Source organism: Schistocerca serialis, chromosome 5 (assembly GCF_023864345.2).
Source record: "Schistocerca serialis cubense isolate TAMUIC-IGC-003099 chromosome 5, iqSchSeri2.2, whole genome shotgun sequence".
Lineage (NCBI taxonomy): Eukaryota > Metazoa > Arthropoda > Insecta > Orthoptera > Acrididae > Schistocerca > Schistocerca serialis.
In genome coordinates, this window is record NC_064642.1 from 364165902 (window position 1) to 364308458 (window position 142557).

The following is a 142557-nucleotide window of genomic DNA, read 5'->3' on the forward strand; positions in this document are numbered from 1 at the left end:
AAATTAATTAAATCGATATTCTTCACATGTATGGGGTAGCTTTTTTTAAATTCATGGCATTCTATTGATCGGTGAAATCGATGGAATAACGTTTAAATTAAAGGTAATTAATAAAAAAACACATCCCGCCACCCAACACCCAACACAGATGCTGGAATCGGGGTGCATCGGCTGTCCCTGCAAAGTGACAATGTGGCCGTCAGCTGCTAAACAATGCACATGTGTCCATTCAGATCACATAAGCATGAGGCAGCAGCATTCCTTTTAAACTTGACTCCTGAGAAATTCCTGTCGAAATACATGTTTACCAAGGCACCTTTGCTGACACGATGACGCATAGCTGTGGTGTGGGTCCAGTGCTGAGAGAGATTTTCGCATAGCAGCTAAATAGTTTGCAATGTTATACTGGCGTCACATGTCTATCTAAATAAGCACTAACTCACCATCTGGGCTGCTGGTGTGAAACCTCTCTACCTATGGATACTGACGTCACAGGTCACACTATAGAAATCTGTTCCAATGGTTCCCAGGAGAACATCGAATGCTTTCTCCTTAGCGATCCTAACTGGGCATATGAGCTGCGTCTAGCCATTCACGCATGCCCAGTGTGGCTGACGCATCACCGCAAAATGTTCGTCCTGCTTTCAACATAATTCTCAGAAACATTAAACGTTCTCACCACTCTAAGCCTTCATCATGTCTGTGCATACTCACGAAAACGCCGTTAATCTTTAAAGGATTCTTGTTGTTTGGAAAGAGAGAACTGTCTAAGCACAGATGAGGGGAAATCAGAACAATCACATAAATAGAATTTGAACCACTGTCCTACAGAAGAGAAAATGGCGGGAATTTTCGGTATCCTACAGCGAGTGTTCTGGAGGTGTCCTTATGCCACAATGGTGGATGAGTGATGGCATCCCCGCGAGAGATGGATGGTCTGCTTCAAATTCGTCTTTGAACACTTGCTTTCTCAGAACTTCCCATAGATAACTAACCTTCATATTGTTCAAATCAGTTTGTAGACGCCCCTATGCCCCTGCACAAAGGATGTCTTATGATTGAATGGATTATTCCCTATTGGCCCTTACTGAATTTACCCATCAAACTGCTGCTGGTGTAGGAGCGTCGTCCGCTATTGCTTTCTGTGGATGAGACTTTCAGTGGAAAAAGTATTTTCTACAGTTCGCCATATTGCACTGACAGCTAAACCCTGTAGAAGTGTCATACAGATCGTCCATACAGAGAGACTCTTACTCAATTATACTGCTCTGCCACTGTGGACGGAAGCCTGAATGCTAGAGCATGAAACAGATCTCCAACCTGGCAATATATTGCCGCATACCATGTCGATGTAGTAAACACACACAGTAAGTATCTGGCACAATATAAAATCACCCCTTTTCCATTATTCGTATAGCTATCGACTGCCAGACACTCACACAAATACTGCGAAGACAGACAGCACCATATAAAAACCTCACTGCACTGAATATTTCCCACTAGGTCGGGTGGTTATGCACTCCAGACCTATGACCAGAGCGCCCTTAGTGGACTGAAGTCACTCTCAGAGCTGTTGTACAAAGGCTGGGTCACTTCCTCTCGACACAAAGATGTTACTGTTTCTGGTCCCGACCTGCTTGCTTGCTTGCTGTTCTACACCCATCTCCAGACTCTGGGGATTACAAGAACACATGTATTTTCACATGGTTTGCCATAATATTATACCATTTACGCGATACATCTCGATATCAGGCACATAGCAGTATCCTAACCGATCGCTCGCACAACATAATTGGGGTTTGATAGCTACGATGCCACAACGTAGGTCCATTCTGCTAGGTTGGCACCACGAGAGACACTGACGACAGTGCCCTCTAGCCGGTGCTGTTGAGGTCTATGAGCTCCGCGACTGCTTCAACCCATTTCATCAGGTGCAGGGAGCCAGGACACTTCTCTTCAGCATCGCACCTATGTACAAAGTTATGTAATCGTTTATCACCTTGTTTTTGCACCAGTACACCATATTCTTGCAGTACCGACTTGTATTACCTTTTCCCATTACTACCCACGTGGCGCCACCCAGGTGGAATACAAAAATAATTCCAAAGACATAGAGTGGGAATTATTTCTCTATAAACCCGAATCTTTAGTGAGGTAGAGTGCACTGTAAACCACTGAGTAACTAGTAACTTATCTCGTCTGCGAAGACTTTTATGTGAGAACTCGACAAAAAAATAGAGGAAACTGATATTTCCACCTGCAAATACTGATGTCGGTGGTACAACAGATTCCAAATGATCCAGTTTTGTGCACTTGGATGTGCGAGGACATGGCAAGCTCCATTCATTCACAAGGAATGTAGCAGTCTACTTCTGGTCATCTGCAGATTAAATCAGTAACGGTGCTGCAGAGCAGGTTGGTCAAACAAAGACATTGCGAGGGGTCTTTCAGTCTCTAATTTTACCCTAAGACTACGAGAATGCTCTGTGACTCCCATTTGCATAGAGATAGATCGTAAATTAAGCACTATGTTTGAGGTGGTAGAAATATGTACAGCACTGTCTGGTATACTTTGATGATGTATGTGTTGAGAATTAACAGTGAATCGACATACTGCACAGTCTTCTATCTACATTCGCAATGATACTCCCAAAGTAGAGAAGGGGCGGTTTATCTATGATACCGAAATTGGGAAATATGCTGTCTCATCATTGGGCAGTGTTGAAATTACTTTAAAATAGCTAAATTTGTTCGCACTATCAACTGTGATGTGTGTTATTACAGTACATTGACGGTGCCTTTTCCATCCCATCCATCCACTGGTGTGCTGTTGGTTACCACATAATGATAGACTGACATTGCTTGTTTGAGTTGGAGAAAGAGTTTCGGTGGGGGGGCAACACCTGGGGATAGCTAGCACGAAAATAGTGATCGCGTACATGACTGTGATATGAGAGTAGTGCGACAACCTATGCATCAAGACAGGCTACATTGTTGCCAAATTTATTCGAGATGGCGGCGATGACATAATACAAGATGGTGCCATGTAGACTTTGCAACATCGCATGACGTCATCCAAGATGGCGGCTTTTGGCGGAAAAATAGGCCAATTGTGCTATGTCCACTAACCTAAGCCTCCAGAAGAAAAAATGGCGGGAAGTTTGAATTCCAACAGGATAATGCATGCAAAAACCGTACTTATCTTTATTATTATTATTGATTATCGTTTATTAACATTTATTATCATTTATTATTATTTATTATCATTTATTATTATTTATTATTATTGACCTGCCTCCACTAGAAAATTCCCTCCAAATTCAAATTCCAACATGATAATGGCTGCAAAACCTTACTTTTGTTTATTATTATTCATTATCACTCATTATCATTTATTAACATTCATTGTCACTTATTATCATTCATTATCATTTATTATAATTCATTATTATTATTATTATTATTATTATTATTATTTATTATAGGCCTACCTCAGCTAGAAAATTGCGCCAAATTCAAATTCCAACACGATAATGTCTCGAAAACTGTACTTCTATTTATTATTATCATTTATTATTTATTCAAGATGTCCGATTTTCTCGGTGAGGAAGCAATTTTCCTTACATCCATAACAAAAGTCTATCACAAGTTCAAATCCCAACGCCATAATTGATCACACGTACGAACTTTCTCCGTCACTTATCTTTTTTCACTGGTAGCCTATCATAATCGCGTCAAATAATAAACTGCACTTATAGTAACGTAAGTCACGTCCTTTGATTTTGCAGGGGGGAAGGGACTGAAGACTTTATTTCAAGCAGTACGGTCATCACTTGTTCTCCAACACAGTCTGCACACACATCTTTGATATCACAATGCAGTCACCACAACGTCCGCGCTCCAACTGAATTAGTTCAAATCCTCACCACCCCCTGGCCAGCGCGCGGCGACACAGCCGACGCCTGTCACGTGAGGCGGCCGGCCACTCGCGCTTGGACTGGCGGTACGCTGGGGGCGAGCCCAGCGATCGCTCCCACGTTGTAAACATGTTTTCGCTGGACACGCTGGAACTTGTCGAGCTTGACGTCACAGCGGTCCCTTGTCCGCTCACCATGTGTATTCGTCGCCTACACACGTTCCCCGCCAAAATTGTTTGCCTCGGAGTGGAATCACACAACGGTCGGCTGTTCACTGCCACACTTCTGGCGCCAAAGTTGTTTTCCTGGGCACGTTCAAACCTGTCGATGCCGACCGCTCACCGTCCACCACGTGTCCCTGTGCAATCGAGAACGCAGTGCTACACCTTTGGAGGCAAAGTTTGCTCGACAGTGGAATCCGCCATGACTATATAACAGCACGTTTCGTCTGCACTAGAACGCTCGCTAATTGACTCTCTCTCGAGCGCGCGTGATAACTGTACAATCGCTGCGCCGTCGCCCCACTTGCGTCACCCACCCTCCATACACACGACGGACCTAATCTTCTGTAAATATCTAAGTACTTAATTCCATTTCGATTTTAATCATATTAAATAATTCAATTTACAATTTCATATACGTATGCAAAGGTGTTCCACTACGTAATTTCAACTACTTATCGAGGACCAGACAGCCACCTCTTCCTAGGAACCAGCGCCGAGTTTGAATTCTGGCAGTAAAGAAAGGGCACTTGTACCAACCTCCTAGGAACCAGCGCCAAGTTTGAAATCTGCCAGTATACAAAGCTCACTTGCGCTGCCGCCACCAACAGAAGAAAATTGTTGCAAACCAAGCTCATCATCACTAAACTAAGCCACCAGCATTCAACCTCTTGCTACACGTTTCGGCTGAAAGGACTCACTCAGCACTAGGCCCATTGATTTAGGAACCAATTTACTTTATTTAGAAATGGAGTGTATGCATCACACCAACATGTTCCACACCATACAGACCTGCAAAGCACTCCTACATAATTCATTTATAATGCTCCAGACACACCCTTGCTAATTGTAAACAGTTAAAAATAACTCATAGCACAGCCTACAGACAGGCGACCCGCTCGTAAATAATGCAAAACATTTACGTCCAAATAGCCAGACAACCGCTAATTTTCCGCAATAATTTCAGTGCATAGGCTGATGGAAGGAGGAACGAGTGTACTTTATTTATTTGCGACATATCTTTTTGAAACTTTTGCTTCTCATAGGTTTCAATATGTAAGGCTGACATAAGGCAGTTTCTGAATTCCAGTAGTGCACTACACGTGGCAACACAACCACACCCACCAAGATATTCATTCCAATCCAGACCTCTAACTCCTCTACAGATAAATTTGTCCAGTTATTTGTTGACTCACTCACAGTCTGACCAGATTGCAGTTTTTGCGCAAAAACCACTCAGACTGCGCTGTGCTGCTCGGGGAAGTAAGGACGAGCTGCACTCTATTTATTTGGAGCCCTTTTATTTAGTCGTGGAGTATATTTGTCACAAAACACTCACACTGATCCGACTGTCGTCATCTGACACAGGCCACAAACACGTAAACAACTCCTAATTTCACCACACAATAGCAAACAGCTCTTAAATAATGCAGTACACAATATCAGCAGACGAGCTCTGTACTCTTTAACTCTCCAAATAAAGCACCGCACAGTGCACAGACATGCTCGCAAAATAGTGCAACAGATGCAACCAAACACCCTCAGGTGCCAAACCGACCTAAAGTCTATGCTCGGCCTCCCCCAAACATGACCTCAACACAGTCGCATTCACACCTAACACCGGAGAAATTGATATCGCCTATGCGCCTTAGATTACGCTCCAAGGCAGGTCGTGCGCGCGTGCGGTCGGCCGTGAAGCGGGTTCCAGAGTCTCCAGCCAAGTTTAGCTTCCGAGCGCTCGTGACAGCCGACACATGTGAAAGCTGCATTGTGCTTCTCATGTATACCGCCGGCGTCTCAGGTCTGGACCTGCCTTCACGTCTATTGTCAGAATAGCTCATAGCTCGTTGACACACACGATTAACGCGGCCGGGGAAACATTTACTACTCGCATGCAACCGAGATGGTGACGGAAAACCAATCACTCTGATCTGCGCTGCAGGCGCGTGTCATCATTGAGAACACTCTATTTATTTTTTCGAACAACTTATTTAACCATACAGTGTATCTGTCACCCTATCACAAAACACCAATCCCAGATGTGCCTGGGCCATGTTGCACAGCCCACAGACACGCACCCAATCATAATTTCAGTACACACTACAGCAAACTGCTAGTAAATAATTCCTCACACAGATGTGTAGATACGCTCAGTACTCGTAAACTATCCTAATAACGCATAGCAGAGCCTGCAGATCCGCTCGCAAAATAACTCAGCAGATGTGGGCAGGTACCCCCCACTCCGCACCCTGCCCACAGGATCGTAAGTCACCCATACGTCTGATTTCAGACCTCACACATCCCCTGCTCGGCTTCCGCAAGCGTGAGTTGGCGCGGTCAACGCGCTCGTCAGCGGTCAAAGCACACACCACACGTCCGTCCAGGACCGCAATCCATCACAACCCCGAGCCGCTACCACCGTACGCGGGTGAAAGTCAACTTTATATCAACGTAGCATAATTATCAAAGCGCAGCCTCCATACGCTAGACACATCATGGCAGCATATGTCTTTACCTCCTATGACACTGTAGCACACTGCGCATTGCTCCTCACACCACATTACACAGCCCTTTAACTAAACATAACTACACATCCCTGCTCTCGCCTCGTCGCGTGACCAGCCATCTAAAACCTTCTCAAAATTATTCTTACTCTACAACATTAAAAAAAAAAAGATTTAATTTACACCTCCCACCGCACCTAACCTCACACCCGTCCCAAATCAACATACGCAAACGTCCTCAATGCTATCTTGACACTCATATATCACCCCACAAACCATGCCCATCAATCAATTTACCATTCTCATCCCCTCTTTTCGAATTACAAACGTAGCCTCTATCTAAACACCATCAACTCATCTTTCTCACACTTTCAACAGTAAAATTAATTTTACACACACCCAGAAATACCAAACGCAATTAAAGAGTCAAACTTTTATACAGAGCATCAAGCACATACGACAATATTAAAAGCCTGGTCCATATTTACCACCTCCACCTTGAAATAAATAGTATTACCATTGCCGCAACGTTCTGCCAGCGCTCGATTTGTACCTATTTTTCCGCTCTTAACTGTTGTCACTAGCGGTCCAATATCGCTATCTATAGATTGCATAAATTTCCACATAAAAAAATCTTGGCCTGCCGTTTACAGACTCCTATATCCGAACACATAGCATCATTCAACTATCACTTGCTCTTATCTAATAACTCAAGGTCTGGGGGCAAGGTCACCCCTTTCTTTCTTTCTTTCAGCAGCACACAGCTATATTTTTACAGTGGTGGCTTAATTGCACCATCAACTTAACATCACCATTCGCCAAACATATCTTCAAATACGTAAACACACTTACTCAATTACATAGCGGCCCCACTGAGGACATGACCTTCAATATTACAGTTCTTTATCCAATAACCACGGAAACAAGTACTAAATGCTCAAACTAATCCCATAGCGCCTTACAAGGCGAGTGTCCGACCGCCGCCGGGTGCATGTCAAAGCCACATAGCTGTCCATCTAAACAGCCATCCACTCAGCCCCAGGACCAGAATGCTGGAGTGGGCTCTCACTATACCTGTTCTCCAGCTATTCTCTAACGACATACAGTGCACAAATGATCTCCTGAATAGCGCAGATCTCTATCTCCCCCTTGCATCTCCAACAGGACATGTAAACAGTGTCTCCCCCAGCCAGCGAACGTGATGTCATTCACCCTTCGCTGAAACACTCGCATATATAAAATCATATTCACTCCTGTCAAAACTCACTTAATAATAAAAAAGCATTCTCCCTTTCTAAGCATAGATGAATATGCATTTATCTTCACCCATCTGATCTCTGCAATTTAAGTCAAAGAAAGACATATCTATTACCTTCTACAACCTGTCTATAAACAGAACGATCTCAGTTACTACAAGAGGACCTTGTTTTGACCATTCGCCAGAAATGCGCGCAATGTTGTACCCCTCAAACTAGGTACAAGTACAACAGATCCTCAACACCCTATCATCTTTATCCTCTACCATCAAACAGTGAAAAAGTCACGAAGGCACCAATGTGATCCATCTCCAGCGCGGACAAACGGAATTCGCAATTCCCCCCCCCCCCCTCCCTACCCTCGAATAACTCAGAGTGCGACCATCCAAGAATTCCTAACAGCTCGCCAAGTCCGACACCTCAAACTACAGTTGCCTATATGAACAAGATAAAATTAAATATACACACGCTGCAGACACCCCTTTAAAGTTTGATCACCCATACTGTAAGCGAATGAGAAGCTGCCTCTGGCCCTTGTTCAAACAGTGTTTTCCAACATGCTTTTGCACACTGCCGTGCATTTCGTCTTTCTGCCACGACTTTGAAGTCAGTGTCTGATTCTAAACAGACATTAATGCGGACTGATGCACGGCCTCTCACAGTAAACTATACCTTGCTCCTTGTAAATCATAGTCTTACAGTCGATACCATAACATTGAATGATTTTAAATAAAGGACAGCCACAACACAAGGAAACTAGAAGAGCCTGCTGACATTGTAGCAACTTCCCTCGAAAGTGATTGACCACCTCTGCATTTAAACTCATATGTCGCAGTGACTGAATAGTTTATAACTCCATTTCTAGTAATTGGTCATTTTTACACACAAGTACGGGATCACCGTTTTTAGTGCTAGCAACCCCGGAAGTTGCGGTCCATCAACCAAAATTTGGCTCCCAACTCAAGCAAGCATTGTTGTCAATCATTATGTCGTGCCCGATGCACAGACACGATGGATAAGACACCATCAATCTACTGTCATATTATCCATCACAGCTGATATCATAGCTAAACCATACATCCTCTGCTTTGCAAGTATCATTGTGAACATTCATAGATGACCTCTCAGCACGTCCATTCACACCTAATTCTCGAACACATAAAGACGATCAAATTATACCAGACAACGCTATACATATTTCTAAGACCTCTCCCATAGTACTCCATCAATCTCTATGTGTATGGCGGTCACAGAGCTATCTAGTCCTCTTACGTTGAAAGATCATCCTCACCTCGGCATTGACCAACCGACACTGCTACATCGCTACCCAATTATTCCTCAACCGAGCAGACGAATAGAGCTACACTCCACCTCTCTTGACTGAATAGAGCTTTCCTAGTCCTGACCCCTCCAAGTGCACCACAATTCTCGAAATGTAACCAAGTCTTGGAGCTTAGCACACCATATAGATCTATAGTAACAGATCTCAAAGTGCCTTAATTTAATAGCATACAGTTAAGAAGAACAAGAACGGAGTGATATTTATATACAACGTAGTTCGATAGATTTTTAACTAAATCACCCAATCTATCATGTGTAAAGTATTGTTCTAGAGTCCATGATCAGTGCAGCGAATGTTCCGGTAGGGGAGAGAGAGAGAGGGACAGAGAGAGAGAGAGAACATAAACACACACACACTCCTAAGACTAGAATGTTCAGCACTTAAAAACGGGCAATAATCTTAGATCGCTTACTTTTCCGCCTGTCAGACATACATCCTTCTCCCCGGTCACCATACGCTGAGCTATCTCTACCCCAATCGTAAAACTTTTCATTTCTATGATACGAGCCCAATATAGCCCTGCGTACACATCTAGTGCCCAATGATCACACCAGATCACGAGTCAGAAATAATACTATTACACCATCAGACCTACATAAAAATGATACTGAAATTAAGTTTGAGATCTGCCTGTATACAAAGCACACTTGCGCTCCCGCCACCAACCTAAGAAAATTGTTGCAAACGTGTGTAGGCCTCGAATACACATGGTGAGCGGACAAGGGACCGCTGTGACGTCAAGCTCGGCAAGTTCCAGCGTGTCCAGCGAAAACATGTTTACGACGTGGGAGCGATCGCTGGGCTCGCCCCCAGCGTACCGCCAGTCCAAGCGCGAGTGGCCGGCCGCCACGTGACAGGCGTCGGCTGTGTCTCCGCGCGCTGGCCAGGGGGTGGTGAGGATTTGAACTAATTCAGTTGGAGCGCGGACGTCGTGGTGACTGCACTGTGATATCAAAGATGTGTGTGCTGACTGTGTTGGAGAACAAGTGATGACCGTACTGCTTGAAATAAAGTCTTCAGTCCCTTCCCCCCTGCAAAATCAAAGGACGTGACTTACATTACTGTAAGTGCAGTTTATTATTTGACGCGATTATGATAGGCTACCAGTGAAAAAAGATAAGTGACGGAGAAAGTTCGTACGTGTGATCAATTATGGTGTTGGGATTTAAACTTGTGATAGATTTTTGTTATGGATGTAAGGAAAATGGCTTTCTCACCGAGAAAATCGGACATCTTGAATAAATAATAAATGATAATAATAAACAGAAGTACAGTTTTCGAGACATTATCGTGTTGGAATTTGAATTTTGCGCAATTTTCTAGTGGAGGTAGGCCTATAATAATAATAAATAATAATAATAATAATAATAATAATAATGAATGATAATAAATGATAATGAATGATAATAAATGATAATGAGTGTTAATAAATGATAATCAATAATAATAATAATAGAGATAAGTATGGATTTTGCATGCATTATCCTGTTGGAATTCAAACTACTTGCAATTTTTTCTTCTGGAGGCTTAGGTTAGTGGACATAGGACAATTGGGCTATTTTCCCGCCAAAATTCAAAATTCCCGCCATTTTTTCTGGAGGTTAGGTTAGTGGACATAGCACAATTGGCCTATTTTCCCGCCAAAAGCCGCCATCTTGGATGACGTCATGTGATGTTGCCAAGTCTACATGCCGCCATATTGGATTACGTCATCGCCACCATCTTGAATAAATTTGGCAACAATGCAGCGTGTCTTGACGCATAGGTTGTCCCACTCCTTATGAGGAATCAGTCAGACAGGATGCAGGGTCATCAGCTATTTCGTCACTGTGACAGACGAGTTTAAATGTAGAGGTCGTCAGTCACGTTCAGACTGCAGTTTGAAAACTCTCCACAACGCCACCAAACTCTTCTAGTTTCCTTACATTGTTACTGTCTTTTATTTAAAATCATCCAGTGTGTGTGGTGTGTTATGGTAGCAGCAGTACAACGTGATTTACGCCTTGTGACGTCTAGTTTTCTGTGAGAGGCAATAGATCAGAACTTGTTAATGTCAGTTTAGAAAGACACAGACCTTGAAGTCGTGGCAGAATAGCAAAATGTACGGCAGTGTACAAAGTGTGTTACAGCAGAACAGAAACAATGTTTCAAACAATGACACAGGGTGACAGGGTGCGTCTCTTGCGATTTACAGTATAGTCTGTGGGATACGGTGATCCTCCTACAGTACAGGTGAAGAAACTTTAAACTGGTCTGTGCAGTTGATCAATACCTGTATATTTAATAGGATATATGGGAGGAGAGAAATGCAGTAAAAATCTTATCGAGTTCTCTATTGGATGAAGTTAGTGGAACTTTTATAGCTCGTAATTTATCTCTGTTGAATGGTACAGAATAACGAAGATAGCATGTTGAGGTGATAGACGTGAATGGGCTCTGAGGGACGCAAATCAGTAGTTCTTGTATGCAGTTTGGGGACACACCACAGTGCAGTAGCAAAATCCTCGACCTTCTCCCAGTTCCTGTTTCCATCGAATGGTCAAAACACGGTCCTGTAGCTGTAATTCAGCATAGCCTGTTTCTACATGGATTGCAGAAGGTGGTAGATATAGCTTTCTGCAACTTCTACTCAGTTCCGACTTACATTGATATGATCACAAGCACAAAGTTTCAGGGATGGTAGAGTAGAGTCGAGGTGCAGTTGCAAGATGCTTAGAAACTACCTAAAACAACATTGGAATTTTACGGTAGCAGATATGTTTGAGAGAGGTGACTCGTTTCGAGATATGAGAGTGCCAGAAATATGATTCACTAGTGGCTGTAATAATGAAAGGACATCTCCATAGGATCCAACGCAGGTATGTGGCTGAATGGAAAGACTTGATTACAAATCCGAGACAGCATTTCTACCGAAAGTGTACCACTAGAGATCTGAAAATCTAGTGTACATTTCTTACGATCTCAATCAGCACACCACCTACTACTGTTTATGATCCTTCCCAATCAACCATCACCTATAACCCAGTCGATATATCACTGAACATCTGTCATAGCATCGAGACAGAATGTGTTATAAATACTGGAGAAATATCTAATGGCGGCGGTGTGAGGGAATTGCAAATGTCAGTTTTATACTATGCTCCTTAGCCAAATCACTTTCAAAATTCAGTAATTTTATTATGAGAGTTTACCCACCCTGCTGGTCTGATAATATACACTCCAGCGATCACTGTCTATATTCAGTGTCACGGTATTTGTCTGGAAAAACCACGTCATTCGTAGTTAATGCCATATGTGGATTTATAAAGCTGGTACAGCTTTTAACATGGATACTTGTGTGCACCTGTAGAACCAAGACCGCTTGTGATGGTAATATGGTTGTATTTTTTTAACATATAGCAGCTTGTAAGACAATTACGCCTTCCTTTCTAAGACATGGTGGTAGCACCCACAAGAAAAACTTATGAGACATGTCTCTGGCAATCAGTTATTGACGAAGTATTATACTTAGTAGTAGGGGGAGCGTGATAAGTTCGCCTTGAGTGTCAGGGTTATAAAGTATAAGTGTGTGTTTCGACATGTGCAAAGAAAATGACTATGTCCAGTCATAAGCAAGGTACGGATTTGACATGGAATACTGTGATAGCAAAGAGAAGAGTATGTCAAGACATAAGAATGGCATGGCACAGATGTTTCTATTTCCAAAGCCACAGCCGTCAGCAGGGTGTATTTCCAATACTTTGCTCATTGTCGAATGTCGTTCAATTAAGTCTGCAATTGTAATATTTAACTGTAAGTACAGGGATAAAATATATGCGAGGCTGTTTTTTTTTCCTAGGACGATTCTGTCTATGCATGCCTGACATGCAGCGCCGGTGACTTGTGGCAGGAATGATTCACGTTTCCAGCTAATGGTGGGAGATGTCCGAATGGATAGACCTGTTGGGGTGTAAGAATGTAGCTGACTTAACCATATCGTCCTCTAGACGGCCGAATAGCGAACTAATACTTAGTAGTGATGAAGAGATTTTGTGATCACGTGGAAATTTGAGAAGATTCAATATGGACATGTGATTGTGCTGGACCGTTATTTCCTCCCATGTAAATTGTTCAGTTGACTGCTTCTGCACATTTAGTGCCTTTATTTAGTTGAGGGAACATTGATTTCGGAGTGTGCATCTAGCAGGTGAAAGACAAGTGGAAGACACCTTTGCTGGTTCCCTAGACATGAGAAACACCTTAGTTGACTTTCTAAATTATAGGGATGATTTGGAATCTGTTATATCACCGACATTGGTATTCATGAGTGAAAGTATCACTTTCCTTTATTTTTTTGTCGAGTTCTCACGTAAAAGTCTTTGCAGACAGGATAAGTTTCTAGTTACTCAGTGGTTTACAGCGCACTCCACCTCTCTAAAGTTTCAGATTTATAGAAAAATAATACCCAACTTATATCTTCAGAATTATGTTGCGTGAGCGATCAGTTAGGATGCTGCTATGTGCCTGATATCGAGATGTATCGCGTACATGGTATAATATTATGGCAAACCATGTGAAAATACATGTGTTCTTGTAATCCCAGAGACTGGAGATGGGTGTAAAAAAGTAAGCAAGCAAGCAGGTCGGGGCCAGAAACAGTAACGTCTTTGTGTCAGGAGGAAGCGAACGGCCTTTGTACAACAGTTCTGCGAGTGACTTTGGTCCACAGAGGGCACGCTGATCATGCGTCTGGAGTGGATAACCACCCAACCTAAAAGGAAATATCCAGTGCAGTGAGGATTTTAAATGGTGCTGTCTGTCTTCGCGGTATATATGAGAGTGTCTGGCAGTCGATAGCTATACGAATGATGTAAAAGGGGCGATTTTATATGGTGCCGGATACTTATTGTTTGTCTACTGCATTGACACAGTATGCGGAGATATATTGCCAGGTTGGAGATCTGTTTCACGCTCTAATATTCAGGCTTCCGTCCTCAGTGGCAGAGCAGTATAATTGAGTAAGAGTCTTTCCGTATTGACGATCTGTATGACACTTCTGCAGGGTTTAGCTGTCAGTGCAATATGGCGACCTGTACAAAATACTTTTTCCACTGAAAGTCTCATCTGCAGAAAACAGTGGCGGACGGTGCTCCCACACCAGCAGCAGCAGTAGTTTGATGGGTAAATTCAGTAAGGGTAAATCATAAAATGTAGCATAAGGTACTCTAAAAACCTAAAGTACTTAAAAGTGGAAATATGTTCTGTACACCACATTCGCAAACCACTTCATATTAACAGTATTTCCACCGTACTGGCATAAAACGCCATTAAGCAGTAATTTGTAAACAACTTACCACAAAAAAGATTCACTGCAGTAGCTATAAGCATATAAGATACACCACTCTCTTCACTTGAACAAATTACTTTTTGAGGTTCTAGGGATGTAGATTTGGAGAAAAGAGAACCACTTGTATGAATATCAAGAGCTCAGATGGAAACCCAGTTCTAAGCAAAGAAGGGAAAGCAGAAAGGTGGAAGGAGTATATAGAGGGTCTATACAGGGGCAATGCTGTTGAGGACAATATTATAGAAATGAAAGAGGATGTAGATGAAGATGAAATGGGAGATATGATACTGCGTGAAGAGTTTGACAGAGCACTGAAAGACCTAAGTCGAAACAAGGCCCCAGGAGTAGACAACATTCCATTAGAACTACTGACAGCCTTGGGCGAGCCAGTCATGACAAATCTCTACCATCTGGTGAGCAAAATGCATGAGACAGGCGAAATACCCTCAGACTTCAAGAAGAATATAATAATTCCAATCCCAAAGAAAGCAGGTGTTGACACATGTGAAAATTACCGAACTATCAGTTTAATAAGTCACAGCTGCAAAATACTAACACGAATTCTTTACAGACGAATGGAAAAACTGGCAGAAGCCGACCTCGGGAAGATCAGATTGGATTCTGTAGAAATGTTGGAATACGTGAGGGAATACTGACCCTACGACTTATCTTAGAAGAAAGATTAAGGAAAGGCAAACCCATGTTTCTAGCATTTGTAGACATAGAGAAAGCTTTTGACAACGTTGACTGGAATACTGTCTTTCAAATTCTGAAGGTGGCAGGGGTAAAATACAGGGAGCGAAAGGCTATTTACAATTTGTTCAGAAACCAGATGGCAGTTATAAGAGTCGAGGGACATGAAAGGGAAGCAGTGGATGGGGAGGGAGTGAGACAGGGTTGTAGCCTCTCCCCGATGCTATTTAATCTGTATATTGAGCAAGCAGTAAAGGAAACAAAAGAAAAGTTTGGAGTAGGTATTAAAATCCATGGAGAAGAAATAAAAACTTTGAGGTTCACCGATGACATTGTGTTTCTGTCAGAGACAGCAAAGGACTTGTAAGATCAGTTGAATGGAATGGACAGTGCCTTCAAAAGAATATAAGATGAACATCAACAAAAACAAAACGAGGATAATGGAATGTAGTCGAATTAAGTCGGGTGATGCTGAGGGAATTAGATTAGGAAATGAGGCACTTAAAGTAGTAAAGGGGTTCTGCTATTTGGGGAGCAAAATATCTGATGATGGTCGAAGTAGAGAGGATATCAAATGTAGACTGGCAATGGCAAGGAAAGCGTTTCTGAAGAAGAGAAATTTGTTAATGTCGAGTATTGATTTAAGTGTCAGGAAGTCGTTTCTGAAAGTATTTGTATGGAGTGTAGCCATGTATGGAAGTGAAACGTGGACGATAAATAGTTTAGACAAGAAGAGAATGAAGCTTTCGAAATGTGGTGCTACAGAAGAATGCTGAAGATTAGATGGGTAGATCACATAACTAATGAGGAGGTATTGAATAGAATTGGGGAGAAGAGGAGTTTGTGGCACAACTTGACAAGAAGAAGGGACTGGTAGGTAGGCCATGTTATGAGGCATCAAGGGATCACAAATTTAGCATTGGAGGGCAGTGTGGAGGGTAAAAATCGTAGAGGGATACCAAGAGATGAGTACACTAAGCAGATTCAGAAGGTTGTAGGCTGCAGTAGGTACTGGGAGATGAAGAAGCTTACATAGGATTGAGGAGCATGAAGAGCTGCATCAAATCAGTCTCAGGACTGAAGACCACAACAACAATCTGTGTATAAATCTTCAATAAAGATTTTACCTATTTGAGGTTTCGAATAAACCTGCGATTCCATTCCATATATTTCGAACTATATTCCTGTTACAATGTTTTCATCCTTAGAATGCCACAAATTCACTCTTTTGTAGACTTATCAGTTTCTTTTGTGTTTGAGAACGTCGGTCGATTTGACCAAAGAAAATGTATTGATTTTTTCTTCACCGATTCTCGTCTGAAGTACATTCAGAAGATATGATCTTCTTTAGTGTGACCACGCACGTAGTGGTGTACTTAACTAAAAGGATCGGCCGGCTCGGGCCACTGTCAGTCGTCAGCACCAATATTGGTGGATTCCTCTGACGACCGATATCGGCCGAAGACGGCTGATCGTTTCAAATCAGTACACTGCTATGCGTGGTGACAATGGAGCCGACCTCATGGTCCGAACATACATATTTCACACTGCAACTGGTAAAATTCAAATCAGTTTCTTTTTTCAGTCATAATGGCTGACACTACACAAAACATTACTATGAGCGACTTGTATGTTTAGCCAAAGGCGGAGTTTGTGGCATCCTGAGCATAAAAATATTATAACTGGGATACAGTTTGGAATCTACGGACTGAAACTGCAGGTTTATTGGAAACCACAAGTGGGCAAAATCTTTACCAAAAATTTTAGGTTGGTTTATAATATGGAAAAATAATTTGTTCGAGTGGCAAGAATGGCTTGTCTTTTGCTTAAAGTTACTGTCTACTAATTATTATTACTGCTAACTGAAATTTTTATGGCATTAGGGTGGCGATTAAGGTATATGAAGTGGTCTGCAAACGTAGTGTACATACGTTTTTCCAGTTTTCAGTGCTTTAGGTGTTCAGAGTTTCAGAGTCTTTTACACTTATACTGAATTATAGTCATTAAAGATTAACTGACACATGTCTGCACATTGTTAAATTAATTCATCAAAACAGATTTCGAGCAGGCCTCTATTTGCAAAGGTGTATTTTGAGGTCTATTAAAAAGTCCAATTCTCATATTAAATATGCAGTTCTGGTTCAAGTAAAATTAGAAGCGACAATTTGATATTTGACTTTAACAGTTAGGCCTATACCTCGTTCTGAAAAGTACAGTTTCAAAGTTTCTGTATGATACCTTGAATGTTATTCATGATCATCTAAATACCAATTTAAAATCTAATACTTTCACTCTTGGATCTCAAATACCTGTATTACGAAATTTTTACTTTATTCTATGCCAAATTCTGGAGCAGTGCAAGTTCACTAAAAGACACTGTAATATGGTAGATTTTCTTTACTTAAAGCAACATTCAGTCTGAAATAATACTGTTACTTCCTTTCTCAAATCCACTGGGTAAATGTTTAGAGAGCAGTAAAGCACAGTAGAATCTGATTATCTGAATAGCCTGTTAGTTCTGCATTAGTTTTCACCACTTATAGAGTAAACTGAGCTGCTGTGAAACCACAAATCTACCTTTAATTTATGAGATAGTATTTGCTTACTTACGCACATATTTTATCCAAGCATTATGTAATAGAAACAGGTACTCTCACCACGTAGATTAACCATTATGTGTTCATAACCCTATTGGCAAAAACTTTGAACAACCAAGTAGCACATTCCTCCCATGTAGCGTAATAAACCACATTCCGAACAACGTGTTTTGGACAGATCATTAGTGCATATTTTCGTATTACACACATATAAATATGAAAAATATCAATTATGGCCTGTTAGTTTCTGACACTAATCACTGTTGAGAGAAGGAAATTGGCATCACAAAGTTCGAGCGTTTTTAACTTTTGTGGCATGTTGTGTTTCCCTTCATCTTGTTATTCGTAAAACTTATCTTGTAATTCCAGTAACTGAGGACAGAGTGTACAGTACTCACCATGTTCTTTTCAAGACAAATTAGCTCATTTACATGCATGTTAGTAGCAAAAGCGGCACTGCAGCACTCGTCTCCAAGCATAGAGACATCATGGTGTCCATCCTATCCTTGGAGGCTAAAATATAACATACTTCATACAGAAAATAGATCTAACCTAACCTAATCTCCTCAATCCCGCCAAAGACTGAGGACTGAGATTGGATGCTCTGTGACAAAGCCATCAGCCAATGTTATCAGGCAACCTTTGGCAACGGTGTCTGACATCTGTTGTCAGTGCCACTCTGAATGCAGTCTTAGACACGAGTCATTGTCCTGTATTACTGTATTGCTCGTGGATTTGGTGTACTGACTTCAGTTATTTCTATCTGTTTTGCTGGGCTTACCATTCCAGAATTTTGCCACTGCGAATTATGATGTTGATTACCGTGATTGTGTTGGTTTTGCTTGTGTTGGTTGCTATTTGCACACTGTTGCTTTGTTGTGTATTCTGCGAATTTTATCTACCTGAATTGTGCCATGAGAATTTGCATGACTACCATCTAAGTTTGTGTACTGTATGTATTATTTTGATTGTTATGATAATTATGATTATGCCTATTCTCATTACCATAATTCCTGTGATGTCTGTTTTTATGTTGATAACCAGAGCTCCAGAAATTACTTCTATCACACTATCATTAGTCATCTGTGAGAATTATACTTAATCCAGTCATTGTTGGTTATTTCACCTATAATTGTTTCTGTGGTTGTATTTGTTATGTGAGTTACCACAGATTTTGTTTTCATGTGGCGAAAGGCATCTTGCATTTCATAGTTGCTGATATTGTTACTGTGTTTTGTCGCTAAGCTGCTGTCACTATCCAATTCCAGTTCATGAAGTAATGTTTGAAATGATTTTAAATCATCTTTACATCTAAAAGTTGAAATTATGTGTCTCAAATGTGTAGGTAACATTGTTAAGCAAATGCGAATTAGCTCTGATGGACTGTATGGGTTTGATAAGTAATGATTTATGCACCGCATCATATCTGGTTGTCTGGTATTATTGTTGTTGAAAATCACCTAAATGTCATAAATTTACATGGTAACTAAAGTGTTTTTAATATGAATGTAAATAGTTAAATTCGTCCTTTTTTGTCTTGGTCATGAAGCTTTCTTTCAATACATTCGACTTTTTCATTCATAATGTTCCTATAATGCTTATTTCCCAATTAATTTTCTCCTGGTTGTCTTCAAATTTGTTAATGACTGATATTCTGCTGTGTCTGAAAATTGTACTGGCATTGTATCATTTGAATCTCTGTCTGCACTGGTTGATGAATTTGCGAGTTTAGTGGTCAAGTCATCCATCCTTTCTTTGGCCATACTTAACCATTCCTTTTGTTCTCCACAATTAATTGTTAAGGTTGTCATACATTCGCTATTTTAATTAAATCTTGTGTCAAGCTGTTTGCATTGTTCGCTCATCTCTGTCACTATCGCACTTCGAACTACAGTGTTAATTTTAGCCAACAATTCGGCCTTGTCATATTGCTGATTTCTTTTCAAGTTTCCAGGTTACATAATCTGTCATCAAAACTGCTAAGAATTGGTTGGAGCACTGTTTTGTTCTCTTCCTGAAATTTCTTATTTTGAGTCTGTGATTTATTTACTTCTTCCCTTAGTGATTTACAATTTTCTTCCTGCAATTTTTCGAATATTTTACCCATTTCTTTCTGTGAGTTTTCAAACATCCCACAAATTGATTCTAACAAATGTACCAGAATGGCGTCGTTTGACACCATATTATTACTCACTGAAGGTGCTGTGCATTCTGGCTGTTCAAAAGAAATTGATGCAAAACCAGATTCTGACATATCTTCTACTGGTTGTTGTAAAATTTTGCATGACTGTGGCGACTTTTGTGAGCTTTCACTAGACTGTTGCGACTTATCATCGACAGACTCAACTTCAACTTTGCGTTTTCATTACCCATCATTTGTTCTGTTTCTTTATTGGTTAATTATTTTGGATCCGTGCAGTTACCTGAAGTCTCATGTAAACCATTGGTTTTTGCTAATTGCTCAAAGTGGTTTATCTCATCCTGTACCCACTCATTATTTTGTAACACTTTCTGTAGTCTTTTGCTACACTGTTGTGTCAAACATGATTAAATACTATTTCTTTGAAAAACGAAATTGCTGCAATAACCAAACAGAAAAACTGTACTATTGTGCTTGCAAATACTCATCAATTAATGAAATCCACACAGAACCTCTACTATTATGCCAACTATTAACATAATAAAGTAATCGATAATCGTCACAAGAGCAAAATTCTATAAACTAAACATAAAATTTTAGATCAATTGCCTGAAAAAGAAGTAAAACATTAGTAAAATTAGTGCAACAGAATTTTTTGCTTTCGAGAAATCCATTACTATCTGACTACAAATTACCAAAAGGACCAATGAACTATGGTGGCATAAAACGTTGAGATACAGAAGTTCCCCATTATGTGTTTCTGTATGAAATTTAGCCCAAATTTTCCTCCCACTCCATAAAATGTCTATGTATTACAAAAACTATATACCCACAAACTGGTATCCAGATTAAACTCGTATGCTAACCTTTGACTAAACAGAACATAATTTTAACTGAACTGCAACTGGTCTGAATACAACTTGTGTTTACATTAAATGTGCAACTGAAGTAAAACAGTTATCTGTTCATAACAAAAATTTCTACTTACCTTGCATCTTGACAATGCTGTTACAAATTTATCGAAAACAAGCAGGCAGCGGCTAAGGTAGATTTCCATATTTAAATAAAATTTCTAAACAATATTCAGACTGTTGCACACAACATGGTGCAATGTGGTAATGCGTAACGATACAGCTTCTTTAAACAGTGGGATGGGGAGAGTAATTACTTGTATGAAATGATATTCCCAGACAACGATTTTAGAATGAAGCATGTATTCCAAAACACAGAGTAAAACTTTGTGTGATCTTCCCACATAATGTTGGTCTGAACAGTACTATGCTTAATAAAGTGACAATGATTTAAAAAGGGTTCAGCGTTACCAGAGAATTTCTATAAAAACGAAACAGCTTAATCAGTTGATATGATAATGCATGACTCAGGGAAGTGGAGTGGTCTTTCTCTCAGTTCTGAGTAAGTGAACAAAGTTAACTAGCTGACAATAGTCATTCCAACAAATAGCCGTGCAGTGCTGCAATCTTACGTCAAACTTGTTCTCTTGAGAAAAAAAATTATTCGAAACTGATATTCTTTTCGCCCTTTAATACATGCATTGGATTCATCCTAGCTGTCCTTTACAAGCTGGTCAGAGTGGCCGAGCGGTTCTAGGCGCTACAGCCTGGTACCGCGCGACCGCTACGGTCGAATCCTCCCTCGGGCATGGATGTTTGTGATGTCCTTAGGTTAGTTAGGTTTAAGTAGTTCTAAGTTCTAGGGGACTGATGACCACAGAAGTTGAGTCCAATAGTGCTCAGAGCCATTGGTCCTTTACAATAAAGTTTTCTTTGTCCAAAAGATACAATCACAGGTCAACATAACACTGCTGAATACGTTCATCATCTATCAGACTTGAACTAAGAATGTATCAGACTGCACAGAGGCAAAGAAAGTTTCACAATGAGTACTAAGATTGTTCAACAGTAACATAACTTGCTCTCTCTTTCTCTCTGATGTGCACATCAATAACATACACAAATCAAAATGAAACGCCCATCTTACACTTTATGTCAATTCAAATTTCATCCTAAAATGGTATTCATAACAAGGCTGCATCAGTCATAATAAATATAGTGTTTTGCACTTACCTGCCCCATGTTCTTTGTTTCGTCAAAATATTGAAAGATGTTTAAGTTTAATTTTACTATCATTTGTAATAAGTGCAACCATCTAACAAAATAAATTTGCCATGAAGCACAGTAATGAGCCCCTGTGAAATGATGCGAAACATCTCTGTAGAATATATGAAGAAATTAGACCCATTGTGATGCTATCTTGTTCTGATTTCTGATGCCACTCCCTTTCTCCCACTTCACTTTACCAACCAGCACATGAGCAACAAACAGCAGCAATCTGTCGCTTGCAGTACCACTGTGAACGTGTGTGGGGCTACAAAGCAGTGGTGAACCATTCGATTGCTCACATGTGTGGAAAAGAGCCAGCTCTTACGAGCAGATCAGTGAACAGGCCTGGTCTATAACCATTTGGACAATATACAGAAACAAAACGCTTTAAAGATCTGCTGTCAGTCTTCCTTGACATTCAAGTTGCCATTGATTGTTTTGGAGTGTGCAAGTATGCAATGCTTCAAATGCTTGTAGTTCACTCAAATTTGGGTTCCTTCCATATTGTACCATTGGTGAAATTTCTCCATCTACAACTAATGGAACAGTAAAATAAATGATAAGAACAGGCATCATTACCGCATTTGATCAAAACTGCTTCCCAAGTTTGCATGTGATAATTATACAATGAGCCTTTTCAACGACAGTGTGATTTAGTCACTCCGCCACTCAGGTTTGCTCTGACGCATGTACCTTACGGTAAACTCGAACTGCAGGCTCTTTTCATTGAAGAACCTCATAATTTAATTTGAAATATATTCACGACTATTGTCACATCTGATGATTTTCCTGCGAAATCAAGCAGTAGCTATTTGTACTTTAAATTACTGACTGTAATTGGAGAGTATAAGGTGCTATAAAGTGCGTATAATCGCCTGTGGAAGTTACTATGGTGTATTTCTTTCTACCAAAAGAGACTGGTGTTATAGGGCCAAGCACATCTGGTCATTTGCCTCAAATGCGAGATTGAATATGTGTTACCTGTGTTTGTTTACCTTCTATGCAGCACAAATAATTATTTACAGGTTCAGAAATCGTGTATTTGTCCAGTCCCGCTGCTAAATGACCAAGTTCCTACAAATCTGCAAAGTTCAGATGTCTGAAGCATTTATGTCACAAGTTTATATCCCTGTCTGACACACAAACACTTGTAGTAAGTCTGAACAAAAGGGCTAACAAACGTGAATCTTTTCTTTGATCAACTGCTATAACTATCATCTTTTTAAATTGAACCCACTAAACTTTCAAAACCAATGCAATGCTCAGCCATTTCTAATTTAGATGCTGACAATAGATTATTTACTGAATATGGCACTGCATTTCCTTTGAAATTTTTCTACAGACAGTATTTTCATCAGAAACTATACCAGTCTCTATGGAAAATTATACTGTATCTGTCTTCGCATCATTAATTCCCACATTCTCATCAAAGGAACATTAACTAAATGTTCTGTTGTCTCTGAGTCTAGAAACCACTCTGGTTTGTCATCAGAAAAAGTTGCAGCAACAGCTGAGAAAAAAAATCTTCACTTCCATTTGTTTCTTGCAAATTAGTCGCTATGTTTTCGTGATAATTTCGCTCTTTAGTGTTCCCTAATATGACTTGCATTCCTACGGCTGAAACGAACACATTTAAGCTTGCAAGATAAATGCTGTAGACGATGGCAGTTTGCTTAATTAGCATTAAAATTACGTTTTGCTTCTTCATATAGTAGGCTACGTTTTACAAAGCTCAACATTAATTCCTCACTTAACGAGGTTTTCAGAGGAGCAAGAACTTTGTTTTCTGTAGACATTGTTGGTAACAAACTGCACACGGTATGTTTCTTCAATATTAGCTCCAGATCCTTTCACATTACATTTATCGAACTCCAGAAAATGATTTTTAAGTGTGTGGCTATCGTCATTTACATTAAACTTCATTTTCAACGAAATTTTTCGTACCGGTAATAAAAATTCATTGGGCTTACCTTTCCATCAAAAGCTTGTATTAATGAATTCCACAAGTCATTGGCAATTTTCTTGTCTTGGCATACTCCAAGTAACTGTGTGAAATTTATTAGCTTATTTGCGACTTACACTTCCTGTCGTTTATGCTATGTAATCCCAGAAGAGTTTTCTTCTGTGCAAGTTGTTCGGCTGTGTCACCTTGAGTAGACGGGGGTTTCCACAAGACTCAATGATTCCAGCTTATTTAAAGAGTATCAGTCCTAAATTCCCAATAGCTTTAGTTGGCGTAATAAAGCAACGGTACCCTGTACTTGTTTCCTGCGCTATTATGGTAGATTGTGTATTGAATTATGAATTCGTTTTTCCACCGTAATTATTGTCACTCTGTAAAACCTGGCTCTACGATCATAACCTCTTGTTATAGCTAGAAACTTCTGTGAATATTTTCTAGCTTTAAAACTGGGAAGCTTCACTTAGACAAGTAATAATAATTAATTAGGTATTGCAATTACGCCTCAACCAACGCCCAAGTAAGACATTGCACAACGATTCCGCACAGAGAGAAACGCATAGGCCTGCTGTGTAACGTAGCAACGAGAAAATATCAAAGAATAACTGTGAAATTGTTCATACTTCAACAAATATGCTCCTAAAAAATATACTAAATTACATAAAACCATGAGCCATCTGGAATTACATTATTAGTCAGCAAAGAAAAAGATTCGGTTACCAGGAAAATCAAGACTCGATTAACTTGATTATTTAGACTGAAAAGTTACTACTATTTGGCAACCCAGCATCTCAAAATGTATAATTCTCTCGGCCACCACCATATTTCGTGGGAGCATGCCAGCACATACGATTATGAATCATACTTCGAAGCAGGCGAACTTACAACCACATCCTGTGTCAATGTCACGTGCGTCATTATTCAGTGCATTACCCGCGGAAGATATTAATACTTTCACCAACGATGTTACATGAGCATTTTCTACCGCCAGGTATTGCACTTGCAGTGAGCAGAGTTGAAATCCAAGCCACATTGTGTCAACCGGTTGAATTTCATCAATACCATTATTAGTGACTTACACATAATATTTTGAACATATTTTGGATGTTACTGTGCGTCGGTATCCTCGTTGTTGCTCAGATGAACTGCGCCTTAACGCTATGCATCTTCTCACACGTAAATGCAATGGGGGGAAGTACGAATTTACGCCTGAAACATTTGTACGGAAACTGGGGGGGAGAACCTGGTTAGCAGTGTGTTGTATATAAAGACGGGCATAATTCGCAATAATGTTGGGTGGCTGGCCACGGTCACCAGATATATTTGGCGGAAGCAGCCTCGCGGAAAGTGGTGAGTACTTTTGTACCATTTTGATGTAGCCAGTTCAAGCTACTTTGCTGTAGAAATAGTTAATAATACACGATAGAAATGATTTTACTGTAAGTGGGTAGTGGAGATGTTTTTGTGTGTACAATCAGTTGAACATTCATCATTCAGATTCGTTCATGACTGACTACACAGTGGTACGCAGTACATTTGGCCTAGAAATATTTGAACATCTCTCGCAGCAGAAGTTATTAAGTTGATATCGGAGACTCAGCAGTTAGTTTACATGAAATCTGTACAAACATTCGGGTAGTTGTTAAAATGATAGTAAATCACGCACCTATGGTAGCTGAGACGTAATGAGCCGAGTTACTTTTTCCGAAGGAAATGTAATGAATTTGTGCATTGTCACATGGTAATTGTTGTATTTACTTAGGTTTTTATGTAACATCATCTTCGTCTTTCTTTTCCTTCAATCGTGTTAAACTAAAATGTGTTCCTGCTCATTACAGTGTATTTTTGTAGAGTAGTTTTTCTTGATTTGACACTTCCCTTTGCGTAATTGGTGCATATAATTTTCAGAAACATGTCATAACTTGTGACAGTTATTGCAGTGATCACGTTTCAGATGTAAATGTCACAGTTTTACAAAAGTTACTCTCATTCAGACGAAATTTACTTATCTTCACATGCTAGCCAGTTAGAGGCATGCAGACGTAATAGGCTGCAAGTTTCAATCCAAGCTCTTGGATATACAATAGGAAATAATTTCCGTGGACAGATGCGTTTGTTGTGGCATTTAACATTGACTGATGCATCATTGCGTTTTTCATGTAAAAGTATCTCTTAAATTGCTATTGAAACTTCAGAATAAGAAACTGATGCTGCCTAGTTGAATTGCCCGTACTTTTCTGTTACATCTTTGGTAGCATACATTTGCATTTACTCCAGTATTGTCAATATGCGAATCCGGAAGAGTTCCATCTACTACTTGCCCAAAAAATCTTTGTAAGTGACTGGTGTGTGAAAAGCAACTGCCTCTGTTCTATTTATTATCCGCAACAGGTTGATTCTAGGTAATATATAAGACTGGGAAGAGGTAGTTTTACTAAACTATAAAGCCAACAGAATTCTTTGGTGGAAGCCCAAATTGTACGACTTTCTAGACACATATACTAAGATATTATTTATATCAGTGAACCACATCCACCGCATACTGATCAATTCAAAGTGCACGGTTACTCTGCTAGTTAAAAATATTGACTGCCCCAGCTGCCCATTCATGCTTGGTGGGAAATGTGCAATCCAATGGAATAATATAGTAATTTCAGCCAGGACTTAAAAGATAAAGACAAAAGAAGAGAATATTATTTAGGCTAATTAGTTTCTGCATACTGTGTATCAAATACTGAGTCAGATGTGCAGGCCTTCAGATGTGACACTGGATTTAGTAGACTAATGGTAGCAACAACACTAATACTCTGTTTCTAATAACTTTTTATGTGCCTATATGGGACATTTAAGGCAAGGCCAGATCCTTGGATTGTGGCAAGCTTTGCGTCCCACTATTAATCCACCTAATCTATCCTGTGTGTGCACATTTTGGTAGTGGGTACCTCACACAGCCAGTGTTTGTCAATAACTCCCTCCCTGACACCTCTGAAAACTTCTTATTTAGTAGTTCTACCAAATTCTGTGATGAATCTCACTGTGAACTTACTGAGAAAAGCATGGGGCTGTCATAATCTACAAGATTCGATCTCATTATGCAAAAAAGAAATAAACACCGTTGGATACTTCATGCAATCCCATGTACTCATTGTTATTATTATTATTATTACTACTACTACTACTACTACTACTATTACTAGTATTACTATTACTTTCACACACCGCTGCTGATCTATCTTTGCTCTCATAAAACACATATATTGGTTGAGGTACGGTAAATGTAGCACTAGGGCACTTTTCTGAGAAAGCTATTGACAAGCTCTGGAATGATTTTTTCTATCCCAATGGCTGGAATTATGTACAATTATGATTAAATATTTCAGAACACATGATCGGCATGATTGACTCGTCCTTGCTGTGGAAACAGTTCTTGATATGGTGTGACAGCATGATTGACACTGTTAGGCTTGATGCAAGATTCCATGTTGTATGTACTCAACATTAATGAAGTGCTTAAATTGGACCTTTGGTAGATAGCACTGTATGGCAATGGCAGTTGAATTTCCAACCTAATGGTCAAGACTAGGAAAGTCTAGAAACAGCAATATATTCTACATGTACACCATACTCTGCAAGCATTTGGTATCCTGTGTTTGAGCTAAAGGGTACTTAATGGTGCCGGCAGCTCTTGCATTGTGTGCTGAAATTGGCAATTCGTTGTAACTAATCAGATGATAATACACGAGAGCAATCAAGAATTGCTGAAACTAATGGTTTCCTTTGGCAGAAGATTTTCAGTATGGAGAGTGCCAGATTAACTTTTGGTGATTTGCTCATTATGAATTTTAATAGAAAAAACTAGATGTACAGACAGACTGACCTGTAGTGCAACTCAAGGCCTAGGTTAGGCTGGAATGTGGGAATTTGCTTGTGAGCTGGTGAAGCCAAAACATGAAAATGTGATATTTGTCATTGTGATCACCTACTTGTATGTCTTGTTTCCAGTTTTGCCAAAAAAATGTGGTGATGGGATTAAATTCTAAGCAAGTAGAATAAAACATCAGGTAACTTTATTTATGAACCATAGAAAATTTTGAACCAGCACCCTGATTCAATACCAACAACTGACTTGTGTGATACTTCATGTTCTATCCCATTGTTCATCACGCAAGTTATTACCAACATCAATGTGCAATGCAACAGACCCTAACACCATAAGAGCACATTTACAACTGTTAATATGGATCTCACACACTAATTGCATTTTCCCTGATGTTCTACCAACAAACGAAAGACTGCCTCCAGCTTTGCCTACATTTTAGCCTATATGATCATTCCATTTCATATCACTACAATGATTTACATCCAGGTATTTCTATGAGGTGACCAGTTTCAACTGTGACTCATTGATACTGTAATTGTAGAATACTAAGTATTTTTTTCATTTTTCGAAGTGCACTGTTTTACATCTCTGAACATTTAAAGCAAGTTGCCAAGTTTTACACCACTTTGAAATACTATTGAGATCTGACTGAATGTTTGTGCAGCTTTTTCTTACGGTACTTCAGTAAATCTGTGAAAAGTCTGTAATTACTATTACTATTGTCTGTAAGGTCACCAGTCTAAAACATGAACAGCAGAGGTCCCAGCACACTTCCCTGGGGCACACCTAATGTTATTCCAACATCTGTCAACGAATCTCCATCCAAAAAAGATGATGCATCCTCACTATCAATAAATCCTCAACTCTGTGACATATTTCGCTTTATAGCTCTTTCAATTGCAATTTTGATGGTAAGCGTAGGTATAGTACTGAGTCAAACGCTTTTCTAAAATCGAGGTTTATTGCATCTATCTGACATCTCAATCGGTGGTTTTCAACATGTCATGAGAAAAGTGCAAGTTGGGTTTGAAATGACTGTTGTTTTTGGAATCTGTTAGTTGCCATGGAGGAGGATATCGTGCTTGAGATATCTATTTATGTTTTAGCTCAGAATATGTTCTAAGATTCTCCAACAAATGTACATCAAGGATATCAGATGGTAGTTTTAGTGGTTTGCTTCTGTTAACCTTGTTGTCGTCGTGTGTGATCTGTGCTTTCTTCTAACTATTGGGCACGGATTTTTGTTCTAGGGATCTACGGTAGATTACAGTTGAAAGAGGGGCCAAAATAAAAGTCGACCATAATAAGTGTTGCTGTTTTCTTCACTTCAAAAATAAAAACTTCTGTCTAATCTCTTCTGGTGGTTGTAAGGTCAAGTAGTGATACTATGACTTTATGGTTACCAGTCGTAGTCAGTGGAGTAGGATACAATCTTCTATGTTTGAGAGACTAGTATCCTTTTAGAACACCTTATTGCCTGGCTCACACATTTTGTTACGTAGATAACCAGTTTTAGCCACTTTCTAACGTTCTGACAACTTAAAGTCCAAGTGTGGATGTGGGTTATGTCGGCTTATTCCCCCAGTCCACCTTTCACTTCTTTACGAGATGACTTACTTGGAATTTGCAGCCACTATTCTTTACTGAATAGCTGGCTGCTGGAAACCCTCTTGACTTCTTCTCTGTCGAATAATGCTAGGTACAGGAATTTTTAGACTCCTTGTACTTATGAAATAAGTAGACATACAAACTTTACATTACGCCAACTAATGATGTATTTGACCTCCATACACAATAAAAATCTAACTTTCCGCATGAGTATGCAACTTCCTGCAAGTCTTTCATACAATCAGACGTTAGAAACAAATTGAGTTACAGTTAAAAGAAAGTTGGCGTGGATACCATGACCTCTCGTAACATGAACCATAAAATGAGTCTTGCCTCTTAACAGGGTTGCGTTAAGAGTCTACAAGAGTATTTTTTCAACTGTTTTTGTTTTAGTAACAGTAGTCAATGACACAACAAGCACAGAGCTGCATGTAAACTCCATGGTTCTTCCTTACACTCTCACTAAAACATCTATGGATTGCCTGACAGGTACTTGTCGGTCTCGTCCGACCGCCGCGTCTACTTTCTTCCCGCGACTGATTTTAAACCTGCACATACAAACATGTGACGTGCAGTAGGTAGGATTTACCATCCCAGACTCATATCCAGAGTATTTTGTGTTCGAGATGGTAGAGGCTGAGTGGTTCTAGAATTTACACAGAAATTCTCGAATCAGTACATATCCCCCCCCACCCCCCCCCCCCCCCCCCCGATCCAACACGGGATAATTTATACATAATAATTATGCAAATAATATCACTCGTAATAATATTTCATATCTTAATAGTATATATTTCTTACATATGTTTATATACATATCTTCCTTTCCGTAACAATTCTCTGTCCTCTTTTGAACAATTTTTCGCTTACTGTTTCTCTACTCTTTTCTTATTTTACTTTGTTATTAAGACACGAGCATTTACTCGTTTTAGTTAGCTTTACTGATATTCAGGAATTGTGAGGACATTTTTTCAATCGTAAACTTCAAATTTTTATGACATATGAGTAATCTATTTTCTATTCTTATCTTCTGTACTACCTTTTTCCTGCTGTGTAATATTTTCATCATTTGTAGCTTGGAGGAACTCTGGACGAAATGAAAGTGTTCTTTTGACTCTCATTTAGTTCTACAAAACATAATAATGCTAGTCGTTCATAGAATTCATGCTCCGCAGAATAATCCCTATAAAATTTGTGACTTTTGTCACAATACTGTTTCCTTCTCCTAGGATCAGCACCTATTCCTTGCTTGTGGGTTGACCTTATTTCCTCTTTCCATTCTGGTAGGTACGCCCTTACAAAACATCCCTATTTTTTAGGCCACAGATCGTCCTATCTCCCCGTAGGTACGCCTGCCCTTTATACTTAGTGATTGCCAGGTTCGCCCCCCTTATTCTTACTGAGTAGGCCTCATGGTTCATTACCATGGTCTACATTTCTGTGTATCTTCTGGTAAAGATATAAATCTATTTTAAACTTCGCATTCATTCTTTAATTCATAATTTACTCCCTAGAGTCCTCCTCTACTTATCAACTTCTATGTTTTCAATAGATACTGTGTCTGCATATATTATTTATGTCCCACTTCCTTCTATTCATCAGAGCACTTATTACACTAACATCTCTTAATGATTAACATGACAAATTCTACCCCTACTTTCGTTTTCTTTCTTTGCTCACACCTCTCTCTTATTTATACATTACTCATTACTACTTTATAGTTGTTTGTTATGTATGTGCACCTCTCCTTATGTGTATTTGATGTAGAACCGTCATAGCTTCCTAGATATGTGCGCACATTTCCATATGTACACTTATTTTCCCTAAAACACCTGGCAGTTCTCACATCATGACAGGCTTCCTCTTATGTGATTCAGTGTTTGTGTAGAAGTGTATATTTGTGTATATGTGGATGCATGTTCTTGTAGTCTGATTCTTGAGCCTCCTTATCTAAAGATAAGGAAGGACGTCAGCAATAGAAGTTTGTGAATATGGAAAGAGGGAAAAAATAGACAGGTGCTCAAGTGAGAAGTAAGAAAGGAAAAAATAGATATGGATACTAGGATCGAAGAAGAGAAAGAAGATAGCCATAAAGACAGGAAACTCTTCCCACCCCACTTCCCTAGGATCCCAACCCCGTAGGTACTTGAGTGAGACGCCGGAGGAGGTTTGGTGTTAAATCATCTCTTACAGAATGGACTTGTCCCATGTTCACCCTTTGTGGTCCCCGAACGAAATCCTAGTAACCCTATGGAAACCCCTTTCAAAATTTATACAAACCCTTCCATATATATCACATCTCATAAAAGGTTTAAAATACTCTATACAGAATAGAAAATCTATACACCATGGTATAACAGTTGTTTATCTAGTGACACCTTATTATATTTTCCACAAATATAATACTCTGTTTAGTTTATTTCATTTAGATGTCACTTTTTTTCCTGTGATTGTCTTAAGTTGTTCTCTATGTCACAGTCTCATATGGTTTTCTAAGCAATAAGATCACAGAATAGTTCTAGATTTTAAAGGAATTCGGTGCAGGAAACTACTTGGAAGAAACACCGAAAACAACTCGGGATCCGACGGTCATTACTGCGTCTGTTAATTCAGAATGTTAATGTCCCTGGGGGATTCTGTGTTTTATGGTTACTCGGTAAATATTTTTGACCGACTACTGGATCTAAATTTGAAGGTGAATGCTTCTTTTGATAATTGTCATTACAACCTTTCTTATTGTACTGGTGTACTTTTGCTAAGTTTGCCTCATGCTTTTTTAAAATTATTTCCACTATTTCTTTTATAGTTTGAACTTTCACCTTGGTGTAAAGTTTCATTGCGGTCCTTATTTATTGCATCAAGTGTGTCAACAAAAGACAACAACTCTTCTATCGTTTTCGAACCACTACGTAAGATGTATTTTCTTGCATAGATTGGCAGTCATCTAGTTAAAATACATACTTATCCTTCTCCTCCTCCTCCTCCTCCTCCTCCTCCTCCTCCTTCTTCTTCTTCTTCTTCTTCTTCTTCCATTGGTTTGTCTGAACATTTTGCTCGTGTTAAATGCCGATCGAAATATTTCCTCATAATACTCCAAGTATTATTATAATATTTTGGGTCCCACAGATCTGATATTAACTTTTCTTGAACACTGGCTGGTCAGTACGTCTCTTTAAATTTATTTTGAGTCTTCTCAAGAGGAAAGATTCTCAATATTTACTGTTCCCCATTATGAGGCTTCCCCTAGAATGCACCTCACAGCAAATTCGATCTTCTTGGAATCTTTCCAATTTTCTGGCAAAGCTAGGTTAAATCTTTTCAACAAATGGGTTGCATGCACATCTCCGTCCGGCTTAAATTTTGGGAATTGTCTAGAAAAACCTGAATTAGCCCCCCGTTGCAAATCAGTCACTGCTTCACTGGTTAACACAACATTAGGTGAAGTTACCCTTTTTTCTACTTTGTCTTGGATAAGTTCAATTTCTCTCCACAGGTCCTCCATATCCTTCTTGGTATAATTAAGTTCGGAAGAAGGAATAGGTGATACGTTCCTGGACGTTATTCTCTCTGGAACCTTTCATTCTATGATTTCCTCAAATTGTTCCTCCAAACTATTTACATTTATAATATCAGAGTTAGCTATTTTCTCTTTGAAATTCCTTTCTACATTCCCTGCCCGGGTATTGACACCTGTAATTTGCGATTGAATGATTATACTTACCTACACTCTCTTTCAAAGTATTCATTCCGTGTCTTACACCATTGTATTTAATATTGTACACATTTTCAAAAGATCCTAACTTTTTTATGAGTTCTGATTCTACGTTATTGCATTTGTTTTCAATGTCAAGTTCTAACATTTTCGATAAATCTTGAAAGGTGTCATTCTGTTTCTGACTAAGGTCAGTAAACATATGATTTATATGAGAGGTCAAAGAATTTGTCAGCTCGCTCTTTAACTCTCCTTTTAAATTCTCTACTTTATTATTATTTATAGTGTCAAACTCAGTCTTCAAAGCACCCATGCCTTTGCATAGATTACTAAATTCTTTGCTTTGATAGTCTACTTTGGCATTTAACAAACCAAAATTTGTCATTTGAATATTTACAGTTGCACTCTGAGTATTTAATTGAGAACTTAATGAATTTAACTTAAGACTTTGATCTTTAATTTTATCAACTCAGCCCAGTCAGGCACTTCTTTGCTAATTTTAATGGCCATAGCTGGGTCTAGGGTTTCCCCAACCTGTTGTATATTTTCCATACTTTTCTATGCCTTAGCTCTTGTAAGCATTTAAAACTAACTTTAAATAACTTTAAAACTAACTTTAAATATGATAGTTACACAGTAACAGTTCACTCAACATTATCTTGTACCACTCTGTACTAAAGCAATCAAGTGTTGTTTCACACTCACCCGGCGTAGAATTCTCGTTGCGTAGGTGAGCAGATGTGGAGACAGGTCAGCACCGGTGAACAGCAACTGGTGTCTGCAGCGTCAGGTGTATGTTGGTTTCTGCATCTGTGTCCCAGCGATGTGTGTGAGAATTGTATACTCCCCGCACTGGATATTCTTAGCTGAAGTGTTCTCTGCGTACTTCTTCTTCGACAAATACATCAAAATCTTCTTTACTATTTTAATCATTGTGAATTTTTCATTTCTTCAACGTTTTTTCATTTAAGTTTCACTCCATTCCCCACATGGGAATTGGATTCAGTTTTGTCCGCTACCAGAGACACTGAACCAGTACCTGATCAGATTCATTATGACATGTTCCATCGTCTGTGCCTTGATCCTGAAGGCAAGCTCTTGTCTTTTTTCAATCAGATGTGGTTTGATGGAGGAAGGAGGCAATATTAATTCCATTATGGAAACCAGGCAAGAATTATACTGACCATAGGAGTTATCAGTGTAGCCCTTACAAATTGAATGTGTAAGGCTCTCAAATGCATGGTCAACCATTGCCTTATCTGGTTAGTCGAATCCCGATGTCACATGTGCTGCTCGAGTGTGGTTTCAGGCACTGCTATTCTGCCCTTCATAACTTAATTCTACTGGAGATGGCAATACATGGTTCCTTCTTATGCTGAAACCATTTGGTTGGTGTGTTTTTTGACCTCAAAAAAGCATACACCACCACTTAGAGGTTCAGCATACTTCACCAACTTCATGAACAGGGACAGTGCTTTCGATATAACATTGGTGATGCCTTGTCAGATTGCTGCGTCAGGATAATGGGGTCCCAAGCTGTGTACTCATTGTCACACGGTTTGCAGTTGCTATTATTGGCATTGTCTCCACAGTCTTTTGTTTGTGGATGACTTCGCAATCTTGTACACTTCCTCTGGTCGTATGACAATAAAGCAAACACAGCTGACCATCAGGAGGCTGATCTTCATCCGCCACACACCGTCCGGTGGCTTGCAGAGTATGGATGTAGATGTAGTTTGGGTCGACAAAGGGGTTTTAGGTTTTCACCATAGAAGGCTGTGCTTCAATATTAACCATGCTTGTAAAAATTTTAACTAACCAGATTTCACAGTGGGGACAATATTTTACTTTTTAATGGCACTGTTCGATTTTTGGGCCTACTATTTGACTTGAAATTAACCTGGCACATGCACCTGAAAGACCTTCATACCATTGAACAGTGTGAAATACTTCAGTGGAAAGGTGTGGGAGCTGACAGGTTCCACTTCTTGCAGTTTTGTAGAGGATTTGTCATCACGGTTAGAGTGTGGTTTATGGATCAGCCTGTATTCCTTGTCTCAAGATGTAAGATACTGTCCTCTATGTGGCCATTTCGGTATCAATTGGAGCCTATTGGACCAGTCCAGTTCAGAGTCTTATGTGCAGAGGTTGGTGAACCACTACTCTGGATTCATTGGTGCCTACTTCTGGCTTGAGAGGCCTGAAAATCTCAGCATTGTCCTGGTCATTGGCATTTAGTGTGGTAGTTCATGCTAACTTTGACGCCTGTTCAGGAATCTGTCCCATGCGACCAAGCCATTCGGGATATATGCTACTTACTGTCTCAAGGATCTGAATGTATCAGACCTCTGAGTACACAACCAGGGAAGAAAAAAATTGCTACCTTGGCATCTGTAGAAACCCAGAGCGATTTTAAGCTTGACACTGTACAAGAAAACTTGTCCTTCAGATTATGTTTTTACAATCCTATTTTTGTCACTTTTAAGTACTGTATGTACCACAGTTTTATCATTTTTTGTATGGATGGAACCCAAAAAGAATATACCACCAATTGTTCACCTGTTTTCCGTGACAGGGTTTTCGAAGTGCGCCTTCTGGAACATGCCTGGACACATTGGGATACAGGGAAATTACGTAGCCGACAAAGCAGCCAAAGAAGCGTATGTCGACGTGCCATCCCGTAGCATGCTGCCATCTCATTATCTGACAGTCATACCATCCATCATTGTGAAACAGAATGTGTGAAGGTGGCAGAAAACAAACTGTGGTCACTCAGATCAACTGCACAGGCACAGTGAACTTCATGCCAGCCTCACCGATGGAAGAAAGTGCTGCTCACCAAAATGCGCAGAGGACATGCCTTGTAACGCACAGTTCCCTCCATTGGCAGGAGAATCCACTACGTATGAAATTTGTGGTGTACCACTTTCAGATTGGCATCTTTGGGCTACATGTGTCTTATATACTGACACCAGGGCAGCTCTTGGTTTGTCTGGAGACATGCCCACCGTCCTTGCAGGTACTGACACCACTGTTACATGGGTTCTGAAGTTTTGTGAACTGTTGGGGCTCATCCCTAAAGTCTTTGGGAGGGGAAGTGGACTTCAATGCATTACAGACTACTCTGAATGCGCAGACAACCTTCGTCTCCTCCCCCCCCCCCCCCTCCCTGCACACCCCCACCTCCCTACCCATTCTGTGAGAATTTGTCATCAGGGGACCCACATCCAAAATCATCGTCTTTTTTTTTTTTTTTTCAGGAAGATTTAATAGGAGATATAGTAGATTCAAAAAAAGTAGCATGTTTCATCATGGGTTTGTTTAGTAAGGGTAAGAACATCGCTGAGGTGCTGATAAAATCCCAGTGGCAAAAAAAAAATCGTAGAACTATGGAGCTGTACCAATCTATATTTTTCCCATGTTCCATTTGCAAATGGGACAGGGTAGAAGGGAAATGGTTCTGGTACATGAAGTACACCCTGCTACAAATTATAAGAAGTTGTGTATTATTTACATGGATATACAGCATGGTCCACTGATAGTGACCGGGCCAAATATCTCACGAAATAAGCATCAAACGAAAAAACTACAAAGAACAACACTCGTCTAACTTGAAGGGGGAAACCAGATGGCGCTATGGTTGACCCACTAGATGGCGCTGCCATAGGTCAAACGGATATAAACTGCGGTTTTTTAAATAGGAACGCCCATTTTTTATTACATATTCGTGTAGTAGTAAAGAAATATGAATGTTTTAGTTGGACCACTTTTTTCGCTTTTTGATAGATGGTGCTGTAATAGTCACAAACATGTAAGTACGTGGTATCATGTAACTTTCGGCCAGTGCGGACGGTATTTGCTTAGTGATACATTACTGTTTGACCTATGGCAGCGCCATCTTGCGGCCAACCATAGCGCCATCTAGTTTCCCCCTTCAAGCTAGACAAGTTTTGTTCTTTGTAGTTTTTTCGTAATTAAAAAAAAAAAGTCTTAAAGAAGAGAAGTTCTAAGAGTAGCAAATTTGTGAAGTTCCCTATAAATTGGCAACTGAGGTAAGGGATCCTCATTACCAACAAACGGATCATTACCAACAAACACTGTCTGCCTGTGTCCGTTCATGCGAATGGACAGTTTGTTGCTGGTCATTCCCTCATTGAAAGCTTCACAATGTAGGCAGGTCAGTTGGTAAGTCCCATGCACCCTCCCACCACCACCTACTCCAGTCCTGTAACCCAGAAGGTGTACACGATCAAAGGCAGAGCCCCGTGTGAAAGCACCCACGTGATTTACCAACTGACGTGCCTACACTGTGAAGCCTTCTATGCGGGAATGACCAACAACAAACTGTCCATTCGCATGAACGGACACAGGCAGACAGTGTTTGTTGGTAATGAGGATCACCCTGTGGCTAAACATGCCTTGGTGCACGGCCAGTACATCTTGGCACAGTGTTACACCGTCCGGGTTATCTGGATACTTCCCACTAACACCAACCTATCAGAACTCCGGAGATGGGAACTTGCCCTTCAATATATCCTCTCTTCCCGTTACCCACTAGGCCTCAACCTTCGCTAATTTCAAGTTGCCGCCGCTCATACCTCACTTTTTATTCAACACCATCTTTGCCTCTGTACTTCCACCTCGATTGACATCTCTGCCCAAATTCTTTGCCTGAGCATTGTGTGCCAAATCTGCAGTTTTTTTGCAACTTGATTGGGATGATGGGATCTGTCAGGTGGAGTGTGTGAGAACAGAGATAATCCAAGCAATGGGATTGAAGGTTACGGAAGAGTAGTTGACTCCTGGGAGGGAAATGTGGCAGTTGCATGAGGTAGGAATGTGATATGGGGACCAGCACTGCTGAGTTTGTGCAGTGCGTGATGGTGATGTGAATAGTGTATTGGGAGGGAATGACAGAACGGAGGAAGGGGAGACTGCAGGGAAGAGGATTTTGCTGCAGTATGAGTGAAGTTAGGATCCTGATGCAGGTGGGATGTGGGTCCACCTTTGGGTGGTGAACTCTGCTCTGGGCAACGATATAACAGTGACCATTTTTTCAGTTGGACATTTGGTCAATGGTAATGCCCACATAGAGTGCTGTGCAGAAATTGCAGTAGTTCTGGAATATTTTGTGACTGCTTTCATGCTTTCACAGGTGGCTCTGATGGGATAGTATAAGTCTGTGACAGAACTGGACTACAGTGGCTGGGTGGATGTATGAGATGTATCTGGAAACAGGGTCTTCCACTGGGATGTGACTCATGTGGCAAGAGATTTGAGGTGGATGCATGATAAGGATGAATTAGGATATTGCATAGATTGAGTACATGGTGGAATACTACTTTAGGGACAATGGGGAAGAATTGTTGGTAGGATTCATTTCTGGGCATGATGGTAAGCAGTTGAAGCTCTGGCAAGTCCAGGGCAATATTGGATGGCAATGAGGATGCTCTTTAAAACTTGTTCTTGGGGGTGGTTGGAGAATAGGAGGTGTGTGAGGGATATGATATGGGATATCTGTCTGCAGTCTATATTTTGAGGATAATACCTGTCCATGAAGGCATTGGTGCGATCGTCTGTGAAGGCATTGGTGTGATCTTCAGTGTACTGGGCATGGAAATTCTCGTCACCGCAGATGTGCTTTCAATATGTGGGCAAATTATATGGGAGTGATTTTTGGTTTGGGAAGGTATGACCAATGTCAAAAAGCAGGCACCATTGACGGTTAGTGTGATTGATATGGACAGAGTTATGAATGGAGCTATCAGAGGTGGAGGTCAATATCCAGGAATGTGGCACATTGGACTGAGGAGGACCACTTGTAGCAAATGGGGAGTAGGCATGGGGGTTGATGTTGTGGAGGAATGAAGATAGGGTGCATCTCGACTCTGGTTTCAGATTATAAGATAACATCATTGAACTCGAACCAAACAGGGATTATGGGTGATTAGAAAAGTTTAGTCCAGATGGCCTGTAAACAGGTCGACTTAGGAAGGTACCATTTCAATGTTGATCGGCATGCTGGAACTTTATCTGTATGTATTTCCCTCAAAGAGAATTCCGTATTACTAGACCTACTTGCTGTTTTATAGGCCTGCGGTAGTTGTGCTGTTTTGATGAAGTATTTTTGTAAGATCTAATCTTGGAATAAAATAGCGGAAGACTCTTTAGGAGCTCAAATTGGGAATTTCACCAAAATTTAATTTCTCCGTTAACACATGCCAGTGATGACCAGGTATCTTACATTCTCTAATTATTTCTACAAACAGGTAGTAAGTACGGTCAAATGTGGAGCTTTAATTGCTCCTATATCTTCAAATTAAAAATGCACACAGTGCACATAAAACATGAGGTTGCGTCACTTGTATAAAGTAATTCACAAAAGCTCACAATGTTCAACAGTAGCACTCGCCTAAACAGAATCGATCAGTTTTAAGAGACACTGCTCATAGATAAAAAATAAGTTCATTCAGTTTTTATTAGATAAATTGACTGTGTAGTCCAAGCATGTCCCGAGGCTAATGTGAACAAAGACCATATTGGCACTAAATACGTCTTGGAACAAGGTGTGCTGATCTGAATACAGATTAAACGAAAATTGAAGTGAGACCGACTGAATTTGGCGTCATTGTTGGCCTTATAAAGACTTGTTCCAGAATGTTATGCAAGATTGGTTGATTAATAATAGCTTACAAATTTTCTGGGTTGGAATTTTTGTCTTTTAATGGCAGTCGAGGCAGTTTTATTTGTATATTATTTGGTATGGACAGCAGCTAATAAAGTATGCAATACAAATTTATGCCTACGCAATGGGAATCCCAGGTTTATGACCATGAGATACATCCTGTGTGTTGAAAATTTTTAATTAGCAACTCTTTCTCATTGATAGGGGCATCATTGGTTTCGAAAAAATCAGATAATCCAAAGTATATCATCAGATCCTGGAAATTTACAGTGGTTTGGCTATAATTGGCAATGAAAGTTTTGATTAGGTGGAAACCTAATTTTAAACTAATTAAGTTGGGGCTAAGGTAAATGCATTGCGGAAAAGAAGAAAAAAGCTCTTTAATTTGAAAGTGACCTTTCCTGCCAAATTTGCCTATTAGCACATAGGATTTTCCCTTTCGGTGGATGTATGAATTTTCATAATTGCAGTAACTTTTGATTGCCATCATTTCTGATGAATGGATTATCTTATTGTGATCAGAACAACAAACTGAATAGCTGAACAGTAAAGTTTTATGGGTGGGAATTTGTTTCTACAATTTTGACAATTTACATAATGTGCTGGGGAAAAAAGTGAGGAAAAATTTTATATGGACCTTAATATTTGATATAGGGGTGTACTCAAAGTAGGTTGGTGGGATCCAACCTGCTTCATAGTAGTCATGTGTAAGATTAGATGTCCCAAGTATGAGGCTGTGAGTTTGGAGCTGGAAAGACATTGAGAGAGGCAGTCATCAGTAGCGACAAGGTCATGGGCATAGGGAATGTTGATGAATAGGGAGATAATGTTAGCAGCGACGATTATGGATCTGGGTGATAATGTAGTGGGTATGGTTGAGTCAGTGAAAGAAGTGGTTTGTATCTTTAATATGAGATGCTAGATTGGAGATGTTGGTCTAAAAGAGCAGAGAGTCTTTTGATGGTAGTGCAAGTAACCAGCTACATTGGGGTGTCCAGGGTTGTTGGGTTTATGGGTTTTGGAAAGTGTGTAGAATGTGGGGGTTGGGGGTCATTGTGGGGGATCACTATGGCAGGGTTTGTAGGTTTATGTTTTAAATGTGTTTTTGGTGTATGTTGTTCGGAGTGCCTTCCTGTGCAGCAGCCGTTACAACAATATTATGAGGAGGAAAGTTGCTACTCACAATGTGGCGGAGATGCTGAGTTGGATAGGCACAATAAAAAGACTCTCACAATTATAGCTATTGGCCATTAAGGCCTTCATCAATAAGACACATATACACACACGCGCACGCGCGTGCAAACTCAACTCACACACACACCTCAATGTGTGATGTGTGATGTGTGATGTGTGTGTGTGTGTGTGTGTGTGTGTGTGTGATTTGTTGATGAAGGCCTTAATGGCCAAAAGCTATAATTGTGAGTCTTTTTGTTGTGCCTATCTGCAACTCAGCAGCTCAGGTATATGGTGAGTAGCAGCTTTCCTTCTCGTAATATTATTACATTTCCTCCTGAATTTTCGATTGTTTGAGCTGTTTTGACAAGTAGTTTTCTCTCTGTCCAGATGCTTTTCCATTACAACAGAGAGAGAGAGAGAAAGATTGATATATATTCATAATTTGGAACACACTAAGGGTAGAACAAAGTAAAATAATATTTATTTCATTGTTGTTTATTAGACGGAAATGATGTATGTGCAGTTGCTTAGTTTGAGAAGTCTGTTTAAAACAAGAAATGGAGGTAGAATTAAGGTGCACACCAGTTTGAAATGATGTGGTTCCTAAGTAACTACACTACTAATATTTAAAAAAATCTTACATTAATTTCTTGTTTTCCAGATCTCATGCCGTCCCGAAGTTCACTTGGACGTGCTAATGAACTGTTGGAACGTATAAATAAACGTTATGTTTCATTAAGTGATGACGATATGAAAAAGTATGGAGCTGAGTTCAGAACGGTAAGGTGCTTTAAAAGTCCTGAGAAATGCAAGTAAGCTATTCAGTAAAAAGTTGCATTTTTGTGTTTTGTTCACAACTTCAAATTAATCTCTCAAATTTTGCGTATAATATGTATTGGAAGTTGTTACCATTTTAAATGTAAAGATTGTATTAAGGAAAAAGTAAAGCAAGAAATCTGTCATTATAGAATGTCTATGATAAAGTACAGTGTTCCGATTATATAAGAGAATCACATTTATGAATGTCTTTGATATTTATTTGCAGAAGATTATAGAACAAGAGCTAATTGTAACATAGCATTACATACTACATAATGTTAAAATTACATGGAGATCAGTGATTGCTCTATTAGTTATCTTCAGGAGACAAAATTCCAAATATCACTGATTAAGGGAGGGAAAGGCCCTTTTAAACATGTGTGGGGAAGGCACATCTAAACAGTTCAGTTTTTGTGTTGTAAGGAATGATAAAAGTGTGCCACACTGAAGAAGAGCAGAGTGAGCAGCATCTAGTCCTCTTGTTCATTGCAGGCAGTTTTGCTTAGTATATGAATCGTGCTTGTTCCAGTGAACACAGATATTTTTTTTTCCCCAGGTTTTGGATTGTATCATTCAGAAAATGAAAGAAAAGGACAAGAAGTTTAATGAGTGTTACCAGAGAATATTTTTTGCTGGTAGTTACTGGGATGGGCTTAAAGTTGGGAAACCAACAGAATTTGATGTTGACATTGTAATAAAGCTGCCCTTCATTCGTAATCAGATTCAGGTTTGTATTAATTGTTGAAAGTTTGTGTCTTAAGTATCTTCATATGCCTTTTCAATTGCATTTGTTTTATTTATGTGTTACAATAGTCATTAAAAACTTCTGGCAATGATTTCATTAATTACTGTGTGGCATTGCCAGTTTCTTCTACACCTACATCTACATTTCTACATTTCTTCAGGTGTGTTCTTAATAATTTCTGAGTACTGTATGTTTAAATTGTTCATATGTGCATTGTTTGTATTCTTTAACATTTTCCATGACTTGAGGGCAATTTACAGTGGGTTAATTTGAAATGATACACTTTTCCTGCCACATTATTTTTCTTGCATGCAGGGAACCTATTGAATATTGGACTAATTGCAGGAATGATGGACTCATGAAACTATAATATAAACCACTGTAGCCCAGCAGTTACAACACATTGCAAGATTTTGGTTGATTGTAGTTTCTGTTGTATGCTTCAACATACATTTTGGTATGGTCTGTTGGTGTCCAGAATGTAGCAGTCCAGCTTTTAGCACATAGCAATTAGAGAGAGCTCGACTCACTAACCCTAGTTTCCTGTCGCAGTTCATATCTGGAATGGGGCAGTCCCAACTTTGACGAAAATAACCTCCAATTTTTAATCAGTGTCATCACCACCATTATCATTATCATCATCATCATCATAGATATCACTATCTTCATTTGTAAGCTTGCTGGTATTTCTTCCTTCCTGACACTCCTCCCAACGTACGTCATCTTCTGAGCCATCCGTAGTGTTGGACTTACAGCACTTTTTGAATCCTTTCATAATAGATTCGCTTAAAATTCTGCTGCAGGCAGTAATGATCCACTGGCAAAGTGTGGAGATTTAGGGTTTTTTCAACTTCCCAACTGGTGTGAGGTCATGGTCTCCTTGAAGAAGCCACTCACTGTAAAGCTGTCACAGGTGAACCTTAAAAGGCCTATTCCCAACAACATCATTTACTGAAGTTGTGAGATCATACCATCAGAAATTGTTACAAGATGTGTATTGTACTTTGCTATCAGATCCTTAACTTTCTGGATGAGGTGGCCTCTGAAAGAATCTAGCACCAACATTTTGCTTGTGTTACACAAAAGCCTGGTATTCTATTCCAAACAACCTTGTCATCCATCCCTTTTCTTGGCATCTAAAGATAAGCCTTGCTGGCAATTTTTATTTTGGCATTATTTTCTTACAACGAATCATGTATTGGGGACAGCTTCCTTCCATCTGCTAGTGCACCCAGGATTATTGTTATTCCAGCCTTTTCGTTGAGAGGTCTTCATAGGAACATTTTAACCCACTTCACATAAACAGTAACATTTGATGCCATATAAAAATAAAACGGATGTCTGATCGGCACTGCTCATATGACCTAGCAAATTATCATGCTGTTGCCTAAGATTGATTACGTGATACTGATAACTAGTTTTTTGTCATGTGCCGTGAGAAGTCGCTGAGATAGCATAGTCCTGTGTTATAATGTAAGCCCCACCCTCTTTTCATCATCTTCACGCAGCAACCAGTACTTGCTTTGAATCCCGAGATGCAAGCAGTTGGAAAATTCTTCATTGCATCTCTCTTGTGTGTGTATTAAACAATATGCTGCTGCAAATAATGAAACCTTTCCTGCTTTGGTCCACTGAAAGTTTAGCATGTAGAACTAGTGTTCTCAAACTTACTCTTTATCTGACACCACCTATGAACATTCAATTCTGTGACGCCAAATTTTGTACCTGTTGCTCAGGTGTTTGTTGCTTATGCTTTTTGGATCACCATTAACTTAATGTCTTCCTTAACCAATTGGGAACTGTGAACTCATGGGTCCATGTTTGTCCACTGAGTCACGCTGTAATTTGGATCCATTTTTTATTGCTGCAATTTACAGTCCTGATGTCACTGACAATAGAAGCATTCCTAATGACAACAGTATGGTATTATCGGGGCTCCCGACAGGGGAATCGGCAGAAATTGTACAATTTCTGATTAACACTGTAGCCAACGTGGAAAATCAAGTGCTGTAGAGCAGTGGCAGCTTTAAGGGTCCCACACAGAAGTGATGCAAATTGCGACATATTCGGGAATAAGCAGACAAATATTTTTAACAAGCAAGGACATAAATCTCATTGCTGCTCATGAGCTGTACTATTGGGTTCTCGTCTAACCACAATGTGTGAAGGCATAACTTTGCTTTTTTACAATACTGTTTATATATTCTTCATTTGTGTGGCCATATTATCCGTAGTTACTATGTAAATGTTTACAACTACAAGAAAATGCCTATTTTGTCCCAAACACATTTCGTTTTATTGAAATAAAACATTGTCAGTGGCTTGTAATTAAAGATATTTACAATTTGGCTTGCTTTCTGGATCAAAAAACTGTACATTACGAAAGATGTTGATATATATATATATATTTTTTTATTACGTCCAATTTTTGCTTACATCAGGAAATGTCATTTGTTTGCTCATTTTTGAGTTACAAGGGCACTGTTGATTTAAGCCTAATACACCTTGTTTTGTGGTGCTGCGCTGTGTTGTGTCCTACATCAATAAATGCAAAGTTATGCAGAGCAATGTGGGATTAGGATGGAATCAACAGTGCCAAAAAAAAAGGAACACCTCAAAAACGTGCAAGCAGATGGCGTTTCCTGATGTGAATGAAAGTTGGACATAAAATAAGTAAAATCGTCTTTTGTAACGAACTGTTCTTCAATCTAGAAAGCAAGCCACATTGTAAATATCTTTCATTATAGACCAATGATGATGATGTCTTTCAATAAAACTAAATGTGTTTGTTTTCAATAGAGAGCTCTAAAATACCTTCTATATGACACTTTAACGCTGTGGAGGCTGTCCACTTGGAAGAGTTTTGGGCCTAGGAAACCGGCCATGTATGCCACTGTTTAAAGCATTACTGGCACATATCTAATTGATGTATCTTCAAGAGTAATACATGCTAAAAAGGGCCAAGCTTAAATATTAATTTTCATATTTAACTTAGTTCATTGATAGATTACAAATTTTGAAATAATGATGACAGAAAGTATAATTATTCTTCCAAGAAAAAAGTGCGAGGTGAGTCATTTAGCAATTTCTTCCTCTTCAGCTTCCAAAATTTCGTACTCACTCAACAAACATGACATATTTGTAGCAGAATTACAGCAAACTGCAAAACATGACAAGTAAATGCACAGAATTATGTAAGTGCAGTCATATTGGCTCAGTCATTGATGGCAGCACTATTACTTTCACTAATGTTTGTTTCAAAATAATCCTAGAGCTGACTACAGAAGGCAGCAACAGTCAATGGTAGATTACGGGATGTTCATGCATTGTTCACATTGGAAATGAGTCCAGTTTTTTGAGGGTAGGTGGTTCGCATGTCGAGAAAATTGTGGTCTGACCTATACCCGGGTGCAGTCTTTTTCACGAAGGGTTGCGGCTCGAGGTTTGCTATTGCTTGGTGTCCAAAGTTTTAACCATCTTTAATTTATTGGTGCTGATGCGCAGTGTTGTATGATATGATTGGCTGACAAGTCCTGTTCTGTGATTCCATTACAGAAACAAATGAGAGAGCCACCTTCTTTGTCATTGCTTATGAAGCTAACATATGCTATGCTTCAAGATCTCTGTTCTTGTACTTATATATTACAAAAGTATGCCGTGTAAATGATACACAGCAATTAAGATCTCTTCAAAATGTGTCATTTTCGGTATGGTTTGTTGTGCTAAACTGGCAGGAAGTGGTAGTTCGGTATCTAGAACTCTTAGCAAATCAGATATACAATGTAAAAATGGTGATCTCTGCATCAGTAGTTTAATCTATGAATGTAAAATGACCCAATATTTTTTAAATGAGTTTGGGGGAAAAAAATCTCTTCTTATAATTGGATAAATACGGTAGTTTACAGTTAATGCAACAGCATTGCAGACAGATGCAGCCACAGCAGTCATACAAATGAGACAGTATGTGTGGAGAATCTCCGTTGGTAATGGTTTAGTCTGTGATTTTTGTATTATGTGAAGTAACGAAAACTCATGTGCTTAAAGCATTAAATGAAAAGTAGTGACTTGGCTTATTTCTAATCATCTGAAGAAAACAGGAAAACACTACAGCAGATTAAATGTGGATGTGATTATTTTTTTGAAATATTGAACTTTTGTGTATTTTTTTTGAAATTATGAACTTTTGTGTGTGGCAATTCAAATATAACACACTATCTTTTACTCTAATTGTCAAATGTTAATTGAATATGGTTAATGTTTTTTTCTGTTTCAATGATTTTAAAGTGGTTTTTATTAGACAATGTCCTTTACAGGGGCCTCCATATGTTCAGCCTCGAGAAAGCAAACAAATGTGTATATTTTAAATACACAGTGTTCAGAAAACTTATCTAGAATAATTTACGTTAAAAATTAAAATTTTCTAAAATCTAGGTCTGGCACAACATAGATATCTAACATGGCATCTCAATCACAGTTCAGTAACAAATAAATTACAAGCTCTTTCACAAAAATCAAATCATTTCTCAGGTATGTTTTTCTGTTAAGGCTGTGGTCACAGTGCCACTGACATTGGTGGATTCTGTCAATGGCTGACATCAGCCAAAGGTAGCAGAGCTTTTAAAATCAGTGTGCCATTGTGTTCATGGTCACAACACAGCTGATCTCATCACCAAATATACAGACTTCATATAACAATTGGTGACATTCAACCAAAGAAAACAAACTGATCTGAATCAGTCGACATTCTCGCACATGAAATATGAACTGTGAGCAATGGATAACATTAGTCCAAGAAAGGAGTGATTTGTGGTACCCTGAGAGTGAAAAATACCATAATCGGGATATAGCTCTGAATCTGTGGACTGAAATCGCAATTTTATGTGAAACCACAAGTAGACAAAATTTTTGTTGGAAATTTAAGGTTTCAGTTATAACCTCAAAAACCAATCTGTTCAAGTGAGAAAGGTGTTGTATGTTATGTTGAGAGTGTGAGGTAAACACCATGTTCTTTCTGAGATGGGTATAGGTTATTTCAATGCATTGAGCATTTTTGTAATAGTAGGAGCTCTGCAATTGTGAATGCAACCTTAGGATGTTAATGATATTCTGTTGTTGAGCTGAAGATTTGACAGGAATTTCCCACTTTGTCTTTCTGCCATAATTGGTTGAGGTAATTTTGAAGCTACTGTTCCTCTATGTCCCCCCCCCCCCCCCCCTTGTGTGTGGGGGGGGGGGGGGGGGGCTCGCGCATGTATGATGGAGAATGTTGAAAAGGAGGGGCAAGTCACTCAGATCCCACGGTGAGAGCAGTGCATGTTGTGAGAATAAGGAGAAGGCATCAGAAAGTCCTCATGCTCACTGCAGGCAGGTGCTTGTCCTTGTGAGGTCTGAGTGGCCTGCCCTTACTTTACAAACTTCCTGAACCTACCCTTGATGAGAGAACTAATAGTTCTGAAATCTAGGATAAGTTTTACTTTTTCTTTTATGTGCCTATTGACAGTAGTAGGATTGTGCTTCTAGTGAAGGTAAGTACTATCCAGAAATTTAGCCTCCTCATAATTAAATACTTTGTTTTTCAAAAGACTCTTATTACAACATAGTCGAACTGTGAGAGGCTTCTTAGTGTTTCTTTTTACTAAATGCAAATGTACATGCACACAACTATAGCTATTACAAACACACTAAGTGCCTTTCATAACTCAACTATTTGTTTGTTAATGTGCATTGATGAACCAATATATTCATCCTACATTTGTTAAAATATGTAATCGTGTATGGCAGTGAAATAATGTGTGCATGCTAAGTGAACTTATTAGAAAATCATACAAAATTATTTTTAACTATTTAAAGCAAACTTCTGTTTCTGGGCTTTTGGTGTAAGATAGTTTCCAAATTTTTATATTAGATGGTTACAATATAAATAGTTATTACAGCATTGTGTCTTTTTCTATGTAGGTTGAGCCATGTGAAAGTCCTGCATTTGTTAAAGTTAAAGTGGGTACACGACAACCTAATTTCAGGTGAGCTGAAAAATGAATTACCTGTATTATTGAAACAAAGCATTCAAAATTGTAGTTACTTGCAAAGTGTTAATAGATTTAGTATAAAGTTCAAAAAGCATTATGTATACAGTGTATCTGAGAAGCGCCCACCCGACCCTGCCCCTCCTGACCCTGTACTATTGTGCAAATAAATGGTTTTTTTATTAGGATCCCTGTTTTGAAGTCATTGATTGGGAGAAACATGTTTTAATTTTGGGCAGTGTAAAAGACAGGCCATGCCGTGGATGTAAGAAAACGAGAGAGGCAATGTGTGACAGAAAGAAAACCTGAAAGGCAATATGTGCCACTAGCAGTCTCCATTTAAATTCATGCGCAAAGGAACAGGTGAAATTAAAGTACTACAGCCAACGACACATGACTACATTTAAAAAATGATAGGATTTAGACCAGTGTTTGTGAATGAATTATCTGACAGTGATACAGAGTAGCAACTTCCAGCCTTCTGTGCTTTGTTGGCACAATTTCCAAATGCCACGTGTTGCTCAAGGGTGTTAGTTTTCTGCCCAATGCACCATATATTACAGATTACAAAAGGGAATATGGTTTTCTAGTGTGAGGATAATTTCCATTATGTGCAAGATTTGGAAAGAAATGCACCTCACGATGTGGGCCTTGATGTCATCACAATACATGTTCAAACTATTTATTTTAAAGAGTTCATCAATGGAAATTCATAATTGGTCATGTTGCAAATATGGTTAATATTGGGTTGGATACAAAGGAACTGTGGATCATGTGGTTACAGCAGGATAGAAGTCACCAGATGAACTATTTCGTGACCTTTTTAGTGAATGTGGTTCAGCAACATACAACTGTTCAAATGGCTGCCACATATCCTGGACCTTATCATGCCAAGGTACTTATTATGGTACAAAAATAAAGTCCCATGAGTGTCAGTGTCACTACAAGACTAATGAAGAATTGCTCACAAGTGAGAGACTAGAGAGAGGACACTGGATATTTCTCTGGCTAATTACTTCCGCAACAACAAATGCGTAAGTCACTGTAAATGAGGTTACACTGCCAAAAATTAAACAAAAAACTGAACAATATTAGGGATAGACAGATGACATAAAGATGACCCTTTGAGTGTCAGATAAGCACAATGAAAATATGTTAAACATTAAGGCTGCGTTCACACTGCTGGCTGGGCCGAGCCGAGCCTGGCCGGGCCGCCGCCCGCTTCGATATCAAACACATGGTTTTGAATTGCGGTGTTCACACTGGCGGCCGGGCCGCGCCGACACGGCGTGAGCCTCCCGGAGCCGAGCCGACGACATTCCGAGTGTTTAATATTGCCGGCGCGAGCCGACCGCAGGCGCGAGCCTGTGGCGCAGCACTACAGCTTCTGCAGTACAAACGTCACACGTCTCCCTTCTGCTTTCATCACAAGTGTGACTGCACACGTCTTTTATTTTAAGATGTTGCCTCACATTTCACAATCAGTCAGGAAAAATTACGTTTATTATAATGATACATGCAAAATTACTTTTATTTCATTTATTTAATCTACCGTATTTACATGCATTTACAACAATAGCTTGCCAGTGATCGCGGCATTGCCGCCACTGAATAGTTCGCATTTACTTGTAAACGGAGACAGATATGAGTGTCACTGAGGGACGGAAATGTGTCCCTGCCAGATGATAATGCATTGTAATGTCATGCTGTGGCAGTTCCTTATCAGTGGAAATAGAACCACTGAGTCAAAGGGCATTATCTCAAAACTCTTCGCCTATCAATCTGTCTATCTTACAAGGTAATGAAAAGAATTCTGTGAGGTCATCAGTGGCTCCACATGATGAACCATCACCACTGCCAAGCGCTGCATCATGAAGAAAAAAGAAGAAAAAAGTTACAAAATTCTGAAGGAGTATTTCTGCGATTCTTCGTTGAAGGCACAGCAAGACATTACCCAAAATGACGAAGCTAATTACTTCCTAATGATTCTCAGGAGTCCCATAAACTCTCTTCCCCTCAGAGGTAAGGGTAAGCGTTTGTGAAATTTAAAATACAAAAGCATGACTACAATTAACTGGAGGTAGTGAATGCTGTACAAAGTTCTACTGCGAGCCAAAAAGTGTGTACTAACGAATCTTACCTTATCGTTATACACAATTTTTCTTCTGCTGTTATACTTCTGCGAAAATTTGTGTTCTGTTTAGAAATTTTGTCTTTAATGTTCTGCACCACATACTGAAATGTATCATGATTCGTTCTGTAATTTGAATAAAATTTTTTAAGGATAGTTTTTAAGTTCTTCATATAAAGAAAAAAACTCTCCTAAATGTCTGTCGCTATTCATGGGATGAATCCATAACCTCCTAGTTCTTCTGTACTTCAAAACTCGACGAGTTACTGCAGAGTCAAAACAATACCAATAAAAGAGTGAAGACATTGTTCTACACGACAGCACAGACCAGCTAAAGGCGAGCAACTGTTGACTGCAGCTGCGTTTTCTACTGACTTGCTTGTCAGCTGTCGAAGGGTGGAAATCTTTTTAAATTTATTTATTTGGCCTCCCGCCAGCCATTTAGCCAAAGAGTGGGGATTACTTTGACAGTGCAGCGCAGCCCGCCAAGGAAGAAAAAAAAAAACAATGAAGAACAATGAAACGCACATCTGTGCCGATCTACAGTAGTTTCATTAACTCTCCAGTATTTTTTCTGTCAAAGTAGACAACGAGACTACAGGATTGCGCTTCAGTTATCTTTTAGTTCGAAATACGAAATGTACATCATACTAATTGTAGGATGTTGATGACAAATAATTGTTTGTCTTTTGTGATGCAACGTGTGGCCAATTATAAAAGCATAGCAGATGATTGTCCAGTAGCCGAGGGAAAAATTCTTATACATTTGGATTTATCTAGAGAATGATACCATTAAAAAAATAAGAGGGACCGGCACTAGGTCTGCGCTTATCACTAGTAATTAGTTTTTTTCTGTCCTGCATTATATGACTACACTAAACCGAGCTGTAACCGCGCGAACTCCGTGGCTTGCGGACGCGGCATTGACGCCACTGAATAGCTCGCATTACTTGAGACCAGACACAGATATCAGTATCATTATCATTTCAAAAACTTTTTGGTACTTTTAGCTACATTTCATTCCCAACAATGTATGGTCTAAAACTGATCTAACAGTAAGCTACCCGCTACATAACTTTTTCACTACAAGATTTGTAAATCAAGTGCACAACGTTGACAAATAGCATCATTTCACAATGACTGTTAAGAAATATGGAAAGATAAATGATTCAATACGAAGCTAAGATGTTGCACTACCACGTGTACAAAAATCAGATTCTTTAGCCGCATACTTTCTTCAAAATCGGTTGGGAAGCGTTACGAAACTAAGAAATCACGCAAAACGAAAAGTAGACTTTTTCTTTTTTCACGACGTAAGTAACGCTTTTAAGGAAAAAATAAGTTCATAAAACGATGTGGCGAAGTCTTATATACCGCTAAGAATTTTTAAAACATGAAAATCGGAGAAGTGGATTTTCCCCCATTTCGCCGTCCCGGCTCGGCGCGGCGCGCAATGTGAATGCACTACTCGTCGGCCTGAGCTGGCTAGGCACGAGCCGAGCCAGTACGCGTCAGCCCGGCCCGGCCCGGCCGGCAGTTTGAACGCAGCCTAACAGTTTCGGGCCAAAGCCTTATTCAGCAAAGAACACACACACACACACACACACACACACACACACACACACAAAAGCAAGCCCACCTCATGCACACATAACTGCTTCCACCAGCGGCTCATACCGGAATGCAATTATCCTGAATAGCAACAATATGGTGTGGGGTTGGAAGTTGGAAAGGGGGAGGGATAGCAGGGTCTGGGAGAGAAAAGCACAATGACTAGAGTCTGCTATGCTTAGTGTCTGGGGGGTGAGTGGCAATTCCTTCCCCCTCACACCTCGCGATGACTGGCAGTCTGTAGTCCTTCCACACTTCTTGGCCCTCACCAGTACTCGTACTGTCCCTCTCCTTTCCCCACTCCACTGTTGCTGTTCACATGAAAGTCACTTTCTGTTCCATGCTGCCAGTTGAAGTCGTCATGTGTAATGATTTGTAATCAACTCTCACACTCTCGTTGTTATTGCTTTTTATGTTTTCTAAGCCTGTTTGTGTGCATTGTAGATACAGCGCGCAGTATTATTTTAAGGTCTGAAAATGAGTTTCTCATATTTATGTTATTGTTCATCATTGTTGAAAACAATTGTTTGGATGTAGGTGGAGTGCAACTTTGATATTATACCTGCAGCCATCTTGTGTAATTGAGGAAGTTGATCCTGGGAGAAATGTTTGTAGAAATATTGAATGTTTCTCTTGTTGTTGAATTTGTCGTTATATTCCCTATCATATTATAGTTTTATTATTTGAAGCTGCTGTTGGAAGCAAATGTGCACTGAATATTGATAGGGGAACAAATAGTTTTTGAGATCTGTTAATGCCAGATATTTTTGATAAGACAATTTCAGAAAATGACCTGCATTTGCTTTGTCCAGCTGATTGTCCCCAGTGTGACATTCAAAAGCAGGATTGTTTGTTAAATTCTTCATATTTTAGTTTAAACTTTGCTTGTATGTGTAAAGTTTGATATTATCCAGTTTCTTCATATGTTTCTGTTACTTAGGAAACAGAAAAGCCAAAAGAAGAAGCCTCCCAAACAACCACCAAAAGAACCACCAAACCAACCCAATTTTGGCAAAATGTAAGAAAAATACTTATTATTTGTGTGAATTTACACTTATGTATTACCAGCTACTTCACATTGATGTTAATTTCAAGGCTTCTCGAGTCATTACTTGATTATCGACGATACCTGACCCAGAGACCATTGCGCACGTGGATGGAAAGTGTGCTGCACCAGGCTCTTGGTTGTTTCCCACAGAAAGGTGATTCATGGGTGTTATATGATGAAAAGCAGCCAGGAAGGCAGTACATGGTATGTTTCAAAATCTATTTGTGAACTTTAATAACTAAGGTATAGAAGTTAGATGAAACAAATCCAGTATAAATAAGTATTTTTACCTAGTGAAGAAGCAAAATTTTGGGCAGTAAATTTAGTTCTGTGGTAGGATGTGGGTTGGTATTTCTAAAGCTCTGTGTTCGTTTTTCTTGTCAAGACTAGATCTGCCTACTTTCATAAGGGAAGCCAGCGTGCAACAGTGTAGCAATAATACTATATTCATTACCATGATAGTCCTTTGGAGACTTCACCCTTTGTGCTGGGGTCAAGAATAACGGTGCGAATCTCTCTCCAGTTACTTCGTGTGTTTGATTTCAAGGAGCCCCTTTCACTCTGGCTGATGCCCCTGCTTATAACAGCTCCAGCTTTCTATTTTTTTTTTTTTTTTTTTTTTTTTTTTGGCATCGTTTTTGAATCATCAATTTATACCCCCCCTCCCGTTCTTGAGTCCATACTGGAAATAAGTAAACCGTAAACCACACAGCACGATTAATCACTGGTTAGCTGTTGACACTGCTGTAATGCTTAACAGCCAAATTACCTCATTATTATTTAAAACTTTAATAAACTTATGTCTATACATACTGTATTTTACAGACTATGATATGGCCTTAATTTTTAACCAACTTTTTTAAATAGCATTTTTACCATTTTTATTATTACTATGCAAACCAGACTAAAAGAAATTCTTGTTGATAAAACTGAACCCTTTAAAATGCCTGAAAATCGTCATCTGAATTTTGTTGTTATTGTTCGTCCTCCTCCTCCTCCTCCTCCTCCTCCTCCTCCTCCTCCTCCTCTTTCTCCTGTTCATCATTACCATTGTCCTCCTCATATATAGGATGGTCCTTACTGTTGTCAAAAGTGTTACTTAAGCTGCACTTCTTGAAAGACGTGTTAATAATGTCTCTTCTCTTGCTCTTAGACCACAACTGTTTTATCCACTGGCACAGTTGTTTGATTGTAGATCATTTTAAAGCTCCCTTCAGCGTGAATTCGCTTTGGGTTTCACCCATCATCCATTTGTTCCATTCCTGTCTCATACACGCTTTAAATGATTTATTTATCGAGACGTCAAGAGGCTGCAATTGTAAACTGCTGCTGCAGTTGTAAACTGCAGCTGCCAGTGTTGCTAGATAGAGATAGGTTTCCTGCTGCATCGAATATATTGCCATTTTTAAGACTGCCTGGAATTTTAAATCAAACACTGCACATTTTTGTATTAATTTTGAGTATAACACAAACCTGAATTTTAGAGGCAATTTTTCAAATAAAAAAAGTGCGTCTAATAGTCCACAAAATATGGCACTATGTGGAGAGGAGTTTATTGTGTATGTGAGACTTTACAATTCCTCATTGCTCCTGGAGGAAAATTTGGCAGGAACTCGAGGTACTTGAATACATGAAAAAAATAAAATAAAATTAACTCCTCATATTATGCATCACTGCAAAGAGATCATGCTATGCATTAATATGTACAGTAAAAAAAAAAAAGTATTAATATACCGTAACAGTAAAAATAGTTCACATTGCCTTATGTGCCAGGAATACATCAAAACTGATAATTATTATAGTCCTAACAGGCTGAAATGCAGTTATTGTTAATTTGTATCCAAAATATACTCTCATTAGCAAAGTAATCTAATCTTAATTTTTGTTACTATTAAAATATATAATCATTGTGAACGTATTAGAAAAACAGTCTGATTACAGCAAAACATTATATAGATTCAGAAATTCGACAAAAAATGTGAAAACTATTTACTGTAATTAATCTTGTTATTATTTTGAAAAAATAGCATGAAGTGAAACTGCATTACCAATTCTGTGCATAATATATGGAAATATTAAATTCTATTAATTTTTTAGGCTGTTGTCAATGTACTGTACTATTAATGTAAGAAAAGAATGTAATAGGCTTGAAAATATACAAAGTTAATACTTTTCAACCCATTACATTACACTTTTGCATTTAATTTGGCCGTCATACTCTTATTTTGCACTGAGTATTTGTTTCATTACACTCTTTATCACAAACATTTTTGGGGGTAGAGCAGCAGTGGTATCAAATGAGTGAATTTAGCCTTTTGATGTTGATTGCCACAGGGTGTTGCATTGTGTAACATGGATGTACCTTCAGCAGGACTTGGTTTTGGTATCAGTGCATACAGCAGTTGGTTCCATGACGGTGATGTTGCTTACATGAAAAATACAAATTATTGTATTTTTCAAGTACACAGGAACTATGATGATTGCTATATTCTCCATACTGGCATCTCCTTAGATGGGAAAGGGGAACCGCACATATCATACTTCCGTGCATGCCAATTCTCCCTCAGCATCATCAGGCTGTTTGACGCTGTTACAAAATATTTAAAACACATCTCCACTATACACTTCATGGAGACTTACCCTATCACTTAGGTTCCTTCTAATTGCTAGGACTCTGTGATGCCGCTCTCCTCAAGCTTCGCACAGTAATAACTATAAACACTGACAGAAATTATCAGTCTTAAGTCTTTAATCATTCCCCTGTATGGTACCTTCACTAATTGAGGAAACATTAGCTGGAAATTTGGTACAACAGTTCGCTTGCAGAATGTGTGGTGACACTGCTGTGGTGGTATGCTTTTATAATCTCAATATAGTATAATCCATGAGGCCTTTCCAAATTTATATATATGGGTTCTATGACATTTGGAGGCACAATTCTTTTAATTTTGGATGGTCTTGAGATGATACAGAGAATTAGAGTTTTTTAGTCTGGAAGATCCTTGTGAATATTTCTTCGAAATTTCTGTATTTTTTGGCATTGATTATGAATCAGTGAACATACTATATAGTCATATTGAGTGGACATGAGTTACCATTAAATAAGCTTCAGATTTTGTAGATCAGTGATTTATTTATGTAGTACTGTATGTACTAGATTAAGATTCTGCCTATATTTTGTAAGTTCTGTGGAGGTATTCGTTAGGCGTCACGCGGCATTGTGGGTACAGCGACCAATGCTGTATCGTCAGCACAGATGTAGCCAATACACTTCAGTGCCATATGTCGCTCCAAGGAATACTTAAGCAGAAGCCTTCCTTGGAAAAACATTAACAATGACATATAATTGCTTGCTAAATGTGTTTCTGGGATTAAGTGAGTTGTTACATAGGTCCTTTTTTGTGAGTTTATTGCACCTAAGTTCTTGTGCATTTTAGTTTCTTATGAGTAACTATAGTGCACTACAAGACTGAAGACAGCACTATATGAATGCATCATACAATTTATTAGTCAGTATAGCATTATAATCAACCATCTTACTCCAATTTTTAAACATTGTATACGTTAGCTGGTTTAAACCACAGCCAACATCAGAACTAGTAGATTTATTAGGCAAAAAATTTGGAACATTAGCTTGGGATGAAAGCAGAGAAACTCCCTGCACCAAATCAAGACCCAAACACCAGTCAAGAGCAAAATCAGTGCAATCCAGGCAAGGGTGTGTATGTAATTTCAACAGAGCACTGTAAGGTGGTAGCATATTTAGCCACTTCTCCTGACACTTCAGCATTAAACTAAAAATATGTCAAATAAAATGCAAACAAAAGCCCAGTTTACCACTGTGGAATTTATACATAGAAAAGTGATAGTAATTATGATACAGCCCCCTGTAAAGATACAGGATTTATGTTGGGGGACAAATGTCCAATTGTATTTGTAAAGTAATTAAAAGAAATAATTAAGATATTGTTATTGACATGTCAACTTTTATGTCAGAACTTTAATGTTTTGGAATACTGTTTCAGAAACATTGTAAGGCTTCGTAAAGCCAAATTCCATAACTTGTTTTCTAAAAACATCAAAATCTTAATTTTAAATTCAATTAATTTCAGTTTGAACAATGTATAATGAACTTTGTAATTGTTGGAATCTGTATAAACACCAGAGTAGAGTAAGTATTGTTTTGGTTTTGGAGGTTCTGGCGGTTTCTGGTGATTAAGGGTGGCAGTGTGGTAGTGGTGTGCAAGACTAACACTCCCCTTGGCTATCGAACGTACTTGGAATAGCTTCGCCAGTCTTCTTTTCGAGATAGCCAGCTGCGATGTCCGTGCACAACTTCTTCTCCGAAGATAAGATGCTACTTTGGAGGAATTTTTTATACTTTTAAAATAACTCCGTGCACTCGAGAATACTTTGAACTCAATCTCACTGTATTTTCATCACACATAAGTTTTCATACAGCTAAAACATTTTTCGTAACCTCGAAACCTTCCGGTCCGTTAGAAACTATCATTCATTTTCCCATAAATACAGTCTAAAAATCTCTCCAAGTTTAACAAGACAACTGTCCGGATCTTACGAAAGTAAGCGAATGAATGAGTAATTGTCTCTTCTCTTCTTTCAACAGCATTCAAATGTTCACACAATAATGTATGATGTCGCACCATCTCGGTTACTCCTTGTGCTGGACGTATAACTTCTTAGGCGGGCTCGACGACTACCTTCCTGCGCTGATCATCTGTCCAGTACACGTCCGTCCTGCACACACATAATTGTGGTGCAATAGACACAGCTCTGATTTACCACACTCATCTCTAAAATAACGGGTGTTCGAGATGGTGGAAATAAGAGGGTCTCTAGAATTTACCCCGAAGTTCTCGAGGCACTACATATCCCTCCCATTAGCTCAAATACACAATATTTTATACATGTTCATTATGTACATCAATATTGTATTCGTATATTCCATCAATTTATATAACATTTTCCTAGCCATCGGGTACTTCATATATAGCTCTCTTTCTTATTCCATGTTAATACCATTATAATCATGGACCGTTTGATCAATGTAAACTTTGTAAGGACAAGAATCTTTCTGTTCCCTTTCCAATCGTAGATTGCAAGTGTGCAATACCCAAGTTGATGTTGTTGTTTGCTCTTACTTTGTGTACCGTCAAACGGGGTGATTTTGGACAGTTTCGTCGTTATTTTGACTGTAACTTTCGTATATACTCTTACATTAAATTGATTGTTATGGATGTGGTAGGGTGTATGTGTAACGAATAAAATATCCCAGAACCAGAAAATGTATGTATGGGTAAATTTATCTGAGGCAGTTAAATAAAGTGTCCGAAGTCACCCCTTGGATTGGGGTGATTTCGGACACATGTGTTTTTTAAATCTCTGTCTGAAGTTACAGTACAGTAGAACCCCTCTAATACGACCTTGGATGGTCCGTCACTCCGGTTAGTCCGACCATGCTCAGGCTCATGAGCCTGTGCCAACTTGTCACTGACTGGACACCTGTCGGGCCATTGTTGCGGTGTCTATCGCTGTGCATATTGTTATACTGTACGTTATTGTGCAGTTTTATCCTTTATTGGGATTAAAAAAAGTCGTTGTTTGCCTTATTCCATGTTCTCTACAGTACTTGTTACTGTAGATTCATTGTGTGTACAGTAGTCTGTTTTTCGACATGTCTGGATTCAAACGTAACACGTAACTCTTTCACTAAATGAAAAATTAGCAGTGCTTGAAAGACTGGACGAAGGAGAATCGCTCCAAAAACTTGCAAAGGAACTGAATGTAGGTGTTACGACAATTAAGGATTGGAGGAAGAATCGGAAAGACAGTGAATCCTATACAGTTACGATTGATGGTGGAAACACTCTGAAGGATCGCGAAACAGTAAAAAAGCCTAAACTTGAACTGCTTGATAACGCATTGTGGATGCAGTTTTGTCAATAAAGGAGGAAAGGAACTCCAGTATCCGGGCCAATTCTCAATGAAAAAGCGATAGTTGTGAACAAAAAACTGGAAGCCGAAAGTAAATTTGCTGCCAGTGAAGGCTGGATTGATTGTTGGAAAACTCGTCATGGTGTCCGAATTGTTTCTATTTCCGGTGAAAAACTATCTGCCGATGCCGCAGCATGGGATGAACTGAAACCTGGCACACTGTGGGAATCGTGGCGAAAACTTTGGCCACACGTTATGACTGAAAATGAGCATACCGAAGATGAGCAAAACGACGCCACACTGGAAATCGTTAAAGATCTGCAAACTCTGGAGCTGAACGTCCCTGCCAATGAAGTCGAAGAGTGGATAAACGAGTGTGACAAAGACTGTGACACTTTTGAAGAGCTCAATGACAACCATATCGTTGCCGATGTGAATAAGGACTCGGACGGTGAAGACGAACCCCCCACCCGGATTTCACACAACGATGCAAAAAACGCTTTTGACATCGCCCTTCAGTACATCGAGCAGAATCCAGCTTCAACTCCAATGGACGTTTTGTGGATATAAAAATGTAGGGACTCTGCAGCTAAATCTAGAATAACATCTGCTAAACAAAAATGTGTCACTGACTTTTTTTCCAAGTAATTTGTTTTCGTTTTTACTGTAAAAACAATGCATACAGTATAATCATTTCTTAGTTTATACATACAGTAGTTTATTTCTTTTTAAAAAAATCTTTTTATATACAGTGCTATAAACATTTTTTTAGTTTATAGTGTATATCGTTTATACATTATTAAGTACAGTACAGTATTGTAATTTGTTTGTCGTTTTCCTTTTAAAACCAATACATATTATAGTATATGTAGACTTTTTCAGTTAATATATTGTTTAACACTGTGTAAAAACATCTTTTTATATTACTGGAGATGTCTTTTAGCTCTTAAATTGTTTAATTTTTTGTACTAAATGCCTTTTTATATTTTTTGCAATAAATATTAGATTTTTCGGATAATCCAACCTTTTTTTCATTCCGACCATGGTCCCGGTCCCGAAGGTGGCGGATTAGAGGGGTTCTACTGTATATAGAGGGCGAATTCGGACAGTTACTGCCTTCTTTTAAAATTCTACATGCTTTTTATTTGATTTTGGTGACATTTTACGCATTTTAAGGCAGCCCTTTGCCATGAATAAGTGATATGGAATGATATAATGACTTTTATATATTACAGATAAGTTTTTATTTTGCGAGAATTTAAATAAACAGTCTCTTTGTTCACTTCTGCACGAGCTCGTTTAATATTTTTGCTTAAACAAACGGAAAGATCTTCTGACTGTCGTTTGAGGAATAAATGCACCCATTCTTCTCCTGGCAAATTATTATGAAATTTCTTCTCTTTTCGGCCAGATTTAACTAAATATCTAATATCCAATTTAGTGAAGAGAAATCCCCGGTGTGCAGCCATCAAGATACCTTGCTTCAACATTTCTTCTTCTTCTTTATTTAGCACTGACTGTCCTCCCATTTTTTTCAGATGTTCTTCCTGCAATTTATTTTGTAGGGTTGATTTAGGTACACCTTGCAAATCACATGCTTTTCTGTATGATAATTTACCACTCTGAATATAACGAACAGCTTTATCTAAAAGTTCCGGGTCATAATTACTCCATACTGTAGCACCTCTCCTGCTCTGATACGTTCTTGGCATTGTCCGAAATCACCCCACACAGTACACAGTTTTACAAAAACCATTGTTATTTTATAACCTTGCACGAGAAACTCGACAAACTTGTACAGAAATTGTCTCAATGCTGTTAGCTACTGAGTGCGTTGACAATTACGGTTACAATAACTTCCTGCTCGGCCCAACAATAGAAAGTTTCCACTTTACAATAATGCATGGTTTTTTAACACTGAAACTGTTCATCAGTTATTCACCTAGGGAAACAATTGACACAAAATAAAAGTTGTGGCAAGCGATAAATGCAATCTTGAGCTTAAAATAACTGGCACACAGACGTTAAAATAAGTAACTCTTTGTTTCTATGCAGTAGCAAAGAGCAAATAAGCCATACTGTCCGAATTCACTTGGTGTCTGAAATCACCCTGTTTGACGGTACTACTTTTTCTAAGTATGGATTTATTCGGTACATTTTACAATCTGGAGGAACTCTGGGTAAATAAAGGTGCTCTTTTCAATACAAGTAACTTCACACAAACATAACAATGCGAGTGGAAATGAGAATTCAAACTTACCAGAATAACCTCTACAAAATGTGTGACTTTTGTCACGATACTGCCCTTTTCCTTTTGGGCACAGTACGTATACCTTACATATGGTTTGATACTATGAAAGCATTTTCTCCTTCCATTTTGGTAGGTACGCCCCATTAAACAAATTTCTAATATACTATGGTACAGGTCAATCCTCTTCGTGGTGCCCATGCCCGCACAGTATAGGTCAGTCTTTCTTGGGTCTGCCTACCTGCCCTTTTCCATCCAATCAATGCTGGGTGCGCCCTCCTTCTCCTTCCTGTGTATGCTTCATAGCCCATTGCCCTAGCATACATCTTTATGTACCCTAGAATTCAGATACCTCTTAGAGAAATGAACATCCTACTTCACTACTTACACTCGCTTCTCAATACTTCCTTTAACCCTTTAGAGTCCTCCATTACTCTTCCAGTCCTATGTTCCCAATAGACACTACACTTGGACATATTATATATAGACTCTCTCTCTCTCTCTCTCACTCTCTCACTCTCTCACTTACACACACACACACACACACACACACACACACACACACACACACACACACACACACACACTGTTATACTCTGCTTGTCCCATTATCCTACAATTTGTCAGAATAGTTGTTAGACTGACATCAATTCTATCCACTTAAGTATACAATGTAGCATAACGAACCACAATATGTTCGTCCTCCTCCCATGTACACATACTAGCATAATACCTTAATCAGAACCATAAATACTCTTTGCTCTTACATATATGAATATATCCCTGTACATACCTTTACGGGATGTGGAACTGTTACCTTGCATAACCTGGAGTGCATACCTATCACTACGTGCACACTTTTCTGCCTCCAACACATGACAGTTCCCACATTATCGTAAACTGTACTCTTTCTGTTTGTGTCTTTGTGTGTATGCATATGGGTAGTCGTGTAGCCTGATTCTTCAGCCAGCTTATGGAAAATAAGTTGAAGGTTATAGAAAACTACGGAAATTGAGAAGGACTTCAGCAATAGATGTGTATACATATGGGCAGAAGGAAAGATACTGGTACTCAAAAGAGAAATAAGAAAGGAAAAAATAGAAATGGTTGCTAAGATCGAAGAAGAGAAAGAAGATAGCTCCAAAAACAGGAGACCCTTCCTACCCTCCTTCCCTAGGATCCCCACTTCACTGGTACTTGAGTGAGAAGCTAGAGGAGGTATGATGTTGAATGTCTCCTGCAGAAAGGACATTCTCACCTTCACCTTTTAAGTCCCTGAAGAAGAGCTTAGTAACTCCTATGGAATGGCAAATGGTGAAAAATCAGTCACACTTGTCTGCAAGGGTTGTGTGAAAGGTGTGTACAGTGTGTGTGTGTGTGTGTGTGTGTGTGTGTGTGTGTGTGTGTGTGTGTGTGTGTGTTTAGTTAACCTTGTGTACCTGCACTATCCACCCCTTTGAAAATCTATACAAACCCTCCCTATTCATATATCATCTCACCAAAAGGTACAAAATATTTTATAAGAATAGAAAATTATACACTATAATCAAATAGTTGTTCAGCTAGTAACTTCACACTATATCTTTCTTAAATATACTACTCTCATTCATTTTGTGTCATCGTGATAGCATTCTCCTTACCACCAGATTATTATTCTTTTTGATCTGTATTATGTCTAGAGATCAGTGGTTATTCATAATTCCCTAAATTAGTCACAATCGGGTAGTCATGTTCGGTCGCTTAAATACTAATATAATAGGGTAGTTTAAGAGGTTATGAACAGATTACAGAGTAGTCGAAGATTTGAAGGGAATTCGGTGTAGGAAAACTAATGTGGAAGTAACTCTGAACCCAACTCAGGAACAGATGGTTGTCACTCCTCCCGTTAACACAGAATGTTAACATCCCTGGGGGTACAGATGTGACTCCACCCGGATCTTATGGATCTAACATCAACCTCGCTTGATTATTCATGGACCAATATTTCTCATTAACTTTAGTGTGAAAGTCTCCCCACAACGAAAAGTTACATTTTATTACGTAACCCAACATTAGGTAAAGTTGTTCTGTTTTCCACTCCGTCTTGGACAAGTTTGAATTCTTCATCCATAACCTTGCTAGCATCTTTAGGTTTGGAAAAAGCAACAATCGCAGCATTTCCGGAGACATACTCTCGGAAATTTCTCGATCTATAATTAGCTCAAAAGGTTCCACCAGACTACCTAGGTTTATTGTGTCAGTCGAGTATTTCTTCTTTGAAATTTTGTTCTACATCATTTATTTGCGAACTGGCAGTTGGTCTACTAACACGAAGACTTTTTGATTGAATAATCGATATTAATTCCTTAGGTCGATCTGTGCTCTTTTTCAAGATATTCATTTTCTGTCGTACAGAATTACATTTAACATTACATACATTTTCACAAGACTCTAAATTTTTCATTAAGATTGCGTTCTTTATTATTACATTTAGTGTCAAATTTAGTTTCCAAAGCAATTGTACCTTCGCACTGATTACTAGGTTCGTTTCTGAGTGTCTACTTTGATGTACAATGAATCTATGTTTGTTGTTTGGCTTTTTTCGGATTTCATTCGGAGCATGTAACTTAGAACTTACAGAGTCTACCTCTTTACTTAGAGTTGCACATAAAACTTTAGTCTGTGATTTTATAGTTTCAGTCTGGGTATCTATTTTAGTACCTATTGAGTGTATCAAGTCCAGGTTTTTCTTGAAGTTATTGTCTAATGTTTTCCTCAAGGTCGCGAAGTGATGGTCTAAATCTTTCCCAAAAGCATTAAAAAAACTTTATCAACTCGGCCTTTACCAATTCCGGCCCATCAGGCATCTCTTTACTTATTTCCATGGCCGTAGCCGGTTCTTGATTCTGCGTGGCCTGTTTTAAGCTATCCATATTTCCATAGACTTAAGCTCTTGTGAGCATCTAATACTAATTTCAATTATATCAATTACACAATAAAAGTTCACCCTGCAGTATTCTGTAACACTTGTTACTAAAATAATAGTTTTTATTTCCCACTCACCCGGTGTAGAATTTTATGCTGCGTCAGCGAGGTGTAGAATTGGCAGCGGTGAACCGCACAGGTGCCCGCAGCATCAAATGTTTGTCGTGGCATCAGCGGGCGCGAAGTCGGCAACTCAGACAGCAACCAGCAACGATAGTGGGTTACTGCGAAGGTGTCAGCTGGTTACTGTGTGTGTGTGTGAGGGTTGCTTCCTCCCCACAACCAAATCTTCTTAATCAAATCTTGTAGAACAATTTTTTCGTCTTGTTGTTATATGTTGTTACGGCAACTCTCAACTTTTTCTCATCTCAATCTTCTTAAAAAAAAATTCCTCCTTTTCGTGTCCTGTCGCAGTCGCCACATTCTGGTGGTTTCTGCTGATTAAGGGTGGCAGTGTGGTATTGGTGTGCAAGACTCACCCTCCCCGTTGGCTATCGAAGGTACTTGTAGTTGCTTCGCTGATCTTCTTTTCAGGGTAGCCGGCTGCAACGTCCTGCATAACTTCTTCTCCGAAGATAAGATGCTACTTCGGAGGAATTTTTTTATGCTTCTAAAATAACTCCGTACACTCAAGCATACTTTAAATTCAGTGTCACTGTGTTTTCATCACACACAACAGTTTTCAACAACATTCTAATGTTCACACAATAATGCATGACGTCGCACTGTCTCGGTTACTTCATGTGCTGGACATGTAACTTCTTAAGCGGGCTTCGTGACTACCTGCCCATGCCAATCATCCGTCCGATACACGTCCGTCCTGCACACACATAATTGTGGTGCAGTAGACACAGTTCTACTTTACCACACTCGTCTCTAAAAATAATGCATGTTTGAGACTGTGGAAATACAAGGGTCTCTAGAATTTACCCCAAAATTCTTGAGGCACAACAAGGTCACCTCACATCATCTTTTAGGCACAAAACCAATGTTGCTTTTTATGTGTATTGTGATGCACAAAACAAATTTTAACAGTATTTCGTCTTGTTTCGGCTACATTATTTTCTGTTTAATTTGACATACATTGCTGATATAAGTTCATTGGACCCAATATTATTTTAGGTTGAGGAATTGAAACAAATCAGAGTTACCTATGTCGAACAAAACTTAAACCACCAGAAAGATAATAATTGAAATTTAGCCATGAAATCGGGTTCTGTTTTAACTTAAACTGCGTATTTTCATAATACCCAAGTATAAATATGAAACCTAATAAGTGCAGTGTGCTAGCTTCACAAACATTTTAATCTGCATGAGGACTGCTTAGTTTGTTTGTCAGGCAGTAATGGCGCAGGACTTGTGACGTCACAGAACAGCACCATTTTGTTATGTAATCTCATAAACTGTGTGCATTGTACACACACAAAAAACATAAATAAAACATAACAAGTTAAGAATTGAAAACTGAAAAAATATTAAGCATGCTGCAAAGCTAACATAACACCACATTGAGTATCTCTACAAAGTATTTCATTTTTAATAAGGTTTGTTGTGATAAAGTTCAGTAAATGTAACATCTGTGACTAAATATACTACCTATAGATCTTATCTTGGAGTTAGATTTTAGTGTTATTTAGTAGTTGTCTACAAAAAGGAGAGGAGATGCAATCTGTAAACTTTTTAAAGAGCACTTGCATCATAATTCCAATTGATAAATGTCACAGCCTTCCCCAAAATGGAAACTTTGAACTACACCTGATTCAGTAAATTTTTCTGATTTGGCACGTAATTTCACTTTGATGCAATTACCCGAATGGGCTACTATAACTTCCTCAATTTTTTCATGTGTTCGCTTTCTATTGTTGGTGTGTTTTCTTGGTGGATTGTAACATGGCTTTGGTCAGCTCATCCTTGTTCATTGTTGATTGTGGTGATATAAATCCTGCCTCACTACATCTGACAAATCCCCTCACTTCAGTTGAGTGAGATTGCTAGCTCAACGTAGTTGACAGGTAAAATGTAGCCATGTATAATGAAATTTTCACTCTGCTGTGGAATGTGTACTAATATGAAACTTCCTGGCAGATTAAAACTGTGTGCCAGATCGAGACTCGAACTCGGGAAAATTGCCTTTTGCAGGAGAACTTCTGTGAAGTTTTGAAGACAGGAGATAAGTTCCTGGTGGAAATATAACAGTGAGGATGGGTTGTGAGTCGTGCTTTGGTAGCTCAGTTGATATAGCACTTGTGTGAGAAAGGAAGAGGTCCCAAGTTAGTCTCGATCCAGCACACAGTTTTAATCTGCCAGGAAGTTTCATAGCCATGCATGTTTGTGTGTGTGTGTGTGTGTGTGTGTGTGTGTGTGTGTATTCTGTTTACTCTGGGGAAGGTTTTGTTCACAAGCTCACAGCATACTCTGTCTTGTTTATGTGCCTGTCAATGACTCAGCACCAAATTTGCCTGTCTTTACCCCTTCCATTATTTGTAGTTTCTGGGAAAAAACACATATACTCATCAAAGATACTTTCAGGTTTATGTTCTGTTAACAATGTATAGTATGGCATGCCAGTACTATTTTGGTTTTAACTCTTGATGACTCAAAATGCGGTGATTTTTTGGACCACAATTTGTCTCTTGTCCTGCTCTTGCTACTGAATAATTTTCTCAGTGCCCCTATCACATGCTCTACTGGATTTACAACTAGTTGGCAATGCAGATTTGTCTGAAGATATTTCTTTAAGTGAATTGTTTACAAATTTTGGAACAGAATTAGGATCTGTTGTTAATCATACGTGGTGTTCTGTTAAGAAAAGAAAATAATATTATTGTAATTTCTTAATGATATTCTGCTATCAGCTTTTTTCAGTGACATTTCAAAACAAGCTCCTGCTTGCATAAAATTTGCTGTGGACATAGGCAAAGAGTCAAAAAGTTCAGTTATGGACATCACATGAAATTTTTAGGGCTTACCATCATCCCTAAAGATCTTTCACTCTGTTGTTGATACTTTTCATTTTTGACATTTATCATACGATTTCAGGGTGCCTCTTATTCTTATAGACATGGTGGTTATTTTTATTTTCTACAGCTCCCTCTAATATCGTGGTGAATATGCTATTCTTATAATTTCTGTATGCACTGTTTTGGTCCAAAAACGCCGTGCCCAAGAGGCATAGATTTAATTACTTCATCCATGGAATGGATTGGGAAACACAATTTCCACCTGTTCTAATTTCGGTTCTTTTACTTGTACAGTATTTCTTTTTCTTCAAATAATAACTTTGGGTCTATTTGATATTTTCATTTTCATATTTATCTTTAACAATATTTATTATTGGGTTGGCTTTTAGTTCTGATCTAATATTCATTTACAGTTGATTGTAACACATACTCTGACAGCATTGGACAGTAGTTGTGGTAAAACATGTTTTTTCTGCCAGGTAAGTGTTCGCTTTCAAAGACCCGAAACTATCACATTAAACAATTGTGCGTCAGTTTCCATTCCTATAATATGTCAACACAATAGGTGATTTTCAAAACTCCAAACAGCAGCAAGGTCTTCCCTCTTTATAATTAAAATTTTCTTTCCTTGTCTGACTAAGATCAATTGGAAAAAGTGATCATTCTGTGTAGTATGTTACCATCAGTCTCATTAAGTTGGCATAGTTATCCATGAAGGCCTTAATTGTTGGTGGCTGTCCCTGAGTAAAATTTTTCAGTAAGATCAGGGTGATAAAAGATTGGAATGTTGTATAACTTTGGCTTGTATGTTGAACTCATCTTCCTGTTCCATTTGCAGGACCTTGGGGCGAATTTTATTAATAACCTTTTTAAAGTTAGGTTATTTAGTTATCGGCCACGGATGATTTTATGTTACAGTTTAAAAGTCCAAGAAATGATTTCACTTGTTTTTGGCATTCAGTGCAGGATACATTTGAAAAGCTTCTTACTTAGTAGGTACAGGGTTCAGTTACTTTTGGGTTGATAATAAGGCTGAAAATTTTTTCTTACTTAGTAGGTACAGGGTTCAGTTACTTTTGGGTTGATAATAAGGCTGAGAATTTTTTTGTGTGAATTTCTCCAAATTAAAAGTGATGCTAGATTTTTTATACACTTGCAGATTTTGACAGAACATCCTTAAATATGTTCTTGACTGGTATCAGTCAATCGAGTTCTCTTTTTTTCCTTCTTTTTTTTTCAGTAAATATCCTTCCAGAATTTTGTTGAGCGCTCCCACAAAAGCAGGCACCAAAATGTCAAGTCCTATAGGCACGTCCTTAAAGCAGGGTTTCCAAAATCTTTCCACTGATGGAACATGAGTCCTGGTACTTCAGTGGAATACCTTGAAGGTTAATACCATTTCGAAAATTGGATAAATTTCTTTTATTCACCAGTTACTTCAGTTTTAAATTGTAACTAATAACACAGAAACCATAACAAAAATTTTAAAAAATAATTAGTATTGTCAGAAATCAAACAATGGAAAATCCAAGATGGAATGTAACAATACCAGAGAAGGAAAGTTGCTACTCACCATATAGCGGAGATGCTGAGTCACAATGTGAATCTTTTTGTTGTGCCTATTGCGACTCAGCATCTCCGCTATATGGTGAGTAGCAACTTTCCTTCTCCAGTATTGTTGTAGTATTGTCAAAATGTAGAAAAGAATGCCATGTTATTAATAGTTTGTCGTGGAGCACTGATTCATCAACAGTGTTCCGTGGAACACTGTTCGGGGAATCCTGCTTTAAAGTGATAACAGTGGCCATTACACAAAACTACTAGAGTGAAACCCTGCTTTTACATTTTTCACTGTACTTTAAAAAATAGTGTAAACTGCAGATTTTTTTTTAATCCTATAAGAGTTATCTGAATTTTGTACTGTGTTAAGCTGCTTAAGTGACATTTACCAACACTTTTGCATAACAAATCTGACTAAAAACTATGCATTTTGGAGAGAACAAATAGAGATGTCATGTTGATTTACTTGTTGAAGCTAAGGTGCCATATTTGGTAATTTTCGTATTTATATTTGCAGCCTTCAATAAATGCAGTTGAAGTGTACAGTGCATTAAAGGCACTTATTTTTTTAGCATAACTTATCCTGCAAAAGTGACGTAGGTAGATTAACATAGCACCCTGAACATGCCTAGCTGTGCTACACACACATTTGACTCGTGACACAGCAGCTGCCAAGAGTAACTGTGTTGCTTGGTGAACATTGTCAACCTGAGCTAGCAGACGACTGTGTGTCCAGTGCATATGTAAACCATAAATGGAACTACTGTATATTATTATCTAGTTACAAATATGGGGGAGAGAATGTGCTTTGCATATGATCATAACTGCGGGGCGAAGTTAATGCCGAAACAATATGGCTACAATAATGTATGCATACTACTTATCGTATAGTGCACGGTGTTGAAAATTAGGTTTGGTAGTGACAAAAAACAGATGAGAGTTCGTGTGAAGTCACACCTTCTTCAGACTTATATCAAAACAGTGAGTCCCATCAGCCACCACACTGAGAGACCTTAATAGTGGCAGGACGCAAAGCACAAATTGTTCTGACTTTTTACAATTCAGATCTGCTGAGTGGTGCATCTGGGTGTCTAGAAAGGTAACCACATAACACCTGTAATCATTACTTGAATGCTAACACCATGCCAGTATAATTTAATGTCAACTACATCAGTTTTATCTCCCATGAAAATAGTTTCATAAAGTGTAAATTGCAGGAAGATCTTAAATATGTTGACACAAAATGGGTGCGAATTAACATTGTGTACGTAGAAAATTTGACAGGAGCAATAAAAAATGTTTCGAACCATGGAGAAGCCATTAAATTGGGGAACCAGAGGTTGAAAATACACTACAGTTATAAAGCTCTTCTTTATTATCACACAACCGGTTTCGGGCTCTTATATTCCCATCTTCAGGTGTCATAACTTAGTGCTGTGATCCCCGAGTGCTGCAGTGGACGTGCGCAATGCGCGGTGTGCTACCTACAAGCGCAAAGCATGAAGACTTGTACACGTCCACTGCGGCACTCGAGGGGTCACAGCACCAAGTTACGATACCTGAAGATGGGTGTATAAAGAGTCCAAAACCAGTTGTGTGATAATAAAAAAGAACTTTACAACTGTTGTGGTAGTTTCAACCTCTGGTATAACGCTCAGTTGTGGATGTTCCTCCAACAGGATTGTTTGTAATTCTGGGAACATAAAAATGGGTATATACTGTATCTATCCGTAGGCTGTTTCATGAAGCTTTCATTTGCAGTAGCCATTGGTCAGGTTTGATAAATTTTTAGCTCCTTCAGTTTTTTTTTAAATTCTCATAATTTGCTGGTGGATTTCTTTTAAGTAAAATCATGTTGTTTCTTGGTCTGCACCTATAACTGAGTAGACATTTCAATCTTTGTTAGAAGCAGCGTGGATTTAGTTTAGCGTAACTGTTATCTGAATGTTCTAATTTGCCACTACTGATAATCCTTTTTATTTCAGTCTCCACAGTGCTGTGTTTTGCTACTGGTATAGGATATTTTTCACTCCAAATGTTTTTTCTCCTTTTGCATAGCAGTAGCTTCTCGACAAACAATGTTCATCAACCCCGTAGGACTGCCTTTGTCCTCTTCTTTCTTCATGACCAGAAACTTCAAATTTGCACCAACAGTACTGTCTTCATTAACCTCAATAAATTCATGATACTTAATCTTCCTCTCTCTCCTCCACTTTTACTAATTCTGAAATCACTCTCTTCAGAAAGTAACTTCGCTTTTTTTTCCTTTATTACACCCTCCAGTCACATTAATTTGACCACCTGTCAGAAGCCTGAATAACCACCTTATGCAGCACAGAAGATTGTGAGATTAGCAGGAAGAATGTCAGTGAGGTTCTGGAAGGTGCTGACAGGGATGTGAAGTCTGGCTGACTCCTATGCGGTGGCCAGCTGTGCTAGGTTTCTCAGGTCCCACAGATTCTCTATTGGGTCTCAATACAGGGAATTTGATGGCAAGGGGAGTACAGTAAACTTAACCCTGGTGTACGCTTGTACATTGTGAGCTATGTGAAATGTCCTTGCTGGTGGAGGTCATCTTGTTAAGGGGCTCCGGAACGCCCTATACTTGCAATGTTAAAATAACGCTTATAAATTACATCTTTCCTCACAAAGTATTTGAGGTAGGAAGTTGAACTTTTTACAGATTATTTATTGGAATATGGGCTACAACTTAACACAGGGATTTTACAAAATTTTAGTTCAGTTATTAAAGATGATTTTTTTTTTCAATTGTAATGAAAATTCACATTTTTTTTGCAAATTTTTATTTATATATTCAAAAATATACAGTTTTTTGGAAAAAGGCTGTGTTAAATTATGCAGAAGGTACTGTGTAACATTTACTGAAAGTTTGAAACAAATATGTTTGGAAGATCCTTAGAAAACATGTAATTAGTATGAGAAAATAAAAGTTTTGGGAATCGAGCGACAAAGATTGGATTAACTTTTTAGTGCATTCCAGGTCCATAGGATGGATTATCTTCATCCTCTGCAAACTCCTCCTCCAACTTCCTCTTGTTCCTTCTCCTGTTTACTCTTGCTTGTATTTCTAGGCTCTTTACAGCCCTGTCTGCAGCCCGAAGGCGTTCCTTGTCTAAAGCAAGCATCGCTCGTACCATGTTAGAACCTATCTTCATTCCCATATTTCTAAATACCTTGCATCTTACAATGTTGCCATCATTGAAAGTCGCAACAGCATCATACACACCAAAGTGAAGTGTTTCTATTCCAACAAATACAGTCTTGGGGATTCTCGACCATATAACACTATTTACACTTTCATTGGGGTTTTGAGTTTTTCCGTGAATACACTTTTTCAACAGTTCAGGTGCTGCTAAGTCTCTGAAAATAGGTTTTATCTCCTCCATTATTGCATGAGGCAGACTATGCTTATGAGTGTACACCTCACCAGTTAGCAATCCTTTGTTATATTTACACCAACTGTCTTCTTCTTTGGGACACAAGCTATGTTGGGGATTTTCATCGGTTGAAGAAGTATGAAAAAAAAGAGCCCAAACAGCCCTCTTCATTTCGTCGACACTTTGTGTATTTTGCCTAATAGCCATTCCAGAATAGTTTTGTATTTTGTCAATTACACTGTCAGTTAACCTTCCCTTCCCATCCAACCCTTTACCATCACTGAGTTTTTGTTTTTTGTACGAAGCTTTCAGTCGCCGAAGTCTTGTTCCCATTCGCTTCTGTACGTGTCCAATACACTCAAATTTCTGCACTACAACATCATCACCATAGGGCTTCAGTCCTTGAACATGTTTGGAACTTTTAGAATCACGGTCACCAAGGTAATTAACATATCGCACTTTATCACACGCCTCAGAACGCTGGAATGTACTGGCAACACCAGCCACTTCCATTCCTCCACTACTGCCACTATAGTTAGCTTTGCAATTATTTTCATGTGTACCTTTATATTTTTGTGGACATCTACAATACTTTGATATTACTGCTACATCTAAAACTTTCCCTGTATACATACTGGTGGCAGATACTACACCATGAAGAGATGTGTGTCCCCATTTATGCTAGGTACCATCGAACGCTGCAGTCAAATCTCTGTTACCATTATTTTCCATTACTGCCTCTTCCACAGCGTTCTTCATAGATTCTATACAGACATCTTCTACTTTAGACCCTATTAATTTATTATAGGTCGTAAACTTGGTTGGGGGATTTGGAAGATTCATGATGCCACAGAAAATTGCACCTGCAGTAGCACCCTTACCAACTGAACGCAAGGAATAAACAAATCTAATGTTGTGTTCGTAGATTTTGCTACCATTTTCTTCAGTTGCAGTTACTGCAACACTGTTCCAAAAGGTGGTCATGTATGAACACTTATCACATTTCAGTTGTATTTCACTAGCAAGTCCTACGTGCTTTATTATGGAGAGTTCCAGACCATCTTCGCTACGATGAATACATCTTACACAGTTTGAAAAAATTCCTTTGAGAACCGACATATCAAATATTTCATTCACATCCGATTCGGCCATAAAACATTCATAGTTTTCACTCATTGAACCAAGCTTCTTCTGTGAAGTATTTTCTTTCCCACTTTGACTGCTATGGGCAGGTGTACTTGAGAGGTTAGGTTCACTCGCTTGGTTATCGTCTTTATTGTTTACAGTAATAACACATACCTTTGGCTTTCCAACATTTCTCCGTTTCTTAAAAGCCTTCAGAGGATTTCTAATAACTTTACTTTTACTCATTATTGTACTTCAACAAAACAGAGACTCAAGAAACAGAATTAATTACGAATATTTTCGAGATAACGACAGAGTAAATAAACATGAAACAATCGACAATCACACCAGCGATATATATTGAACCATCACAGGTTAGCCACAACTCATACTTTATCTCACATCACTAAAATGTACCTGATGAACACGGACGTTAATAATAACACCATTTGACAGCAGTTTAACAGCGCCACAGTGGGTCACGCCTATGTAGAACACATTTCAAAAAAAATTTAAAAATAGTTGTAGTCTTCGGAATTGAATAAATTATATATCTATTAAAAGGTAATAGTCTGCAGGTTCAGAAAACGCAAAAAAGTAAAAATTGAACTTTTCATGATTTTGAGCCTTTCCGGAGCCCCTTAAGGGAAACAAACTGTATGTAGTAATGGACTTGGTCCCCAACAATAGGTGAATAGTTGTGTTGACCAACTGAGCCTTCCAGAATGATGAAATCAACCAGGGAATGCTATAAAAATATTCCCCAGACCATAATTCTCCTTTCTTGTTTACTTTAAGATGTTTTATGGTGAATGTGTCAGTGACCATCTGTCCAATGGAGCATAAAACATGATTAATGTGAAATGGCTACCTGTCACAACTCGGTGAATGTCCACTTGTGGTATTAGTGTGCAGATTCCAGCCTTCGTTGTCAATGAACAGCAGTCAGCACAGGTGCATGAACAAGGTGCCTGCTGTTGAGGCCCATATGCAGCAACGTTTACTTTGGTTGCCTCTTGGTTCATTCAGGCAGCCAGTTTCCCAACAGTTGCACGTCTGTTTGCCCATAAACACCTCTGAAGCCATCACTTGCATAGGCACTGGTTTGGATAGTGCTTTGTGGCATGCACTGTGGCATGCGAACAGTTTAGAAACTTAACCATTTCTGAAATGCTTCCACCCTTGGCCTGAAAGCTAATGATAATGCCCTTTTGGACACCAGAAAAATTGCTCCATTTCTGCATTACTAAAAAGACTGCACTGTTTTCTGTGTCCACCCATGCTTAATGTTCTCTCCACTGCTAGTGGTTATTGCACATTGACGTTGAACATAGGAGATGCTCGCATTAATGTGACTGGACCATGTATCATTGCATGCCTATGATGTAATGTGTATTTAAAGTAGTTATAGTTAAAGCATCTTGTTCTTATTCATTCTTCTGGATCTAAAATTATGTTGATGTTTGTCCAGCTGTAGGTTTGTTCAAGTTACCAAAAATATACAGTTTCAAAACCATCAACAGAAGAGACTGATATTGTTGCAGGTCACATAGTTTGTTGCAAAAATATTTCATGAGGAGGAGGAGGAGGAGGAGGAAGGGGGGGGGGGGGGGAGCAGAAGGAGATTAGTGTTTAACATCCCACCGACAATGAGGTTATCAGAGACAGAGCACAAGTGTGTAGTAGGGAAGGATGGGGAAGGAAATCAGCTGCGCCCTTTCAAAGGAACCATCCTGGCATTTACCTGAAGAGATTTATGGAAATCATAGAAAACCTAAATCAGGATGGCCAGACACAGGTTTGAACTGTCATCCTCCCGAATGAGAGTCCATAATTTAGTTCAGATTGTATTGGTTGCACTACCACTATCCAAATAGTACCCACTTTCATACTGCAAGTTCCATTTGTTGTTATTAGCATTAATTTCTCGTTGGTAAGCTTCATGTCTTTTTCGTTGTTTTTATCCTCATATTTTATCACATTCATCAGTTTTTTCTCATATGGTCCATGTTCCACTCATCCAAAAATCAATGTAGTTTAAATTGAGGTGTGGAATAATGACTTAACTGAAGTACATTGAGATCGAGATAAAGAGCATGAAATGGTTTAGAGAGGTTTTTATTCGTTTCAAACTCTCATACACGGACTAAATTTCAGTCAAATAGAAAAGAAATATTATGGTTTCAGAATATATGGCATGATAGTGTAATATATAAGAATTACTGACTGATTTGGGTTTCAGTTAAGTCTTTGTTGCAGAGAAAGCCGCAGTTGTTGTGATGTGTAAACACACAATCATATTCTTCGACTCCAGTGATTCACTTGTAACTGAAGAATTTGATATAATGTACATTGATCAACAGGCTAACTGAATCTTCAATTCTGACAATATTATGTTGGAACTTCAGAAGAACGTCAAATTGATAGTGATAAAACCATTCACAAAATCATGTTTACAAAGATCAGAGGAGGTGGAACAATTGCATACTGCTTTTCTGTTGCACATGTAAGGAGTCCTCGGGGAAAATTCTTTTCTGAGTGTGTGTTAAACTGATCTATTGGGCAACAAGAAATAAGAGAACTGCTGAAGACCACCATAAATACCATCAGTATTCTCAATATGATATAAATTTCTACAGTTAGCTTCAGGTGTAAAGTAGTTCGGCACTTACAGGCTAAAAGTGTTTGAGTGTCACATACAATACAGGCAGTATCATAAATCTTAGGTGACAGTATACCAAACTGAATGTGCAAACATACACAGTTTAAGGTGGATTGCATGATAGCAACATATTCGCTTACCTATAAGGGGAAAATAAGAGAAGTTGTTGAGATAATAAAGCATTCCACCAACATGAACTGCAATGATGGTTACAGACTTCGTTAGTCTTTACTGTCAGTATTATGTGGAGTATGGAGAGACAGTACTTGTGACACTACTCCATCATGGGTAGTCTCAAATACTTCTGCGGAAGGCGCTCATACTGACCTGTCCTAACCACCTTTGGGCACTGCAGGAGCAGCATCACATCACAAAAATAAATCTCTGATGCACCAGTGTGGCTTAATAAAATTCTGTCTTAAATTAGAGTCAATCAAGTTATGATCTTTATTTAAGCTCCCATAAAAGAACTATAGGAGCAGGAATAAAGGCAACATATTAAAATTGTGTTGTTCCAGTAGTGTTACAATCCCAGTTGAAAGCCATTTGCAACTGTTGGGAGAATATTGATATATAGTTTTATAACACATTGCTGACTACAACGCAGATGAATTTTATGGAGATTAGTTGTTTTTATTTTTTATTCTGTTCCGTAATCGCCTCTCCACAGTTGTTGCCTATTGGTTTTGAATTGTCTTCATACTCACATGGCAGATCTTTGATTCTGATTGTTGATGGTTCCAGTGACCTCGCTGAATGATCCAGAACCCTGATTCCCCCCTTTATTATCTCTCTCAAGTTCTTGTCTTTCTTTATCATATCAAGCAGGTGATACAACTATTTCATTTTAATGTATTGGTAATAGTAATATCGTTTCTCTCATGACCAGTGGTAATTTTTTAATGAAATCTCTCTAATACACCTGGTCACCAAAATATAATTTCTTCTCTCTGTGTTGTTACAATTGTAACATGGTAAGTGGTTTGTCTTTTTTAATCGTGTTAGTTTCTTCATGTTGATAACTTTTCTTTCCTTATTACCTTTGTTTGTCACCTGTGCCTGATGCCGACTTTTTGTTCGTGCAACTCATTTTAATTCATATATTTTTTTTTGTTTTCTAGTGTTTGAGTCATATTTTGTAAAATCTGAGATAGTATTTCACTACCAAATCTTTAATTACTGGACCATTAACTGCTCGTAGAGTTAATTTGATCAATGTTGACATTGCTGTCATGTTTGATGTGTGCTTTAAGTTACTAGTGTCACACTTCTTTAAGTTGCTAGTGTCAAACTTCTTAATTTTGAAAGTTTTTAGTTATTGCTACAGCAGTTGCAAGTATGTCCTATCAAGACAATCTGTCTGCTCAGTTTTTTCCATGATTCCTCTTCTCCCTGGTCGTAAATTTTAACTCAAAAATTGTCAAGTTACCTATGTGTCTCCAGTCACTGTCGACCTTTGTGGTCCAATAATACTGTATTGTAACAGCAGTTGTTTGTAATGTGTTTTTTTATCATTCTGCTATGTTCACGTTTTATGTGCTGCAATAAATGATGATTGACATCAGTTACCGCACTTTTTTTCCGGTTTTTGTAATCCAAAAAACTGCCTGCGGCTTAGAATCGAGTGCAAAGCAAGCGGAAGTTCTGCCGCCGAATATATGTAGCGCTACACAGGCATGCTTTGTAGGCACAAAGATAAATACTGGCGCCAGAACTTATGCGTCAGTAAATAAATTTAAAAAAAAAAGGTGGAAGACGAGCTTTTTTTCTCCGCCCCGAGTTTCAACCACTGCATTCTCATACATTATCCAACGAAGTAAATATAAATTCCGCATTGTTCATCTTCAAATGTAGCAGAATTACAATGTACTACGAAAATCCGACTGGCAAGACTGTTTGGGATGTTTGTCAATATGGCCAACTCTACGTTCTGAATTTTTTCCTACCTGTGAGAAGTGATGGTTGCTATAAGAACATGATGAAAAGTGAATCACATACAGTATTGTCTTCACCATAAAAATAATACGAATATAAACATTTTGGCATGTATTTCGTGTTTGCTGCTATCTCATTTAAATCCTGTCTGCCTAATAAACTACGAAACTGGAGTGAGACAACAGCAAACGCGGAAGAATATACGTATCGTGTCATGTTTATATTCGTATTATTCTTATGCCTAGTAGTGATACAGTCAGAAATGAAGCACGGAAACTGACTAGATTTTTAAATCTAAGATGACTCTAATTTCTGTGCAGAATTTGATGTACTAAAGAAGCGGCCGCAAAGATTTTCAAACAGAGAAAAATTTTCGCCTAACTCTCGTTCAGAACATGTTCTATCATACGCAGTCTATTATTTGGTTCTTGTTGATCATTATCAAAGAAAGCAGCAATGTAAGTAACAACAAATAGCATTCTTTTGCCATTGTTTCGCTAATGAGACGATTCCTCTCTTTCTTTGTTTTTTTTTTTTTAATTGTAAGCAAGCCATGCTGCGAGCGCCGACAGGTCGTAAATACGCACTATCAGAATGCGACAAACAATGCATGACACAGTACAGTAATGCATTTTCAGCTTAGGGTGACGTAAACACCTATAACAAAGAGAACGACACTTATCAGATCAAAGCAAAATAAGCAATTGATTCAAACCAGACGAAGCACATGAAAAAGAAAGGGTACCCGTATAAATACGGACGGAGTGTCTGACGCATAGCAATGGCTACCTGGTAAAGCTTAACTGCTAAGCTTACGACTCGAACCAAACTACTGTAGGTGTATCGTCATTCATTCGACCTAAATTGTGTCTCATATTGCAATGGACCAACTGTGTTTCGATTTGGAGGTGCGGCGTAAAACTTTTCTCTCCCCTTGAATTTCGAGTCTCAAATTTCAGGTGCGGCTTAGATTCGGGAATTTTTTTTTTTTTTTCTCCTTTATTTCAAGTCTCATTTTTCAGGTGCGGCTTCGATTCGAGTGCGGCTTAGATTCGAGTAAATATGGTACACAGAACATTTAAGTATTCATTATCGTTGTATACTTTAGTAAACGAATTTGTACATGCCCACTACAGAAAAAGGTGTTCCAACTGCGTCGTATCGGAGAAGTGGAATTAGTTGTCTGTGCTGTTCCCCTTCTCATGGCAGTAAATGTGCAGTGAAGTGATTGAGGAACAGAGGGCTTCCAGTAATTGAATATTTTGAAATGCTTTAGCGGAAAAGCATTGGGAGCTGACAGGTCCTGCCTTCTGCAGTTTTAGTGCATTTGTTATAACTTGTTTACTTTATAGCAGCGTGGTCTATGGATGAGCCCATATTTCCTACCTCAAGATGTTAGATGCTATCCGCCATGAGGGCATTCGGATATCGACTGGAGCCTGTCAGACCAACCCAATTCAGAGTCTGTGTTCAGGCTAGTCAACCATCACTCTGGATTTGTGACATATCCTTTTGGCTCAACAGGTACTGAAAATCTCAGTGTCACCTCAGTCATTGGCATTAAGTGCAATGGTCCAACCCAACTTTGAATGACTATTCAGGAATTGGCCCCATGCGACAGCCATTCAGGATATGTGCAGCTGACTGTCTCAAAGATCTGGATCTATCAGACCTCCAAATACACAGCCAGGGGGTGGAGTGTGTTGCTGCCTTGGTGTCTTCAGAGGCTCAATGTGATTTGAAGCTTGGTGCAGCACAGGAAAATTTGTACTCCAGATTACGTTTTTACAACTTAGTTTTCTTCCATTTTAAGTACACACCACAGTTTTGTTGTTGTTCATACAGATGGATCCGAGCAAGAGAATGTCATTGGTTGTTCTGCTGTTTTCATGATGGGGTTTTCAAAGTGTGTCTTCCAGAACAATTTACAAATTGTGATGTGGAGTTATATGGCATTATGGAGAGGATTCACAGACATCACTGTGAAAGGTTTCTTGTCTGTTTCGACTCACTTAGTGCACTACAATCATTTCACCAAATGGATCTGGTAGACCAGTTGATTCATCTCATCTATGACTCCTTACAGTGGCTCCAACACTGTGGCAAGGAGGTGATCTTTTGCTGGGTACCAGGCCACATCTGGATATAGGGAAATGACATGGCCGATAAAGCAGCCAAGGAAGCTGTCGGGATGGTGTTGTCCATCGACGTCCCATTCTGTTGCATGCCATCGTATCATATTCTGACAGAAACATCGTGCATCAGTGGTAGACTGAATGGTTGCAGGTGACTGAAAACAAATTGTGGTCACTTAAACCGATCAGAGGCAAGGCAGACTCCATATCAGCCTCACCTCTGGAAGGAGGTTCTGCTTACCAGGCAGTGATCAGACATGGCCCTTAAACACATGGCTTCCTCCTCTGGGTTGGGTTGTTTGGGAAGGAGACCAGACAGCGAGGTCATCGGTCTCATCGGATTAGGGAAGGACTGGGAAGGAAGTCGGCCGTGCCCTTTCAAAGGAACCATCCCGGCATTTGCCTGGAGCGATTTAGGGAAATCACGGAAAACCTAAATCAGGATAGCCGGACGCGGGATTGAACCGTCGACCTCCTGAATGCGAGTCCAGTGTTTAACCACTACGCCACCTCTTTCCTCCTCTGGCAGGAGGTTTTTGGTGTGCCATTTTGTTCAGCATGTGTGGCAGTGTGTGATATTAGGGCAATCCTCAGTCTCATTGGAGATCTGCCCACCATCCTCACCAATACTGATTCCAGTGTCACAAGAGTGCTGAAATTTTGTGAACTGTCAGGCTTCATCCCTATATTGGTGGGGAAGGAGGCAGGCTTTAATACATTATCAACTGCATTGCGTGTGTGGACAACCTTCATCCCCACCCATGAGATTGATAAGCTGACTTTTCATCAGGGAGCTGATGAACATGATGTTGAGCACCTCCTCACCTCAGATAATCATCATCATCATCGAGAAAAAGTGTGTAGATTGCACATACCTTGTACAGCATGTATCATCATATAGAGTCTGGTATGTCTTTGTTTAAACTTGCAGCAGTGCTTGCTGGTACACCTGCTGTTTGACAATGTGTATTTCGGGTCTAGACCCAACTTAAATTTGCAGCCATAAAACAACAGACAGATAATCTGTGTTTTTCCAGACTACAGGGAGGAGAGGTTAAAAAGCTGAAAAGGGGCAGTTTATGGGTGTATGTTATGTCACATGTTCACACTTAAAGATCAAAATGTTGAGCATCTGGAAAAGCTTTGTCCATTCAGCCTTCCTTTTTGACATGTAAATAGCAGCTATAAAGCATGCTATTTTACTGTGTAGGCAACCTTAAGTTACTGCAATGTGGCTGGCAGCATTGCTCATATAATCTCCACATTACCCTGATGTGTTAATAACCATACAGGTCAAAACTGTGGTGTGGCACAGTCGTAAAACACTTGACTTGGAGGAAAAACAGTACAAATACAGATCAATGAAGTTAAATTTCAGGATGGTTCCATTCAAAGGGCACACCCGTTACCTTCCTCAATTAATCTATAATGACCCCATCAATAATGGATAGGGACCTGAAAATGTAGCCCCTCTCTCTCTCTCTCTCTCTCTCTCTCTCTCTCTCTCTCTCACTCTCTCACTCTCTCAAAATTTGAATCTTAATTTTTCTTTGTTTGTAAGTGTTTAGGCACATAAATTTAAAAGGTTGTCACATTTCGTCTTTGAGAAGAAAACTTTAGTGCTTTGAAATTGACTATTTGAAAAATGGTGATTAGAGAGCTTTCCGAGTAGAATATTTACGAGAAGCCTTCAACAATTCCCCCACCTCCCCCTCCTTCTGCCTAAAATGGCAATTGCTTATTTTCTTCTTTTTGTTACTTTTAAGCTCCCAACAAATGATTGTTTCTGTTGAGAAGTAGCAGCATTTTCCTATCATTGAATGGAGTGCTTCCCTAATTTAAGGTGTTTTCAATATTATTTTTCTTTTCTCACACAATTCAGTATTATAAAACTTGCAGAATATTGATTTCGATGTTCCCAACCAGGTACTTAGTGTAAAGTAGAAATGAAAGTAACTCTGTTTGCAGGAGAGGGGAAGACTTTCAGCAATTTGAAGTAGTGACAGGTTTCATTCTCCAGTCATTACGATGCAGTGTGTGGACAGTATAAAAAGGCAGTCAGCCACAATCATTAAAACAAACTAGAATTATCACTGGGAGAGCAGTGGTGTGGGGAAACAAGCTCCGCCTCCCTCTCATAGGTTAGCCAGACAGCACCCACATTTTGTTTTTCTGCAGAAGCAGAAATGACACACCACATAGGGATCACCAATCCTTGCTGGTATTCCGAGCATCTAATTAAACTCAGTGGTGAACCATGATTAGTCTCTTCATTCATTTCAAAATAAGAAAGAATACAACGGGCAATATACAGCACAAAGCATTTGGTAAAGGTTACATTGTCTTTCGACAATGTAACCTTTGTTCTAAGATGCTAGGTCGCAGAGTCCTATATTGCATTACATCTGCATTTACATGGATACTCTGCAAATCACATTTAAGTGCCTGGCAGGTTTTCTTCGAACCACTTTCACAATTCTCTATTATTCCAATCTCGTATAGCGAACTGAAAGAATGAACACCTATATCTTTCCGTACGAGCTCTGATTTCCCTTATTTTATCATGGTGATCGTTCCTCCCTATGTAGGTCGGTGTCAACAAAATATTTTTGCATTCGGAAGAGAAAGTTGGTGATTAGAATTTCGTGAGAAGATTCCGGCGCAACAAAAAACGCCTTTCTTTTAATGATGTCCATCCCATAATTCGCAATAATACAAAACTTGCTGCCTTTTTTTGAACTTTTCAATGTTACATTTTCTAAGTGTCCTGCCAATAAAATGCAGTCTTTGGTTAGCCTTCCCCACAACATGTTCTGTGTGTTCCTTCCAATTTAAGTTGTTCGTAATTGTAATACCTAGGTATTTAGTTGAATTTACGGCTTTTAGATTAGACTAATTCATTGTTAACTGAAGTTCAATGAGTTCCTTTTAGCACTCATGTGGATGACATCATACTTTCTGTTATTTAGGGTCAACTGCTAATTTTCGCACCATGCAGATATATTTTCTAAATCGTTTTGCAACTTGTTTTGATCTTCTGATGACTTTATTAGTCAGCACCATCTGCAAACAACCTAAGACAGCTGCTCAGATTGTCTCCTAAATCGTTTATTTAGATAAGGAACAGCTAAGGGCCTATAACATTACCTTGGGGAATGCCAGAAATCCCTTCTGTTTTACTCGATGACTTTCCATCAGTTACTATGAACTGTGACCTCTCTGACAGGAAATCACAAATCCAGTCACATAACTGAAACGATATTCCATAAGCATGCAATTTCAGTACGAGCTACTTGTGTGGTACCGTGTCAAAAGCCTTCCGGAAATCCAGAAATCCAGAATCTATTTGAACTCCCTTGCCAATAGCACTCAACACTTAATGTGAATAAAGAGCTAGTTGTGTTTTACAGCAACGATGTTTTGTAAACCCATGTTGGCAGTATGTCAATAGACCATTTTCTTTGAGGTAATTCCTAATGTTCGAACACAATATATGTTCAAAAATCTTGCTGCATATCGACGTTAACGATATGGGCCGGTAATTTAGTGAATTACTCCTACTACCTTTCCTGAATATTGGTGTGACCTGTGCAACTTTCCAGTCTTTGGGTACGGATCTTTTGTCAAGCGAATATGATTGTTAAGTATGGAGCTAATGCATCAGCATACTCGAAAAGGAACCTAATTGGTATGCAGTCTGGACCAGAAGACTAGCTTTTATTAAGTGATTTAAGTTGCTTCACTATTCACAGGATATTTACTTCTATGTTACTCATTTTGGCAGTTGTTCTCGATTCGAATTCTGGCATATTTATTTCATCTTCTTTTGTGAAGGCATTTTGGTAGGCTGTGTTTAGTGACTGCTTTGGCAGCACTGTCTTCAATAGTATCTCCATTGCTATTGTGCAGAGAAGACATTGATTGTTTCTTGCCGTTAACATACTTCACATAAGACCAGAATCTCTTTGGATTTTGTGCCATGTTTCGAGGCAGTTTTGTTGTGGAAACTGTTATAAGCATCTCACATTGAAGTCCGCTCTAAACTTCTAGCTTCTGTAAAAGATCGCCAATCTTGGGGATTTTACGTGTGTTTAAATTTGGCATGTTTGTTTTATTGTTTCTGCAACAGTGTTCTAACGCGTTTTGTGTACGGATGAGGATCGGCTCCGTAGTTTCTTAATTTATTTGGTATGAGTCTCTCAGTTGCTGCCGATACTATTTCTTTGAATTTGTGGGGTAACGACGTAGAACCCTAGCAGCACAAAACCATAATCAAGTCAGTCAATGCCAGTGCCATATGTGGAGTGCTAACAGCCACGGTCAGTGTTACACTGACAAAGCACCCCCCCCCCCCCCCCACCCCCACCCCCTGGGGGTCCGCAACTCTTTTGTGGATACATGCGTGGCAAGCATGGGACCCTTAGCTCATGCAGCTCTCTTTCCTTTCTGGGCTGCATGCCCTCCCTTTCCACATCCCCCCCTGTTCCTGATACTGCACACACACCCCTCCCTTCTCCCTCTCTTTGGGAGTATGTTTCATGCCTATGTCTGGAGACAGATGCTTGTGAATGAATGAAGTGATTTCTCTTCTTTTATCTCTTCAATGTAAAGTATCTATCCTTACTCTGCCCATCTCTTTCCTTGATTCTACTCTGCAGCGGTGTTTGAGAATTCTTTTGTTCTTTCCTTTTCTTTGTTTCTCTCTTTTTGTTTCTTTCCTCCCTGTGCATATCTGAAGGCCTACCCATGCGTTCCCACCACACATAGCCGATCATCGGGTGATGTGTAATTCCCCGCCACAGACAGACAAGTAGGACACGTACGTACTCCCTGGTAAAGGCCAGGCCCAGGGAGGGGTGATTACCTGAACGTGCCGATTAGTGCCCCCACCCACCCCGCCACCCTCCCCGTTCGTCCGTCCGTTCGTTTCTCGGGAGGTGTGAACAATTACCTGAGGTGGGAGTACCCCCAATAGGAAGTAGTGCACCATCAGAGACACCGGTAATCATTGGGGTACTTTTACAATGGTTTCTTCTACTTCTACACCGTCTGCCCACAAGAGAAAGCTAGATGAGTCCACGCCGCAGAAAATTCTTCCATCAGTGCCAAGGCCCCATTTGTTTCTGGGTCTGACATAGGTCAAGACCTCTCAAGAGTCAACCCTTTCATTATTCATTAAGGTGTCGACACAATTGCAGGTCCTGTAAAGTCTTCTTCCCGCGTACCAAACGGCCCCCTGTTGTTAGGAATAGACAATGCTTTCCAGACAAAACAGTTTCTTCGAACTACACTGCTACACACATTCCCTGTCCGGATGGAAGCACACCATATGTAAAACTCATCTCACTGGGTGGTTTATACAAGATCACTCAACAGGTTATCAAATGAGTACATTCAAAATTACCTGTCTGATCAGGGAGTAACAGTCTTACGAAATTTCATTATTATTATATATAAAAGTAATAAAAAGGGTTGGCAAGCAATTAGTACCAACCCACACACTCTTCTTGACGTTTGACAGAATTCAACTTCCATTGAACATTAAAACGGGATATGAGATAATTTCAGTTTGCCATTACATCCCCAACCCTAAGCATTGCTATCAGTGTCAGAGGTTCAATCATACCACCCAGTCGTGTTCCAATATGGTCATATTCATTTCCTGTGGCAGGGATTCCCATGAGGATGATTGTCCACCTCCGCCCCCTCATTGCGTCAACTGTATCGGCGATCACGTTGCTTCCTCTAGAGACTGTCCTCTTTTTAAAGATGAAGGAATTATTCAGAAAATCAAAGTGAAGGGAAAGGTGTCTACCTTCGCTGCACATAACTTATTTGCCAGTAGAAAGCCCACTGTGCTCCCAGTGTTTAAATATAGCCCTGTCTTCACCTCTCCTCCACCTACTAAGGAGGTAGCCACACAGACTTGACCTTTAATGCCATGGTCATCTGATTGGTCAGCCCAAAGATTGCCCAATCAACCTCCCCACTATCATCTGCTCACTCTAAGGCTCAACCTTCATCGCCTCCTGCTAAATCACAGGCCCCAAAATCGGACACCCGAACATCCAAAACAAGCCTACTCATGAAGATTTTTTACATACCCAGACCTCACAACCATCACCTCTGCCGTCATCTCAACATCCCGCTTCCAAGAAGGCTCATAAAAAGAAAGTTCCTCTCCTTCTCTGCCATGGTGTGTATCTTCTACAGCACCACCCAGCAGTAGCTGCCCTCGGTCACCTACCATGTCACCGAGATGCACCGCTGGTGGCCGCTCAACCAGCTGATCACTATAGGCAGTAGTTGCCCCACACAATCTATGAATCAGAATCTTCTGCCTCTGACTGAATGCCATTCCATGCCATTGGCCACTGACTCTCAGTGGTTGCTGAGTTGAGGGCAACCGTAGTGAGATTTTTCCCTTTTCGTCCACCTTATGTCAGTTATCCATTGGAATGTCCATGGAATTCGCTCCAATCAGGATGAATTGTCGATCCTCTTACGATCCTACTCCCCGGTCATCTTCTATCTTCAGGAAACAAAGCTATGTCCCCATGATCACTTTTCCCCCCTTATTTCCAATCAGTCAGATTTGATCTCTCCTCTGTTGCTGGTCTTCGGCACACGGGGGACTTTTGGTTCTTCTCCATCATACGACCCCTTATCACCCAATCCACATACACAGTCCCCTCCAAGCTGTCACTGTATTTCTTACTCTTTCTGGATTCACCTTTTCTCTTTGTACCATATATGTTCCATTGTCCCCACCAACGGCAAGAGCCGATCTCGTTAATCTCCTTTGTCAGCTCTCTAATCCCCCCCACCCAACCTATTTGCTGGTTGGTGACTTCAACACCCACTGCCCGCTTTGGGGATCTCAGTGTCCTTGTCCGAGAGGCTCGCTGTTGATAGACCTCTTCCACAAAGTGGATCTTGTGTGCCTCAACAATGGGGAACCTACATTTTTGTCTGCCTCCATGTCACCCTACTCTCATTCGACCATTTGGTTGATACTGTTTGGCTAGCTCGACACTTTCAATGGTTCGCTCTAGTGACTTGAGTGACCATTTTGCGTGTGCCCTTCAATTAAAACCACAACTCGCTCTAGTGACTTGAGTGACCATTTTGCGTGTGCCCTTCAATTACAACCACAACTGTCTTCTATGTGTCAAAGATGCTGGAAGTTTTCCCAAGCCAGTTGGACACTTTTCTCCTATGTAGCGACCTATGCCCAGCACCTTTGGCAGAACGAGGTGTGCTGTGATGCAATACGTGAGCAGAGACGTGCTCTTCGTGTTTTCTGCCATCATCCTATGTTGGCCAACTGTATCTGCTATGAGCAGTGATACATGTGATGCCGCCACATCATACACTATAGCAAGAAGGCCAGCTGGGATTTCTTTGCCAGCGTCTGTAATACTTTCACTCCCTCATCAGTTGTTAGGAGTCGAATCTTACGGATATCTGGCACATCCAGTTTTTCCCTGACCTCTGGGCTGTCGCGCAGGATACTTTAGTGGGTCCAGTCGCAATCTGTCTCATTGGGTCAACACTTTGCTGAGATTTTGAGCTCTTCTAATTACCCACCAGCCCTTCTCCTAAAGAAAAGTGTAGCGTAGGAGTGATCTCTTGCTTTTTCCTCTCAAAAGCACGAAAGATATAATGCCGTTTATTCTACGCGAGAACTCAGACATGCACTCCCCTCTTCTCACTCTTCTGCTCCTGTACCAGATGGTGTCCACATCCAAATGTTGCTGAATCTATCATACCCTAGTCTGTGCTACCTCCTTCACCTTTATAATCGACTTTGGGTCGACAGTACCTTTATCAGAAGATATGTGGGAAGCCATTGTCATTCCTGTTCCGAAACCTGGAAAGGACAAACATCTCCCCTCCAGCTATCATCCAATCTCTCTCACGAGTAGTGTTTGTAAGGTTTTGGAGGATATGGTCAATTGCCGTTTAGGGTGGTGGCTGGAGTCCCAAAACCTTTCAACTACTGCCCAATGCGGTTCCCAAAAGCATCGTTCCACAGTTGACCATCTTGTTGCTCTCTCCACTTATATCATGAACAATTTTCTCAGGGAACGCCAAACGGTAGCTATATTTTTTGATGTGGAGAAGGCATAAAGTACCTGTTTGAGGACAGGCGTCCTCTGTACACTGTTCTCTTGGAGCTTTCGAGGTCGGCTATCCCTTTTCATCTGTGAATTTATGACAGAGCGCACATTTAAGTTACTGGGAACACTATCCCATACTTCCTCCCAAGAAAACGGGGTCCCCCAGGGCTCCATGTTGAGTGTTGTACTGTTTGCCATCAATCCAATTATGGATTGTCTCCTTCCCGATGTCTCGGGCTCCCTCTTTGTCGACAATTTTGCAATTTGCTACACCTCTCAACAGAACAGCCTGCTTGAACAACGTCTTCAAGGATGTCTCAATTGCCTCCACTCGTGGAGCACAGAAACCGGTTTCCAATTTTCTCCCAGTAAGAGTGTGTGTGTAAGTTTTTGGCATCATACGGAGCTTTGTCCCTCTTCTCTACATCTAGGCCCTGTTGAACTTCTGCTCACAGACGTTGCCAAATTCTTGGGACTTTGACAGAAAACTGTCCTGTTCTTGCCATGTTTCATATTTTTTGGCTCGCTGTCTGCGATCCCTCGGCAACACCTTCTGTGTTCTGGATGGCACCCCCTGGGGAGTGGACCGAGTGGTCCTCCTCCGCCTATATCGTGCCTTAGTGCGATTGAAATTGGACTGTGGAAGCATTTACTCCTCTGCACAGCTGTATAGATTCTTACAACCACCGTGGATTACATTAGTGTTTGGAGCTATTTACACTAGCTCTGTGGAGAGCCTTTACGCTGAGACTGATGAACCTCCGCTGTCCAATAGGTGAGCTGTCCTTCTGAGTCATTACGCTAGTCATTGTCTTCCATGCCTGCTCATCTGACCTATGCCCTTTTTTTTTTTTTTTTTTTTTGAGGCCTCCTTGGATTTAGGGTATGCAGGCAGCCCTTCCTTTCTACTCCCACGAGAGTCCACTTCTGTCTTCTGCTTCATTCACTTTCCTTCCAATTTCCTAAAACTTTCTTGACAAATGGGGGTACAACGGCACCTTGGCTTTGCCCCCGGACCCTCCTTCTCCGTAACCTTTGTCAATTGTCAACTTCCCAAGGATAGTATGTCCCCTGTAGTTTATTGTCAGGCATTTGCTGCTCTAGCGCACAAATGAAGGATGCCACATTTATTTACACTGATGGCTCCAAGACCACCTTTGGTGTTGAGAGTGCCTATATTATTAACGACACTCCTATTAGATTTTGGCTTCCCAGGCAGTGTTTAGGTTTTTACTGCAGATCTTAACGCTGTTCTTCTGGCTGTTCAATACATCTTTTGCCCTCAGCAGATATAGTATATGATATGCTTGGATTCGCTCAACTCTCTTCTCAGCCTCCAAGCTCTTTATCCCGTCCATCCTCTGGTCCACCGGATTCAGGACTGCCTCCACATACTCCACTTGGGGGGCGTCTCTGTGGAATTATTCTGGATACCAGGGCATGTTGATATAAATGGAAACAAGGCAGCCGATATAGCGGCAAAGGTTGCTGTCCCTTTTCCTTGGCCCGCTGTTCGCATGGTTCCCTTCGTCGATCTACAGAGCATTTTATGTCCTTGTGTTGCTTTTTTATGAAACATACATTGGTCCGCACTCCAGAATAATACATTACGGGGAATAAAACCTCTTCCCAGTGCTTGGACCTCTTCTTCCCGGCCTCTTCATTGGAAGGAGGTAATTTTAACTCTGCGCTGGATTGGGCACTGTCTTTTTAGCCATTGACATCTTTTAAGTGGCGATCCTCCCTCGCTTTGTCCCCACTGCTCTCAATCGTGGACAGTGAGACACCTTTTACTTCAGTGCCCCTATTTTAATCTGCTACATGCCTGTTTACAGCTGTCACCTGATATATCTTCCATTTTAGCAGATGTTGCACGCTTAGCTGATAACATCGGTCAGTTGAAGCTCTTTTCGGGGAGAACAACCCCCTTTAATAGCATTTTTCTAAGATTTCCTTCCATTTTTAGTTTCCCTCCTTGAGTTTTGCTCCCATTGCTGCTGATTTAAATTCCTGTTTTTACCTTTCACTAAGCCACAGAATGGGCGCTTATGACCATAGCTGTTTTGCGCCCTAAAACCATACTCGGAGGAGGAGGAGGAGGAGGAGGAGGAGGAGGAGAAGAAGAAGAAGAAGAAGAAGAAGAAGAAGAAGAAGAAGCACCCCTCACTGCATGTCTGCTTCTGTACTGATGCTTCCACATGTCAATGACTTGGGACGTCAGGAAGCCTCTGCAGTTGGACCCTGGCCATTGGCCTCTGCTCCAGAGGTTTCCAAGCAAGACGGAAACATGGCTCTTCTGGAAACAACCCTGAGCAGCGATATTTAAAAACCCAGGTCCAGCCCTTAATCATGTGAATACTTGGGCCTACTGTGATGTTCACCTCATGCCAGTCGTTGCCATATTTATGATGCAGCTACGTTTGCCATCTCCAGGCCATGGAACAGTGACTGCCATCTGACTGCCTCGGCCCAGGCTGTCACTCATCTGCTGCCAACCCAATGGTCCTGGCCGCAGCCTTGACCGCTGCCCTTCGGCCTGCAGTTCTGTATTCAATCACGCAGGTAGTCTCGCCGTGTTCACCTGCCAGCCCTGGCTACCTCCTGACCCATTGTCACTGGTTGCCTTCTGTCTGCCTGGTGCAGATACACTGATCTATGTACATGCATAATTGTTAAGAGTTTTGGTGGCAGATTGGCTGCTACATTGTCTACAGCTCCACCCACCTTCATCAGAGAACAACTCGTACACTCTTATCCTGTGGAACAGCTCATTACAACGGTGCGTATCTTATAGGCCGTTTATTCACCCACATTTGTCGTGGTCCCAGTGCATGAAGCTCACTGATATGTTGTTGCATTTGTGCACCTTTTGTTTTTCAAACACATTTTTACAAACAATATTAGAGAAGGAAAGTTGCTACTTGCCATATAGTGGATATGCTGAGTCGTGGTAGGCACAAGAAAAAGATTCACACAATTATAGCTTTCGGCCATTAAGGCCTTGGTTAACAATACACACACGTGTGTCTGTGAATCTTTTTGTTGTGCCTATTGTGACTCAGCATGTCTGCTATAGGGTGAGTAGCAGCTTTCTATCTGTAATATTGTTACATTCCATCCTGAATTTTCCGTTGTTTGACGTTTTTACAAACCTTATCTTTCCAAATTGAGCTTCGCCAGATGACGTGCAATACCACCAGTAACTGAAAGTTGGACACCTTTTTATTTTTATATGCAGAAAATAAAGATATTTCAAACAATCTCCAGTAGAATAGTTCATCTGGGAAGAATATTCAATGAAATAGCATTTATTAAGTAATTTTACGTTTATGCATTTTGTTGCAGAATTTGCATTTATATTCACATTGTCACAAATGTGACTTTTTCAGGGCCCTGTCAATTGAACATTAAGTCCTGATTTATGTTTTCAGAATTGTGTGTTCCAGCTATGAAGTTCATTTGGACAATCTTAGCCTTATCTCTTCTGATGCACATTTTTACTAGTGCCTGATTTTTTTGTGTTGGATACTTGCCTAAATAAAATTCTGTGCAAATGTGTTTACTTGCCCTCCCCTCCTCACTGTGCTGTCTAGGAAAGGGTGAAGAGAGTAAGTGAAACATTGCCCCTGCTGCTCAATATGTTTACGACAAGTTAAAAATCCACTGACTTGAGTTATACCAAATGATTTAGTCTTTGTAAAGGTATAAAATAGATAGTAATATGGAATATTAAGATTAACTGCTACTCACCACAGCCATCGAATGATGTCCTTCATCAGATAAAGAAAAAGGCATGTCTGCACTTGTCCTCTATCGTGCGCGCGCGTGCCCCCCTCCTCCTCTCCACCCACCCACACACAAATTTTTTGATTGTTTGATTGCTATAATAGATAGTTTACATTTGAATCTTCTGATCTGTAATGTTATTGCCCTTTTCTCTGTAATTGTAACATCTATTTATTTTTAAAATACAATTTTGTTACCTGCAGAAACATGATACAATAGGAACAATATATCTGTAAAATTATTTTGATTTCAGGTTAAGGTGAAAAAAAGTGGACCTGCTCTTACCCTGAACATTGTTTTACTTGATGGCTTCAGAATGGATGTTGATCTTGTTCCAGTGATAGAACTTAGGTGCTGTGAACATCTACCTTCTCATTTTAAGTTACAGCAATACAGTGATAGGGTAAGACAATTTTTCAGTCATACATCTGTTGAGTAAATGTGTAAATTTTTGTTCAGAGTTGAATACACGTAGAGCAAACATTATTAGATGACCTTTGAATAGCAAAATCGTGAGTTTTTTTCTGCTTATTATCTTATTCTATGATACCTAATAAAAGTTAAATTGTACCCTTGTTCAGGTGAGATGTGGAATTGTAGGTACTCCAATTAATGGCTGGGTAAGTCAGTTTAAAGATTGTAGAAAAGGAAGGGCAACACCACCGCCAGTTGGATTATGCCTAATAAAACAAGTAAAGCATTGTTTTTTGTTTATTTATTTAATTCAGTCTTTTGATTGAGGATAGTTTTACTTTTTTCAACAATTGTTATGAAACTTATCTATGTTATGTACATCTGCAATTAACAAATTTTAAAATGTTAATTGCTATGTGAACGATTAATTTGTCAGTAATACAAGAATGCACTACATAAGCGACCTATGCATAACATGCTGATATTTTCATTTTGTAGTTGAAAAGAAAAAGGAAACAATGAAATTGCATATTACAGAGCGTAAAACGGTTTGTAATTGGTTTTAAAATAATCTGTCCTGCTGCTGATCCACATTCACAGTAAATGATTTTTGCTATAGAAATGCGACAGTGAGTGTTAATGATTGAGACTCTGATGAAAATTATGGAAATCTTTGGCCCTATTTATATGATCTTCAAATTGGGAGAGTACGGGAAGAAACTGGAAAATTAACTGCCAATAGCAACATTGGTGCTATGTGTAGAGACAAAAGGCTAACGCTTCATCCTTTACTGTAAAGTTTTACACAATTCCCAATGTATGAATAGGCTTTAAATCACTGCATTATTTCCATCAGACTATGTTTTATGCAATGAATTTTATGAGCAGATAGTTTGCATCATGATTCAGTTTGTAAACACCCTGTACTTCTTTTGTCAATGTTTGTGATTTAGTAGTTCTTTGAAAAGAAAAGAAAAATATGAAACAATGTATCTGTAATATAACAACTTGCAACTCAGTGACAGAGGTCACACTACAGAGCCAATGATCCAGGGTTCAATCCTCTGTCAGTTCTAGAATATTTATTACTTATAGTTATTTCATCAACCATGCTTTCTAGTAAACTCAGGCTTTTTCATTAATTAATCTTCTTATATGTGGATGAGGCAAGAACATTTCCAGACTTGGAAAGAACAAATGCAGTGATCCTCCTTATCAAGGACATCTGTGCTCTAATAGTTCTTGTACTTTCACCATAAATAGCTGTACATGGTATGCTTATGGCTGAATAAAGGAATTTGGAAAGCTTCTGAATCTCTTCTGGTGAGGGTTGAGGAGATATTAGTCCACTCTTAATCATTTAACTTCTCTTGGAAGTGTGTGGAGTAGGCCCCTTTCCACAGACAATAACATAAATATCTTTATTAAATATTTAAGAAATTTCTTTCAGTCTTGAGACACACGTAAAAGTAAAAGTGATGATACTATCCTAACTTTCAGTAGTATTAGTTTTTCCTTGTAGTCGATAGAGGAATGTGAGTGGTTTCTTCCAGTTTTAGCCAATTTCTTGTTCCTAATACAATGCAGACACTGTTGTCTTTAATAAGCGATACTATTTCGGGGACTTTTATCATAGGTGCTCGTACAGTTTACTGATAAATATTTTTTCTTTCTGATCGACAAGGGTGAAAATTCTTACTGTTAAGACAGTTTAAGCACTGTGCTTTCAGCCAAAGCCCACTTCAGGAAAAAAATACTCATGCATTCACACAAGCAGGCGCCCTCACGCACACACGACCACTTTCTCTGGCCAGAATGCTTCTGTTATGTTGAACGTTGAACAAAAGCAGTAGTCTGAAAGGGGGGGGGGCACAGATGGGGAGGCACGGTAGGCTATGGGTGGAGGGAAAGAAGAGCACTGTTTGGCAGAGCAAGCAGGTACTAGAAGACGGCAGGACAAGACTACGAGGCCCAGCATCAGGTTTGGAGGGGGGTGGGGGTGGAAAAGGAGAGGAGCAGAGAGGAGAAAAGACTGGTGGATGGACTGGCAGAGAGTTGTGCACAATGAGGTCGAGGGGACATGGCAGAGGGGGCAGAAACTATTGGGTGGTGGGTGTGGGGCCAGTAGCTGAGGCTGGAATAATTTCTGGAGTGGAGAATTTGTAATGAGGCTAACTCCCATCTGCACAACTCAGAAAGGCTGTTGGTGGAAGGGAGGATCCAGATGGCCTGGGTTGCGAAGCAGCAATTAAAATCTAGCATTTATGTTCAGTTGCATTTTGTGCCATAGGGTGCTCCACTTTGCTCTTGGCCATAGTTCCGCTGTGCCATTTGTCCTTGTGGACAGCTGGTTTGTAGTCATACCAATATAAAAAGCTGTGCTGTTACTGCAGCAGAGTTGGTATGTGACATGGTTGCCTTCACAGGTGGCCTGATGTCCGATCCCATGTATATGACTGAGAACAAACTCCAATTTCAGGTGATGAAATAGCCCATAATTGTGTCTTAACCATTTGGGCTGTAACAAGTGTATTTTATCACTTTCTTTCCCAACTTGTATAACTCCTATAATTCCTCTTTCGTCTTGATACACATGGTTGCATCCGAAAGTACTCATAGGATCCAACTTTTCTCTCTCTCATGCATTTCATGGGAGCTCAATCCATGGGTTTAATTTGTCAGTAGCTTTGAGTTATATTGTTCTGCATTTCCCCAAAAATAGGATTACTGCACTGTGTTTCTTGATACACAAAAATCTGAGAATACATATTGAGACGGTAATTAAAACTAGACATGTATTCAAATGAAAAATTAAATAAAATTTTCACATATAAAATGACAACCTATCTTTGCAAGACCTTACCAGCGCCTTAGACTTAAAAATGTGTGTCATATATTGTGAACGTTTTTCATTGCATTGTGTGCTGGTAACTTAAAAGTGTCTTGGTTATTCCACAGCATAACACATTTTTTATAGTACCAAAGCCCAACAAGCGACTTCCAAAAGCTGACGATTGTTGGAGGTTGGCATTTCATGAACAAGAAAGGGCTGTGCTAGCCACATATGGAGCTGGGATGATGAAACCAGTTTGCCGTCTTCTGAAGGTGGTAACAGAATTAAATTTATTTTTAACATTTTCTCTAAGAATTCTTTCCTATTTTTATGTATATTTTTACATTATTTATTTATTTCAAATCGTACTTTAATGTCATATCCTTGTAAGGTGTGATCCAGTGTCGGATGTGTATAAAAGCATCTGATTACCATTTTTACGAGCTTTGATGTTTACCCCTTGAAGGTGAATGCTTAATTACTCCCAAATTAATTCACATTCGCAGTTCATGATAACCTCTCTACATGTTGTCGAGATCGCGGCTATGTGAAAATGTAGGCTAATTGTTATTAATGCTTTTAAAAGCTGTAAACTGGGTCTAACAATGACTAGAGCACAATGTAATTTTAAATTGAATAGCTACCAGAGGATGAGCCTGTTGATTTGAAACCATTAATTTGCTCCTAATAACTAACATTAACAATGACTGGTAGCTGTGTTACTTTATTGTAAAACTTAAACTGTGTCTTGCTGTTTTGTAAGAAGCAAAGTTGCATGTTGTTATTGGACTTCACATGTAAATAAAGTATTAGTATTAACCCATTTGTGCTGCACACTTTGTATCTGAACTGTTAAGTGTAGGAACTTAATTATGATGTTGTGTTTTAGATAACACCCTTCATCAGCATTGATAAATGAAATTCATACTTCCAGGAAAAAAAGAATACCATAGGTGTTTTAGAGGACAAAATTTATAGTGTCAGTTCATTTCATATTTGGATCTTAAGGAAAAATCACTTGAGAAAATTGCAAATTACACAGGACAGAAATGGCTGGACTGTACTTGCTTTCAGGAGGCAAAATTCTGAGCATTGCCAAAAGTCACTTACTAAAGTAAAGAAAAGTAACCTAGATTTTACAATTATTAATACCTTCTTTACGTTCATCGCCAATCCTGCAGAAAAACTGGCAAAATCATCTTCACTTCAAATTTGCATTTTGCTGTGAAAATGATATTGTAACACATTCCAGATGTAAACACAGTAGAGGTGTTTCAGTTGATATGTTGGATTGACAGCTAAAAAGAAACAAACACCAATGATTTTAGATTTCTTTGTGTCTACAACAGAGAGAGACTCAATTCGAGACATCTCTTTGTCATGAACACTCACAAACCAAAGATCATCGCCCCCCTCTCCAAGCATGTGTTTCACCACTAATGATCTTGTCATCGATGGGACATAAAACCCTATCTTGCATCTCCTCTTTGGGGGAAGTGCAGGGCCTGTGGGAGGGGGGGGGGGGGGGGGGAGACAAGATGCCTTGTAGTTTATATCATGGCTCACATGAAAAGGATTAAAAGTAGGTTTTTCATATCTGATTATTTTCTTTTCTTTTTAGAAACTGAGAGACACATTGGATATGCCAATGCTTGCCAGTTATTATTTGAAGACCCTGGTAATGAAGGTGATTTCAGAGCAGGAAGACGACAAGTTTTTCCGCAACTCTTTAGTGAACCTCTTTGTGCATGTAAGTTTCTTTTTCCATGTGGCATTATTTTATTGATTCCACTGCTTGTCATTTACGAAATTTTCTTACAAAAATTTTAAATTATTTTCAGATGCTGGTAGTACTCAAACATCAGCTAGGATTAGGAAGGATTAATTACTTTTGGGATGAAAACTACAATCTTCTTGAAGGATATCACAGGGAAGCAGTGAGGCATTGTTATGGAAGAATAAAAAATGTTGTTGAAGACATACAGAAAAATATTGAGATGGATCCATTGGTACTTGCACGTAATATCTGTTAGTATTTATTTTGAAGAATTAATATATTAATTGTAGTCCTGATTATAAACTGAAAAGGATTTTTATACTTTTAGCATAGTAGATTCAGTGAAATATGTGGAATTTTTATATTTCATTCTGTGATTCATATTCAGTTGTTCCTGAAACTACTGAGCCAATGTATTAAGTCGCTGAAAACAATAAAGTTGAATGACTGTTATTAATCTAAAAGCAAATAGATATCAGTAAATTGTGAGAATATTTATCTTGGAGAACAGTGGTCCTTTTTCCCGAGTTCGAGTCTCGGTCGGGCACACAGTTTTAATCTGCCAGGAAGTTTCAGTGGTCCTTTTATTACTTAAAAATGAACGTGAACAGTCACAAGATACACTATGTGATCAAAAGCATATGAACACCCCCAAAAATATACGTTTCATATTAGGTGCATTGTGGTGCCACCTAATGCCAGGTACTCCATATTGGCAACCTCAGTAGTCATTAGAAATCATGAGAGAGCGGAACGGGACACTCTGCAGAACTCACAGATTTTGAACATGGTCAGGTGATCAGACGTCACTTGTGTCATACGTCTGTACGTACTCCTAAGCATCCGTATGCCCACTGTTTTTGGTGTCATAGTGAGGTGGAAACTTGAAGAGACACATGCAGCGCAAAAGCGTAAAGGCCAACCTCATCATTGACTGACAAGAGACCACAGACAGTTGAAAAGGGTAGTAATGTGTAATAGGCAGACATCTATCCAGACCATCACACAAGAATTCCAAACCGCATCAGGATCCACTGCAAGTATTATGACAGTTAGGCGGGGTGTGAGAAAATTTGGATTTCATGGTCGAGGGCTGCTCATAAGCCACACATCACGTCAGTAAATGCCAAACAACACTTTGCTTGGTGTAAGGACCATAAACATTGGACGATTGAACAGTGGAAAAATGTTGTCTGGAGTGATGAGTCACGGTACACAATGTGGCGATCCAATGGCAGGGTTTGGGTATGGCGAATGCCCGGTGATCATCATCTACCAGTGTCTGTAGTGCGAACAGTAAAATTCGGGGATGGTGGTGTTATGGTGTGGTCGTGTTTTTCATGGAGGGGGCTTGCACCCCTTGTTGTTTTGTGTGGCACTATCACAGCACAGGCCTACATTGATGTTTTAAGTACCTTTTTGCTTCCCAGTGTTGAAGAACAATGCGGGGATGGCGATTGCATCTTTCAACACGATCGAGCACCTGTTCATAATGCACGGCCTGTGGCGGAGTGGTTACATGACAATAACATCACTGTAATGGATTGGCCAGCACAGAATCCTGATCTGAATCCTATAGAAAACCATTGGGATGTTTTAGAATGCGAACTTTGTGCCAAGCCTCACCGGCCGGCATCGATACCTCTCCTCAGTGCAGCACTACGTGAAGAATGGGCTCCCATTCCCCAAGAAACCTTCCAGCACCTGATTGAACATTTACCTGTGAGAGTGGAAGCTGTCATCAAGGCTAAGGGTGGGCCAACACCATATTGAATTCCAACATTACCGATGGAGGGCACCACCAACTTGTAAGTCAATTCCAGCCAGATGTCTGGATACTTTTGATCACATTGTATACTTCTTTTTTATCTATAAGGTTACCAGCTGCAGTCTGTTTTAGACCATCCTCAGACCTCACACTGTAGTGGTAAATGGTAGCTGTGAACAGAGCTGACACTATGGCTTCACGAAGTTAGCATTTGTGGAGTCGTAGTGCCTGCTCCGTTCACAGCCACTGTCTACCATCATCGGGTGAGGTCTGAAGATGGTCTGAAATGGACTGAAACCAGTAACTCCATAGAAAAAAAGAAGTAACTTGTGGTTGTGACTGTTCATGTTTATTTTTAAATAGATATCAAGTGAGAGCAAGAGTAGAGTTCTATTGCAGTGAAAACAGTGATGTATGAGAAGTTGGTAGTTGGACTAAAGCTTAAGGGCAGATAGAAACCATGTTTGTCGAAAGGTTACAACTTGACTTGCTCCTTGTAAGTGCTCATATCCAGGATACTATCTAGCAAAACCATTATAACTGTAGTGCAATCCAACCTTTTGCTCTGAGCGTATTGTGCAGTGAATGAATTACCAGGTTTAGTTTTGGTGCTTTTGCACATTCATATTACAAAGCACTGTGATGCATTCGTTGTTCAATATGGCACATTATAACTGAATAAATTGTTTCTTTATTTGTTTATTTATTTTATGTGTGAAGGATGTAGATAACACAAAATAATAACAAAAGTTCTACCAGGCACTGCTGCTTTTATGTTAGGACCTCAGCCTCCAGAGTTCTGATGTCTTGATGGCCTTATCACTTGCTGCACATAGATCTCCTGTGGTGCTAGGATTGGGCAGGTACCTGCAGGCAAAAAGATGTTGTGGGTCCTGTAGGTCAGTCACCATTTTTGTGAAACTCATTTTGGTCACCACACTTGTGAAACTCATCTTGAGTTGTAAAGCAGTACTTCCTTAGGTTTGCCATGACACTTCTGTTGTCAGTCATTTTAAAGCACTGGATATCACATATGGCAAATGATATTCTGCAACAGGTTCCTCTTTGATGTTCTCCCCAATCCTTTCAGTTAACAAATTTTGCCATAGCTCTCTTTGGCGAGTTCCAGGTGCCGTTGGAATTGCTAATGTCGTGTGCATGTGTGCTCCTTGACCTCAACCTAGGTTTTTGTGTGTTATATCCAAACTGGGAGTGTCTGGGGATCAATTTATTTCTCCTTTCTCTACATTTCTGCAGATGTCAGGTCAGGGTACAACTATAATGATAGTCCTGTGACAGGAGTTGGTCATAGGTTGACAGGAGTTGGTCACAGGCAGCCATTCACAGTGCATCCAGTCTTGTTCAACATCGTATCCACCTGTTTGGTGTATGTTCGGTATTTGTGAGAAGCAATTATACATGTGAAAAACAGGTAGACTTTCGAGAATAATATTAGAAATAGTTTGAATCACACATTTTAAGACACCTTTCACAGGATGAATTTCCAGAGATCGTGCCTACGTAGTACTAAAATGTAAGAATTTCCTCACTTGTCTTTCATGAGTGTACAGATAATTAAGTGAACTTTGTGTAATTCAGGAGAAAATGTAAGTTATCTTATCAGGCTCTTCCTGATAGGTAACTACACATGATGAAAGAATTTTGTTAGATGTGTTTACATTTTATAGTACATTTGTTTGCACTACATCCACTGTTCTGAACTTGCATAGAATTCTGAAATAGTAATTTGTTGTTTTATAGATTCAGTATGCAAACACTAGACTTTTGTGGCATAGGACAACTCATTTCAGTATCAAATACGTCTTGTTATATTTTAATTTCTTACGAATGGAGGAAAAAATGGATGGCTTTATGTCTCCAGATTCCCCCTAATAACCTTAACCTTATTATTGGTGTGTGTGTGTGTGTATATATATATATATATATATAAAAGCGCTGGCAGGTCGATAGACACACAAACAAACACAAACATACACACAAAATTCTAGCTTTCGCAACCAATGGTTGCCTCGTCAGGAAAGAGGGAAGGAGAAGGAAAGACAAAAGGATATGGGTTTTAAAGGAGAGGGTAAGGAGTCATTCCAATCCCGGGAGCGGAAAGACTTACCTTAGGGGGAAAAAAGGACAGGTATACACTCGCACACACACACATATCCATCCACACATACACAGACACAAGCAGACATTTACAAATGTCTGCTTGTGTCTGTGTATGTGTGGATGGATATGTGTGTGTGTGCGAGTGTATACCTGTCCTTTTTTCCCCCTAAGGTAAGTCTTTCCGCTCCCGGGATTGGAATGACTCCTTACCCTCTCCCTTAAAACCCATATCCTTTTGTCTTTCCTTCTCCTTCCCTCTTTCCTGACGAGGCAACCATTGGTTGCGAAAGCTAGAATTTTGTGTGTATGTTTGTGTGTCTATCGACCTGCCAGCGCTTTTGTTTGGTAAGTTTCATCATCTTTCTTTTAGATATATTTTTCCCACGTGGAATGTTTCCCTCTATTATATATATATAAATAAAGATGATGTGACTTACCAAATGAAAGTGCTGGCAGGTCGACAGACACACAAATTTGTTTGACCACTTTTGGTCTTTAAATATGTCTGCTTGTGTCTGTATATGTGTGGATGGATATGTGTGTGTGTGCGAGTGCATACCCGTCCTTTTTTCCCCCTAAGGTAAGTCTTTCCGCTCCCGGGATTGGAATGACTCCTTACCCTCTCCCTTAAAACCCACATCCTTTCGTCTTTCCCTCTCCTTCCCTCTTTCCTGATGAGGCAACAGTTTGTTGTGAAAGCTTGAATTTTGTGTGTATGTTTGTTTGTGTGTCTGTCGACCTGCCAGCACTTTCATTTGGTAAGTCACATCATCTTTGTTTATATATATATATATATATATATATACACACACACACACACACAAAGATGAGGTGACTTACCGAACGAAAGCGCTGGCAGGTCGATAGTCACACAAACATACACACAAAATTCAAGCTTTCGCAACAAACTGTTGCCTCATCAGGAAAGAGAGGAGGAGAGGGAAAGACGAAAGGATGTGGGTTTTAAGGGAGAGGGTAAGGAGTCATTCCAATCCCGGGAGCGGAAAGACTTACCTTAGGGGGAAAAAAGGACGGGTATACACTCGCGCGCACACACACACATATCCATCCACACATATACAGACACAAGCAGTGTTACTCTTTTGAATGGTCAATACCATCCTATTGCAATCACTGCAGTGGGGCTCTGAATTACTTTGGTATCTCTCTTCAGGCTGGCCTGACAAGGACTCTACACACCAGAGCAGTACTCTAAAATAGGTAGCATTACACTCTAGTATGTATCTTCCCTAATAGAGGCTCTGAAGTTACCCATAACTATTGACACCAGCTCTGCCTCACCATAGCCATGGGACTGTGTGTTTGTGAACGTGTATTCTTTTACTGTACGAAGAGTAAGAGGTCAAAAGCTGGTGTGAATAGTGTTTCCTGTTACATGTTTTTATTTTCCACACATCAGTCCACTATCTGTGAGTAGTTGCCTTTGTCTTATTTTATGAACATAATACTGTAATTGATTATAATAATTTTGGTAAGAAATTTCAGAGTTACTGTAGAGACAAGTTGTTGCCAAATCACAGCCCTTCCTTTGGCTCCACATGTTTGCTGTGTTGTCTATTTTGTTGGAACATGTGCAGCCATCACAAATAGAATGGGTCAGATAAAATTCTTTGTGGCATTCTGGTACTTGACAGTGTTCACATTCTCCTCAATTTTGGTAACTTTTCAATTGTATGATGAGATTGTTATGGCACACGTGATTTTAGACAAGGTTTAGACTTTCACCACAAATCTTCTGCATCTTACATTTTAACTAAATGTGCTTGTTTTGCCTTTTAGGCTATATGTTGGCGATTGTATTGTAGCAAGCACAAATACTCACTTAGCCTTCTTGATAAACTTTTAGTCTGTGATTATTATCATTGTTAAGCTTATCAACAATTTCTCTTTCACAAGACATTGATAATGTTATGTCTGTTTCTAGTCAGATGTTGTAAATAATTCGTCATGTGTTGGACGCCAGATTAGTTGTCTTGCCTCCTGTTAAGTGAAACCCTTTTTTCTAGATGTTACGAGAACATAGTCGCTGTATTATCATCTTTAGATGTTAATTGATGTGAAGTAATATAACTAAAGAAATGGACTACAGGCAATTTTTGTTTTGAACATTATGTTTTAAAAACAATTAGTTTGAATGAAATTGTATTTTAGTTATCAAATAATAATCAAAGCATGATTATTTTTCAGTAAATAATGAGGAATTTCGGAGTCTGCCATTAGATATAGTGGAGTACGCGTGATAGAAGAACTTACTTGTTTCCTGGAACAAAATCTATGGTAAAAAATATATTGTTTTTGTTGTTATTATTATTATTATTATTATTATTTGAATTTGGCCATGTCAGGACCACATGAAACAGCCGGTTTATGACTTCATACTTTTCTCCCCGAAACAATTGAATTTTTGTTTGCACTTTTACCCTGAAATCATACCTGTTTCCTGTATCTTTATTATTCCCACCTGTTGTAAATCTTTCCCCATTCTTTTTAACTGGCTGTTGAAGTGTCCTCCCAAGTAGTGGACTAAAGCACTGATAGATTAACACACTTAAAGTAACATTGTTTATTGAACTTGAACTTAATTTAGAACCATTTTGAGGCCAAAGTCCTCGCATGTAGTAAAACCACCCATGACTGCAGCGCTGTTTGGCATTTGCTGCAATCTGCGCCCCTGGATATTGTGGCGGCCACAGGAGGCTTGGCGGTAAACAGCACAGCAGTCTATTGATAAAGAGCTGCTTTCAGATGATGTAAGGGCACTGCCTGGCACACAATGGATATCCAAGAAATGCGCTGGTCGAATATGCAGTAGTACAGCCATAAAATGTAATACTCTACATTCTTATTGTATCGATTATATTCTCAGTTTTTCGTACACATGCATGTTACTTTTCGATTTCCTAATCCGTTTTTCATACTTTGTCTGCCTCCTCTTTTTTTTTTAGTTATTCTTCTTTCTTTTTCAAATTATTTATCTTTTTGTCAAACAATGGAAAATTCAGGATGGAATGTAACAATATTATGAAAAGGAAAGTTGCTGCTCCCCATATAGCGGAGATGCTGAGTTGCAGATAGGCACTACTAAAAAACTGTCACAAATAAAGCTTTGGCCTTTGTCAACGGACACACACACACACACACACACACACACACACACACACACACACACACAAATGGAAAGCTTTATTATTTTTTTTTTTTTTTTTTTTTTTTTTTTGTTCCCATCTGCAACTCCATCTCCGCTGTATGGTGAGTAGCAACTTTCCTTTTCATAATATTTATATGTTTAGGTGTGTTTGTGGTGAGGCATTGAGAGTCATGAGTCATAAAGACAGCTGGTTTTAGTCACCACATTGTAATGCTATGGTTTTGTTTTAATAGATAAGGATTTTTTTTTTTATTGTACATATTAAGTGGCATGTTGTTACCATTTTTCTGGCGCTATTTATTTTAGTCTTTTTGCTGAGAGGATGTGGTGGGATTATTTCTGGCAACTATTTAAATTCTGAAATTTTGTTATTCCTTATCTTAATTTCATATATTTTGGTGCATCCTTAACACACATACACTGAAGCACCAAAGAAACTGGTATAGGCATGCATATTCAATTACAGAGATACACTACTGGCCATTAAAATTGCTACACCAAGAAGAAATGCAGATGATAAACGGGTATTCATTGGACAAATATATTATACTAGAACTGACATGTGATTACATTTTCACACAATTTGGGTGCATAGATCCAGAGAAACCAGTACCCAAAACAACCACCTCTGGGCGTAATAACGGCCTTGATAGGCCTGGGCATTGAGTCAAACAGAGCTTGGATGGTGTGTACAGGTACAGCTGCCCATGCAGTTTCAACACGATACCACAGTTCATCAAGGATAGTGACTGGCGTATTGTGACGAGCCAGTTGCTCAGCCACCATTGCCCAGACATTTTCAGTTGGTGAGAGATCTGGAGAATATGCTGGCCAGTGCAGCAGTCGAACATTTTCTGTATCCAGAAAGTCCCGTACAGGACCTGCAGCATGCGGTCGTGCATTATCCTGCTGAAATGTAGAGTTTCGCAGGGATCGAATGAAGGGTAGAGCCACGGGTTGTAACACATCTGAAATGTAACGTCCAATGTTCAAAGTGCAGTCAGTGCGAACAAGAAGTGACGGAGACGTGTAACCATTGGCAACCCATACCATCACGCCGGGTGATACGCCAGTATGGCGATGACGAATACACGCTTCCAATGTGCGTTCACCGCGATGTCGCCAAACACGGGTGCGACCATCATGATACTGTAAACAGAACCTGGATTCATCAGATAAGATGACGTTTTGCCATTCGTGCACCCAGGTTCGTCGTTGAGTACACAATCGCATGCGCTCCTGTCTATGATGCAGCATCAAGGGTAACCGCAGCCATGGTCTCCGAGCTGATAGTCCATGCTGCTGCAAACGTTGTCAAACTGTTCGTGCAGATGGTTGCTGTCTTGCAATCGTCCCCATCTGTTGACTCAGGGATCGAGATGTGGCTGCATGATCCGTTACAGCCATGTGGATAAGATGCCTGTCATCTCGACTGCTAGTGATATGAGGCCCTTGGGATCCAGCACGGCGTTCTGTATTACCCTCCTGAACCCACCGATTCCATATTCTGCTAACAGTCATTGGATCTCGACCAATGTGAGCAGCAATGTCGCAATACGATAAACCGCAATCGTGATGGGCTACAATCCGACCTTTATCAAAGTCGGAATGTGATGGTACGCACTTTTCCTCCTTACACAAGGCATCGCAACAACGTTTCACCAGGCAACGCCAGTCAACTGCTGTTTGTGTATGAGAAATTGGTTGGAAACTTCCCTCATGTCAGCACATTGTAGGTGTCGCCACTGGCGCCAACCTTGTGTGAATGCTCTGAAAAGCTAATCATTTGCATATCACAACATCTTCTTCCTGTCGGTTAAATTTCGCGTCTGTGGCACGTCGTCTTCGTGGTGTAGCAATTTTAATGGCCAGTAGTGTATGTAAACAGGAAGAATGCAACACTGTGGTCAGCAACGCCTACATAATGCAGCAAGTGTCTGGCGCAGTTGTTAGATGAGTTACTGCTGCTACAGTGGCAGCTTATCAAGATTTAAGTGAGTTAGAATATAGTGTTATAACTGCTCCATGAGGGATGGGACACAGCATCTCCGAGGTAGCGATGAAGCGGGGATTTTTCCTTATGACCATTTCACAAGTGTACCATGAATATCAGGAATCCGGTAAAACATCAAATCTCTGACATCACTGTCAGATCCTGCAAGAAAGGGACCAACGAAGACTGAAGAGAATCGTTCAATGTGACAGAAGTGCAACCCATCCACAAAGTGCTGCAGATTTCAATGTTCGAACAACAAGTGTCCCTCCCCAGTGGGCTCGCCACTCTTTTACGGGTTCATGCTTGGCTACCACAGGCCCCAGCCTTTGCAGCATTTTTCCCCTTCCCTGCTGTATGTCTGTCCTCCTGCTATTCTTTTTCCCCTCCCTAGGGAAACATGTCTGGGATGTTATTGGGAATGTTCTGCATTGTCTGTCGCTGACGTAAGAACAGTCTCATCTTTGTTTTTTTGCTCCCTGCTCCCTTCTCCTTTCTTTGTGCCGCGCGGGATTAGCCGAGCGGTCTAAGGCGCTGCAGTCATGGACTGTGCAGCTGGTCCCGGTGGAGGTTAGTGTCCTCCCTCAGGCATGGGTGTGTGTGTTTGTCCTTAGGATAATTTAGGTTAAGTAGTGTGTAAGCTTAGGGACTGATGACCTTAGAAGTTAAGTCCCATAAGATTTCACACACATTTGAACATTTTTCCTTGCTTTGTTTCCCTACTCTCGTTCCTTCGCTTCAGCATTTGAGGTTCCTCTTTTTCTTCTTCCTCCCTGTGCACTCCTGAAGGCTGGCTCACGTATCTTACATGAAACAACTGACTAGTTACTGCGTAATTCCCAGCCCTGGTTTGACAGGTAGGGTTCGCACTTATCCCCGGTACAGGCGAGGCCCAGGGAGGGGTGGCCTGAGCTGCAACCTTCCCAAGTTCCCGATTGGTCTCTCTGTCAGATGTTAGGGAGTTGTGACCTGAGGTGTGAACAATCACTTAAGGTGGGTGCAACCCCTTGTGAAGGGAGCCCCCAGTTGGAAGGAGTGTACCACTGGAGGCGCTGGCAATCATGGGGAATTTTCTCACAATGAGTCAGTCATCTTCCCAATCAAATTCTATGAAACATAAAACGTAATGAGGCTAATGATTCAAAGACCCTTTCCGCTGCACCACAGTTCTTTGTGGTCTCGCGTACTAAAGACCGTCAGTCCTTCCCACAGTCAGTTTATTCATTATTCAGAGAGGTGTTGATGAACTTACTGACCCTGTGAAATCCTGCTCTCATTTATAGAATGGCACTTTGCTAATTCTCAAGCACAACAACTGCTTGCTGCCTCACTTCTCCACAGCTACCCTGTTCATTTTGAGGCCCATAGAACTTTGAATTCTTTCTGTAGTGTAATTTATACCACACTGCTCAACGTTCATACTCAGTCTGAAATCCAATCTTACCTCTCTAAACAGGGTGTAATTGCCGTCCATCGTGTAATGAAAAAGGTAGATTCCTCCTTGGTGCCCACCCGCACTCTTTTCCTCACGTTTGATAGAGTATACATTCCAAACCCGAAGTGCTGCTACCAATGTCATCGTTTCAATCACACTAGAACGTCTTGTTGACACCCATCTAAATGTGTAATCTCTGGTAGGAATGCACACAAGGGCGATTTTCTGCCTTCTCCTCCCCGCTGTATCAACTGCAATGGCGGCCATGCTGCCTCCTCTCAGGATTGCCCCGTGTATCTTGATGAGCGGGCTGTCCAAGAGATCCGGGTGAAGGAAAAAGTGCCTTATCCAGTTGCTTAGAAGTTACTGGCTAGTCGCAAATCCTGTGTTCTTCTGTCTGGCACCTATAGGTCTGTTCTTGTTACCCTCGCTCCATGGAGGACATGGCCACGCTGACATGCGACCTCAAATTAAGCTCTGAGGTTGTGAAATCACCCAGTGTCAAGATAGCATCGCCGTCCCCCAGCCAAGCTGTGCAACAAACCTTTAAACTCTCGCCTCAAGGGGCGAAGCCACCAGCTGCACAACCGGTTGGCTGGAAAGGGCAGAAGGAGCACTCTCGTGTAGACTTCCTCCTTCCCTCTAGCCAAACAACACCTGAGTCTTCCTTTAACCGGAAAGGCTCAAAGAAGTCCACCAAAGACAAACGATCTTCTTGTTCGCCAACTCGAAGATCCTCTTCAGCAGTGTTACCATGTGGTACCTTAGCCTGGCTGGCCTCTGTATCGCCGGTGCACACCACCAGCTGTTTTTCATCGTTGGACTCCACAGACCAGCTGCACAAGCAAGCAAGCCGATGTTTCTGTGGACATCATGGAGCAGGATCCTCCTGCTTGTGTGCCCTGTAGTAGCAACTCTACACCGCCTGTCACTCAGCAGACACCGAGTTGACACCCCTACATCTCTTCCTCATCATGACTGTCCTCCAATGGAATGTTCAAGGCCTTCGGTTCCACAAAGAGGATTTATGGCTGCTTTTAGCATCGCAGCATTCCCTTGTACTCTGCCTTCAGGAAACGAAATTGTACTCTCATGACCACTTTGAGCTTTCACATTACTTACCGATTCGATTTGACCTTTCCCCTGACGTCGGCATTCCATCTCATGGGGGTGTTACGCTGCTCATACAGGATGACATTCATTGTCAACCCATCTGCTGACTATCCATCTTCAAACTGTTGTAGTTCGCCTTTTCCTTCCCCACTTGACTTTATCCCTCTATACCATTTATGTCCCTCCGTCATTCGATGTCACCAGACTTTCTTCAGCTTATTGGGTAGCTACTGCCCCCATTTTTGCTACTCGGTGGCTTAAATGTGCATCATCCCCTTTGGGGTTCCCACAGGACCTGTCAGAGAGGTGCCCTTTTGACTGACCTTCTTAACCAACTTAACCTCTTCTGCCTTAACACAGGAGCACCCATTTTCCTTTCCGACTCCTCACATACCTATTCCCATTTGGACCTATCCTTTTGCACAGCCCAGATTACCCATCATCTTGATTGGTCCATTCTTTCTGACACCGAGCGACCATTTCCCGTGTGCTATCCGTTTGCTGACTCCCACCCCATCTGCATGCACGCCCAAATGGCAGCTTACTAAGGCTGACTGACTGGCATCTTTACTCCTCCCTTGCAGTCTTCGAACAAGATTTCCGCAGTTGTGATGACCAGGTGGAATATCTCACAAACATTATCCTTACTGCTGCACAATGCTTCATTCCTCACACTTCCTCTTTACTACGCCGTGTCCCAGTCCTTTGGACGACAAGGAGATGTGCTCTCCACTTTTTTAACAGTCATCTTACAATGGCAAACTGCATTCATTAGAAACAGATGCATGCAAAGTGTCATTGCGTTCTTCAGATTAGCAAAAGAGCTAGCTGGATTTCATTCACTAGTTCTTTTAACAGTTTCACCCCTGCCTCTGTTATGTGGACCAACCTCCGACGGCTCTCTGGAACCAAGATCCATTCCCCAATTTCTGACCTGACAGTAGCAGACAATGTCATGTGGACCCTATTGCCATCTCCAACACCTTGGGCTACCATTTTGCGGAAGTTTTGAGTTCTTCCCACTATCACCTTGCCTTCCTACATTGGAAACAAGCAGAGAAGGCTCGGGCGATACTCTTCTCTTCTTCGAATCGTGAGTGCTACAATGCTGCCTTTACTGTGAGGGAGCTAGATCATGCTCTCAGTTCACCCCGGGCCTCTGCCCCAGGGCCAGACACCATCCAGATTCAGATGTTGCAACACGCGGGCAAGCACTTTCTGCTTAACACGTACAACCTCATCTGGGCAGAGGGCACATTTCCCGGACGCTGTTGTAAAGCTGCTGTCATATCCATACCTAAGACCGGTAAGGGCAAAAACCTTCCTTCCAGCTACTGCCCCATGCCTCTTACCAGCTGCATTTGCAAGGTGATGGAACATACGATTCATGCCCGGCCAGAATTTTGGTTTGAGGCTCTCAGGGAGACCTCCGAAATGACTGAAACTTCTGCAGGATTAAGGTTCGTAGTGGATAGATTAGCAACAGTGTTGTGGATTTCTTTGAGTTCTGTTGGATGTTGGAAGTGAGTTCTGGGTTATGACAGATGGAAAATATTAATGCGGCAGGGTCCGGGTGTTAAAGAGGGACTAGCAAGGATGTTTTATATGTGGCATTGGGTAATGGCATTCCAAGGTGAGAGTAGAAAGGCAAAAGATTTGGTAGCTTTCGAGGAGATTTTTGAATCTGTTCCAGTTGTTGGAAGTCGAAGATATAGGAAAGATTGGACTGCGTATTATGAGTATGCTCTGAAGGGAACGCAGGTAGTTGAGGGATGCTTACACCAAGGGAACATGTTTCGTTGTGAGTATAGGGACCAATGCAGTCTGAAGGCTTTGGGCCTTTTTCAAAGGAGGATTTGCATTCAGAATTTGGGACTTTTGTGGGTAGGAATTTTGGGGGAGTGTGTGGGAGTAGATTGCATTTGTTAGGCAGAATTTCTGGAACAGGATGTACCCCCCACCCAGGGGGTTGGGTGTTTCTTTTCAATTTATGTGGGCAAGTGAATTGAGGATCCATCAGGAATAATGTGTAGCTGTAGGTATACAAAGGGAATATAAATGTTATTGGTAAATGATTACAGATATAAAGACTGTTGGAGACAAACTTGAGAGATAAATACCTGACGTAAAAATGCTGAAAATATATGAATAAAAATTTGATAGATTTGCACAGAAGACTGAAATTTATTTAAGGGGTTGGGAAACGCAAATAAAAATAACTGACACTGTAGACTGTTAGAATTATCCCAGAATACCTATAACCATTTTGGAGACAAAGATGATGTAGCTTGATTGAGGACTAATGAGATAAATGTCTGGAGGAAGTGTGTGTGTGTGTGGGGGGGGGGTCTTTTTTCAATGATTTTTACTATTTCCTCTATATACTTGGCTAAATTTAAATGTGAGGCAAAATGTATTTTGTTAGTAGAATAGCAAATTTAGACTGCTCCACAAATTGGGAATGGAGGAAGTGTCACAGCAAAGTTGAACCTTGCTATAGTGTTTTACCAATAAAAAAATTGGAAGAAATTATTTTTTCTCTTTCATTGCCTCATCATTATTTCCTGTACTTTTTTGTACAGTAAATATTATCTTTCTAGGCTCTTAATTTGTTGACGAGTTACTCCAGAAAGCCACATTTCTTTATTTTGTGATAAATTTTCAGAATTTTTAGTTAGAAATATTTATTATCTGTTTCAGGAATTCCATTCTGAAATATTGATGTGGACAGCTTCTGAAGACTTCTATTATAATTTGCCAAAATAAGTTAGTTGCAAAACCAAGTGAAATGTGCATTTTATTTATTTATTTATTCCACCGTCTTACATAACAATAAACAGAATATCTGTTGTGGCAGATGAAAGATGTCACTGAATCAAATGGTACGAAACTTTGCTTTTTTACTTTGTAAAATATTTTGTTGTGAATTGTAGTTTGGACAGAAAATAGTAGTAAAGAAAATGTTTTTCATTTCAGGATTTGATGGTTTTATAAAGAAGTTTTTTTTCTGTACTCAGATGAAAATTGGTACTACCCCTAAAAGTACAAAGTTAATTTATTATTTATGTTTGTAAATGTAGAAAAAGTCTTGTATTTATGAAATTATCAGCTGCAATACTTTCAGAGTTAAAGTAACCTCAAAGTTTTATTGAATTTTGAGAGATGCCTATTTATTTTAAAAAATATTTTGAGATAATGTATACATCTTTCTCAAGTTTTGTAAGAATTTTTGAATAAATAATTTATTGTGAAAATTTTTGAGGTATAATTTTGTTTTAAAATTCATTTTTACATATTTGAAGGCACCATTGAATCTTTTTTGTATTACTGTATTGTTGTTTCAGTAATACAATCAAGTAATAATGTTTGTTTGTTTGTTTAGTTTTCAACAAATGGTTATTTTGTTTGCAGAAAAAAAGTGTTTATACCTACTTAGCTATTGTAAAGGAGTTCATGGACCACATTTTACAGCAGTGTTTAGCCACAATAGTGTTGGCAACATTGCTGCAATGTGGTTGCAATATTTGGTAATATTTCTGCATGATCCAGCAATGTTGCTGATACAGCAGGCTGTTGTGAGTAATTGCCAAGGTGACAGGGTGTTGTCCACCAAAGGTGGAGTACATTTGGTATGGCCAGGTCCTATCTAACTCCATCTGTAATACATAATCTACAAACCTCTGTGAAATTCATGGCTGAAGGTATTTAGCATGGCATCACATTACGATTTTTTCCCATGGGAAGAATGACTACACTGCACTAAGGATGAGCAGTGTACAGCACACACAAAGTTTGGAGGGCACTGAGTGAGTCTTGGCAGAGAACACAATTGGGAAGACTGTGTCGCCAGATGTACTCCTTGGCCTAGTACAAGGCGAAAAAGCTCAGCTGTAAATACTGAGAAGTGTGCCGGAAGCTGATATTGAAAGACACGGGTGCCAATGACGAAGGCACACCCGACCTCACAGTCACTCAGAGAGCCATCAGTGTATACAAAGGTACTTTCACAAAGTTCCATGCGAAGGCCATGAAAATGAAGGCGATAGACTGAGGCTAGAGTAGTAATTAGATAGATTTTGTTTTTATATCCCCTATAGGAGCACAGTGTAGAAAGATAAAAAATATTTCTAGATTTTCACATAATATGGGCTCTTGAGATTTTGTAAGTAGGCATTAGTGGGATAATTTGCATGTATCTTCTAGAGTCTGCCAATTCAGATGTTTCAACATGTCAGTGAGTCTTCCATGAGTCACACAAACCTATGATCACTTTAGCCATCTTCCTTTATGTACTGCCATGATAAAGCATATCTGATAACAATATCTACATATACCGGTGGCTATAGTATCACATACGCAAGGTATAAAAGAACGTGCCTTGGCAAAGCTGTTGTTTGTACTCAGGTGATTCATCTGAAAATGTTTCCAACATGATTGTGGCCACACAACTGGAATGCAGAATGGTAGTTGTGCCTAGATGCATGGTACATTCCATTTTTAAAATTGTTACGGAATTCTATATTCCGAGATTGACAGCGTCAAGAGTGTGCTGAGAATGCCAAATTTCAGGCATTACCTTATACTACAGACGATGCAGTGGCAGATGGCCTTCACTTACAGAGAGCAGGGGCATTTGCAAAGAGTTTTCAGTGCTAACAATTGCAAAAATCAATGTGTGACATAAGACGAACATATCAGTTAGGACAGTGTGGCGAAATTTGGCGTTAATGGACTATGACAGCAGACATCCAACGCAAGTGTCTTTGCTAACAACATCACCTGCAGCACCTCTCCTGGGCTTGTGACCATATCGACTGGACCCTAGATGACTGGGAAACCATGGCCTGATCAGATGATTCCCAAGTTCATTTGGTAAGAGCTGATCGTAGGGTTAGAGTGTGGCGCAGACCCCACAAAGCCGTAGACCCAAGTTGTCAACAAGGCTCTGCAAGCAGGTGGTTGGTCCCTAATGGTGTGGGCCATTTTTACTTGGAAAAGACTGCGTCCTGGTTATGGTCAGCTGCTTGAAGAACATTTGCAGACATTTAGGGATTTCATCTTCCCAAACAATGATGGAATTTTTGTGGATAACAATGTACTGTGCCACAAGGCCACAATTGTGTTGGTTTGAAGAACATTCTGGACAGTTTGAGCAAATTATTTGGCCACCCAGATCGACCGACATGAATCCCATCGAGCATTTATGGGATATAATTGAGAGATTAGTTCATGCATAAGATCCTGCACAGACAATGTCTTCCCAATTACAGATGGCTATAGAGGCAGCATGGCTCACTATTCCTACAGGGACTTCCATTGACTGAGTCCATGCCACATCGAGCTGCTGCACTTTGCCAGGCAAAAGGCGGTTCAAAAACACATTAGGAGGTATCACATAAGTTTCGTCACCCCAGTGTATATGTTCAGTATCTCACGTAAGTCATATCTGGTATGAGTCCCACGGACTTAAGCTGTATTTTGAAATGGGACACTCATGTGGTATGAAAGGAGTCTACTTTGTAGATTGGCTACATGTCCCAAGTATCCTGCCAATGGACTGAAGTCTGCCATCTGACTTGCCTATGACTTAGCCTGTGTGGACATTCCATTTCATTTCCAAACAAAGTGTTATACCCAGGTATTTTTGAGTTGACTGATTCTAATTATGAAATTGTTGTTTTAGGGTACTACACTTTTTCGTTTTGTGAAGTGTGTAATTTTATATTTCTGTGTGTTTAAAGTAAGTTGCTAGTTTATGTACCGCTTTGAAATCCTATCAAGATTTAATGAAATAATTCTGCAGCATTTTTCACATTGTACTTCATTATAAATAACTACATCACGTATGATAAACTCTGACCTTGTTATTGCAATTACTCTGCAAGGTCGTTAATGTAGTCTGCCTACATAGCTGAGTGGTCAGAATGACTGGTTGTCATGTGTAAGACCTGGGTTTGATTTCTGGTACTGCCAGGGACGTTTACTTGGTGGGAGGATGAGAGAGGTTGCAGTCAGCCTCATGATCCCAATTGAGAGGCTACTTGACTGAGTAGTAGTGGCTCCAGCCCTCAGAAACTCACAATAGCAGAGTAAGTGGTGTGCTGATCCCACGCCCCTCCATACTGCATCGAATGATGCCAATGGCCGAGGATGACACGGCAGTCAGTCGGTACTGATGGACCCATCAGGGCTTGTGGATGGCATCAATAATACACATAATGAGCAAGGGTCTCCCTAAAGACTTTCCTATGGCACACCTAGGTTACTTTTACTTTTGTCGATTACTTTCTGTCTCAACGTGCTGTGTCCTGCCTACCAGGAAATTATCAACCCAGTCACAAAGTTTGTTCGATATTCCATCTGATCATACTTTGGTTTATAAATGTTGATGTGTTATAGAGTCAACGTTTTTCAGAAGCCAAAAACATGCTTGATCCATGGTTTTCAGGAGGTTGTGAGAAAAGCACAAGTTGGGTTTCGTGTCATCTACATCTACATGATTACTCTGCAATTCACATTTAAGTGCTTGGCAGAGGGTTCATCGAACCACAATCATACTATCTCTCTACCATTTCACTCATGAACAGCGCGCCGGAAAAATGAACTCCTAAACCTTTCTGTTCGAGCTCTGATTTCTCTTATTTTATTTTGATGATCATTCCTACCTATGTAGGTTGGGCTCAACAAAATATTTTCGCATTCGGAAGAGAAAGTTGATGACTAAAATTTCGTAAATAGATCTCGCCACGACGAAAAACGTCTTTGCTTTAATGACTTCCATCCCAACTCGCGTATCATATCTGCCACACTCTCTCCCCTATTACGTGATAATACAAAACGAGCTGCCCTTTTTTGCATCCTTTCGATGTCCTCTGTCAATCCCACCTGGTAAGGATCCCACACTGCGCAGCAATATTCTAACAGAGGACGAACAAGCGTAGTGTAAGCTGTCTCTTTAGTGGACTTGTTGCATCTTCTAAGTGTCCTACCTTTGGCTGGCCTTCCCCACAATATTATCTATGTGGTCTTTCCAACTGAAGTTGTTCGTAATTTTAACACCCAGGTACTTAGTTGAATTGGCAGCCTTGAGAATTGTACTATTTATCGAGTACACAGGTACTTAGTTGAATTGGCAGCCTTGAGAATTGTACTATTTATCGAGTAATCGAATTCCTACGGATTTCTTTTGGAACTCATGTGGATCACCTCACACTTTTGGTTATTTAGCATCAACTGCCACCTGCCACACCATACAGCAATTTTTTCTAAATCGCTTTGCAACTGATACTGGTCTTCAGATGACCTTACTAGACGATAGTGATGGGCTAAACTGCGATTTTCCGATATCAGTGATTTCTGTGAATGCTACTTTTCAGTATCTGTTATTCTTAACTGTGATTTGTCGCAGTTAAGAGTCGCAGTTAAGGAACATAGGTCGTGTATCCCTCCGCCACTGCTATTTCTGCTACTTCCGCGATTTCTGTGACGTACCACCGTATGAAAAAGTTACATCTGTCCACACAGAAAATTGCATCTCAAGAAACCTGTCATTGGTAAGTATGTTTTACGTTTATTCTTCTGTTGGCTTTAATTTTGTATTAAAGAAACAACTGTGAAAATATTAATAGTGTAATTAATATGTAAGTAGCCGTACAGTACCGTAATAGTTCGTGTTTAGAAAATGAATTCTAACATATTGTTATGTTCATAGGTACCTGAACTACATTTCAGTCACTCAGTAAAGTGATAACTCAAAATATCATTGTCAACAGATCTGAAGAAATTGCCACTGCGTCTTTAGACCGTTTTCGTCAGACGAGAGGTTAGTTTCTAAGCGTTTCGATGGACTTAATTACTTCAGTGAGATCGTTCTTGCAAATGTGATATAGCAAATATTAGCAAATGTGATATAGCAAATATTAGCAATCTACTCTGTCAATTATATTGCTAGTAATTAGTGACAGCAAAAATTGTTTAATAATCCTTGTGTTTTTGCAGACGCAGTTCTGACTGATTACTGGTTGCTGTACGTATCTATCCACATCAAGGCTGTTGAGAGAGACTCGTGAAGATTCAAGACAGCTCTTAGAGGATTTGCAGTTTAAAAGTGAAATAATTATGAAAGAAGTGTGTCAGTGATTCATCTGTTTTATTGAAGTTGTTGTGCGATTTTAAGGGAATAATAAATGATAAAATACAGTGAGTGAATAATAAAAATCTCATTTTCCACATGTTAAGCCATCCTATACCCGTAATTTTTCGCCACTTATTTATTGGTAAACACTTGCTGGATAGCGACGTGCCCCCCCCCCCCCCCCCCCTTTCTCCACAATCTTGGTGTGACACTGACCTGTAACATATCCCGAAGTCTACAATATGCATTTTGAGGCTGTTGATATGAAAGTGGGAAGTACAGATCTTCCAGTTAAATCAGGAATAGCTTAAGTGCATTACTTGAAAGTGACACAGGAAAAGCTTACTTATGTAGGTGGTAGTAGTGTCGGCAAAAAGTTCTTGTGTGTGAAGTTGCTATGTAGAACACCAGGTGTAAAACTTTTCTCCCGAGTCTTAAACTGTGTCAGAACGAAAGTGAGGCATTCATACGACTCAATAATACTGTTTTCATTTCACTACACTTATACAGATGCCTGAGTTCTGCTGTGTTAACATTGCAAAGTCCTGTAGGCATGTAGAGTATTAACCAAAACTGTCGTATTGGAAGCAGAATCAAACACATTTGTTACGTTACTTGATATTTTCAGGAGAAAAAGGCAATGTTGCTTCTTGTTAATATAATACATTCAGAGTCACAGCAGTATTTGACCAACCATAACTATGTTGCTTCTTGTTAATATAATACATTCAGAGTCACAACAGTATTTGACCAACCATAACTGATGCTGAATGTGCATGTCGTCATATAATATGAAGGGCTTATTTCAATAGTGGTACAAGTCCATTACCTCCACTTTTCTGTCTATAATGCTTCTGAAATTAATGACCCAAACAAACATAAATAAAGGTTCATCTCTAGCAAGAAGCCATATGCTTGAATATTTCTGGTATCTCAACTGCAGATTTTTCAGCGCTCATTTAACTTTACGACTCTGTATCTCAAAATGAACAAATATGGACTTGTACCACTATTGAAATAAGCCCTTCATATGCACACACAGCACATCGATCTCGTGAGGCACAAGGCTCTCATAACGAAGTACGTACGTCAGTCAACAGATGGCACTAGGAGAAGTATGTTAACTGCGCCTTTTAGTTGCTACTTGCGACTCTTAGTTGCGATTTGTCACAGAAATCGCAGTTTGATTCGGTAGCGAATAGCGTAGTATGAACTTTGCTCAACAGATGGCAGTGTTAACTGCGCTTTTTAGTTGCTACTTGCGACTCTTAGTTGCGACTTGTCACAGAAATCGCAGTTGGACTCAATAGCGTGTCGCAGAGATGAGCGTAGTACGAACTTTGGCCAACAGATGGCACTGTTAGCTGCGCTTTTTAGTTGCTACTTGCGACTTCTAGCCGCGACTTGTCACTGAAATCGCAGAAAGGAGTATGGAATTCGGCCAACAGATGGCTCACGGCGTTGAATGTGAAATGCTACTTGCGACTGCTAACTGTGACTGAAATCACAGTTAGATTTTGTAAAGTTGTTATTGTGATATCTGTGACTTCTCAATCACTGTGATTTCTAACAGATACGCGATTTCCCGCCCACCACTACTAGACGGTAAATTACAGCATCATCTGCGAACAACACAAGAGAACTGCTCAGATTGTCACCCAGGTCATTTATATAGATCAGGAACAGCAGAGGTCCCAGGATGCTTCCCTGGGGAACACCTGATATCACTTCAGTTTTACTCAATGATTTGCCGTCTATTACTACGAACTGCGACCTTCCTGACAGGAAACCACGAATCCAGTCGCACAACTGAGACGATACCCCGTAGGCCCGCAGCTTGATTAGAAGTCGCTTGTGAGGAACGGTGTCAAAAGCTTTCCGGAAATCTAGAAATACGGAATCAACTTGAGATCCCCTGTCGATAGCAGCCATTACTTCGTGCTACTAAAGAGCTAGCTGCATTGCACAAGAACGATGTTTTCTAAAGCCAAGCTAATTACGTATCAATAGATCGTTTCCTTTGAGGTGATTCATAATGTTTGAATACAGTATATGCTCCAAAACCCTACTGCAAACCGACGTCCATGATATAGGTCTGTAGTTCGATGGATTAGTCCTACTACCCTTCTTAAACACTGGTGCGACCTGCGCAATTTTCCAATCTGTAGGTACAGAGCTATCGGTGAGCGAGCAGTTGTATATGATTGCTTAGTAGGAAGCTATTGTATCAGCGTAATCTGAAAGGAAGCTAATCGGTATACAATCTGGACCTGAAGACTTGCCGTATCAAGCGATTTGAGTTGCTTCGCAACCCCTAAGGTATGTACTTCTAAGAAACTCATGCTAGCAGCTGTTCATGTTTCAAATTCTGGAATATTCCATTCGTCTTCCCTGGTGAAGGAATTTCGGAAAACTGCGTTCAATAACTCCGCTTCAGCGGCACAGTCGTCAGTAACAGTGCCATCGGCACTGTGCAGCGAAGATATTGACTGCGTCTTGCCGCTTGTGTACTTTACATACGACCAGAATTTCTTCGGATTTCTACCAAATTTCGAGACAATGTTTCGTTGTGGAACCTATTAAAGGCATCTCGCATTGAAGTCCGTGCCAAATTTCGCGCGTCTGTAAATTTTAGCCAATCTTCGGGATTTCGCGTTCTTCTGAACTTCGCATGCTTTTTCCATTGCCTCTGCCACAGCGTTCGGACCTGTTTCGTGTACCATGGGGGATCAATTCCATCTCTTACCAGTTTGAGGTATGAATCTCTCAATTGCCGTCGCTACTATATCTTTGAATTTGAACCACATCTTGTCTACATTTTCATAGTCAGTTTGGAAGGAATGGAGATTGTCTCTTAGGAAGGCTTCTAGTGACACTTTATCCGCTTTTTTAAATAAAATTATTTTGCATTGGTTTCTGGTGGATTTGGAAGAAACGGTATTGAGCCTAGCTACAATGACCTTGTGATCACTAATCTCTGTATCAGTCATGATGCTCTCTATTAGCTCTGGATTGTTTGTGGCTAAGAGGTCAAGTGTGTTTTCGCAACCATTTACAATTCACATGGGTTCGTGGACCAACTGCTCCAAATAATTTTCGGAGAAAGCATTTAGGACAATCTCGGAAGGTGTTTTCTGCCTACCACCGGTTTTGAACAAGTATTTTTGCCAACATATCGAGGGAAGGTTGAAGTCTCCACCAACTATAACTGTATGAGTGGGGTATTTATTTGTTACGAGACTCAAATTTTCTCTGAACTATTCAGCAACTATATCATCGGAGTCTGGGGGCGATAGAAGGAGCCAATTATTAACTTAGTTTGGCTGTTAAGTGTAACCTCCACCCATACCAATTTGCACGGAGTATCTACTTTGACTTCACTACAAGATAAACCACTACTGACAGACACAAACACTCCACCACCAATTCTGCCTAATCTATCTTTCCTGAACACCGTCTGAGACTTTGTAAAAATTTCTGCAGAACTTATTTCAGGCTTTAGCCAGCTTTCTGTACCTATAACGATTTCAGCTTCTGTGTTTTTTATTAGCGCTTGAAGCTCAGGGACTTTCCCAGCACAACTACAACAATTTAGAACTACAATTCCGGCTGATCCTTGATCCAAGCACGTCCTGTATTTGCCATGCACCCTTTGAGATTTCCCCATACTTTCCCGAGGCCTTCTAACCTAAAAAAACCGCCCAGTCCATGCCACACAGCCTCCGCTACCCGTGTAGCCGCCAGCTGAGTGTAGTGAACTCCTGACCTATTCAGTGGTAGTGAACTCCTGACCTATTCAGTCGAACCTGAAACCCCACCACCCTATGGCGCAAGTCAAGGAATCTGCAGCCAACACGGTCGTAAAACCGTCTGAGCCTTTGATTCGGACCCTCCACCCGGCTCTGCACCAAAGGTCTGCAGTCCATTCTGTCAACGATGCTACAGATGGTGAGCTCTGCCTTCATCCCGTAAGCAAGACCGGCAGCCTTCACCAAATCAGATAGCCGCTGGAATCGTGAGAGAATTTCCTCAGATCCAAAGCGACACATGTCATTAGTGCCGACATGTACCACCACCTGCAGCTGGCTGCACCCTGTGCTCTTCATGGTATCCGGAAGGACCCTTTCCACAGCAGGAATGACTCCACCCGGAATGCACACGGAGTGCACACTGGATTTCTTCCCCTCCTTAGCCGCCATATCCCTAAGGGTCCCCATTACGCACCTAACATTGGAGCTCCCAACTACCAATAAGCCCACCCTCTGCAATTGCCCGGACCTTGAAGGCTGAGAACCATCCTCTGAAACAGGGCAGGCAGCTGCATCTGGCTCAGCCAGAGACAGTAACTGAAACCTGTTTGTCAGACGCACTGGGGAGGCTTTCTGATCAGCCTCCGGGGACGTCTTTCGCTGCCTGCCATGCCTTGGAACGACCTCCCAATCAACCACAGGCGAGTGCTCAGCCCCACTGCGGGCAGCAACTGGGGCAACCACAGCGGCAGATCGATCTGGGGACAGACGGGACGAGGTTGACATCCCCGTGATACCTAAGTCTGGCTCCCCACAGTGGTGCCCATTGGCAACAGCCTCAAGCTGCGCGACCGAAGTCAGCACTGCCTGCAGCTGTGAGCGAAGGGATGCCAACTCAGCCCTCATCCGAACACAGCAATCACAGTCCCTGTCCATTCTAATCAATGTTGAACAACAGTTACTGAAACACTAGTGCCTAGATAACAATGTTTTTGGAATCCATGCTGGATGCCATAGAGGATGTCATTCCATTCAAGATACCTCATTGTATTTGAGGTCAGGATATGTTCTATGATTTTACAATAGTTGGATATCAATGAGAACCGGTGGTAATTTTGTGGATCAGTTGTGTTACCCTTTATGTAGTCAGATGTTAACTGTACTTTTTTTTTCAATCACTGGATACAGTTTTTTGTTTAAATGATCTGTAGTAGATGATGGTTAAAATGGGAGCTAACTCAGCTACAAATTCATTATAGAATCTGACAGAGATACCATCTGGCCCTAGAGCCTTGTTTAATTTCAGCTGTTTCTCAATTCCACTAAGACTAATACCTATACCGCCCATCTTTACAATGGTGTGAGAAGTAAACTGAGATAGTACATCTGTATCTTCCTTAGTAAACAAACAATTGAAAAAGGAGTGCAGTGTTCCTAGTTTTGCTTTCATGTGCTCAGTTTTAGGTTCTGTGTCATTCACAGCCACTAATTTTCTGAGAGATCTGTAGATAAGATTTGCTATTTTAGTCATTAAAGGCTTCAACAATACACTCTTGTCACCCAAATATGTTTCATTCAGCATCTCTGTATCTGTGTACCTATGCTACGTCTTAAGTCTATTATACAGAGGTCACTGTTCCTTTACAGAGAATATAGAATGTATTAATACGAAGACTGCTATCAGAAAAAGGACATTGTCTGCTATTACTATGAAAATGATAGATTGCTACTCACCACGTGGCAGAGATGTTGAATCGCATGTGGGCACAACAAAAAATCTGTTAAACACACAAGCTTTTGCCAAAAGATCTTCCTCCGAATTACATGACATACATGCACAAATTTACGCAAAAGCAACTCGCACACACATGACCACTCTCTATGGCTGGTGAAGCCAGGCTGCAGTCTTGCCTCGGCAGCCAGAGAAAGTGGTCGTGTGTGTGAGTTGCGTTTGCATGAATGTGTGGATGTGTGTGGTATTGGAAGAAAGACTTTTGTCCGAAAGCTTACTTGTTTAATAGCCTTGTTGTTGTGTCTATCTGTGACTCAACATCTCTGCTATATGGTGAGTAGCAATCTGTCCTTTTCATAATATTATCTTTTGTCTGCTACGTCGTATTAGTAGAAGATATGCCGCAGTGATCCGTGATTGTAGTCTGCATGGCGTAAGCTTGATGCAGTGCTCTCATGTTCTTTTGTACACATTACTTCCACGTCCAATAATTCTGGTTGTAGGTGTAAGAAATCAATAATTCTCTACTGGTGAATAAAAATAAAATATCGACATACACATACGATTTTTATTACAAACTTCTGTGATGAATCCTTGAGTGCTTCCACCAAGTGTTGTCAATGTCTTTGTACGGAGATGTAAGTCCATGAGAAGTGTACTTTAGAAGTACAGTGACATCCTGGGTGATGCAAAAACTGAAGGGTAATGCAAGTCCGGTTGTAACTGGTATTCAGTCTTTCGTATTGATATTGATCTTAACCAAGTCTCAGTCCAGTTGCTTTTAAAATATATTCAAATATCATGTTTCATCATTCTAGTGAAATTCTGGAAAAGGTATGTCTCCAGCTTATTAAAATTTTGGAAGCAATTCACATACTTAAAAAAGAATGCGTATGGAGAATGTGTGTACATTCTGCCCCAGAAACCATATCAAGAAATTTTCTAAGTATATTTCATCGAGATATTCAACATCTTTCTTAAGTGTCTAGCAGTTCAGTTCTTGCAACATATGTGATTGTTTAGTTCTTAGTTTTTGATTGGTACACCCTGTTAATCTCCCCCTGCAGGTCCGGGGCTTAGAATAGGCCCGAGGTATCTCTGCCTGTCGTAAGAGGCGACTAAAAGGAGCCTGACACTTTTTGGCCCTATAAATTCAGGTCTCATTTTATGGTTTGACCTGCCACTTTCCAAATTCTACAGAAGTGCAGGCCACATGGGGGAAGACACCTTATGCCCTGCATGAGTTATCCGTAGTGCCTTTTGATTCAATCTCCTGAACCTCTTGTCATGACTTTCGATCTCCACCTGCAATTAAACTATTTGGGTGAAGACACATTCCGGGGTATGTCATCTTCTTCCATTGTCTCCTGTCCTCTTTCACCCCCATGACAGTATTGGATTTCTCTGCACCCAATATCCAGCACAGTAGCCAGTCTGTTGTGGTGGGGCCATCATGTACCCATTTGGTGGTAGGTGCCTGACAACACAGGGATTCCACTGCTGATGCCTGAGCTGCAAACTCGCCATGTATGCCAAGGAGTAGATGATGCTTGTCTTCCTGGGGCATCAGGACTCCTGGCAATGGCCATCATGCCAAGTGGCCTTTGCTATGGCTGGGTGGCACCTGTGGGGAGAGCCGCTAATTGGAGTGAGTGGCGTCAGGGCGGATGACCCGCAATGAAGCAGACTAAGTCATCTCGTGCTAGTGACCGTCCAGCACCAGCAGTCTCTAAGAAGGGTAAGATCGAGTATAATACTGACAGATATGACCCTAAATCGTTTCCCTCCCTTGTTACACAATGGGAGGAATGTAGGGCTACAGAGAGAAGAGAGCCATATTCGCCTCGGTATTTAGTCTGTAGAGAATTCATGGGGACTCCTTTCTACCTATGAAGCCTTAATTTTTTGTTGAACATCTTGAGGATAAGTTTGGAGAAGTGACAGTGCTGTCCAAGATGAGAAGCAGTGCAGTCTTGCTTCCGACAGCATCCCTAGCTCAATCCCAAGCGCTACTCAATTGTGAACAGCTGGGTGATATTCCTATTTCCGTCACTCCCCATAGAAGCCTCAGCATGGTCCAGGGGATTATTTTCCATCGCAACCTCTTGTAGTCTGATGATGATCTCCATGACAATCTAGAATGGCGGGGTGTCCGTTTCATCCGGCCCATTTACAGGGGACCCGAAGACAACAGGGTTGCTACCAGTGCCTTCATCTTGGCCTTTGAGAGTAATTCATTGCCTGAGAAGGTCAAGGTGATGGTTTACTGCTGTGACGTTAAACCATATGTCTCTCCCCCTATGCAGTGCTTTAAGTGCTGGAAATTCTGGCACATCTTCCCGCTGCACTTCCAATGCCACATGTTGACGCTGCGGAAGTCCACTACATCCAGATACTCCCTGTGCGCCTCCTCCCACATGCATCAACTGCAGAGAGCAGCACTCTCCCTGCTCGCCAGATTGCACAGTACTCCAAAAATCATGGAGTGGAAAATCATGGAGTACAAGACCTTGGACCAGTTGACTTATACAGAGCCTGAACGTAAATTTGAACGATCACACCCCATTCAGTTGATGTCCACATACACTGCAGCTACGTTACCATTGCCATCACAAGTACCAGTCATACCACTCTCTGTGTCTTGAACAGTGGGCCCTCCGGGCCTCCAGAATATCTGTACGTCTGCCCCCTCAGTGGTAGGGGGAAAATCTCCTTCGATTGCTCCCAAAGTACCTACTTCAGGAACAAGCCGCCCCCCCCCCCCAAACGCAGGGGACATCAGTCCCCTCCCCCCATCTGGAGAAGCAACAGCCTCCACCGGCTCCCCTAGTGCGGAAAGGATCCCTTGGGACCTTCTCTCCCAAGCCCTCCACTAATGCCACAGCAGACACTTGCCAGTGGTCTTTCTCCGTGCCTGAAGCTATCTCAGAGAAGTCCACCCAGCAAGCTCCTAAAGAGAAGTGAGAGGGCAAGCAAACAAAGAAGTCTGCTAAGAAAAAGGACCCTCCAGTGGCCCCAACACCACCACTTCCTACCAATTCTGCACCTGTGGATGAGGTGGAGATCTCAGCATCCCCTGAGGACCTGGATCTCACTGTTGTCTCATCCACAATAGGAATGGATACGTATACTCAATCGGTTGCAGCAGGTGACCCTGAGGCATAACCTGCCTCCTTGTGTGCTTCATGCACTTCCAGCCTCACAATAATGCCATCCTCCAGTGGAATTGCTGCAGTTTTTTCCACCACCTGGCTGAGCTACAACAAGTGTTACACCTGCTTTCTGCATTGCCCTCCAGGAAACCTGGTTCCCGGAAATGTGGACCCCTACCTTTCGCAGCTATAGGGGACATTACAAGAACCATTGTGACTATAATAGAGTGGAGTTTGTGTCTATGTCCTGAGCTCAGCATGCAGTGAACCTGTGCCCCTTCAAATCCCAGCTCTCAGGATAAGGACGGTGCAGAGATAACTGTCTTTAATGTATATCTTCCTCCAGATGGTGCAGTACCCCTGAATGCATTGGCTGCACTGATTCAATAACTCCCTAAACCTTTCCTACTTTTGGGAGATTTTAACATCCATAACCCCTTGTGGGGTGGCACTGTGCTTACTGGCTGAGGTAATGTCGAAACTTTCCTTTCTCAACTCTACCTCTACCTCTGCCTCATAAATACTGGGGCCCCCACACAGGTAGGTGTGACTCATAGTACTAACTAGGCCATTGATTTATCTGTCTGCAGCCCAGGACTTCTCCCATCTGTCCACTGGAGAGCCCACAAAGACTTGGGTGGTAGTGACCACTTTCCCATCTTCCCGTCACTCCACAGTGCCATTCCCCCGGACGTCTACGAAGATGAGCTTTAAACAAGGAAGACTGTGAAGCTTTCACCTCTGCTGTCACCGTTGAATCTCCCCCCACATAGTACAATCAATGTAGTAGTTGAACAGGTCACAAGAACGATCATTTATGTGGCAGAAAACATGATCCCTTGTTCTTTAGGGTGCCCTCGGTGAAAGTCAGTATCTTGGTGATCGCCATAAATTGCTGAGGCCATTAAAGAGCGTCGGCGAACCCTACACCGACATAAGCGGCACCCTTCTCTAGAGCACCTAATAGCTTTTAAATGGCTCTGTGCCCGTGTTCGCCAGCTTATGAAAAGACGGAAATAGGCGTGTTTGGAGAGGTACGTCTAGACCATTCGGTGCCATACGTCACCTTTCCAAGTCTGGATGAAGATCATACGTGTTTGTGCGTACCAGACTCCTACAGGTGTTACTGGCATTAAAATCAGTGCCGTGTTATATACCGAAGCAAAAGCAATTGCCGAGCACTTTGCTGAGCACTATGTTCAATGTCCGAGAATTATCCCCTAGCATTTTGCACCCTCAAACAGCGGATGAAAAGGAAAGCCATCTTGTTCACTGAACATCACAGTGAACCCTGTAATGCTCCATTTACAGAGTGGGAGCTCCTTAGCTTCCTTGCACATTGCCCTGACAGCTCCTGGGCCAGATCGGATCCACAGTCAGATGATCAAACATCTCTCGTCCGACTAGAAGTGACATCTCCTCATCATCTTCAATCGCACCTGGTGTGATGGTGTCTTTCAATCGCAATGGCAGGAGAGCGCTATCATTCCAGCACTCAAACCTGGTAAAAACCCACTTAACATAGGTAGCCATCACCCTCACCAACGTTCTTTGTAAGCTGTTAGAAAGTAAGGTAAGTTGACGTTTGTGTTGGGTCCTGGAGTGATGTGGCCTACTGGCTCCATGCCAGGGTGAAATTCTGCCAGGGTCGCTCTGCCATTGATAATCTAGTTTCCCTTGAGTCTGCCATCCGAACAGCCTTTTCCAGACGCCAACACCTGGCTGCCGTCTTTTTTGATTTACAAAAAGCTTACGACAGGACCTCGTGACATCCTACCCTTGCCACATTATGTGAGTGGGGTCTCCGGGGCCCACTCCTGATATTTATCCAAAATTTCCTAATGCTCCATACTTTCCATGTCCAAGTTGGTGCCTCCCATAGTTCCCCCCATATCCTGGAGAATGGGGTCCCACAGGACCCTGTATTTAATGTATCTCCATTTTTGGTGGCCATTAATGGTGTAATAGCAGCTGTTGGGCTTTTGGTCTCACCTTCTTTGTATGCAGACGACTTCTGCATTTCGTAATGCTGCTCCAGTACTGGTGTTGCCGAGCAGTGCCTACAGGGAGCCATCCACAAGGCGCAGTCATGGACTAGCCCACAGCTTCCAGTTTTCAGCCATGAAGGTGTGTGTCATACACTTCTGTCAGTGTTGTACCGTTCATCCAGAACCAGAACTTTACCTTAATGATGATCCACTCACTGTAGTCGAGACATCGACATCTATGGTTTTCGACGCTCGATTGACGTGGCTTCCTCATCTTCGTGAGCTGAAGTGAAAGCGCTGACAGCAGCTCAATGCCCTCTGCTGCCTGAGCAACACCAACTGGGGTGCAGATCGCTCTACGCTGCTGCAGATCTACTGAGCCCTTGTTCATTCCTGTCATGACTATGGGAGTCTGGTTTATGGTTTGGCAGCACCCTCAGCATTGTGTTAACTTGACCCAGTGCACCACTGGCTTTTGACTGGCAACAGGAGCTTTTAGGGTGAGTCCAGTAACCAGCATCCTGGTGGAGGGCGGAGTGCCTCCATTGAAGGTTAGGCTTGCACAACTGCTCACCAGTTACGTTGCACACATTCATAGTTCTCCTGAGCATCCGAATTACAGTCTCCTTTTCCCATCCATGGCTGTTCATTTCCCACATCGCGGAGGCCCAGGTCAGGGCTCAAGATTGCGGTTCGTGTCCGATCTCTTCTATGGTCCTAAGGACTCAGTTAAACCCGCAGCTCTCTGCTATCACTTCCTCTCGATTCTTGACATGTACTGGGACCATGAAGTGGTTTGCGCTGACGGCTCGATGGCTGATGTTCACGTTGGCTTTGCGCATGTTTAAGGAGGACATATTGAACAGCACTCCTTGCCAGATGGCTACAGTGTTTTCACTGCAGACCTGGCAGCCATTTCTCGTGCTCTTGAGGGCATCCGCACATGCCCTGGCGAGTCGTTTTTTCTCTGTACTGACCTGCAGTCGTTAATATGTCACAAGGTTTTTCAGCTTTTGGAGATCGAATGGCATAATCTCAATTTGCACAACAAACTGCGTGCTCTTAAGGAGATTATGAATGCGTGGAAGACCTCCATGCAGGCCTCTCGCGGGGACTCTGTGGTTCTCTGTTGGCTCCACATTGGCCATATATGGCTAACACATGTCTACCTCCTGTGTTGGGAGGACCCACCTCGGTGTCACTGTGGCTCACATATGACTGTCGTCCACATTTTGCTGGACTGCCTACTTTCAGCCACTGCGGCAGACTTTTAACCTTCCCAGCTCTCTAGCTTCAGTGTTGGGCAACAGTGTCTCAACAGCAGATTTAGTTTTACGTTTTATTCGTGAGGTTTTTTTTTATCGTACCATCTAAGGGTGAGCATTTAGCCTTCTCTCTGAGGTCGCCACCCTCCTTCCATTTTAACTCTGTCACACTTCCTTTGCATTTGTTTGTCTTGGTGGTCATCTTTTCCCTACATGTGTTCATCTCGCTTGGGGTGGACATTTTAATGTGTTGTAGAGTGGCGGGCTTATGCTGCTTAATTATTGTGATCAGCCAGCCCAGACCATATGCTCTATGGTTTTAATAACTTCTTCTACTTTTCCTTTTGGTGTAATTTTTCCCCGTTTTTTTGTTTGTTCCATTTGTTTTCTTTTTAGGTGTGGTGTTGGGTATTTTTGTACCTTGAGCCTTGCTTGCGTCAGGAAAAAGGGACTGATGACCCTGTAGTTTGGTCCCTTTATACCCCAAACCAACCAACCAAACAACCCTGTTAATCCAACCTGACATACAAAGATAGAAACTTAAATTGTGGCAACTGTTTATTTACAACTTATACTAAATAGATAAATGTTTCAAAGTTTTACTCCCCTTTAAAATAGTCAGCAGCATTGTGAGTAAACTATTGACACTAATGTGGAAATCATAGGATACCCTTAGGAGCATCTGTTGTGTTGATATTTTGAGTAGTATGGCCTATTCTCCACCGAATCTCTGTAACAGCTCTGAAGCGGATGCCGTGAAGAGCTTTCTTCATGTTAGCAATCAAACTGAAGTTGCAGAGGCTTTAATCTGGGAAGTGTGGTGGGTGCTACAGTGCTACACCACTTCCCAGACCCATCGATCAAATCAGTCACAACTTGCGTCATATGCAACCAAGCATTGTCCTGAAAAATTCGCTTCAAACTGTGAATTTACATAATAAATTCTATTTCATAGTGATTTGTATTCAGGTGAACTATTTAATCAGAGACAATTTGACTGCAATATGGAATACAATAGCTTGCAATACAAGTAAGGATATTTAGAGGATCATGTGTGACCGTTTGAAATCCTACTGAATTTTGTTTTATAATTGTCGTCTCCATTGTGTAGATTATGTGAAGAAATTTCATTCATTTTTTGTGCGTGGTGCAGAAAAAGCTATGTTTTAAACATTTCTTTACAGATTATCATTATTATAGTTATTGTATATTGTAATAATGAGTTATTTGTTACTTTCAGTTATCAAAATACACATATGTAAATGGTAAACTAAAAACAAACAAAAGACATGAATGTAAAATAACAATTTAAAACATAAAACAAATATAAGTAACATAATAATTTTAGCTAAGCATGTTGAAAATACTCAAGCAGCACATTTGTGTCAAACTTATTTTTCAAAAATGGTATTTTAGAAATCAGCTTTATTACACAGGGGTGTATGTGACTTGAAAGCTTCTTTAATTTATGTTGTAACAAAAGTTTTCATTTTTCAAAATATTGCTGAAGTAGGTCATACTTTTTTCAAGAACGTTAATTACTCATGAACTTTTATGTGAAAAACATTTTTCAGGCATCATTTGGCATTTGGTTACAGCATTATGCAGCAGCCCCCCCCCCTTTTTTTTTAGCCGCTAAAGGTAACCTTAATGTGGAGTAAGGAAAGTCATTTTTCCTCTGGTATTGTTCCTTTTGAAATGCAGTGGATATTTACAATAAACTTCATGAGGGGATAAATATACTGTGAAGCACTGATCAAAATGCCTAACTCCTTAAACAGATTTCTACAATATGATCATGGGTTAGCTCTAAATATTATTCTTATAGCATGCTATTGGGCATTAAAGACTTTCTTTCTTGAAGATGAGTCACCTCATAACATTATTCCATATAACATTATTGAATGAAAATATGCAAAGTTTGTCAACTTAATTTGTCTCTCAACCAAGAGTTGCCATGATTGGAAGTGCAAATGTGACTGTACTGTCAAGGAAACAATCCCAAGTGTCAATAAACAATCTTGATGAAACCTAATGGGTGTGTAGAAGGGGCAAAATAGTGTGACATTATTTTGTTTTGCCCAGTTCCACTTTGAAGGGATAAAAACACACCCCAAAAGGTTATTTGGCATTGTGGGCAGGTCGTACAGAGAGTGACATTGCTTCATTCGATAAGCTGATCTTTTTGGAACACAACCTGCGACCAGGTTGGAGAAAATCTGCGACACACTGTGAGCGACCCGCCCTTCATTTTGCAAGGTAATGCTTATGTGTCATGATTGATTTGTTCAATTGATGGGACTTGGAATTGCTGTACCACCCTCTACTTCCCTGTGATAGACAATGCCTCTCTTGTAGTGTCTACCCTTGGAATTTGTTAAGAATATCTGAAATACTCTCACACTGTGATAACAATCATGACAAAAAGCACCGCTCTTTGTTCAATCTTCTCTTTCTCGTCTATTAATCATACCTGTTAAATAATCCCAGAACAATGAGCAGTACTCAAGAGTCAGTTAAACAAGTGTTTCCTAAGCTACTTCTTTCTTGAATCACGTTCCTTAAGACTCTCCTAATGGCACTCAGCCAGGCATGTGCTTTTTTTTCTATTTGTGTTATGTGGTCATTCCACTTTAGGTAATTACAGATCGTTAATCATGTCATGGTTGTCATTGTTTCCAATATTTTATTAGAAATAATGCAATCAAACAGAAATTGGTGGTCAACATCAATCCCTGATCCTTTCACCACAGTTTCCTGTTGCTAGGGTTGTTTCAACTACGCTGTAGAAGTTTCACTGGGAAGCACTTTCACATCCTCCGTACAGTCCCAAACTCTCTCCATGCGTTTCCATATTGAAGTAAGACATTCATGGATATCGATTTGCTTTGGATGAAGACGTGCGCACCTGGGTACGATCATGGTTCCATAGGCATCCGAAAACATTTTTCCTTGAAGGTATTGACTGTCCTGTCTCACAGTGAGATAAATGTATTTATTAACTGTCCTAGTGACTGCTTTTGAAATAATAATCAGTTTGCTTACTTTTTTTTCCACCTGTCTCATTTTCGTTTGACTGCACCTTACAGCAACAAAACCACTTTTCCATCAGGAGAAGCTGTTTCAAAAATGTCTGCCTACTGTACCAAATGTAGCAAACACACTGTAGCATGGCTGTCCAATCAAAGTGAGATGCAGAGAACATGTATTGAGATAGAAACATGGTAATGTACACAATTCCACCTTCGCAGAACATTTACTTAGTGCTGATCATTCGCTGAGGAATTTAGAGGATATCGTAATTCTGCACAAAGAGGTAAAAGTGCAGAGTGAACAGAGATGGCAGTATTTCGATCAATCCGCTCCAGCTTGCAAGTTGACATTATCTTGAAGTATTTAAACCACTACTTGTGACCACGTAGCCAATTTACCGCTCACTGTTGGCCTCTGCCTGATGTTTGTTTCCCTCAGAATTATATTTCAAGTTCTGAAGCCTATTATCAATTTTGTAATTTCATGAACTATACTTGGTCATGCATAGCTACTTTCTCTCTTTCAATATTTCATATTTAATGTACCCCCTTGGTTCCTCTCCCCCCATTTTTCATCGTGTATTAATCTGCTAGTCCCATTTTAAGTATCTTATTCTTTCAAGTAAAGTACGTACTGATCATTGTGGCTTTACACATCTTTGTTTTGTTCATTATCGTAACAGGTCACGATGTATTCACTGTGTTTTCCACAGAATGATATTTCTGTCTGATTTTATTCTGTTTACATAGTATTCTTTATTATCAAAGTTACTTTCCTAGTTGTTACTTCATATGTTATAATTATCCCTCCTCCCCTGCTTTTTGCTTGTATTTTAATCTGTTACATTCCTTCTTAAAAGTACCTTTTCTTTCACGTTAGTTATGTGCTGATTAATGCAGCTCTACGTATTTTTGCCTTTTTTACATTATGACAACGTGTTTCATGAAGTGTAGTGACTTTATAAAGGCCTATTGGTACTTGCCAAGTTCCCATATTTATTTACAAGTACTTCTTCTGCAGCTTTCTACCCACTCACATGCACTCCACTGTTTATCTGAGCCTACAGGTTCTTCTCATACCATATGCGTAATGCCTCCTTCCTCCCATTTTTTGTTAGTTTTATTCGTTTTAACTTTAGCTATTAACCATTTTATTTGCTGAAATGGACAGTAGCTGCTCAGGGTGGCTACGGGCACACTGGTCCGCACAAGAAGTGCCACCTACCGTAGTTCACGTATCACCAGTGTCTCCACATCTGAGTCAATCAGTTCGTAGCACTAGTTGTATGTGTGCATTTTAATTGTTGACATTTGAGGGCGTCATGCACACTGTACTAGACAAGACATCCATTTGACATCCATTTGTGTCAATATGTGATTTCACGGGTGGTTATACTCTTCTAAAACATTTTTGTAATTATTGTTTATCAAATTTGGTTCCATCTCCAGTTGACATCTGTAATAATTTGTAACCTAACATGCAGCTGCCTCAATATACCGTTCAATATAACAATTGAAAGTAGGGAGCAGTGGAAGAATAAACCACGATACTGTTCAGGAGAAATAATGCGGTTTTCTGACTGTTCGGAAACAGACAAGGTGCTGGTACTGGGGTATACAGGGTTCAGCCTAGACAAGAGAGCACAATACCTCTAGGGAAGGAACAGGTATTTTCTATCAGAGTATGCGTGGAGGTGAACATACATATCTGCTACAAAGATTGGGCAGCTGTATTCGTTCACAGCCAAGCAGCTCTGAAATTTCTGTCATCCATGGGTTCAAAGATCATTGCAGAAAACAATGCACTCCTTGTGAGTTGGGGGTGAAGCAACAGAGTAAACCGTTTGTGTGTCCTTGTTCACTCAGGAATTAGTGGTAATGAACAAATGACAGACTGGCCAGGACAGGATTGATGACTCCATTTATTGGAGCAGAATTCTAGGACACCATTTGCTGGAGCAGGATCTGTCTTAACCATCATAAAGATTATGGCAAAATAAAAACTATTCAGCTGGATTAGAAGGCAGATGCTGAATATTGGACTAAGATCCAAAAACAAAAATGTGGCAAGCTAATGATGCCAAAACTATGTTTTAAGAGAAGTTCTGCAGTCCTGGGCTTGAAACTGGCCATGGGAACTTCAGAAAACACCTGCACATGATGGGTATAGAGAAAGAAGCCCCTATGTGCGGACTATGTGGGTGGGGATGAAGCATTAGAGGCCAAAAGATAAAATATTTGGGTCGTTAATTACTGAAGAGATTGTGTCTAATAAAGACCACGTAAAATGTCTCCCACTGCTTTTATGGGTACCGGTTGGCCTTAAGGAATGACAGGGAGAGAAACCACTCAGCCAACTCGATTACACCATAGGTCACAAGGGGCTAAGGCTACTCTTGTTTTGTCTTCCTGAGTAAATCAAATCAAGATGCATGAATGAACTTTATTAAGCTCCCTGTGTACATACAGACAACAGAGATTTGTTCAAAATAGTAACTGCTCATTACTTAAGAGACATTATTAGTAGGGGCATCTTCTGGCTTTTTGGGGAGAGGGCATTGTGACAGGGGACTAGACTTAAGTTTCTGTGTTGGATGCCCATCAGGAAAATGACATGGCTGATAGTCAAGATATTCTGGGGTTTATCAAGCTCCAGGCATGTTGCGGTGTTGGTAATTTTATTGTGATGTGATATGGCTAAGGAAGCTCCAGTGTCATTGAAGAATTCCAGCAAATGATGTGAAAAGCATCCCTTCGAGTTAGAGAAGGCTACACAGCTCTGCATCTTGCCTCACCTCACAAGTAAATGTATTATGCACTTGCACTTCATATTTGTGTCTTCTGGACAACAGTACTTAAATTGCTGATAGCCACTCGGTCATGACAAATAACGCTCTTCTGAAAGTGCTCAGATATTTAGTGAGATTTAGCAAGTCGCTTCTTAGAGTGTAAGGCCCACACGGCAGAACTAAGATTAATGTGAGCAGTACCTAAATTTGTCCGTGGATTCCAAGAGTTACAAAAATTATGCTTGCATTATTCATGTCAGTTTGGCTGTCTGTGCTTTGGTGTAGATTTAGCAGGGGAAGTGCTCAGTTCATTATGTAATGTTTTTATGGGACCACCATCCCTCTAGATAAATTGTGTTTCCTTTTAATTAATAAATCTCTCCTGAATGACCTACCAATAAAATCATTTCCTATTGAAACAGTATTGTGAAAAGGAAAGTTGCTATTCACCATATACGGGAGATGCTGAGTCACAGATAGGCATAACAAAAAGACTGTCAGAAAGTGAGCTTTCAGCCATCAAGCCTTCATTGAAAATAGGCAACATACACACGCATACGTACACAAATGCAACTCTCTCTCTCTCTCTCTCTCTCTCTCTCTCTCTCTCTCTCTCTCTCTCTCTCTCTCTCACACACACACACACACACACACACACACAAATCAGTCTCTGGCTGCTGAGACCAGACTGAAAGCTCTTGTTGCCCCTTATTCACAGGTGTAACAGAGACAGTGTATGACATGCTCATTTTTGCAAACAACAAGTAGCAGGTAGATGTTGCAGGACTCCAGCCCTCAAGTCAGTGGTTGTGACGTACAAATTCAAGGTAAGTTCTTTCGAAAGTGGATTCATTTGCACACTAGAGATCCGGAACAGAGCAATGAGGAGTGTAAAGTTGAGGGTTGCGCATATTAGAAATCAAGATGGCGCTTTTATGTTGGTGCTATATTGGCTTGCTTCCTTTCTGCTACAGTTCCAGGAGTATGGCGAGTCTGTGAACATTGACACTGGTATTTGCTTCCTACTCCTACTGAAACTGACCTACTCTCAGGATCAGACGGCCTCTAATGAAGCTATGTTTTGTGAGACTGGAGGGTGTAAGTTGAAAATGAAGTATATACAACAGCAAATGTGCTGCAAAAGAGGAAGAGTAATTTGTGGAGAAAGTTTGATGCTGCGGTCGATGCTTCATACAAAGTTCCTCCAATGTAAACAAAAGTAGGGTGGCAATTCTTCTGAAAAACCTAGGATTACATTTTATGTGGGAAAATCAGGGAATTTCATAAAATCTCAGGGAATTCTGTGTTTTTAACCTAGAATTGAAATTGAATTTTATTAGTATTTATAAATCACAAATTTTAAGAAACTTAATATCTCAGTGTGTTAATTATATTAATATTATTTCACATAAATTATCAATGTTTAAAAATATGTAGCTTATAGCTCACCTGAGAGGAAAGAAAAGTAACTATCGTGGTGTGCAGCTCTGGCCTCCCACCTCCGCCCCCCCCCCTTCCCCTCAATCCCCCGAAGCTACACACCATTAATTTGTCAGAAGCGGCTTGACACCATCTTCCTCCTCACACCTGGAATTCTCAGAGACTGTTTTTTCCCCAAGTTTGAGTAGTCACAGTGAAAAGGTTGTTTCTTATTTGTTTCACATCCACCAAGAAAAACATATGTGCTCTGTCAAATGGAAACAGGGCACAGGGAAACATCACTTTTATCTCCATACAACCAAAAAAACATGCTATTTGCGTATTCTTTTGGTTATGGCAACTTGCATTTATGGGCTAACATAGAGCTGTGTAGCTCATCATTCATTTCTGCTACGTCATAGGATGCACTTAAGAGTTTAAAGTGAGTGTATGAGATCGTTCCTGATCTCTGTTGTATACTGTCTGGTCACCAATAAAAAGATGGGGGGTAGGTGTTTTACTCAGTCAGCCTACCTCATAGGAAGAAGCACTTTGCAGTGCAATATAACTCAGATAACGAGATTACCTGTGCACTTGGGCTCATTGGTCTTTGCTTTACTGTTGTACTGATTGGACAGCTTGTGCTTGAAGTTATTCAGGCTTACACAATGCATGGGGGGGGAAAAAAAAAATTGGATATCCATTTTGTGTATGGTCAATGTCACCAAACTCTTAGCGGTAGTGCATTTGTATTGTGCACTTTATCCTGATCGTGCCAAGCCCTCATAGTCTGTCACTGCAAACATTAGAAAAGAATTTTAGGAAACTGGAAATATGAAAAACAAAATACACAAATGAAAATGAACAGCTGCTGATGAGAGAAATTCAACCAACATTTCAGCATGGAATACACAAACCACACGTCACTACAAGGTAGCTTGAATGTGTGAGTGATACCAGCCACTGAAGAGTGATGCAAATACTGTAGTCCAACACATTTCACCGTTTCCAGAAATTACTGCATCAACAGCTACACGGCAATGGTTTTCAAAATCAGTTATAGTTCTCTAAATTGGACCTATGTAAACTGCAAAGTGATTCTGTGTTTATAAGTGAAGTATTGTTTACAAACCATGGGCAAATTAACCTTAACAATATGCATTATTTGGCAGTAGAAAATCCACACTGGCTCGGTGATCTGGGTAAACAAGGACCTTGGTCTGTCAATTGTGGTGTGGGCTTTTTAAGAACTGCATCATTAATCCCTGTTTTATTGATGGAACTCTTTAAGTAGCCACAAATATATACAGTTTCTAACAAACATGCTGCCACTGTTATTGATAGACATCCCACTGGACATAAGGCAGCCCATGTGGTACCAACATGATGGATGTCATACCCATTCTGTACAGATAATTACAGACATCATTGGATTTGTCACTCAGGAAACACAAAATAGCGCACACACTTGCCAGAATTAACACTTCTGGAATTTTATCTGTGGAGACCAATATATCTATGTGAAAATGATGACTTCCAAAGAAATGAAATGCTGTATAACACATGAAATGCTGTGGGAAGTGCAGATGAAATTTAACATGCATTATTTTCTATGTGTAATCACCTTATTGCACATATTAAGTACTTAATGTGAGTATTTGAAGTGTCTGTTGTAATAATCAGCTCACAGACTGTAACTGAGTTACACATACGAGGGTCGTTCAATAAGTAATGCCCAACATTTTTCTTATCTCAGAACACATTTATCGTTAAGAGTCAGAATTTGGTGACAATATATATCAAGATGTCTTGTCCATGTCCTATTTTTCTATGTAGTCTCTATCACATTCTATGGCTGTATGCCAATGTTGTGGAAGAGCAGGTATTCCCTGCTGGTAAAAGCTCTCGCCCTGTAGGTGTAACCATGTTTTCTCTGCATGACTGACACTCTTGCCATCTTTAAATTGTGTTACCTGCAGCTAATCTTTAAGCAGCCGAAAGAGATGGAAGTCCAAGGGTGCCAGGTCTGAACTGTAGGTTGGTTGAGGTAATGATGTCCAGCCCAATTTGACGATGTGTTCATGGGTTCTCAGACTTGGGTGTGGTCGTGCATTATCGTGCTAGAGCAGAATTTCTGCTGGAGCAACATTTCTGCTGGATTCTTGTCCGATCAAACATGTTCGAGTCTTCACATATGCCTCTGAATTGATGGTTGACCCTCTTGGCATCACATCCACGAGAATAATGCCATCACAATCCCAGAAGACTGTCACCTTGACTTTTCCGGCAGAGGGGGTTGTCATGAATTTCTTCTTATGTGGTGAATGAGGACGATCCCACTTCATGGGCTGCCTTTTTGCTTCCAGCGCAAAGTGGTGCACCCAGCTTTCGTCCCCTGTAACAATCCGTGACAGCCTCTCTGTCAGCCTCAAAATGCGCCTACAATTCAGATTAAATGGCCTTTCTTTCAATCTTGTGGTCCACTGTGAGCATTCGTGGAACCCATTGTGAGCAACTCTGAGTATCCAAAAGTCTTGATCAGTGCATACGCACTTCCAATGCTGACCGACAACTGTAGCAATGGCTGTGACAGGACGTTCTGAGTGTGGCTGATCATGGAGCTATGCTTCTGCATTTCCTGAGGCTGTAAGTTTCTTTACCCATCACCCAAATGTACTCCTATCAACTGCAGCATCACCATACACTGCACACAAATGTTTATGGATGTTCACTAGAGTTTCTTTTTCTGCACACAAGAATTCAATAACAGCATGCTGCTTGTAATGTGAGTCGTACGTATACACCATTTTGACACTGTACTATGACTCTGCCATCTGTCAGAGCGGTTTGAAACTTGACCAGCCCACAGAACAAATGTCACAGAACAAACTTCAAATGTGAAGTACCAACAAGGATGCTTGTCTGTGTATATTGTAATGCAGACATTTGAGGGGCTTGTTCTCCTGACAGAAGAACATCACTTTGTGATGCTGTTATCTAGTTATGCTTTCATAAGTTCCACGCATATTATGCTGCTGAAGTCCTTTTTGCTCTCCCCAGTGACACAGAAAAAAGAATATTGTTCAATTTTTAAAAAATGGTGTCATCATACAGCATAATACAGTATAATATAATAAAAATATATAATACAAAAATGTTTAGATATATGGAAATAATGAGATTAATTTTTCAGCACTCAGACAAGCACAATAAGCTGGGCTATGCCTGTAAATGGGTTCATATTAGTTCTGCATGGATGAAATAGTATTATTAATTGTAAGCATAAATCTACAACAAGAGAAAAACTATGTCCAATCGCCTTATCCACCTGCAAAATCTTGACCATGTCCATGATATGGGAATCGGATCTTCATGATAACTCCGAAGTACACAGGTGGGCTTCTTCAGTTCTTCTATATTTCAGTAATACTTGCAATAATAACTCAATTTTTCACTAACAAAATATGAATATATTATTTGTTCTACACACATCAAAAATACAGACTTTTCACTTATTCTCAAAACCGCCGATTACACTCTAAAATAATGTGCGTCTACTCTAGTTCATTAGCAGAGAGAAAGAGAGAGAGAGAGAGAGAGAGAGAGAGAGAGAGAGTCCTTCCTGTTACCGAGGAACAGGGAAAACATCTTACGTTTTTTAACATTTGAAAATCAAAAATACATGACAGTAGACGCAGGCTCTACACTGGGCTAATGCTTCACCTTTTCTCTTTGCTTTTAAAGAAAATGAAAACATAAAAGCAAGAAATGCAAAAGCTACATCACAAAAGTACAAATTACTTACGTGCATTTAACACAAGCAACATGATTAATAGATATTTAAGAAAGTTGAAACCTATCCCTGTAACATACAAATGATTTTTGGTGATTACGTGTTGAGATTATTTGCAGTGGCAGCTCCTGTGTAAGAGCATGTGGACACCCTTTTGCCACCTTGCGAATTTACTGATTATACTGTTAAATGTGATGTAGATGCAGTAATATGAAATACACAGCACTAAGTTTACCACACTGTGCTACATTTGCTCCTCTAGGCTCAGTGAAGCTTGGCATCAGGGTCGCGAGCACACCTTTACTTGTGCACGTTTTAAGAAGCTTCTGCGCATTTGCAACTGGCGTGATGTAATTCCCTTACGGGCAAGGTACAGACAGATTTGATAAACAATGTGCACCATTCACAGCATGCTAGCCCTTACCACTCAACTACAAGTTAACATCAGTGCCACCAGGTGGTAGCACACTGCAGCAAATTTTTATCTATGTTCACTTAGCATAAGTCCTGCTAGGCGGCAGCATGCTCAACAGATAAGTAAATCCACTCACTATATAGTAAAATTGGACCAGACATCAGTATATGTTATAGTTATACTGATGGAAAAGCCTATTTTGTGGGACTCTGAATGAGATATTGTCCATTAAGTTCGGGATTTTATCACAGAGTAATCCATTTGAAGCGCTGAGAACCATAAAGCGTATTATCGTCGATTGTGAGACTGTAGCATTTATTCAGGCATCTGACATCTGTTGATCATATGGTGGGTCTGGTTTATCTGTACTGTTAATTTTTAAAAAAATGTGTTACTTTTGGGGAAAAATTATTAATTGATTAATTATTCAGTGCAGTATATTATATTACTGATGTTATAAGGAAAATTGTAAACTAGTTTTTGTGTTTTGATGAGTCTCCTGTACATTAAGTCAATGGCTTGAAATTATATGTTACGAGACAAAAAACTTCTATTCTGTAGGCTCATATTGTACATATACATCTGAACAGTCACGAAAGCTGTCTCGCTGGTTTCTCTAATATTCACTTAAATACAGGGGTCAAAGAAGGTGTGCTTTTGGCCATTATGACTCTCGGCACCTCATTTGTATTCTAGTCAAGTAACCTTGTTGGTATATGGTACTACTTGAATTTAATCATTTCCACAAATGGCAGTTTGTGTTTGGAGTTGGCGGTCTGCTGTGCAGGAAGCTGCCTTCCTGGGGACAGGCAACATGGACTCTGTTGAATCTGTATTAAGCACTTACAGAAAAGAAAATTACCAGTAAAAGTTAACCGCAAAAAAACTAGGGCATTGCACACCAGATCCATCGTCTGAGGAAGTGATGAAATCAAATAAGCATGACTTTAAGTGAAAGCTTAACAAGAGTGTAAGTTGTTGTGTGTCTGCAATGTAAGAATACGTGATTTTCAACACAGAAGTTAATTTGTTAACTAATACATGAATTAGGACTCTTGTACATTTGATGAAAAAAAAAGGCACAAAAACTCCAACTTACGCAAAAATGCGAAACTGGGAGTAACGAAAGCATAAACATTATTTCATTCTTGCCATAAACTGTACTTAATTATGTACAAAATAACGAAATTCCACGTAAACATTTCTTCTTTTTTTCAGACAGGTTATGCATGTTATTATTATTATTGACAATGGCTGAAGTTTTATAAATATGTTGATAGGCATAACTGTTATACAGCAGATGCTATTAATTTTGAACTGTCATAGTTATCTGAATTTGTAAATTTGCGAACACCCAGAATGTATAGCTATGAACCAATTATTTGTAACACACCATCCTACCTTGGCAGAAAACATGATAACCAAAGAAATCCAGAAAAATCTCAGTCTTCCTTTTCTTAATCAACCTCAGCTAGAAAGTAATCATCTTGTTCTGTCATCAACATCTACCACTGTACCTCTGAATCTACCTCAGAGGACCACCTTGTGCTTGTTCATGATCAAAGCCAGGTTTACAGACTTGTAAATAAATACTGACTATCATAGCTACAACACTAGTAACTTAAAGGTCATCCATGTATGTTGATTAAATAAAATCTGCACTCAAAAGCATGTGAACCACATCAGATAATACTTGACAATGGACTGACAGCTTACGGAGAGGGTTTGGTTAAGGCACAATTAAAACACATTTCTACTTCAGTTTTTCAAACCTTAACTTTGCTCAGTATATTTACAACCAGATTGTAGGTATACTGTATATACTTTGTGTTTTCACATACGGATGTTTAAGTTGTTAGTTTTTTATTTTTTTTTTGTGTGTGTGTGTGTGTGTGTGTGTGTGTGTGTGTGTGTGTGTGTTTGGATATAAGCATACTATGACATACATGCTTGTTACTGTGCACAAATTTGTATGTGATGCATCTCATAGTAAAGTGCAAAATGGTCAGAGGGCAAACTAATGAACCTTCTGATTCTGGAAGGTCAGTGTTTAACAACATTTATCCTATTGTTTTGAAAGTAACATTATTTTGGTTATAAC

At 40.1% G+C, this 142557-nt stretch overlaps 1 protein-coding gene and 1 long non-coding RNA gene across 4 annotated transcripts; both read left to right on the forward strand.

The window, feature by feature from the left end:
* The first annotated feature begins 25079 nt into the window (after window positions 1-25079).
* On the forward strand, window positions 25080-112163 carry LOC126481092 (cyclic GMP-AMP synthase-like receptor). 3 transcript variants are annotated; one of them, XR_007587505.1, is made up of 13 exons: window positions 25080-25426; window positions 41799-41917; window positions 42513-42683; window positions 48657-48721; window positions 53407-53484; window positions 53562-53718; window positions 92619-92768; window positions 95738-95884; window positions 97234-97362; window positions 97454-97640; window positions 103487-103576; window positions 111689-111870; window positions 111965-112163. XR_007587505.1 is itself a non-coding variant. In XM_050104600.1 (12 exons), the coding sequence occupies exons 1-11, from the start codon at window positions 25366-25368 to the stop codon at window positions 103537-103539; spliced, it is 1317 nt and encodes a 438-aa protein (XP_049960557.1). In that variant the 5' UTR covers window positions 25080-25365; the 3' UTR covers window positions 103540-103576; window positions 111689-111958. The 3 variants fall into 3 exon arrangements, 1 of the variants encoding a protein (XP_049960557.1); XR_007587506.1 differs by lacking the exon at window positions 25080-25426 and adding an exon at window positions 26373-26410; XM_050104600.1 differs by lacking the exon at window positions 111965-112163 and having other exon boundaries at window positions 111689-111958.
* Window positions 112164-112518: 355 nt separating this feature from the next.
* On the forward strand, window positions 112519-117178 carry LOC126481060 (uncharacterized). Its single transcript, XR_007587504.1, has 3 exons — window positions 112519-116051; window positions 116105-116810; window positions 116987-117178. It is a non-coding gene; the product is annotated as an uncharacterized LOC126481060 (long non-coding RNA).
* Window positions 117179-142557: the final 25379 nt, after the last annotated feature.

Coding starts and splice junctions, on each gene's coding strand:
- LOC126481092 (XM_050104600.1), top strand. CDS start 25,366: ATGTTGGGTGGCTGGCCACGGTCACCAGATATATTTGGCGGAAGCAGC. Junction 48,722..53,406: donor ACACGACAACCTAATTTCAG/GTGAGCTGAAAA, acceptor TCTGTTACTTAG/GAAACAGAAAAGCCAAAAGA. Junction 97,363..97,453: donor TAGTGAACCTCTTTGTGCAT/GTAAGTTTCTTT, acceptor AATTATTTTCAG/ATGCTGGTAGTACTCAAACA.